We start from the raw sequence: 144,179 nt of genomic DNA, 5'->3' as shown, positions 1-144,179 counted from the left end.
GTCAGGCGGCCATCCCCATCAGTTGGAAATAAACTGTTATCGGAGGCTGGCATGACCTCTGTACATGCTCCTCCTCCCCTTTCGGATTGGTTCTTGTCCCCTGAACGTTCTGCGGTTTCCTTGAGCGACGTGGAAGGAGAACTAGTTGAGGAAGCAGCGTCTCCTGTTTGTCCACAGCAGCAAGTTGATCCGAACTTAAGTGTACAGTAAGATATGCAGCAGAAACTCTCCTCCCTCATGAAGGTCTACCAGCCCACAGACAAGAAAAGAGTGGCTTGCTAAGACGCCGAGCGTCAAGAATCTTCATGCCTTGACGCCAAGCGTCAGAAAGCTAAGCGTTGAGAGGGTCATGATGCCGAGCGTTGTGAGGTCGAACATCATGCCAAGCGTCAGGAAACTGGAAGTCATGACGCCAAGCGTCAAGAAGTTGGACGTTGGGACGCCGAGCGTCAAAACCTCGGACGTCATGAAACCGAACGTCGAGATCGCGGACGTCATGGCTCCAGGCATCAAATTTTGGAACACCGTGACGCCAGGCGTCATGATATTGGATGCCATGACGCCAGAAGTCAGTATAAAAAGGAGTTTACTCCAAGGAGGCAGGATGTCTCTACTTCGATTCGAGACCTGTCGGAAGAAGGGAACGACGACTGTCACCTTTCCCCTAGTTATCCCTTAGAGGAGGTGTCGGAAGAGGAAGACCCGAAGAACCAACATTCGTCGGCGGACTTAAAAAGACTCATGAGAGTTTTTTCTGAAGTTTTTCCTGAAAATTTTGTTCCTGCTGCTCCTCGTTCCCCGCCTTCAGAGTTTACGCTCGGGAAGGCTTCGAAGGAATCCCTTTTTATGAAGATAGTGTTGTCTCACTCATCTAAGAGAGCCTTAAAAAATGATGGGGGACTAGATGCAATCTAAGAAGGACCAGGGAAAGATTATTTTTTCTTTTCCCCCGGCCAGATTGGCATCCAGATCAAGCGTTTGGTATGAGACTGGAGAAGCTCTCGGCCTGGGAGTCCCTGCCTCTGTCCAAGGGGACTTCTCGAGTCTGGTGGACGCCCCTCGTTGGACGGCCATGAGGAGAACCAAAGTGTTTTGGTCGACTTCGAAGTTGGATTACCTTCTCAAAGGCATTTTCAGAGCCTTCGAGGTGTTTAATTTCCTCAACTGGACTCTGGGAGCCTTGGGGAAAAAGGTGTATTCATTGAAGGATGTGGACACAGAAGGCCTCGTCCATATTATATCTTGTATGGACAAAGCTTTGAGAGACAGGTCCAACGAGTTAGCGGCTCTTTTCTCAGCGGGTGTTCTTAAGAAAAGAGACCAAATATGCGCTTTCCTGGCAAATGGGGTTACACCCATGCAGAAGTCGGAGTTACTGTACGCACCTCTTTCTTCATCCCTTTTCCTGCAAGAACTGGTCAGAGAAGTCTCTCCTGCGTTACCCAAAAGGCCACACAGGATTTAGTGTCTAAGACAGCAAGGAAGGTTCTGCCACATCCTTCTCAAGTCGTAAGCCTAAGGAGGAAGCACCATCCCATCAGTTTTCTCAGCCCTTTCAGGGGAAAACATTCGGCAGGGATAGTACCAGACCCGAGGGAAGGAGAGCGAAGAGGAGGGGCTCGAGACCAGGGCGAAGCAGGGTCTGACTGCATTTTCCTTCAGACAGCAGTAGGAGCCAGACTAACCAACTTCTGGCAAGTATGGGAGAGGAGCAGACCTTTGGTCCGTCCAGTTACTCAAGGAGGGATACAAAATCCCTTTCCTAGGAAAACCTCCTTTAGTAGTAACTCCGATAGACCTCTCGGCCAGATACAGAAGGGAATCAAAGATACAGGCGATGTAACAGCAAATGTCGCTCTAATTACAGAAGGAGGCAATAGAGAGGGTGCAAGATTTAGGGTCACCAGGATTTTACAACTGCTTGTTCCTGGTTCCCAAGAACTCGGGGGGATGGAGACCAGTCCTGGATGTGAGTGCACTCAACGTCTTCGTACGGAAGACAAAGTTCACTATGGAGACAACAAAATCAGTCCTAGCAGCAGTCAGAATGGACGACTGGATGGTCTCTTTAGACCTTCAGGATGCGTATTTTCACATCCCCATCCATTCAGACTTCAAGAAATACCCGAGGTTCATGTACAAAGAGGAGGTATTCCAGTTTCGGGCTCTTTGTTTCGGCCTAAGCACCACGCCTTTAATCTTTACAAAGTTAATGTCAAATGTAGCGGGAATGCTGCATTCAAAAGGTATCAGAGACTCTCTGTATCTGGACAACTAGCTCCTCAGAGCTCATTCCTACAATCGCTGCCTGTAGGATCTGCAGATGACGTTGAATTTATCAGAAGAACTGGGTCTTTTGATAAACAGGGACAAGTCGCAACTGACACCATCCCAAGAGATTCTGTACTTGGGGATGGAGATTCGGAGTCGAGCTTTTCGGGCTTTTCCGTCTGCCTCAAGGACAGAACAAGCCCTGGTGAAACTTCAATGCTTTCTAGGGAAGCAAAAGTGTTCTGCGAGGGATTGGATGAGTCTACTGGGGACCCTTTCCTCATTGGAGCAGTTTGTCTCCCTGGGAAGACTGAATCTTCGCCCTTTTCAATTTCACCTCAGTCTACATTGGAACAGGGATATGGAGCTGGAGACAAAGTGGATCCCCATTTCAGAATCCACAAAGCGATGCCTTCAGTGGTGGAATGACCTTGTCAAGCTTCAAGAGGGTCTTTCTCTGGAAAAGAGGAAACCAGACCTTGTGTTGTGTTCCGACGCCTCGGACTCGGGGTGGGGAGCAACACTGGGAAAGTTGGAGATCTCGGGTTCCTCGACAGAAGATCAAGAGATCCTCCACATAAATCAGAAGGAGCTGTTGGCAGTCCTGTTAGCCCTCAAAGGATTCAAAGAATCAGTCCCGAACAGAGTGGTACAGGTCAACTCCGACAATACTACGGCGTTGTCCTACATAGGCAAGCAAGAGTTATTCATGGGGAAAGAAACGTGATGGCAGACAGTCTGGGCAGAAAGGGTCAAGTCTTGTCTACAGAATGAACGCTTCATCAGGAAGTCTGCAAGAACCTGTGGCAGATGTGGGGTCGTCCTTGTATAGACCTGTTTGCAACTACGAAGACGAAGAGGCTGGAGACTTACTGTTCCCCAGTGCCAGATTCCGAAGCAGTTCACATTGACGCTTTCCTCATGAACTGGTCCCACCTGGACGTGTACGTGTTTCCACCATTCAAGATTGTGCACAAAGTGATTCAAAAATTTGTGTCGCACGAGAGAACCAGAATGACTCTGGTGGCCCCCTTTTGGCCCACAAGAGCGTGGTTCACAGAAGTACTGGAATGGATGGTTGACACACCGAGAAGCCTCCCTTTGAGAGTAGATCTAATCAATCAACCCCACTTGGAAAGGTACCATCAAAACCTCCAAGCTCTACATCTAACTGCCTTCAAACTATCGAAAAACTCACGAGAGGTAGGGGTTTTTCGAAGGAAGCAGCTAATGCGATTGCGAGAGCAAGGAGATCTTCCACCAACAAGGTTTACCAATCCAAGTGGGAGGGTTTTAGTGAATGGTGCAGAGACAACTCTGTTTCCTCTTCCAGTACCTCTATGACTCAGATAGCTGACTTCCTTCTGTACCTTAGAAGGAGGCATAAGTTTTTGTAAGCATGTTAGCGGCCGTCTTCAGACATAGGAATTTGGATTTGTCCAATGATAGAGATCTCCAGGACCTTCTCAAATCCTTTGAAACAACTAAGGAATGACATCAGGAATCTCCAACTTCTAATCTAGACATAGTCCTTAAGCTCCTAATGAGTAACAGGTTCGAACCTTTACATTCAGACTCGTTAAAGGACCTCACCATGAAGACTCTCATTTTGGTCAGTTTGGCGACAGCAAAAAGGGTCAGTGAAATTCATGCCTTCAACAAAAATGTAAGCTTTAGAGATAACAAGGCTATCTGCTCCTTACAGCTAGGTTTTCTCAAAGGCAGAAGGACCAGGGAAAGATTATTTTTTCTTTTCCCCCGGCCAGATTGGCATCCAGATCAAAGTCGACCAAAACAACCCTGGCCCAAGGCCCAAGGCCCAAGGCTCTGAAAATGCCTTTGAGAAGGTAATCCAACTTCGAAGTCGACCAAAACAACCCTGGCCCAAGGCTTTTGAGATTCCGAACCTTTCGGATTTGGTTGGAGAGGAGTTAGAGAAGGTCCTTTGTCCAGCAAGAGCCCTTAAGTTCTACCTGGAAAGAACAAAGAATTTACGAGATAAGTCAGAAGCACTTTGGTGCTCAGTCAAGAAACCTTCGCTACAGATGTCTAAGAATGCGCTATCCTTCTTCATCAGGCTCTTAATAAGGGAAGCTCATTCACATTGTAGTGAGACGGACCTCAAGATTTTGAAGGTCAAGGCACATGAGTTTAGAGCTGTGGCAACCTCTGTAGCCTTCAAACAGAATAGGTCCTTGCAGAGCATCATGGACACGACATTCTGGAGGAGCAAATCTGTGTTTGCCTCACACTATCTGAAACAAGTTCTTACTCTTTATGAGCACTGCTACACCCTGGGACCATTCGTAGCAGCGAGTGCAGTAGTGGGGGAAGGATCAACCACTACATTCCCATAACCTAATACCTTTTTTCTTCCCTTGGAACTGTTGTATTTTTATGGTTGTTTGTGGAGATTGGACGCAGTCTTTCACAATCATTGATTTGCAGTCAGGTGGTCAGTTTGTTCTTTGGGAGCGCTCGGAACAAGGGTATTGGAGGAGGTCCTGTCATATAGAGGTTATACACCAGTTTGACAGCTCCTAGAGGTCTTCAGCCCCCTGGGTGGATCGCTGGATCTCTTAAAGGAAAGCGGACATAATGAGGCAGGAATTCATTGAAGTCAGCTTCCTTAACAGGTATGAACCCTTAAGCTTGTTTATTAACTCTTAGGTAAATTACAACAATGTTGGCTGTCTCTGACCCTTCACCAAAGGTGTCAATCAGCTATATATATAACTACCAGGTAAGTCAGATGTTTAAAAATAATATTTACATAATAAAATAAATTTTTGAACATACTTACCTAGTAGTTATAGTATGTAATTTAATTCCAACCCTACTCCCCTCTAGAGACCAAGGGCATGGAAGATCTGAGGAATAGTTGGAATGGTTCCAGGTACCTGGGTAAAGGGCACACTGGTGGTACACCTGGCTACCCAATCGGCAATTGCCACGAGTTTTTAAATTCTGCCGTGACAGCAGGGACTAAGCTATATATATAACTACCAGGTAAGTATGTTCAAAAATTTATTCTATTGTGAAAATATCATTTTACGGCTGTTTTTCTGGTCCTATACAGCAAGGGAACCCTACTCTCTACAGGACCTTTACACTCATTTTATCATGTTTGTTCGAAATAATTTGACATTTCACACCGCATGTTGCTCGTTTATTGTTAAATCGTCACTATCGAAGCACTCACAGAACAAGAAGTTCTTCAGTTTCCTCTTGACAGCCATATTATCTTAAATCTTTCGAATGTCTCATGGGAGCATGATTAAATGGATTTGGAGCAAAGTGAAAAATCTATTTTTGGGTGAGATAGCCATGTCGTCCTGATGGAAGGTTCCTTTAGGTAGCTTTCTAAGGGATATTTGCTACAGTGATACTCCCAGAGAATTAACCGAAGGTCTCCAGAATTCTAACTCCTGGCGCGAGTATCCTTAATATAACTTTAAGGATATCGCATAATATCAGGGGACGTATTTTAGATACGACACATAACAATCTTCACCCTGAATAGATTTAACTCTTTGAGGGGGAAGAGTGGCAAACGAAAGGGCAGCCGTTATCTAGGTACCCGGTGGACCTCCTATCCATACTACTACGGGCCGCCATTCCTTACTTGCATTTAAGCTGGAATAGCCACAGATAGAGTAGTTTTGGGTGGGGTCATTAAGAAAGAAGGGTGGGTCCATCAGGACAATATGGCTATCTCACCCAAAAGTAGATTTTTCACTTTGCTCAAAATCTGTTTTTGGGGCTCGGCCATGTCGTCCTGATGGAAGCTTACCAGAGAATTAACTTGAAAGTACTATATCTGTGGGTTTGTGTAAGTGCCTTTACTTTGAATGGGTTCCTTATATGGTCTGATAGACCTGAATATGACATTACCGTTATCTGTCATATCCACTAAGCTTGGAACTGGCTTAGGGCTTCCTGCCCCCTGCAGGGAAAGTGTCGACTTCGACTATAAGGATTCAAAGTTTGTATATCCGTAAGAACAAAAGGGAAACTTTCTAGAGGTTACCTTTACATGCTTTGGACATCTGTACTTATTCAAGGTTCTATTAATTGGAATAGAGTAAAACTGGGTTGCTTTTATTTTTACCAACTGAGTATAAAATAAGACGCAGCTACATTTTCTCTATTTTATTTTTATAAAGGAATAAATAATAAAATGTAGATGTAACAAAGTAGGAATCTAACCTTGCATAGATAAACATCATGGTTATATATATTTCTGACCTGTAAGGGAAGAATATACATATATGAATTCATTATTAATTTAATGCCACTCAATGTGAAACCAAATATGTCTAGTTTCACTCAGATGTTGGATATGCGTCAACACTGTGTTCAAATGTTCACACGGCACAGGTGTTATTGGTTAGATTCTGCACCTGTATAGAACAGTCTGTTAATTACCGTAATGATTTGCACTAGAAGGTATTAATACCTATTCACCTGATGCACTGTTGAGTCCCAAAACAGTCCACTGTTCATCGCAGCACTAGACGGGTTTTATGGCACTACCCGCCGCCACCATAAAGTGTTTTATTTCATGTACTTGCTTCGCTTAATGTTTATAGAAGACTCTGGATGATTTCCAACCCGTATATGAGCGGAGCCTCTCAAAGTCCATGTGTTGAAAGAAATTCAACGAAGAAGCAACTTTCCTCGGATCGTGACCTGTGGGTGTGCTGTCAGTATCCGCTCTGCGAATAAAGTAGTTGAGTTTTGCTCTCAGTTGTCTTAGAGATAGATTTGATCCTGAGGTTTTACCTCGGAAGAGCTGTCCCTGCTTGAAGTCTGAAGTTCTTTGAATATAGACCTTAAGACACTCTACTGGGCATAGAGAGTCATCTTCCTTCAGTGAGCAGATTCTCCAAGGACCCCACCTCTTGGTGGGCAGCTCGTTCTTGGCAAGAAAGGCAGGATCAGGGAAAAGATTCAGTTCTCCTGTGTCTGGAACTGAATATGGCCTTCATTTCTGGATAAGGCCACTATTTCACTAACTCTAGCCCCTGAGGCTATTGCAAACAGAAAGATGACTTTTTGTGTTAGATCCTTTAGGGTGCAATACTCATTGTTCAGATTCGAAGCATAGTGCAAGACTTTGTCCAACGACCATGTGATGAGCTTTGGAGGAGTTGCCGGCTTGAGTCTAGCGCATGCTTTTGGTATCTTATTGAAGATTTCACTTGTGAGGTCCACCTCAAAGGCGTACAGAAGTAGTCTAGTCAAAGCCGACTTACACGCGGTTATCGTAGTGGAAGCCAGGCCTTGTTCATGTAGGTGGATGAAGAAAGAAAGACAGAAATCTATCGATATTTCTGTTGGTTTCCTTGTTTTCACAAAGAACACCCATTTCATCCAAGATGATTTGTATTGTCTCCTAGTTGAACTTGACTTGTACTCTTCACTTAAGTCGACTTTGTCCTTCGAGATCCAAAACTTTTTCTTCGCTGCTAGGGCGAGAAAATCATGAGCTGTAGGTTGTTGGTTCTCGAGGATGAAGCATAAACAGTCGACTTCTGAACCAGTTGGGATAAAACTGGGTTCGGCAGAGGAAACAGCTTCAGTTTCAATTCTAGAACTAGAGGAAACAAATTGCTTTTGGGCTATTTGGGGGCCACTACTGCAGCTGTCCCTCTAAAGGATATTAGTTTGTCGAGGACTTTTAGCAGGAGATTGGTTGTTGGAAACAGGTAAATCCGATTCCATCTGTTCCAGTCAAGAGACATGGCGTCTATCGCTTCTGCTTGAGGGTCCATGTACAGGGCTACGTAATAAGGTTGTTTCTTGTCGCTCGTTGCGAAGAGGTCAATCTGCAGTTACGGGAGTTTTTCCGAGATAAAGGAGAATGAGTCTGCATCTAGGGACCATTCTGTCTCTATCGGCTTTCACCTGGATAGAGCGTCCGCCATCACATTGCGGAACCCTTGAAGGTGAACTGCTGATAAGTGCCATCCTCTCTTCCTTGCCAGGTAGAAGATGGCTAACAAAACATGATTGATGTGAGGTGATCTCGAGCCTTGTCGATTTAGACATTTTACTATCACTTCGTTGTTTTGGACCAATCTGATGTGGATTGCTCTGTGAGGGGATAGTTTCTTCAACTTTAGGAAGACTGCCATGGCCTCCAAGATGTTGATGTGAAAGGTTTTGAACTGGTGCGAACAATTCCCTTGCACTTTTCTCTTGTGAGAATGGCCTCCCCATCCATCGAGGGAGGCGTCCGTATATATCACCATGATTGTGGTAGTTGTCGGGGAATTGTCCGCGATAAGCTCTTGGCTGTTGACCACGGCTTTAATAGCATGCGCAATCGGGTCGGGGTCAACCTTAGTTGATCTCTTCGAGCATTTGATACGTATCTTCTCCAGACTCCTGACGCATCCTTTAGCCGCGCTTTTAGCACCGGGCCTATCACTTCTGCAAACTGGAGAGAGCCCAATATTCTTTCCTATTGGCGTCTTGATATCCTCTTGTATTGGATTAGTCTCTTGACAGCTCCTGCTATCTCTCTTCTTCTTGAAGGAATGGAGAGGTGGTGTGACTGTAAGTTCCATTGGATTCCTAATCATTGGAACTTCTGAGCTTGAGAAAGGCGAGACTTCTTGCGATTGATCTTGAAGCCCAGGTGCTCCAGGAACTGGATCACCTTTCCGGCCGCTTGCTGAAAAGTAGTCTTGGATGCTGCCCACACCAGCCAATCGTCTAGATATGCTACCACTTGAACTCCCTCGGAGCGTAGTTGCTGGACGATTGTATCTGCTACCTTTGTGAATATCCTTGGGACTATGTTTAGTCCAAAGGGCATCGCTTTGGAGACAAATTTTGTCTTCTGTAGCTTGAATCCTAGGTAGGAGGAGAGGGGGCAACTGACTGGTAGATGCCAGTAAGCATCTGCCAGGTCTATTGAGACTGTGTACGCCCCTTTAGGTAGAAGGGTCCTTACGTGTTGCAAGGTAAGCATCCGGAACTTGTTGTTCTCGATGAACTTGTTGAGTGGAGACAACTCTAGAATGACTCTGAGTTTGTCTGAGTCTTTCTTGGGAACACAAAACAGCCTTCCCTGGAACTTGATGGACTTCGCTTTCCTTATTACCTTCTTGTTCAAGAGGTCTGAGGTATATTCTTCCAACAAGAGGGTAGAGTGTTGGAAGAATTCTGGAAAAGGGGGTGGAATTTCGTTCCATTTCCACCCGAGTCCATTCGTGATTAGGCTGTGGGCCCAGAGATCGAAGGTCCAACGATCCCGAAAGTGAAAAAGTCTGCCCCCTACCTGGAACCCCTCATTGCTTAGGGGTTCCTGAGGACTTGTTTCCATGACCGCGTCCTTCTCTGCCCCTTGGGGGGTTTCTGGAGGAACCTTCTTGGGCCTCTACATTTGTAGGGCCGAAAGGTGGTCGAGTGCGTCTCAAAGCCTGGGTTAAAAACAGGTGACTGGGCTACCAGCTGTTGAGGGACCATCTGGAAGGTGGTTTGAGGCTGGACTACAATTTGAGGCACCGTGGCCATGGTCACGGCCGGAAGTTGTGCAGGTCTACGTGGTCTTCTTGCCTTCTTGTTCTTAGGCTGGAGACCTCCTTCTGAGGAAGACTTCCTCTTTGAAGACATGCCCCACTTTTGGAGAATGTTCCTATTCTCCGTGGCAGCTTTGGCAATGACTTCTTGGACCACTTCCTGTAGGAAAAGGTCTTTGCCCCAGATACGTAATGAAATCAGTTTTCTGAGTTCGTGTTTCACCATTGCTGCGGCGAACACGTGCTCTCTACAGGTCCTCCGTGACCTGATAAAAGTATACAAGTCCTTCACAAGGATACCCATGTGAGACTTGGCTAAGACCATGTACATGTATAGGGCATTATGCAGGCCTGCACACATTTCCAAGCAGTTCTGATGAGACAGGGAGGCGGCAAGTCTTTCTTTCGTCTCCTGTTCCCTTCTCAAGAGATGATCTGGAAACGTTGGAAGGTTCTCATTGAACTGTTGGCCTGCTATCTCCGGATCCAACTTCGAGACGGAGAAGGTTAGATGTACCTCTTTCCACTTCTCCTTGCAGGTAGGCATAGCTAGAGATAATGACTTACATTCCTCGAGGATTGGGCAGGGTTTGCCTTCTTCGACTGCTTTAATGACACAGTCGAGGGCTTTCTACGAAAAGGGGAAAGCTCTGGAGGATGGAGGAATAAAGGTTGGATGCCTCTTGCTCAGTGCTGAGACTTTGGAGTTGGTATATCCGGGTCCTTTCAGGGTCTTGGTAAGGATGGCCTGTGCCTTGTCATGTTCGAAGACAATGACTTCCTTTAGTACCGTCTCCTCGCGGGATGCAGGTTCATCTCGCAGTCTCACGTAACAATCTGGGTAGGCTGAAAAGCCGGGCCAGAATTCAAGATCTTCTAGGGGCTTGGCCCCCAACTTCTCGGAGATGAATAGCTTCCCATTCATCATGGGCATGCGCTCCATATACCTCCAGGGGTTGGTTTCGGAGCAGTGAGGGAGGTCTGATATTTTAAGGGGTTTAGTAGAGCCCCTGGAAGTTCCGGGGCGTTTCCCTTCTTGTACCTCTCTCTTTGTCTGTTTGATGTCCTGTTGCATCTCCTCTTGTTCCTTCCGGAACACTTCCAACATCTGCTGGATCGACGATAGGAGCGCCTCGCTCCTGTTGACCTGTGTAGTCGGTTGGGGAGTTGCTGCTGAAGATGTCGACGGCATAGGTTGATATGCCGTCACGGTAAATTGGGGGTCCTCAGTCACCGTTGGAACGGATCCTTCTTCCTCCGTTGGTGGTTGAACCACGTCTTCTTCAGGGACTTCTTGCAGTAGGTCCTGTTCAGTGTCAGTAGACTCTTCCAACATCCGTTCTTGGTGGATGTCCATGCCTTCAAGTGCCTTGTGGATATCCGCGTCAATCTTCAGTTGGATGAAGGGAGGCTGGACCTGTTTCTGGGGCAATACCGCACTAGGGTGAGCCTTAGGGAACAGAAGGCACCTGAGAGATTCATTAGGTAGGTAAGGTCCCGGAGAGTTCTTTTGGAACCCTCTTCCCCACCTATGAAGAGTTTCCCTTGCTGTATCCCAAGCCTCTACAGGGATATCTTCTCCAAAGCCGTTAGACAGCAAGGTCGAGCTGTTGGAGCAACCTTTCGGGTCCTAGTACCTCAGGGATCCAGATACGATGCAGCAGGGGGCATGAGACCTGCACATCGTATGCCCACAAAAGTCCTTACTCTTGTGGTTGCAGAACACAACTGCACAAGTCACCATTGGCTCCTCCTGTAAAGGAAAAGGATTTGATGAGTATTCAGTTGTTTATATCATTGATTTAAATGCATACATTTAATAGTAATACTTACTATTGTAATTAATAGCTTAGGATAGTAAGCTAGAAAGGAAATATGAAAGACACATATCTGTGATTCCTCTCCCAGGCAATCGCTGAGACCTCCGTCAATATTAATAATTAGATTCCCTATAAGGGAGAATACAGGGTGGAATGACTCTCGTACATAGAGACGGGGTTAGTAAATATTTACACTAACTTCTCCACCTGTAGTATATTAATATTGATCGGTGTTTTATATGGGTCCCGATGATCAAAGGAAGAATACAGGGTGGAACGACTCTCGTATGTAGAGACGGGGTTAGTAAATATTTATACTAACTTCTCCACCTGTAGTATATTAATATTGATCGGTGTTTTATATGGGTCCCGATGATCAAAGGATTCATCTGGGTGTTGAGGGATTACTCAACCTCAACATATTATGCGGTCCCAACAATAGACTGTGATAGGATACACAGAGTATGTTAGAAATTACTTGTACTACTGTATTGTTGTATACTGTAGTTTTACCAGTACACTATCGGGGTTAGGTTAGTGCCTGGCGGCACTGGCTGATAGAGAGAGAGAAAGAATGGAAAGGAGGGTTTCCTATTATTATTGTTATGACAATAACTGGAAGTGTAGGAGGACTATCCTGCTGCCTACTGTCTCCTTGCCAGATTAAGAGTTCTAATTGAAGGGGAGGAATCCATCTGATTCTAGCTTCCATCCATCCATAAAAGTCTGCCGCCGGCTATACTGCCGGTTGCAAGGTTTGTGGATGGCAGACCAAGAGAGGACTGAAGAATTCTCAACAGTATGTTGGGTTCCCACCGGCAGCCGTCAGGGCCGGCTCAGTCATTCCCCCCGGGGCATTCACTTCCGGTGAAGGAAGGACATAAGGAGGAAGTGACCAAGGCCGATACCTAACCGCCGCTGGTAGAGTCCCGGCTGGCAACGCAGTCAAGCCGGGATGACTGTCTGAGTACTGGTGAAAGAATGTTTTGACGGCTAGGCCGACACTAAAGGACAGAGGTGGGAGGGGGAAGGGTCTTATAGTTCACAGGGGAGAAAGGCGAGGGCAGGTATGCCACCTACCTTCGGTCGTGAACTAAGGAAGCATAGCTTCCTGTGCCGATGACGTCGTGGGTGGCAGAGGAACAAAGATTCCCATGTCAGCGACATTGTCGGCTGCAAGACAGGGCACCCTGAATTACCAGACGGTGTTATTACTATCTAGGTCAAGCCGGAGTTTTACTCAACGGCAATGACGAAAGATAGAGGTTGCTGCCTGTAATGGCGGCGGCTCAGGGAGGAAGGACAGGTTTAGCCTCTTTTCTCTAAAAGAGAATATATATTGAACCTTATCCATAAATTCTAGGGGATGTATGTCCCCATCCAAATTAATATGGAACGATAGGGTGAGGTTAAACATGGGGAATTACTTCACTAACGTATACATATACAAGTTAGGCTAGCCTAACTCCGGTGGGGACCGCGGCCAAGGTTGGTACCGCCTGGGGCCCCGCCGCATACAAAAAGTAAAGTCACATTTAGGAAGAGGAATAAAATAATATCGTATGCATGATCTTCACTAGTATTATTTGCCTAACTTGCTAAATTTATAGCTAAATACCGGAAATGTCGCTCTACTGACCAAATAAAATGCAATTATAATGTGCAACAGCGGTCTTAAAATGGCCGCCTCCGGTTGTGGCTATGCTCAACCAAACACACTTAAATTATACGAATTTATCTGTGAGAAGGGAGCCTAAAATTATACACAGGAAAGGATAAATACTCAATTTTCCAGAGCATGAAGATGCTGGAGATTGCATGATTAATATTCCGAAAATCCGTAACAAACACTGGGAAAAGGTTGGGAGCGCACTTAGCTTAAATGCTACAGAACAAGGAATAGCTGCCCGTAATAGTACGGATTGGAAGTCCTTTGGGTACCTAGATAATGGCTCCCCTTTCGTTTGCCATTCTTCCCCCTCAAAGAGTTAAATCTATTCAGGGTGAAGAGTGCTATGTGTCGTATCAAAAAATATGTCCCCTGATATTATGCGATATCCTTAAAGTTATATTAAGGATACTCGTGCCAGGAGTTAGATTTCTGGAGACCTTCGGTTAATTCTCTGGGAGTGTCGCTGCAGCAATTATCCCTTAGAAAGCTACCTAAAGGAACCTTCCATCAGGACGACATGGCCGAGCCCAAAAAAGGCTTTAGAGCGTACAATAAACATATATTTAGGTGCCAATAATTTGAAACCATCTGTAACTATTCTCTTGTCAACATGATTTGTTGACTACACAATATGTAGCAATTCTCCTAGAAATTGAAACTGTAAAGCACCCAACAGAAAGATAGATAGAATACCAAGGTTTAATGCAACTAAGCTTTTAGGAGAAGAGCACAGAGAAACATTTGCTATTGAATGTACGAATCGATTTGTAGTCTTAGAGACTTTAAGAGACGAAGAACAGACAATGAAGAATGGTGTGATATTAAGAACATTTATCATTCAGTTAGTAGTGAAGTCTTGGGACACACAGTTACAAGGAGAAACCCGTGGATATCAAATGATACTTGTGATACTATAAAAAAGGAGACAAAGACAGAAATTGATTGTTGAAAGTTTTCAAGGAAGTAATGAAAATTACAAGGTAGAGCATGCTAAAGTATTGATGGCAAGGTTAAAAGAAAAGCCAAGAATGACTGGAGAGAATATTTAGTCAGTAAACCAGATGAGGCTGACAAAGCTATGAATTCAGGAACTGGCTATGGTGTAAAAATTGCTTATAGAATTATTAATGAAATCTTGACTGTGGCAAAGAAGAATAGGAGATATGAAGGGAATAATTTGATTGATATACCTGAACCTGATGAAGACCTTGATGTGCCCATGAATGAATTCAGTGTGTTTGAAGTCGAAGCTATCCTAAAAATCTAAAGAGATGGAAAGCCAAGGGATACGATGGAATAACTGCCGAGATGATACTGGCCGAAAATTAAGTGACTACCTGACTACTTACAAGATTTTACTGTAAAATGTGGCATTAAGAGGCAAACCCTGATGAATGTGAGTTAGGAGTGTCGGTGAAAATAGCAAAAAAAAGGAGACCTAGCAGATTGCAATAATTATAGATGCATAATACTTATATCAGTTATGAAAATATATAGTACTGTATGCTTATTCTAAAGAGACTGGAGAGAAAGATTTATGAAAAGCTTAGAGATGAACAAGAAGCATTTAGAAAAGGTAAAAATTGTACTGACTAAATTCTCATTTAGAGAATTGTTGTACAGCAATGCGTAGAATATAGAAATCCCTTTTTGATGGCATTTGTGGACTATGAAAACACCTTTGATAGTGTGCACCGGCCAATTTTATGGAGAGTCCTGCATTATTATGGGATTCCTCTTAAATATGTAAATTTGATTAAGTCTGTTCATGACATAGCAAGTGTGAAGTCATGGAGTCTTTTCAAATGAATTTCCAGTGAACAGCGGAGTACTACAAGGGCATGTGTTGCCACCTATGCTGTTTATCCTCCTCATGGATTTTGTAATGCGTAGAACAGTCAGAGTTGGTGGAGAATGATTGGACTGAATTAGTGATAGGAATTTAGCAGAGCTAGAGTATGCTGATGATGCTGTCCTTGTTAGCATAACACCACGGGATTTGCAATGCTTTCTGACCAGAATGCATGAAATATCACATGAGGGTGAGCTGAAGATAAATAGAAGAAAGACAGAGATGATGGCAATGGAGTATGCAATGGAAGATGATATATTATTGGAAGGCGAAAGGATTAATGAGGTAGAATCATTTAAGTATTTAGGAACTATGATCTCCAATATAGGGTCTTTAGAATCAGAGTTTGGTGAAAGATTGAAAAAAGTAAATCAGACAATGGCTAGGTTAAGTAAAATTTGGAAATCAAATCACCTCAAATTACATATAAAAATCAGACTATATATCACTTTAGTGAGATCGGTGTTACTCTGTGGACATGAGTCATGGTATGACAATGAAACAATCTCTAATAGAATTAGTGGATTTGAGAACAAAGCCCTCAGAAGGATATTGGGAGTTGAATGACAGGAAAGGATTAGAAATGAAACTACAGTATAAGAGAGATTACTCGAGTGCCTTATGGTGAAGGGTAGACAGAGATTATTAGGGCATGCTTTTCGCACTCCCCAAGAGTGATTAGTTCACCAAACGTTCAGCTGGGCTCCACAAGGTACTAGAAGAGTTAGAAGACCCAGGCCTAAATTGCTGAGGACTATGAAACATGAAGTAGATGATGAATGGAGAAGTACTGAATTAAAGGCTCACGATAGAGACGACTGGCAAAATCTAAACAAGGCCCTTTGCGTCAATAGGCATAGGAGGAGATAATGATGATGTACTTTTGGTACATTGTAGTAGCTGAGGTTACAGTAGTCAATCCAGGTAATAACACTGTTTATCAAAAATTTCTTTACAGAATGTTCATCCAGGTACTTCTTTATAAAAGCAATGTTTTTAAGATGATAACCAGTAGTTTCTACCATTATTTATTTGGGCACTGAAAGACACATTACAGTCAAAAGATATGCCTAGATCACAAACTTTACAATATATTGTGGTAGAGTTGTTATTTAACGGATTTTGAGCAAAGCGACAAATCAATTTTTGGCTGAGATAGCCATGTCGTCCTGATGGAAGGTTCCTTTAGGTAGCTTTCTAAGGGATGTTTGCTACAGAGAATTAACCATAGGTCTCCAGAATTCTAACTCCTGGCGCAAGTATCCTTAATATAGCTTTGAGGATCACATAATATCAGGGAACGTATTTTATGATACGACACATAGCAATCTTCACCTCGAATAGATTTAACTCTTTGAGGGGGAAAAGTGGAGAACGAAAGGGGAGCCGTTATCAAGGTATCCAGTGGACCTCCTCTCCGTACTACTACGGCTCATCATTCCGAACTTGCATTTAAGCTGGAATAGCCGCAGATAGAGTAGTTTCGGGTGGGATCATTTAAGGAAGAAAGAAGGGTGGGTCCATCAAGAAGACATGGCTATCTCACCCAAAAATAGATTTTTCGCTTTGCTCAAAATCTGTTTTTGGGACTCGGCCATGTCGTCCTGATGGAAGCTTACCAGAGAATTAACTTGAAAGTACTATATCTGTGGGTTTGTATAAGTGCCTTTACTTTGAATGAGTTCCTTATATGATCTCCTAGGCCCGTATATATGACATTACCGTTATTTGTCATATCCACCAAGCTTGGAACTAGCTTAGGACTTCCTGCCCCCAGCAGGGAAAGTGTCGACTTCGACTATAAGGATTCAGAGTTTGTATATCTGTAAGGACGCAAGGGAAACTTTCTAGAGATTACCTTTTTGTGCTTTGGATATCGGTATGATTAAGATTCTATTTAAAGGAATAGAAGGGTTAACCCTTCTATTCCTTTAAATAGAATCTTGATCGTACCGACATCATCATTCCGAACTTGCATTTAAGCTGGAATAGCCGCAGATAGAAGACGCAAATACATTTTTAATTTATTTTCATAAGCAAACTAAATTGTAAATGTATACATCATAAGTAGAAGTCTAACCTTGCATCGATCAACATCATGGTTATATATATTTATGACCTGTAAGGGAAGAATATACATACTGTATATGAATTCATTATAAAAAATGCCACTCAGATGAATGTGAAGCTAAACATATCTAGTTTCACTCAGAAGTTGGATATGCATCAACACTGTGTTCAAATGTTCACACGGCACTGGTGTTATTGGTTAGATTCTGCACCTGTATAGAACAGTCTATTAATCACCATACTGATTTTCCTTCGAAGGTATTAATACCTATGCACCCGATGCACTTGTAAGTCCCAAAACAGTTCACTGTTTATCACAGCACTAGACGACAGGTTTTATGACACTACCTGCCGCCACCACAAAGTGTTTCATCTCATGCAATTGCTTCGCATAATGTTTATAGAAGACTCTGGATTATTTCCAACCGGTATATGACCGGAGCCTCTCAAAGTCCATGTGTTGAAAGAAATTCAACGAAGAAGCAACTTTTCTTATGGGCTTTGGAGGAGTTGCTGTCTTGAGTCTAGCGCATGCTTTTGGTATCTAATTGAAGATTTCACCTGTGAGGTCCACCTGAAAGGCGTACAGAAGAGGTCTAGTCAGAGCCGACTTACATGCAGTTGTTGTGGTTGAAGCCAGGCCTTGGTTGAAGCCAAACCTTGTTCGTGTATGTGGATGAAGAAAGAAAGACGGAAATCTATTGATATTTCTGTTGGTTTCCTTGCTTTCACAAAGGAAACCGACTTCTTCCAAAACGATTCATATTGTCTCCTAGTTGGACTTGACTTGTACTCTTCGATGAAGTTTATTTTGTCATTTGAGATCCCAAACCTTTTCTTCGCTACTAGGCCTAGAAAATCATGAGATGTAGGTTGTTGGTTCTCAAGGATGAACCGTAAACAGTCGATTTCTGAACCAGTTGGGTTAAAACTGGGTTTGGCAGAGGAAACAACTTCAGTTTCAATTCTAAAACTAGAGGGAATCAATTGCTTCTGGGCCATTTGGGGACCACTACTGCAGCTGTTCCTCTGAAGGATCTTAGCTTGTCGAGGACTTTTAGCAGGAGATTGGTTGGTTCCAGTCGAGAGACATGGAATCTATCGCCTCTGCTTGAGGGTCCTCGTAAGGGCTACATAAAGAGGTAGTTTCTTTTTCCGAGATGAAGGAGAATGAGTCTGAGTCTAGAGACCATTCTGTCTCTATCTGCTTTCACCTGGTTAGAGCGTCAGCCGTCACATTGCGGAATCCTTGAAGGTGAACTGCTGATAAATGCCATCTTCTCTTCCTTGTCAGGTAGAGTATGGCTAACATCAGGTGATTGATGTGAGGTGATCTCGAGCCTTGTGGATTTAGACATTTTACTATCACTTCGTTGTCCAGGACCAGTCAGATGTGGACTGCTCTGCGAGGGGATAGTTTCTTCAACGTCAGGAAGACTGCCATAGCCTCCAAGATATTGATATGAAAAGTTTTGAACTGGTGCGACCAATTCCCTTGCACTTTCTTTTCTTGCGAATGGCCTCCCCATCCTTCCAGGAAGGCATTCGTGTGTATCACCACTGACGGTTGTGGTGGTTGCAAGAGAATTGTCCGTGCTAGGCTCTTGGCTGTTGACCATGGCTTTAATAGCGTGCGCAATCGGGTCAGGGTCAACCTTTGTTGATCTCTTCGAGCATTTGATGCGCATCTTCTCCAGACTCCTGACGCATCCTTTAGCTGTGCTTTTAGCACTGGGTCTGTCACCTCTGCAAACTGGAGAGAGCCCAATACTCTTTTCTGTTGGTGTCTTGAAATCCTTTTGTGTTGGATTAGTCTCTTGACAGATGCCGCTATCTCTCTCCTCTTCTTTAATGGAATGGAGAGGTGGTGTGACTGTAAGTCCCAATAGATTCCTAACCATTGAAACTTCTGAGCTGGAGAAAGGCAAGACTTCTTGCGATTGATCTTGAAGCCCAGGTATTCCAGGAAATGGATCACCTTTCCGGCCGCTTGCAGACAAGTAGTCTTGGATGCTGCCCACACCAGCCAATCGTCCAGGTATGCTACTACTTGTACTCTCTCGGAGCGTAGTTACTGGACGATTGTGTCCGCTAGCTTTGTGGATACCCTTGGGGCTATGTTTAACCCAAAGGTTATGGCTGTGAAGACATATTTTGTCTTTTGTAGCCTGAATCATAGGTAGGAGGAGAGGGTCCTTATGTGTTGCAAGGTAAGCATCCGGAACTTGTTGTTCTCGATGAACTTGTTGAGTGGAGACAACTCTAGAATGACTCTGAGTTTGTCCGAGTTTTTCTTGGGAACGCAAAAGAGCCTTCCCTGGAATTTGATGGACTTGGCTTTTCTTATTACCTTCTTGTTCAAGAGTTCTGAGGTATATTCTTCCAACAAAGGGGTGGAGTGTTGGAAGAATTATGGAAAAGGGGGTGGAATTTCGTTCCATTTCCAACCAAGTCCATTCGTGATTAGGCTGTGGGCCCAGAGATTGAAGGTCCAACGATCCCGAAAGTGGAAAAGTCTGCCTCCTACCTGGAACCTCTCATTGTTTAGAGGTTCCTGAGGACTTGTTTCCGTGACTGCGTCCTCCTCTACCCCTTGGGGGGTTTCCGGAGGATCCTCTTTATGGGCCTTTACTTTTGTAGGGCAGAAAGGTGGTCGTGTGCCTCTCAAAACCTGGGTTAAAGACAGGTGTCTGAGCCACCAGCTGCGGAGGGACCATCCGGAAGGTGGTTTGCGGCTGGGCTACCATTTGAGGCACTGTGGCCATGGTCACGGCCGGAAGTTGTGCAGATCTACGTGGTCTCTTTGCCTTTCTGTTCTTAGGCTCGGGAGCACTGTCTGAGGAAGATTTCCTTTTTGAAGACATGCCCCACTTTTGGAGAATGTTCCTATTCTCCGTGGCAGCTTTGGCAATGACTTCTTGGACCAAATCTTGTGGGAAAAGGTCTCTTCCCCAGATGCATGATGAGATCAGTTTTCTGCCCCCATTGCATCCATGAAATCAATGACAAAATTCTTTACCACAGAGTGACCGGGATTTACACAATGCTTGTGCATGCCCACCTGATGATACCACCTTTATGCATATCAGAGGCTAAAGTATGTAGTATATTTTCAGACTGTGGCATAAGGACCAAAGGCAGTTCTGCTTCTGAAAGCGGTGCCGGACATTGATTGCCCCCTCCCCTCTCTTTTCAATCTCTTCAAGGTACACTGCCGCCTTTCTTAGTCCAGATCAAACATACTGCACTTTGGGATGAAAGAACGGTCTCCTACATTTAGAGGTTACGATGACCCTGCGGATTAGACTCCGGTTCAGCACCAGAAGAAACTGAGAAACCGGTATCCGAGTGTGTTGACATTTTTGCACTCCTTTGTGAGTGTAATGAACCTGGAAAATCTTCTGTGACTTCTGTAAAAGTGGGTTTATAAATCACTGATCAGCCTTTTGGTGCCTATCGAGGAGCCAAGACTTCCCTCAAGTTGCCAAAGCTAGAACTTGTTTTGCAGGGTTTTTGGTAGTGAATTTGCTGTGGTCAGCTCAAGGGCATGGCTACGTCATTCACTCAACATAGTAGATTTTACGTGCATGAAGGCGTGAGCCCATCTCTTCTTTTCATTGATTCTGCAGTATCTGTATTGATGGCGAGTTTACCAATGGAGTCTACTTTGGAAAACTCATTCATGGTCAGCCTTCTGCATCAACCAGTGATCAATTATAGTTGCCTACTTCACTAATACACTACTCAGGATTTGTCAAATTCTGAGATGTTGCGGAAGTACAGCAAGCTTGTTATGTCTGGTGAAAAGGCAGTAACCTTGATGGCGAACCACTCAGTCAACTTGGTCCTGAAGAGGTGGGATGCTGTTGTTTCCCATTTCCCGAGGAAGTTGGATAAGAATCAACTTTGGCATTGGGGTGCTGGAGGCTATATCTCTTTCCTCATAGGGATATGGAGGGGTTACCTTCAAGGGTACAGGCCCTTCTAAGACAGCTTTGTTAATACCTCCAGTCTCAGCCACTACTCAAAGATTAGCTTTAAAGAAAGCTCTGGCTGCTTCCAAAGCCTGATCAGGACCTCGAGTCACTTCCTCCTCTAAGATAGGTGTAGACTGTGCTCCACTCTTTCTTACCCAACCTATAACAGGTCAGAAAGGGCAGTATAGGTGAGGGAGGAAGTTGACACTGAAGTCAGGAGTCTCCTCTTATCCAGCTGCTGCAGGTTGGGAGGGGGGAGGTGTCTGACATGACATTGGCCAACATGCAGCAGAACATTGGGTATTTTTAGAAGTCCTTTGGGACAGATACCACCTGCCTTTCGTACATCGTCCTGCTATCACTTAAGAGGGCCGTCCGGAGGGGCAGGGACATTTCAGCGCCGCCAGCCCAGCGCCGCTGATTCAGCGCCACCAGCTCAGCACCAGCCATTTCAGCGCCATGCCTTTTCAGCGCCAGATGTTTCAGCTCCGTGGATGTGTGGTTTTGTGTGTGTGTGTGTTTATAAACAAAAGAAAAGGTTTTGAACAAATATTTATTGATAAAAAGTATTTATCCTACTGAATAGTTAAAATAGTCCTCAGCTCTCTGAAGTGCATACGTTTTCGCCTTTTCAACTTCTACCGCCACTGCAGATGGCGGATGGGTGTGATCATACATTTTCTTTAGAACAGCTTCTTCTAACGTATGAATTCTGGCACGACATCTACCGTCTTCATGGCATCCCCAGAACTTTACATTTGTTTGTGTCTTGCTTTCTTTATCAAATCTGTATATATATCCCATAATTTCGCTCGTCCTCTCTGACTCTGAACTGTATCCTCCATGGTTTCCCAAAGACTGTATTTAGCAGATTATTTTTTTTTTTAACTAAATCACGGTTTACAAATATTTACAAACATGTCCTTTAAAGATTTCAATTAAACAACGGAATCACCGAAATCAATAAGAAGCGGTTTGGAGCGGAAATTATACAAACTACTGTGTGAAGAGAGAGAGAGAGAGAGAGAGAGAGAGAGATTTTAATTAAACAACGGAATCACCGAGATCAATAAATAGCGGGTTGGTACTGAAACTATACAAACTACTGTGTGAAAAGAGAGAGAGAGAGAGAGAGAGAGAGAGAGAGATTTTAATTAAACAACGGAATCACCGAGATCAATAAATAGCGGTTTGGTACTGAAATTATACAAACTACTGTGTGAAGAGAGAGAGAGAGAGTTAAAATTTCTTCTGGCGCTGAGATGGCTGTTGCTAATTTTCTTTGGCGCTGAAATGACCAGGCGCTGAACTGGCGGCGCTGAATCGGCGGCGCTGAATAGTACCTAACCCCGGCCGGAATGCCAATATATGGGGATATAGGAAGAAAAACACAAAATCCTGACAAAATTCACTGAGCTTCTTATGGCAATGGCGAATGTGTATATGAAATATTTTGTCAAAATTCCTCTTTCTTTCATAGTTACAGAGTAATTAGTAAAATAAACCATAAACATTGTTCCGTGTAAGAAAATGCATTATTTCTTCTGTTAACGTAAATTTTGATAATTATTATAATGAAATGTAAAGGAAATTGTGAACAATGGCATCTGTTTGTCGCAGAAGATGTTTTCGCCCTTCAGTCCTACCACAAACCTCAGAGAGAATATATGCCTGATTTTGACCTCTTGACATTCACTCATTTTCACGTTTATTTTCTCGTTTTCGGCAAGAATTTTATCATTTCAAAGAAGAAAAGACAATTTAAACATCTTGCTAACATAAGAAAGAAGAAAATTTGCTCTATTAAGAGTTCAGAAGAGGGTAATATGGGTAGTGCAGAGAGAGAGAGAGAGAGAGAGAGAGTTTGTGTTGTGGATAGAGGAGTGGCCATCTTGACTCACAGGAACCAAAAGAAGCAAGATATTGAGCGAAACGATCTTCATTTATAATTAAATTAATATAAATAACTTTATTCTTATATTAATACCAAAAAAAAAGAACACAAAATTCATAATGATCATGATTTATTAACAATGTCTTTGTAAAAATACAAAGATAAACTGAACGCCTGTATCTCAAAACTATACTTATTGCCTTCAAATTCAAAAGTCTCCCTTATTTTTAAAGATATAGCATTGGAATTTGGTATATAACTTAGAAATACATTATAAAACTGAAATGAAGCCCTTGCCTTTTTTTCTCATTTTTGTTTCATATTTTTTTCCTTAATTTTCCCCTGAATTTTAGGGTTTACTTTTTTACCATAATGAAAAAATTCCTATCTGGCAAAAAAATTACTTTTAGAAAAAAATCTTCATATTATTGGAAGTCTATATCAGGTCTATATAGGGTAGTAATCCCAGATCTTAGTAATAATTTTCAAGGGATGAGATAGAATTTGAAAAACACTAATTTTCTGGATAAATCGCCCTGGCGTCACAAAACCGAAGGTCAGAGGCGAAAATCCTATGCAGTTTGGAGATATACTAAGTCACCTTATTAAGTGGTATGAATTCGAAGTCCTGTCATTAAAATTCGGCATTAGCCGGCCGGCCCCCCTAACAATTGGATGGTGTTCTAGCGCTACCCTTCGAATTCGCCAAGAGCTCCAGCCATAGAAGCAGATGAAATGGTGATTGAGAATTTGATTAGGGGCTGAAAAATGACAAATTCGTAGATAATTTGTATTTTTCCTAACTATACAAACCTTAGCTATTTATTAGGGGTTATACTTTCGACCGAACTGAAATGATGAGCCATTAAAATGTAACGAGGGTTAACTACCCACACCGCTAGTCAGCGGGGAATAGGGGAGGTAGCTTGCTACCACTCCCCCTCACACACCTGTGATTTAGCTCACTTTGCTTGGAGGTAGGACTTCAAGGGGGATACGGCTGGCAGGCAAGTTTCTATAAATAGCTAAGGTTTGTATAGTTAGGAAAAATACAAATTATCTACGAATTTGTCATTTGTTCCGTAACGAGAATACAAACCACGCTATCTTTAGGGGTGACTCACCCATTAGGAAGGGTGGACGTCCCTGCCAATCAGGCTTTTGGCTTTACCCGGGGGCTCCTTATCTGAGTACTGTATATTAGTACTCGAAAATAAGGAGTCCCTGCCCTCGTTAAACCCTACGCAAGTTGTGTTGAGACATGCAGAAGTGTGACCGTCTAGGTAAAGTTATTCCAAGTCCATTGTAGGAAAAAACTGATGTAACCAAGACTTTCCCAATACCACCTCGCCAGGGTATGGGGACGCAACAGTATTAGCTTAATACAAGGTACACAAGGGAGCATGGTTTACCTGCAGTGGTTTGAGGTCAGCTTATGCAGAGAACCCAGGATGCTGCTTTCCCCACGAGAGGGTAGGATGAAGAAAAGAATAAGAGCTAGTCAAATCTTTTCATTCACGCAAACTAAAACTGGGTAACAGTGCCCTCAACCTTCAACTACTTGTCCAATAAAGAGCTTGAGATATACAACCAGCTGTTGTGCAGCCACCACCGGACCGATAGAGATCGTATCGAGTTCCTGTGGGTCATGTCTTGCAGGAGAAAGGTTGTGAAAGTCACCTGGAGCATTCACATCCTTTCTTGTAAAACCTGCATCACAGAGTAATCTGCTTAGAAGGGCCAGGGGCATAGCTATGCCCCTGACATCGCGAGTCGTCATGTTGAAATGATGTTTTGGTGATCCTCCTTTAGTCTCTCCTAGTGCTAATGACAAGAGAAGGGACCTGGGTCGGCTGTTGCCGTTCTCTTAAGGTAGAGTCTCATACCTTACCCTGGGTACAGTAACGGATGATCTGGACCATCCGTTACCAAGTGGAGACTTGTGTAGGATCCGTCACCTCTGGAGACTGTGTCTGGCGACATACTCTAGTATGAAACTGAACATTGCCTTTCGCCCTTCTCATTAATGGGTGATGTGGAAAGAGAGACCATGAAGTTCCTTGACTCATATGGCTGCTATCAGAGTGTGTAGGAACATTGTCTTCTTAAACCAGGTGAAAATTTGTTGCCTGGTGAAGTGGAACATAAGGAGCCATGTTCCAAGAGGAAGGTCTCAATTCCGACTGGAGAAAAGCTACTTGTGAGTCCGTATGAGTTAAGAAAGTTCTAGCGATGAGAGGATGTCCCTTCCTTTCAGTTTGAAGGTGAAGATCAAGGTTGAGTGATCATCTTTATCTGTTGAGCCTGAAAAGAGGGTCTTTTCCTCTTGCATATACTCAAGGATTCTGCTATTGCTGGAATAGAGGTATCCAGTGGAGAGAGACACTTTCTCATGACATCAACCACACAAGACGTTATACTGCCTAATAGACTGATGCTGAGGAATTCCTCAGATATCTAGACAACCTTTACGCAACTTATTGCAAAAAGCCTCTGTGGGAGAGGAGGTACTGGGTAGTCTCCAGGCGTACAATCATAGCAAAGCTAAAGCTTGTGGTATGTGTCAAAGTGGGTTGTCTGTGATGTGGAGAGGGTTCTCTTGGAGACTCTATCAGGAACTACAGAAGGTTTGGAAACCGTTCTGCGTAATGGTATAATGGAGCTATGAGAGTCCTTGAGAGGCCTTCTCCAGACATCACAGGGACGAGACATAAACGTCATTGTTGTACCCACCGTTGTTGGCCTGTTTTTTGCCAGAGAGCCTTGGGGTCTAGGGCTGGGGAGCAACAGCAGCCTGAGGTTCAGGGGCGTTGCGAACAGATCCCTAGTTGGAGGACCCCGTAAAGTTGGAACTTTGTCGGCTACAAGGTGATCCAAAGACCATTTGGTATATCTTATCTGAGATGCTGTGCACATATTGTCGGCAAGCACATTCCTCTAGTCTGATAGTGGCTTTGGCCCATCTTAGTGTTTATAATGTTAGATGGGAAGAGGCTGCAAGCAAGTTCCTTCTTGCTTGTCGATGTGAGCCTCTATGTGGTGTGTGGTATTGTCGCCCATCACATCACTGAGTAGTCTGTTAGGAACTGATGAGGCTGCTGAAGGACCAGAAAGTTGGCCTTCATCTCTTAAGAGATTTTAGTAAACGTACTTTCGGACTCTGTCCAGAGAGTTGAGGTCGTGTGGTGCAGCAATATGGTCCTTCCTTCCTCTCTTCTTTTGATATGTTCTAAGCACAGCATCAAGTCCGAGGGGTGGGGAAGGATGAGAAGGTTATACCGCTCTGTATATTCTCGACTGACACCCATCCCTTGAGGTTCGTCCAAACTTCTGGTCCCAAGGTGGTCAGAATGTCTGGGGGATCGGGGGCCTGATTCCAATCAGACTCAAGTCACTCTGGGATGGGAGTTCTCGTTTTGAGAAAGTTTTGTGGAGATTGGTGTCTAGAATCATTCCCAGATACACCAGTTTTCTGGGAGGGAAGTAGGGAAGACTTACCCAGGTTTATTTTGATCACTGAATCTTGGTAAAAAGACTTCAGAAGTTCTGGTGCTAATGCCAGGTTGCCACTGAGTCTGTTAAGGTCAATCAGTCGTCCCAAAACAGGAGACAGAAGCCGATCCTGTGAGACCAGGATGGGAAAGACCGAAGCACAGTGCCCTGAACTGGTGTTTCTTGTTTGTCTAGACTGAATCTTCCAACCTTCCTAGATGGATGGTTTGGGCCTGGAAGTATGTGTCCTTTAGGTCCAGTGTGCAAAAGAAGACTTGAGGTCTTAGCCCTTGTCTGAACTCCAACATGGTGTGGACATCGACCCAAAGGGACACCTCCTTGCAGATCCTTTCGCATGGGAGATTGTTGACTCTAGGGTCTTGACCCATGGCGTAAAGGATAGGACGTGATACCCTGTGTAAGGATTCTTCCCTGAGAGAGAATTCCTTTAACTGACAGAAGTAAGGCAACGCTTAACCCTACCATGCGCCCTGATGGGATTGATGCTATTCTTTAGAATAGAATCAGTCTGGCGAATGTTAATCAATGGTTAACGGTTGGGTATCGTAGTTACTGTGCAATTGGAGAGTGCTCGCAAGTAGTCCCCTGTCGACAAGCCGCTGATGAGGGTTGTCGATCGTTTGCTGATCACTTTAGTGCGATGGCGAACGGCCAGTAGCGAGAAGTGTGTTGTATACCTCCTGATCTAGGAAACCACGGGCAGAGGTTGACTAGTAAGTCTGAGCCACGAACTGTTGGCAAATTGCCGATGATCGGTGACTTGGCAGTCTGTGAGCCGAGGATGGCAACTGACAGGCAGATGAAGGCTGTCTGGTCAATGAGCCAAGGTAGGTTGGCGATAAATGAGTTGGCAATCTGCTTTGAGAGCCCTGAGAGACTGCAGAATGGTTTAATGATAGTCAGTTGGTGATGGTAAGCATGGTAAGCCATTGATGATCAGTAATCGATCGCGGACCGGTGATCGGTGAGCTAGAGATCAGCAAGCTGACTATGGTCCCTCCTGGTTGGTCAGAGATCCGCAAGCTGACTATGGTCCCTCCTGGTTGGTCAGAGATCAGCAAGCTGATGATGGGCTGGTCAGAGATCAGCAAGCTGACGATGGGCTGGTCAGAGATCAGCAAGCTGACGATGGGCTGGTCAGAGATCAGCAAGCTGACGATGGGCTGGTCAGAGATCAGCGAGATGAGTTCGATGATCCTAGAAAGATGAGCTGCCCATCGGTGATCAAGTGATCAGCAAGCTGATGACTGGTTATTGACTAGCAATCGGTGATTGGTACGCTAACAATCGGAGATCGTTAGTCATTGGAGGGACTAGAGGTCAATGATCAGAACTGAGCTAGCAATTGTCGATATGGTAATCGGCGAGCTAGCAATCGGCAAACCCTGAACTAGCCATCAGCAAACAGTGATCTAGAGATCAGTCTGTTGATGTTTTCTTGTTAGCTGACGGTGGTCTGTCAGGAAAAAAACTTCAGGATTCCCCGTTTTGATTCCCCTTGGAAGAAGGAATCTTCGGGATCTTGAATCTTTCTGTGAAGCCTCTTTTCCCGTCGGCCATGTTATGCATTTGAGGGGAGAGGAATGGGGCAATGGTGACCTGTCCAAAACGTTTTATTCTTTTTTTGCCTATTGCGAGAGTGTGCAGGAGAGTACTGGAGTGATGGCACACAGGATGGTCCTGGTGCTCAGTTTCTGCTGAAGCGCAGTTTTCGGTGAATGCGCTGGAGAGCAAGCAAGCGCTGGTGCGCAGGTGAGCGCTGGGTCTTTGACAAGAGCTGGTACATTGGCGAGCATTGGATCTGCGAGCACTGGCTCTTTGGCAAAAGCTGGCATATTGGATCTGAGACCGCAACTGCAAAGGTGAGCGCTGGTCTGAGAGCGCAGGAGAGCATGGAAGAGTGCTGGCGAACAGGCAAGCACTGGCTCTTTGTGAAGGATTAGCGCATTGGCAAGCGCAAGTGAGCAGGAGGGTGCCGGATATAAGAGCGCAGGTGAGCGCTGGCATGCAGTAAGGCACTGTGTAGAGTTTTGTGCAGTCTCTCTAGAATGCACAGAAGCGCGTGACTGGTTGCGCAAGGGCGGATGCATGGGCACGCGATTGCGTGGCGGCGTGCGCGTAAGAGGGCTGACGCGCGCAGAAGACTGCTGGCTCGCGCGGAAGATTACGGGCACGCGCGGAAGCAATGGCTCTCATGAGCGCAGGTGCATAGGAAAGCATTGGTGCGTAGGTGCAGGAGAGCGCTGGCACGCAGGTGCAGGAACGATCCACAGAAGAGTCCACGACTGAAGTCCAAGGACTAACTGTAGCGTAAGGTAGCGCTGGTAGGTTGGCAGGTCAGCTGGCAGAACAACCAGAAACTGGGATGAGCCCTTTGGAAGGGCGAACATCCATTGATGGCGACCATGAAAGGTCCACGGAAGAGTTCAGGACCAAAGTCCAAGTACTAATTGCAGCGTAAGATTGTGCTGGTAGGTCGGAAGGTCAGCTGGCAGGACGATCAGGAACTAGGATGTGCCCTTTGGAAGGGCGAACATCCACTGATGGCGACATCTTTCCACAGAGAAACTCTTTCCACATATACATCCTCATAGCAGTGTCTAAAGCTCCACTGTTCCCTCTTCTCATCTTATTCCAGTGGAACAAGAGGTATGGCCCAAACCTTTCCTGGTGACTGAATGACAAAAACCTCACCAGGAGAGTTCCACTAACTTCCCATCTTCAGAAATGTTACTGGTCTCAGACACACCCAAGCAGGGATGGGCCGTATACATGAGGAATCTAGTCACCTAATATGTGTGGTCTACAGAGGAAATACACCTGCATGTCAACCTGTTAGAAGTGCACAAGCTAACCAACAGAATTTGATAAAAGTACTCAGTAGTGTTGATGAGCAAAAGCACTACAGTCATTAGTATATAACACCAAGCAAGTCTTTGTGAATGGACAAAGCCTGTAAAAATCCAGGCAAGGCGGTGAGCAATCTGGTACGACTGTCACTGAGGTTCGTTTCAGGAAAGATGTCAGAAAGGTTCATTCCTGGCAAAATGACTGTCAATAAGGTTAATCATTCCAGGCAAGAGGATTGTCAACAAGGTTAATCATTCCATGTAAGATGACAACAAGGTTAATCATTTCAGGCAAGACAAATGTTCAAGCAGAGGCACTTGGTTGCCAGGGTAATTACAGAGTGGTCCCTACATCATTGCATTGCTCAAACTGCTTTTTGCTCTATGGATCAACCTCTTGGTCACATGGCTGAACAGGAATCTTATTGATACTTTTTGTTGTTTGGGGAATCAGCAATGAAAGATCCATTAGCCATGTGGCTGTACAGGAAACTTTGGTGTTTTGCTCCCCAGTTCAAGACCCTTGGTGAGATTTACAAAGATGTTTTACAAGTTACAATACCCTTGGCCTTAGGACAACTTTTCTTCCTTATACAAATTAATCAACAGATTATTGACGATATTGGGAAGCCATCCTGGTTGCTGTCACGTGGCAGCATGCCAAATGTTATTCAGATTTGGTAATGCTCCTAGAAGTTTTGAGAGAATTGAACCCAATGGTCTACTCTTCTCTGTTAGCCCCAACCATTAGTGGAGTCCCTTGCATCTCTGAGAAATGTCTATACATGAGGCACTACACAAGTTCTCTGCAAATCTACCAGGGGAAATAAGCCCTCTTCTGGGATTAGTGTTGTAAAACAGATACTTCTACAGTCAGAGCCCCTGCAATTAATAGCCAATTTGCTCTTCCTTCCCCATGAGAAAAGCTCCATTAAGTCAGATATTCAAACTGAATGGCTTAGACTTTTCCTCCTCACGAGAACTGTCTATGATCATGAGGAGCTTCGAGCAGTCTTGTCCACCCTGGGATCTCATAACCAGTGTGGTATGTACTGCATGTTTTCAAATCTCTTATGCGTGCACATATGAGCCTTTTAAATGGACATGAGACAAATACACCACTCAAGACGTCTTCCTCTTAGCCCAAGAGTCAGCAAAGCAAGTTGCCAATCTCCTTGGCATCTCGTGTATCAGAAGTCATTCCAAGCAATAGAAGGACATCTCCAAGGTCCAGTAGCCAGTAGTCTCCTATCCGATGTTCGAGTCCTTATCTATCTCCTCTCTCCAACAGACATCCAGAGGGAATCAGGACAACTTGCCTCTCAGTCCTGTGAGAGCTCTACCAGAAGAAGCTCAAGTCTGGTATCAGTGATGTGTTGGAAACTTGAGACTCCTCCTTCCTCAGTCTCAGTCTCACCTTGGGGGGGGGGAGGTAGGGGTAGGGGGGGGGATTTCCTCACAGAGCAAGCACAGTCCAGACTTAGAAGCATCGGCAATGTTCGCCAAAAATATTGGAAGGACACTCTTCAGAAAGAAACTGCCTCTGGTACTCATGCAGGCACATTACTTACATATCTATCATCAGGTGATGAAGGACCTACAGTAAACACAGGGTGTTCAGCTGTTCTTGTTTCAGGTTTTATGCACATGGTGACTGGCCACTTAGGGAAAAATCGGGTGATAGTTCAGTCCCTACTGAGCAAATGCACGAGAGCTTCTCTAGTGACCCGAGAGTCGCAAGGTGATATTACAAGTCGACTGATCATGAGACCATAGATCATATTCCCAATCGGGAATACGATCTTTGGTCGACTTGTGATCGATCACCTTGTGACTCTCGGGTCACACCTGGAGGAATGTCTCGTTGCTAGTATCAGCGAGGGGACCAATTGATTAGTCCTTTCACCCGTGGTTTAAACTTGTGAGCGAGCAATGGAACCTCACCACAAATACATATCTCTCCCCTCAATACCAAAGTATCTCCTAGGAGGACTGAGGTGTACCTTGAGCATCCAGGAGAAAGGAGAGGAGAAGGGCAGCAACCTTCTTTGTGACTGACAGTTTGTTTTCTCGGTCTGGTATGAGACAAAACACTGGTAACAGGAGTGTATGTCCCTGTACCACATACACACACCTTCGATGGCTGGGATGAATTTCGGTACCACACCATCTTCCTCACGTGTGACCGGGAAGAAATTAGTCGGAGTCTTCTGTTATTGGGTCTTCTTGGACTTCTTTGATGACTTCTTAGAAACAGCAACCTTTGAAAAAATTGACAAAGAAGAGGCAGAGGAGGAAGAACTGAAAGAGGAGGAGCATTCTTCAGGGTCAAGGTCTCAGCAGACCAATGACTTGGATCCCTTCAAAAGAGAGGACACAAAAGGGGCTCTTCAACAGCAGACATGACCACAATAGCAGGTGCCAAACCCCTCAAAAGACCTCATCAAGTGTAGCAGATGACATAATAGTCACAGCCGGCAAACACTTTCAGCAGCTGTCCTGCTGACAGAGCACAAGTTATGACCAAGGACAATCACAGCTTTCTTAGATCCCAATCGTTGTTGGTCTGTACAGCCTCAAGAGACCCTCGGGGATAAAAGCAGAAGAGGGTTACTGCCACTAAGGGAAAAAAAATATTTCCGCTTCCCCCAAGGCTTATCATGAGGGAGAGCCGAGGTATTCTCCCCTATTCCATCCCTCCAGAGGAGCTAGGTCTAGAGGAACCCAATGGATACAGTAGGTAGAGAAATGCTGGAAGAAAGGGAACTCTTACAATTTCTTTGGTAAGGGTTTGGCATAGCCAAACTTTATTCTGGTGTCCTTAGCTGCCTTCTTGCTGAACTCTGCCCACTGCAGGGGAGGGCACTACTTGCCCTTGTCACTAAGGAATGGTTGCCAGCAGTTATGACACCTTGCAAAAACTATAGTAATCAATAGCAGGTTTGACATAACAACTGCAAGTCTTGGCACTTATCCATTTACAGCCTTATGGAAAGAAAAAAATAACCAAAATTTCTGAGTCAGGAATAGTATGTCCATACTACTTGTAGCCAAAGTTAAAAGTCCTAGTTTTGCTGATTGACAGGTGGGCAAAGCTTCCCTGGCCCCCTCAGTAGTTATAACTACTTTATTTCATTATATTGGCCATTCCAGATATGCCTAAGTCGTATATTAATTAAAGGACAAGAGTTAGTATTCATGTAGTAACTAAATCCGTATTTTAATGCAATCAGGTCGGACTGTTTCTTGGAAGTAAATTTGCAATCTAGAATCACATATAGAATTTTAAATGGGCTGTACAGCATACAGTTAGAGAGGTAATGTCATGATAAAAGCTATAGATGTTCAGGAACCATTGTCCTTGACCTACTCATAATCATACTTTAAAGTCCTGTTGGGGTTCAACTTCATCCTCCATCATTTACACCATGCACTTATTTCAGCTAGATCTCTAATACAGGATTCTGCAATTACAGGCCTACATTCAGGGGATAAAAGTGCTGGAAAGAGATTTGTGTCAAAGCATATGCAAGAAGATTGTTTTCAAAACTAAATCACACAATATCTGTATATAATATGAAATGTAATAGGCCAAAAACCCTACCCTGTGGAATGTCGGTCATTAATTTTTTATAATCACTTCACTATGGTGCCCATCAAAATTATTGTATTACTTAAAAATTCAATACAGTAATGAAGTTAAGAAAAGACCAACCTACTCATCTGTTTAACTTTGAAAGCAAAGGCCTCATGATTAAGACTTTCAAAGGTAGCACTTAAATCAAGACCAATCATATGAACTTCATCGCCACAATCAAGCAATTATTGTAAGGACATATCATGCTTCCAAGGCCTTTATGAAAGCCAAACTACACAATAGGGAACAGATTATTACCTTCAGCATATCTATTCAACTGTTTTACCAAAATGCCTTATTAGATATGGGTTAGAAAATTTGGAGGTAATCAACAGAACTAAAGCCAACACAAACACATTTACCCAAATCTACAACAAATACAAAAAGGACCTCTTATTGCCTACATGATAAAAACAGAACTTAGGAGCTAAGAAATCAGTTTTTTAAAGAAAAAAAAGAGGAAACTTCAATTGGGTCCACCTCAAGCATCAACATTAATATAAACCTTTGTTATTTATAGGGATTATACTTTCAGTGAAGCTGGAAGACTAGCCATAAGACTTTTAGCGAGGTGTATACTACCCTACTTCTGGTTAAGGGAGGGGTGGTGGGTAGAAGGGATAGCCAGCTACCCAGATCACACACACACACACACACCTGTGTTGTCTCATCACTTTTTACTTTTGGCTCGGTGAGAGATGTTCGTCTCTCTCCAGCCAAATTTTCTACTGGCCTTTGACTTTTCTATGATTTATTTAATTGCTCTTTTGCATACTGTATAATTAAACATTCATGTAATGTTTATATACTAGTATATATAAACATTCATTTATCATTACAGTAAGAGTCTTGCTGTTTTGGTGTCAACATAGTGTGGTGTTTCTCAAGGGCAAAAGAAACCTCTTATGGTCTCTTCTCCCTCTGACACCGGAAAACCTGTAGACTGGTGGCCTCCCCCACTTCTCAGAGTGCAGGGATCCGGTCTCTTCTGCAGGAGAATCGACCTATTGAGGTTTCTCCTTCTCCGTTCGAAGGTTGATGTCGCTTGCTCCCGACGAGTTCATCGGAGAGAAGTCCTCTTGCGTCCTACTCAGAGCTTGACTTCAGTTTTGCTCCTCTTTGCTAACGACACCTACAGCACTTATGACACTGCACTACTTCGTTCTGCGATGGGAGCTGGCAGAGGGACTGCATAGTCTTTAGTATGTTCCAGTACCTCTCGGAGACACCTTTCTCGTCTGCGGGTTAGGTTTTTCTCCTGATTGGTTTTTCTTCAGCTAATTAATTTTGTATAAATTGTTTTAATCTAACTTTTCTTCAGCACTAATGTCACAAGCTCTCCTTTATTTGGCGATGGCAGCTGGCAAAGGGAGTGCTTAGTCTTTAGCATATTCCAGTGCCTATTGGGGGACACCTTTCCCGTCCGCAGGTTAGGTTGTCCTCCCGTTTTTTTTTTCTTTCTTTCTTTTCTTGGTGCTAGCGACATGGTGTTCAGCTAAATTGGCTGATGTAAGGAGTGCAAAGTCAGATGTTCCTCTTCCTGAGGAAATTGCCGTTGGTGCCTAGTCTCCGCTTCTTCACCTGCTCCTGCGGCAGTTCCTAACCATCGCGCTGATGACGGCCTTTTTCAGTTCGCGGGATCTGTCCTCTCCATACCAGTTGCTGTTTAGAACTCCTCGTTCTTCAGGTAACCCCTACGGGGTAACCCAGAAACAAGCTTTGGCTTCGTTTCTCATGCAACACTCAATGTCGACCTTCAATTTGAGCCAGAGCTTGTTGAGAGGAAGCAGAGAGTGCTGCCCGGAGGTTTGCCTCCAGGTGTTGGAAATTTCCCTTCTGAGGGAAAGTCCCTCCACCAGCCACTGTTAGGCAATCTTCCTGCTTGCGGGAAGAATTTTTTGGTCTCCCCTTCAGGAGATACCTATGGTGGGAATTGGATTTGTCCATTCCTGTCCTTTTGCAGGATCGGTCCTCCTCAGAGTTCTTCGGGTAACCCCTTCTAGAGGAACCCAGAAATAAGCTTTGGCTACATTCCTTAGGTAGCACTCAATGTTGACCTTCAATTTGAGCTAAAGCTCGTTAAGGGGAAGCAGAGAGTTCTGCCTGAATTTTTGCCTCCAGGTGTCGGAACTTTCCCTTCCGAGAAAGAGTCCTCTACCAGACACTATTTGGTAATCTTCCTGCTTACAGGGAGAAATACTGACAGTGGCAATAGATGATCGCCTTTCCCATCCATGGGAAAGACTTCCTTCACCTGCTCAGTTTCCCCTTTGGAGGATTCCTCCAGCAGGAATTGGATTTGTCCATTCCCTCATCATCCAGCAGACTCGTCTAGCCCAGACCTCGTTTCGTCTAAAAGACTCGTCTCGTCCAGAAGACTCGTTTCGCCCAGCAGACTTGTCTCGCCCAGAATACTTGTCTTGCCCAGCAGGACTCGTTTTGTATAGCAGGACTCGTTTTGCCCAGCAGGAATCGTCTCGCCCAGCAGACTCGTCACCCCCAGTTGACTCGCCTCGCCAGCTGACTTGCCTTGCCCAGCTGATTCATTTCGCCATCTGACTTGCCTTGGAGGGTTGACTCGTCTTGTTTAGCGGATGTGCCTTTCCCAGTTCTACTGCAGCTATACCATCAGCTCATGATTGCCCACAATCATACGTCAGCGTGATCGCCATAAGCTTGTGATCCTCACTCACCAACAGATCGTGATCGTCACAGATCGGGATCGTCACTCGTCAGTTCATGATCACCGTTCACCAGCTTGTGATCACCTCTCGTCCGCTCTCTTCCAGGTTGCTGGTATCCCAAGAACCACTTCCAGCACCTAATGTTCCTTCTACATATGACTGCCCGCACTTTAGGATCTACAGCAAGGCAACTCAGTTCAGCTCGTTTCCAGTTCTGGCTCGGTTCCAATCTTCATCTGCCTCTGCAGGCAGCTCGTCACATCCTCTGGTATGACCACTATTCAGTGTGGCATTTCCCAGCTCTCTACTTTTCCTTCCAAGTAAAGTTGCTCTCTGCTTTTGACGAACTGCTCTTCCCGCTTGCAGGTAGATTCGCCGACATCCTCCAAAGAATCTCTGAAGCCTTAACCCTACTGTGTTTTTTCGGACTTCATTCGACAGAGAACTTCTCGAGAGCGGGGGGGGGGGATCGCAAAACTCTATCGTTTGCGATCCTCATTTCAAACAAGCACTGTGCTCTTCCCAGTGAGACTCTCCTTTTCTGTTCATCGGTGATACTAGTATCCTATTCTAGATGACACAGACCGTCATCCTTCGGTCTCTTCGAGTTGCACTACGTCAGTAGGGCTTCCCAGGACATGCGGTTGAAGAGTTTACCACACACTCCCTTTTTGGAACCTAACCTAGCACTCTCCATTAATGGCGGGGTATAGCATAAGCATCAACCTTGGCGCATAATATTTCACCCGCCTCTTAGAACTCATAGCTTTACATAAGTATAGTGTTTTCGGTTCCCGATGCTTTTTTTTTCTTTGAGCTTCGAAGAGCCTGCAGTCTTCTTCATCAGCTCTCCAGGCCTCGTCAGCGTCCATGAACATTCATCCCTCACAAACGTTTTCTTCACACCACTAAGAGTATTATTATTATCATTACTAGCTAAGCTACAACCCTAGTTGAAACCAAGAAGCTATAAGCCCAAGGGCTCCAACAGGGAAATGTAGTCCAGTGAGGGAAGGAAACCATGAAAAATAAAATATTTTAAGAACAACACCACCACCAAAATAAATATTTCCTTTTTGGGCTCAGGCTATGTCGTCCTGATGGAAGTTCCTATAGGGTAGCTTCCTTGGGTATATTTGACTATGGTGATATTCCCAGAGAATTTACCTTAAGGTATCCAGAATTCTAACTCCTGGAGCGAATATCCCTAATTAAATTTAACCAGGGATATCGCATAATATCAGAGGACGTATTCTTGACACGCCACATAGCAATCTACACCCCAAACAGAATTAACACTTCGAAGGGGTCAAGTGGCAAGAAAACAAAAAACAAGAATGAAAGGAGAGCCACTTGCAAGGCACCTCTCCTATCTCGCTTCGAGTGCGAGCATAGCGCTCCCTACGGCGCCATCTGCATTTCTTTTTGCGTAGCTCAACAACTCGGTGTTTTCCCTGTATTTACTCGTAAATCTTGGATTATTTCAACCTTATGATGCTTTCTCCAGCCTCTTCTGCCTTGGGAAAGTTGAGTATTATCTTTATTATGTATAAATGTAAGCTCTTGGTGTTTTTAAAATAATTCGATAGCGATATTTTGGTTACAAGAGCTGTTGCCTACCGGAGGCGTCCTGGACACCGTCGCTCGCCATGAATAAGTCATTCAGTTAGCCAGAGCGACATTCCCGGTCCTTATGCTTTAATAATTTTAGCTATTTAGCTTTACATAGGAATTCTTTATATGATGCTATTAGTATTTCTGTTTCGGCGAATGATTTACCGATCCTAGCCTACGCTAGGCTTCGTAGCCTAGACGTTTGGCCCTAGTACTTTCATGCATGATATTCAGATTTCCGAGTGTTTTAAAATTTATTGAAGCTTTAGGCAGTTTTATACATATAAGATATTGTTGATATTTATTCCAAGATCGTATATGAGAGAGTTTCGGTGATTTAGGTAATCGATTCTCTTCGCACCTAGGCTAGTGCCTATGGAGCCCTAGTATACTTTCTCACACTCCCCGGTTGCTCTTTTCTCCTCGGAGAATAAGTGCAATCCCTTTTTCCCTCTGTTTAAGCCTTGGGCTTAACCCTAATGGTTTATCTGAATAAATATTTAAATATATCTATATTAGGGTGTTTCTGTTCTTTCCTGTTTCCAGAGAATCTGACTTCAGGAGGGGGCAGGACATCAGAGTTTTTTAATCTGGGTCTGTTTCTTTCTAGCATAGAGAATGAGATTCCTTTGCTAGGCCTAGGGCAGACACAGGAGGCTTAGCCTCCCTAGACCACTTCTGAAGGTTTCTGTACGAGATAATCCTTTCTTCTAGTGATCTAGCAGACTAGTCCAGTGTTGTTGTTCTCGGTTTGAAGGATAAGATTCTTCTTTCCTTGTGAATAGCAACACCAAACCTTGTTTTATTTTTGAGGGAGATGGCAAGTATTGCCGGTCTCCCACACATAATTCCCCCTAGGCTAGGATGAACTTTCTTGGCTGCAGGGTGATCTATTACTAAAGCAGAGCTTGTAGGACCCTCTTCCCCCTTCCCCCTCTTTCCTTAGTGATGGCCTTGCCATTCCATCTCTTGACCGTCGTTCGACATCTGTACCTAGTCTAGGCTAAGATGTGGAGCTGACTCAGTCCCTTGCCGGCTAGGCAAAGTCCTAACTTCTGTAGAGTGTTCCCCAGACCTCCCTTGGTCTCACATCCATGTCTGTCTGTAGAGCCAGGCGGCATGGTATAGAAGGAAGCCTGAATTTACATTCTCCCCTTCCTTATGTTCACTCTCTCTGGATGCCGGACTGTAAGGCAGTGCCGTCTTATATCCTTACATCCATTCTGTTTCTCTTCTAGTGTTTGTACCCTAGCCCGACTGCCGGCTTGAGTAGCCGGCAGCCGGGCAGGTGGAAGTTCTCTGGTTCTTTTCTACTGCCGGCCTGCATTGGTAGCATACCATTGCCGGCCGGCAACAGAAGCACACCATAAGATCTGCCGGCCGCTACGATTAGCGGCCAGCAGCCGGGTGCTATCATTTATAGCTGCCGGCCGACAGTGACTGCCGGCCGGCACACACATTCGAACCAGCGCTCTTCCACCTAATAGTCTAAAGGAACTAATTTAAGGTACGTGCCGGCGCCACATTATATTATATACAGTAGCCAGTATTTTTACAGTATAGGATATACTGCATGGAGAAAACTATAATATATAAGATATTATAACATTAAGTTTTCCAACACTCTTGTGTTGTCTTGTACAGCCTTTTGTGAAACCGTACATATGAAGAAAGTGATTTCTTTCTTTATTAACTATCCATTATATTAAAATTACTTATATTGGTGTGAGCTACACCTATTTTTTCCTTTGGAAATACCTTAATGGTTATTCTAGAATAAGAATAACTATAAAAATCTTTATTATCTGGAAGGTTACAGCAATTGACTGGGCAGGAAATACAAGGGTGTGTCTTTCCTTCTTTCCATTCTAGCTTAGTTACTTTAAGCTGTATATACTTAACATTTGTTATCCAGTGATACGTTGTTCACTTGATACTCATGGAATTTCTTCTCTTTACAGGAGGACCATCCGAAGTGTGGGAGTTTATTCTGCAACGTCCGCAGCAAGAACTTCTGCGGACATGATTTGTGTAGGAGGCACGCAGCATGCGCAGTCTCCAAAGGTGATCTCCGGTATTGGGACCCGCAGGTATGTACAATTTGCACAAACCTGATTACCGAGGCGTTTGACGCCCCTAAGTCGGCGGAGTCAAGGGACGCAGCGAGGGAGAAGCTTCGAACCTGGGTGAGGGGCTTCCAGAAGAATACTTCTGGCCCCTATCTTCCAAGCTAGAAGATGAGGGCTTACCTTTTCCCCAAGGCATCAGCGGATGCAGTGATTCCCCAGCCTCAAGCGGAGATACCTCTGGTTCAGATTTCGGTGGATTCTAAAGTCTCGGACACCCTACAAGACATCCAACTGGACGATAGGATGTCTGAGGTGTCCGAGTACACTGAAAAAGACCTTCTGGCAGAAGACCAGGATGAGGAGCGGACCCAGGCTCCGGACAATGAAGAGGAAGAATTCAACGAGGAGTCGGCTACTCTGGTTCAGGCCCCTGAACCTGTTCCCTCAACATCGTCTGCTATCCCAGAGGATCTGGGAAGGACTCTTTCTTCCATCATAGGAATGATCCAGCAGATGCAGAAAGAAAATAATGAGAAGGCGGCTGCAATGAAGTTGGAGATGCGAAGACTTGCAGCATCACGTGGGCCCCAGAAGAAGCTCAACGTGAAGGACCTTCCCTTGTGCTCAGATGCCAATCCTTGGAGGTATGCCAAGCACATGCCTATGACGACGGGAAAGATCGTCATCTCGGAGAGATTGCTCTCAGTCCCCATCGAGGAGGTGGAATTCTGGCCCAGCAAGGAGTCGTACCCAGACTGCTATGTCCATCTTAGGAAGGAGCCAGCTTCAAAGGAAGAGACGGAGCTGAAGGAGGTCATAGTTTTTGACCACGCTAAAGCTCAGACTTTACTGTCAGGCTCGCTGAAGAAGAGGGGCTTCACAAACTCAAAGGTACCTGCTTTGAGTAAGAAGCATCCTTCCTTTGTGGCCTCTCCTACTAGAGCCTTTCCCTTTATGGAAAAAGGATTTAAGGCTGTTCTGAAAGCGGTCGAGGCAGGTAAACCATGTCCCTCCTTGGAGGAGTGTAAACCCCTGTCCTTGGCCCTACCCATGGACCAGAAAGACTGGAAGGACGTCCATCTTACCTTCTCAGTTGGGAAGTTGGAGGCCGATACTGCCGGACGTCAGTTCGGTGAAAACCTCCCGAAGCCGTCTGATTTTCTCTTGCGTAGGGAGCAAGAGACAAAAGAGAGACTTGCCGCCTCAATGTCTCTGCAAACGACTTTAGAGACGATGGCTAGTGACCCCAAGGCTCAAGAGATGTTTATGGTAGTGGCCAAAACACACCTGGCCACAGTGACGAAGGACCTTTACAGCTTCGTCAAAGCTAGGAGAGCTTGTAGGGAGTTCGTGTTCGTCTCGGCTGCGGTGGGGCACGAGCCAAGGAAACTAATCTCCTCCTGCATTTAGGGTAAAGACCTCTTTCCTAGTGAAGCGGTCAAAGAGGTAGTGGATAAGGCCGCCGCAGAAAATAGAAACCGTCTGCAGAAGTGGGGCCTATCTCTTAAACGAAAGTCTTCCCCGGATGAGGGTCCCCAACCAAAGAGGAAGACTAAGAAGCCTAGGCTACCCTCTCGGCCAGCCAAGCTGTACAGACAGCAACAGCAGCAACTTCCTGTGACCGCAGTGCCCCAGATGGTGGCACAAACCCCGATCACGTACCAGTGGGTACCCCAAGCCGTGAGAACACAGTCTCCGGCATTTAACCCAGTATTCGAAGGGCAGTCTACTACCTTTCGAGCAAGAGCTAGAGGATCAGCCAGAGGTTCGTCTAGACGCCCCTCAAGGGGAAGGGGGTTCAGGGGAGGTTGTGGTCAAGGAGGCAAGGCCTCAGGTCAACAGCAGCAGAAGTGAAATGCTTCCAGTAGGAGGGAGACTTCATCTTTTTCGGGATCGTTGGACCTTCGATCCCTGGGCCCACAGCCTAATCAAGAATGGACTGGGGTGGAGCTGGCACAGCACTCCACCTCCGTTCCCACAATTCTTCAAACACTCCACCCCCGTTCTGGAAGAATACATTCGAGAACTCTTGGAGAAAAGAGTAATCCGAAGGGTAAAGTCCATCAAGTTCCAAGGAAGGCTGTTTTGTGTTCCAAAGAAGGACTCAGAAAAACTCAGAGTCATTCTGGACTTGTCGCCACTCAACAAGTTCATAGTGAACTACAAGTTCAAGATGCTAACACTGCAACACATAAAGACCTTACTGCCCAAGCGGGCATTTACCGTCTCCATAGACTTGTCAGACGCTTATTGGCACATCCCAATCAATCGTCAACTCTCCTCCTACCTAGGATTCAAGCTACAACGAAGACTCTACGCCTTCAGAGCCATGCCATTCGGGCTAAACATAGCCCCAAGGATCTTCACGAAGCTGGCGAACGCAGCTCTCAAGCAATTACGCCTAAAGGGAATCCAAGTAGTGGCCTACCTGGACGACTGGCTGGTGTGGGCAGCATCCAAGACAGAGTGCATGCAAGCTTCCCAACAGGTGATCCAGTTCCTGGAACATCTAGGTTTCAAGATCAACAGGAAAAAGTCTCGGTTTTCTCCATCTCAAAAGTTTCAGTGGCTGGGAATCCACTGGGACTTACTGTCACACCAACTTTCCATCCCTGTAAAGAAGAGGAAGGAAATAGCAGGTTCTGTCAAGAGACTTCTGGATTCCAAAAGGATATCAAGACGTGAACAGGAGAGAGTGCTGGGCTCTCTCCAGTTTGCCTCAGTAACAGACCCAGTGCTAAGAGCACAGCTAAAGGATGCAACCGGAGTTTGGAGAAGATATGCATCAAACGCGCGAAGAGATCTCATAAGACCAGTACCGACTCGTCTGCGAACGCTTCTCAAGCCATGGTCCAAAGTCAAACAACTGAAGAAATCGGTGCTTCTCCAGCCACCTCCCCTCTCTATGACTATTCATACAGACGCCTCGAAGGAGGGATGGGGAGGTCATTCTCATCGGAAGAAGGCCCAAGGAACCTGGTCCAGCCTATTCAAGAAATTTCACATAAATTTTTTGGAAGCCATGGCAGTACTTATTACATTGAAGAAAGTCTCCCCTCGCCGCTCGATCCACATAAGATTGGTACTAGACAGCGAGGTGATAGTGAGATGCCTGAATCGACAAGGATCGAGGTTACCTCAAATCAACCAAGTGATGTTGGCCATCTTCCGCCTAGCGGAGAAGAAGAGATGGCACTTGTCAGCAGTTCACCTTCAAGGAGTCCGCAATGTGACGGCGGACGTTCTATCCAGGCTCACGCCGATAGAGTCAGAATGGTCCCTAGATGCAGGATCATTCTCCTTCATCTTGAATCAAGTCCCAGAACTGCAGATAGACCTCTTTGCGACGAAAGACAACAAGAAGTTACCTCTCTACGTGTCCCCATGCGAGGATCCCCTAGCGGAGGCAGTGGACGCCATGTCCCTCGACTGGAACAGATGGTCCAGGATTTACCTGTTCCCTCCTCACAACCTTCTATTGAGGGTCCTCGACAAACTGAGATCTTTCAAGGGAAAAGCGGCAGTAGTGGCTCACAAGTGGCCGAACAGCGTATGGTTCCCTCTGGCATTAGAACTACGACTGAAGTTTCTACCGCTACCGGATCCAGTTTTGACTCAGCGAGTTCAGAAGTCGATTGTCTGCGCTTCATCACTGAAAACCTGAAACCTGCAGCTCATGATTTTCTCTCCCTAGCGGTGAGAAAGCGTTTTGGGATATCAAAAGACAGTATAGACTTTTTAGAGGAATATAAGTCCAAATCCACTAGAAGACAATATGAGTCATCATGGAGGAAGTGGGTGTCCTTTGTCAAGGCGAAGAATCCACAAAAGATCTCGACAGACTTCTGCTTATCTTTCTTCATTCACCTCCATGGTCAAGGCTTAGCAGCCAACACAATATCGACGTGCAAGTCCGCCTTGACAAGACCTATTCTATATGCCTTCCAGGTCGACCTCTCTAACGACATTTTAAAAAAAATTCCGAAGGCCTGTACTAGGCTCAGGCCATCAGCACCTCCGAAACCCATTTCATGGTCTCTGGATAAGGTTCTTCATTTCGCTTCGCTGATGAACAATGAGGAGTGTGCTTTAAAGGATTTGACCCAAAAAGTTATATTTCTGTTCGCACTCGCTTCGGTGGCTAGAGTTAGTAAAATAGTAGCCCTCTCGAGAGAGGAAGGTCGTGTTCAGTTCTTAGATGGGGGAGAACTGAACCTTTTTCCGGACCCAACGTTTCTTGCCAAGAACGAGCTACCCACCAACAGGTAGGGTCCGTGGAGAATCTGCCCTCTGAAAGAAGATGCATCTCTATGTCCAGTGGCATGCTTAAAGGTCTATCTTTGTAGAACTTCAGACTTTAGGGGAGGTCATCTGTTTAGGGGAGAAACATCAGGTTCAAATTTATCTCTGAAACAACTAAGGGCGTAAAGCACCTATTTTATTCGCAGAGCGGATCCAGATAGTACACCCGCAGGACACGATCCGAGGAAAGTTGCCTCGTCCATAAATTTCTTTAATAACATGGATTTCGAACATCTTCGCTCATACACTGGCTGGAAGTCTTCCAGAGTATTCTTTAGACACGATGCGAAGCAAGTGGAGCAGCTGAAGAGGTCTGTGGTAGCAGTGGGTAGTGTCGTCAAACCTACTGTTTAACACTGCGAGGAACAGCGAAATTAATTGGGACGATAAATTCTAGAGTGGGTGTGTAGTCACGGACTGTTCTACAGACTAAGTGTTAGGTCACTAAGGTGTCCTCGTTGACTGTTCCATAATCAAAGGTGAACCTAGCATAAGTGCAGACACGTGTGCCAAGCGTTTCCAACGCCAGTGTGATTGAATAGTAAGACAGACTTTTATGATTTTAATATCTCAATATTAAAAGTGGCGCTTAATGTTCTTTCTTTTTAGATACACAATTTTTCTGCTTACTATGATCCTTATGCTTATTTGTTGGTTATCCTCTTCTTATACTTGTATAATTGCTGATTAACCTGTTTTTATTTTATTGATTGTCAATAAACTAGCTCTTGTGAACCTTGCGTCTCATTCGCCTGTGTCATTTTACTAGAAAATGGTTTAGCATTACTTAAACTATGTATAATTTTAACATGAATAATCCTAATAGGTTGTTCCTGACTGCAAGCAACCTTTCATTGGTTTATGCTTTCCCCTAGTAGGGAGGACTTCATGTCCTATAGGGACGGTGGCGGATATGCAGTTTTCTTCTTATCCGGATATAAACCTTTGTCCAATCCAGTAATAGAACGGGGGACTTGTCGGTATTTCATATCAACAAAAGCGGTTCTTCTACAAACTTTGCTTTACATAATATAGGGTGAGACCACTATATTGGCTTGTCTGTTATTCACACATAGGTATATGTACTCCTCGAGACTTTTTCCAAAGTCGAGTATGACTCTTCCCTGTAGGGGGCAGGAAGCACTAACATAGTCTATGTTTAGATGAACTGATGTATGACGGTAACATCTTAGGTCTCTAGGTCTAGGCTGACCGGGAAATACCTTCTTGAGAGTACGGCACGTTTTGAGAATCCACAGATACAGTAATGCTCTGGTATACTTCCATCAGGACGACATGGCCTGAGCCCAAAAAACGGATTTTGAGCGAAGCGAAAAATCTATTTTTGGGTGAGATAGCCATGTCGTCCTGATGGACCCTCCCTATTTACAGTATCTGTTGCACCTCGTGTATCGCTACAAGGAATGCAGATGGTGTCGTCGGCGGCGCTATGCTCGCACTCGAAGCGAGATAGGAGAGGTGCCTTGCTAGCGGCTTTCCTTTCATTCTCATTTTTCGTTTTCTTGCCACTTGACCCCTTCGAAGTGTTAATTCTGTTCGGGGTGTAGATTGCTATGTGGCGGGTCAAGAATACGTCCTCTGATATTATGCGATATCCCTGGTTAAATTTAATTAGGGATATTCGCTCCAGGAGTTAGAATTCTGGATACCTTAAGGTAAATTCTCTGGGAATATCACCGTAGTCAGATATACCCAAGGAAGCTACCCTATAGGAACTTCCATCAGGACGACATGGCTATCTAACCCAAAAATAGATTTTTCGCTTCGCTCAAAATCCGTTATATAAACTATGAAAACTTTAACAAAACAAGAGGAAGAGAAATAAGACAGAATAGTGTGCCCGAGTGTACCCTCAAGCAAGAGAACTCTAACCCAAGACAGTGGAAGACCATGGTACAGAGGCTATGGCCCTACCCAAGACTAGAGAACATTGATTTGATTTTGGAGTGTCTTTCTCCCAGAAGAGCTGCTTACCATAGCTAAAGGGTCTCTTCTACCCTTACCAAGAGGAAAGTAGCCACTTAACAATTACAGTGCAGTAGTTAACCCCTTGGATGAAGAAGAATTGTTTGGTAATGTCAGTGTTGTCAGGTGTATGAGGACAGAGGAGAATTTGTAAGGAATAGGCCAGACTATTCGGTGTATGTGCAGGCAAAGGAAAACTGAACCGTCACCAGAGAGAAGGGTGCAATGTAGTACTGTCTGGCCAGTCAAAGGACCCCATAACTCTCTAGTGGTAGTATGTCAACGAGTGGCTGGTGCCCTACCCAACCTACTACTACCGGGAAAAGCCCAGATCAAAAACCAGCCAGTTGGTTCGGACTTCCACCCTCCTAAGGTAGGAGTCAATCCTTATAAAAAGCGATGGTTTGTATCAGTGTCAGAACAAATGACAAATTTGAAAGTATTTTTCCTAACGATACAACTTTGACAAGTGGCTGCATGCCGTGTGCCTCCGGAGTGAAGTCACCTCTTCCCCTCGCTACCTCTTCCCTAGCGTTACATTCAGGTATATGTTTTCTGTGGATGATATACTTGTATTCCCTTCTACCAAAGAGGAACTCCTCCGTCACTTACGCATCATGTTTGACCGCCTACAACAGAACGGCTTGTAGTCCAGTGCGACAAGTGTTTCTTTGGCGTCAACGAAGTATCGTTTTTAGAGCACCGCATCATTCCTGGAGGAGTCCCTCCCTACCTATATGCCTCCTCCAGGCAGCTAGAACATAATTTTACACAGTGATTGCTGAAACAGGAGTCTTTTGATCTCTCGCCTCTGCCGCCTTTCTCCTATGATTCAGAACGAATCTTTTCAACGTAATCCTTTGGGATTACTTGCTTTTCTCTTCTTTAAAGGTTTAAAGGTTGCTCATGAATGGCAGAGGCAAGGGACAGTAACATCGCCCTAGCAAGCAGGACAACGTCCTAGAGACTGACCATTTATTACAGTATATGATCAGCGCCCAAGCCCCCTCACCACCGAAGCTAGGACCAGGGAGGGCCACGTAGTGGCTGCTGATGATGCAACAGATAGACCTATAGGTTCCCCAAAAACTCCCATCTTTAGCTCACAAGAATGGTAAAGTTGCAGACATTAAAGGAACTAACGGGTCTGAGCGGGACTCAAACCCCGCACTGGCAAACATCAGGCAAAGATGTTACCAATCAGGCCACAGCAACCTGTTTGAGAGCTTATCGGATCTCTGTCACGGTTTTTGAGCTGATTCCTTGTATCTTCCCCTCAGCCCTTCACACCTGCATCGGGAGACATAACCCTGTGGATTTATTCCTGTTTTCCTTCTCTCTGGTCTAGGGGATCGAACTAAGCTCATGCTTACACTACGGCTATAGCAAATTAGATGCAAGCATTCCTTTCCTCTTACTCTCTGTCTCCATGGGCCTACGCTCTCTCGGGACTTACATGAGCAACCTCAGCCCTCCAGCTTGAGATCCTTCTACGAAGAAGCTTATACGACCAACCCTTAGGCTGACCTTGGTCTTGTTTGCCAACCCTCTAACTATTACTCTCTCCCTCAGCCTGAGTTCGCCCATCGACCGATGTACTTCTCTAGGGATAACTACTTTCTCGTCCTCGAGTTAGGTTTGCCCTAAAGTGGGTAATCCCCTCCCATGAGTTCGGAGTACTTTTCTCTTTTTGACGTTGACACAGCTCAGCTACATGAGCATGCACATCTTCTCATCCTCCCACCTGTTGATGTGTGAAGGCAGTTCTCTCTTTAATCTATACGAACCCGGACATCCAGTCGGACTCCCAGACTCAGGCGTTACGTGATTTTGGCAGAACCATGTTTCATCAAGGTATCTCAGAGCTCGTTCAGTCGTTTCTTTCTTACAGAAGTCTCCAATTTTCGTCCTCTCCTGTAACAGGTTAGTTCATCAAACTCTGTTTGGTGAGGAGAAGGCATACAGTCAAACAAGCTGTTAGACTACAAGACTTCCTGTACACCTTTGACCACAAGGACTCATACTTCTGGATTCAAGGACATCCGTCATCAAGGAAGTACAGGTATCTTGAAATGCAGACATACCATGTCAATGTGCAGTACTTCAGTTTTGACAGCACCTCAGCTTTGCATGAGAGTTTTTACCCTAGTGCCAACCTGGGCCTGCAGGATCAGCTTTGTTCTCTGAAACTTCGGGACAATTGGCTGATCCTAACAGACTCGGTGGCTTACCTTCGTCACCACCGAGACAACTCCCTGATTTTAACACGATTTGAGGATTGAAGTAAATCTTGAGAGATATCCCTGCCTCCGTATCAGAAGCGGGTATTCTTAGACATGTTCATAGTCATCAGCCTGCAGAAGTTTTCCGCAGAATGACGGAGCCCAAGGCAGAAGACGGCAATAGTCTCTTCCTTCTACAAGACTCACTTTCAGCCAGCAGTGGTTATATCTCATGGGTCACTGTTTCACTCGGGTTCGTCAAGCCCATATCGGACTCCTTTCGAATCCAACCTCTTCAGGGGCAGCCAGCTTCTAGGAGGTGCAGCTCGCGGGATCTCCCTTTTCTCTGGTCTCTACGGGGCCCGGGCAAGAGACGGACCTGAGAAGATAGTTGACAAACGAGAATCTCCGCCGAGGAGTTGACCTCCTAGACCTTTTCCCAGATATGACACTCCCTTTGTAAGCATCAAAGAAAGGGGGGGGGCTACATGCTGTAACACTCAGTCTCTAGGCTCTGGTCAGAGTCCGAATGGTATTGTCATTTAAATCTCATAGAGATGAGGGCAGCCTTCATAGCACTAAAGCATGTACATTAGTCCCTGTGGGTCACTTGATGGTATTAGCAAACGAAAGCACCACGGTAGTGGGTCACTGTGGGATCCGTGTGTACGATATGTTTTCCCGCGCATTTATAAAGACGTGCGGAGCCTGTTGCAGGCACTTGTAATCTGGGTATCTGATTAATAAACAATGAATCGTCATCGACTCTTCTTCTTCGACCCCAAGATGGCGCAGTGAGATATGAACCTACGCCTGTGGAGCGTAGATCAGGATGGCACCACCTATTAGACCTCGTCTTGCAACGCCCTCCAGGAGGGCCATCGCAACTCCGTCACTTCGTCAGGCCCGCGACACCATTATGTCCCAGCAACGAGCTATCACTGCACTGCAAACCCAGGTGGCTAACCTGCCGGTAGCCGGAGTGCCACGGGTGTCCAATGCTTCAGCTCCTGAGAAGTGTGATGTGGAAATGTCTTCAGCGGCGTTCAGGACATGGAGGCGGTCTATGGAGTGCTGGATTCACCTGAACAGGTGGCCTAGTTTGGAGGCCGTCATGCACATCCGTCTTCTGTGTGTGCCAGCTCTACAGAGAGCTTTAGATGCAAAGTTCTCAGCGGCCCAATGGTCATGTGTGAGCCCCAAGGAGGCATTAGATAGCGTTGAAAAGCTAGTACTACGGTCATCCAACCAAGCAGTGCTATGGAGCGAATTCTTTAATGATGTTCAGGCCACGGATGAGCTATCAATGTGTATTTTCAAAGGTGTTCTCAGTTAGCGCTAGATTGCAAGTTCGAGTGCCCACAGTGTAATTCCGATCTGTCTGAATATATGCTATTGCGTAAAGTGATGGTAGGGTTGAATAATTTAGTGCTTAAAAGAGAAATTTTTCAAAGTTATCATAGGTATGATAGCGTAGACGCCCTCAGGGCACAGTGCATAGCATTTGAAGCTGCGGTTAGGGATGTAGGTGAGAGCGGGAAAATTTCCCGCCAAATTGCAAGTTATCCGCCAGTCGAGGCAGCCAATGTCACGGAGGAGGGGGAGTGTGCAGCCGCCACTATCCACCGTGCTGTGCATCGTACGCCGCCAACGAGGTGCGGCAACTGTGGCAGTTCGCACTCTGATAAGAATTCGTGTTTGGCCAAAGGTGTTACTTGTTATAATTGCCAGAAAGTGGGGCATTTGAAGAAATGCTGTAGGGGCAAACGTAAGGTCCTGCCAGAAGTATCTAGTGCTGTAGTGATTGCATCTACCGCCGTTGCGGGACAACCGTTATTAAATGTATCAGTGTCAGTGCCGGGGGGGAGGGAGTGTGTACCCACCACCGCCGTTGCCGATACGGGGGCCCAGGTTTGCGTCGCTGGCAGCGAGCTGTTGCAGCTGCTGCACCTCGACCCCGCGAAAGTTGAAAAGCAGCAGACGCTGAGAGATGTTGCAGGCATTCATTTGAAGTGTTTAGGGGCAACTAAGTGTTGTGTATCATTAAATGGTCGATCCTCTATGCAGGAGATTTTCTTCGTGAATTCTGCAACAAATTTATACTTGTCATTGTCAATGTGTAAAGAGTTGGGTCTAGTCCCAGCTACGTTCCCCTATCATCTCGCCAGTGTTGCCACCGTTGATACAGTAGAGGAGGTGGATCTCTCACGTCCGACAGTGTTACCATTCCCCCCGCTGGAAGAAAACGTTCCCTTACTTCAAGATTGGCTACTCCAACGTTTTTCGGCGACAACCTTCAACACCTCCAAGTCACCCCTCCCAGTTATGGAGGGCCCACCCCACCGCATCCACCTCGTCACCGGGGCCATACCCTATGCTTGCCACACACCTGCAGCGGTCCCAAAGCACTGGGAAGATGAAGTCAAGGCTCAGCTGGAGGAGGACGTACGTAGGGGCATCATCCAGCCAGTACCACCGGGGGAGGCCACAGAGTGGTGCGCCAGAATGGTAGTAGTGGCCAAAAAGGATGGCCACCCGAGGAGGACAGTGGATTATCAGCGCTTAAATGCATGTTGCAAGAGGGAAACGCACCATACACCAGCACCCTTTGATATAGTATCTGTTGTACCTGTTCGAAGCTATAAGACTGTTGCAGATGCGTTCTGGGGTTTCCACCAGGTGGAGTTGGATGAGGACAGCCGAAGACTGACAACTTTCATAACCCCATGGGGCAGGTACCAGTATCGTCGCACCCCGATGGGCCACTGTGCAGCTTCTGATGCCTACACTCGACGGTTTGATGACGCAATTATGGATATTCCTCGCAAGTACAAGTGTGTAGACGACACCCTTCTGCATGACATAAGTGTTGAGGGAGCCTTTTGGCACACCTTTGATTTTCTGGCTACCTGCGCGAAGAAAGGCATTACCCTAAAACCAGAAAAGTTCTCATTTTGCAGGAGAGAGGCTACCTTTGTTGGTTTTCACCTGGGGTGGGACTCGTATGAGCCTACAAGTGAAAGGTTGGCTGCCATAAGAGACTTTCCCATGCCAGCCCAACCATCAGTTACGGATATCAGATCCTGGTATGGTTTCGTCAACCAGCTGGCACCCTTTTTGGCCACCGCGCCCCTCATGGAGCCCTTCCGGGAACTACTGAAGAAATCTACAGGAAAGAAGGTATATTGGGACGAACAACTGCAACACAAGTTCCGACAGGCTCAAGATATTATTTGTCGGCTGGCAAAGGATGGACTACGGTATTATGACAAGACTAGGCCTACAGCAGTAATCACAGATTGGAGTAGGGAAGGTATAGGTTTCGTTGTCCTGCAACAGTACTGTGGTTGTACCTCCCTAGAGACCCCTTTTTGTTGCAAAGGGGGTTGGCGGCTGGCTCTGTGTGGGAGTCGTCACCTGTCTGCTGCCGAATCCGGATACGCAGCAGTGGAAGGAGAAGCTTTGGCAGTGGCCTGGTGTCTACGGAAAGCAAGATTGTTTCTGTTGGGATGCCCCTCCCTCATTATCGTAACAGACCACCGCCCACTAGTGAAGCTTTTGGGGGATAGGGCCCTCACAGATGTGGTGAACCCAAGGTTATTCCGCCGTAAAGAAAAGACTCTGCAATATAAGTTCACAATAAAGTACCTGCCAGGAAAGTGGAATTCAGCAGCCGATTTTCTATCTCGGTACCCCTCCCTAATGGCAGTCCCAGATAAGGAGGACACCATACAAGAAGAAGATATCTCCGCGGCGGTAGCAGCAGCAACAGTAGCTGTATTGAGCCAAGATGACGGTATTACAATGGACGAAGAGATGGTCATGGACGCAGCAAATAATGATCCCGTATACCAGCTGTTGCTTGCAAGAGTCCGTGCTGGGGACTGGCCTAAGCAAAAATCCCAAGAACTACAGTGTCTTCGACCCTTCTACAGCGTAAGGGACAGGTTGGCTGCTGCACAAAGTATGGTGACATATACCCATGAGGAGGGGGCAGTGAGATTAGTGGTACCTGACTCATTACGTAATAAAGTAGCAAGGAACCTGCATGCCAGCCATCAAGGGCTAGATTCGATGTTACGTCGTGCAAGAGCAACCGTGTATTGGCCTGGAATAGCAGGCGACCTGGAACAATGCCGAGATTCCTGTGATGTCTGCAACCTGCACACGCCCTCTTCACCGCCAGAAGTCATGATTGTTACCCCTCCCCCTGAGTACCCCTTCCAGCAGACGGTGGCTGATCTCTTTCAACTCGAAGGACAAGTTTATTTGGCCTACGCTGACAGACTGACGGGTTGGCTAGAAATAGCGCATTTCCCCAAGGGAACTGGTTCCAACAAAATTATAGCGAAACTACGTGGCTACTTTTCCAGGTGGGGGGCTCCCGAGCAACTCTCCACTGATGGAGGCACTAACTTGGCTAGTGAGGAGATGATGGACTTTCTTAAGAAATGGAGGGTTACTGTCCGCCTTTCATCTGCTCATTATCCGCAGTCAAATGGGAGGGCAGAGGCTGCTGTGAAATCCGCCAAAAGAATCATCCGCTCGAACACGGGGGCCAACGGTAGTTTGGACAACGACAGGTGCACACAGGCAATGCTGCAATACCTGAATACGCCCTTGAGAGAGATAGGCAAGTCACCAGCTCAACTAGCAACAGGAAGAGCACTTCGTGATGGTGTTCCTACAGCAAGACAGCAGTATAAGGTAGATCGCCACTGGAGAAGAACCCTTCGACAGCGGGAAATATTGATGGCATCGTCTAGTGACAGATTTCCCCAATCACCAAGACAACGCTCTTGCAACATGACTCCATTGCATGAGGGCACCCAGGTTAGGATTCAAGATCCCGGGACTAAAAGGTGGGACAGATCAGGTGTCATCATCTCCCATCACCCATACCGGCAGTACACAGTAAGGCTTGACGGGAGTGGAAGGTTATCATTGCGCAACAGAAAACATTTAAAGGGACAGATAGCTTGTCCCACGCCCAGCCCACCGTCTGACCCAACCCCTAGCACCACACCAGCTGACAGCAGCAGTGAGAGCCCGCCCAGGTCTAGCTCCCCCACACCCAGTCTACCCCGTGCTACGAGACCGCAACGCTCCAGGAAAGAACCTGGCTGGCTCACTGAATTTGTTAAATAATATGTAATTGTCATTGCTTTTGTGTACTGCTAGCCTATAAATAGATGATTTCCTTGTCCACGTGTTATTATGGATCTTTTTTTTTTTTTTTTTTTTTTTTAAAGAATTATTGAAAATTCATGCTATACTATACATCTGATAGTGTTGCTCACATTGCTTTGTTCTGTGAATGTTTTAATTTTTTCTTGTATGGCTATGTTTGCAGTATGCAGTTGATCCATTTCTATTTTGCCAATTCGACCCATTTTTATTAAGCGATTATTGATTTATTTACTCTGATTATTTTTGTGTAGCTAGATGCTACATTGTGCATCCTATCTGTTTTGTTACTGATTTACCCCATTTGATAATTATCAGATTGCAGTGTAATTGTTGTAATTATTACATGTCAATCTTGGAGGGGCATGTGGGATCCGTGTGTACGATATGTTTTCCCGCGCATTTATAAAGACGTGCGGAGCCTGTTGCAGGCACTTGTAATCTGGGTATCTGATTAATAAACAATGAATCGTCATCGACTCTTCTTCTTCGACCCCAAGAGTCACGTAGAACAAACAGGGTGGTATCTGCTTTCCAACACCTCTGTCTTTTAGCATGGTACGCTAATGGGCGGAAGACAACTCGGTTTCCCTATCAGCTCAATCATTGAAGACAAGCAGGAATGTGTTCACGGTTATCTGAGCAAAGCTACTCAGAAAGTGGTCCCCGATTTGTCTTTGTATCTTCCAGTGGCCTACAAAGTCCTGACGTTAAGAAGCTTCTCAACAATGGATCTCTTCTCGAAGTTCGTGAACAACGGGCTTCAGCTATACTACACACCAGTCATAGATCCCTAGGCTCCACAGCAGGATGAATTCAGCAATGGCGGGTCAACATCGGCATTTTATCCGTTTTTTCCCCATGCTGCTTGAGGACACAGGTGCTTAACAAGACAAGATTATCTGCAATCTGGTAATGACCCTCTTAGCTCCGCTTGACATCAAGTTTACCTTCGGGAGGAAAATCTTCTCTTGGCCTTGGCGATGGAAGGCCATCGCTTGTCCTTGAGCCTCTCCTTCTGACCAGAAATAATTAACCTTTCCTCTTCGTCGGCATCACCTCTCTTCATACAGGGTTTCGAGCTTACCTGCCCCCAGTCGGAAGGGAAATATAGCATTGTTCTCGACCCAGGCCCAAGGAGCAGATCTTCACCTACCGTCGATGACAGGTCTTTCGTTCATGTTGGCTTCGGCCAAGAGAGTCAGCGAATCCCATGAGCCTCCTTCGACTTCTCTCATTGACGACGATCAGCCAGGTAATACCTAACTTCGTTCCTGGCAGTTATGATCGCAGATTCCAGCCCTTCAGATTGGGATTCCTTCGTAGCGTGACCAATGATCTAGATCAAGGGCTACTATGCCAGGGAGGAAATTGAGGTGCTACCTCAAGAGAATTACAGGAGCTCACCCCACAGTGTCAGCACTCCTCGTCAGCTTGGAGAAGAGCAAGAGAAGGATCAGCAATAACACGTTCTCAGCTTGGATTCGCAAGGTCATGGACCAAGCATTTAATTCCGATCCTTCTCCTCATAGAGGAGACCTAGAGCTCATAAAATTATGGGCAGCAGTGTACCCCTAGCATTTACGAAAACCACTCTGTGACATAGGCCTTGACAGTGGGCATGTGGAAGAGTCAAATGACTTTCACCGCTCACTTCCTGCAAGGCGTGACCCACTGGAACATGGAGACATTCTCCATTGACCCTGTGGTGGCTAAACAATAAATGGTTTAAACACCTCAGGCTCCTTGATGGACAAGTAGCAGATGGTGGAAGGCAGTTTAACTATGGTTAAGTCTAGGATAAATGACAAAGAATGACTGGCTCTTTCTTTCTTTCTTTCATCTTCCCTCCTGTGGGGGAACAGTACCTATAGTACTCTGCAAAGCTGGCCTCCGCTGTGTGAAGGTAAAACCATTTTCCTTGTGTAACCTGGTATAGAGAGAGATATTTCTTACGTCCCCATACCCCCAAGCGAAGTGGCATTGAATAACGTCTCTGGTTGATTTTAAGATTTCTACATTTCTGAGAATTCTTACCTAGACTAGTAACACTGATATTATCCCACAATCACACAGTTTGTGCAGGCCGCAAACTGTGCTTTGCACAAATTGTTTAGTGAGGTGTCAGGGTTTCTCCCTGTTACGTGCAGAGCACGTATGGGAAAAACCCAGGTCAAAAACCAGCCAGTTGGTTCTAGGTTTGTATCATTAGAAAAAATACAAATTACTTTCAAATTTCCATACTACATTGGTTGGTTTGCTTCAGAAAACAGGAATATCGAATCTTGTAGGTCTCCTTACAGACAAACACATTAGCCTAAAGGGTTGCCTTTTCCTTTAGAAAGTGAGTGACTGAGCCATTTGGTTTAGGCAAGAGGAATTGTAAATTTTTCTCAGCACACCTTTAAGGGCAACTAACCATTTATGGTCCCGGGTTTCCCTATAAAAGGTTGTGGAGGATTAATTTTATTTTAATTCATTTTTTTTTGCAAAATCGAGAGAGAGAGAGAGAGAGAGAGTGAGTGAGAGAGTGAGTGTTTATTTACTTAAGTTTTGTCAAACCGCAAGAGAAAGTGTTTATTTGCTTAGTTTTGTGTGAGAGAGAGAGAGAGAGAGAGAGAGAGAGAGAGAGAGAGAGAGAGTGTTTATTTGCTTTAGTTTTGTCAGAGAGAGAGAGAGAGAATTTAATGTGCTTTAGTTTTGTTAGATCGCGCGTGCGCGAGAGAGTATGTGTGTATGTGCGTTTGTGTGTGCGTGTTTTGTGTGTCCGCGGTGCGTGCCGAAGAACAAGGGTAATTAGCGAATGGTTGTTGTTGGAAAGACTGTCGGTATATTTGAGGTTGTTTGTTTACATTTTTTAGCTAGGATAGGGCGGTGATGAATGTCTTGGGCGAAAGCATTGGATCTCTGACTGTAGAAGGAGTCGGTTGTTATTTTTTTTTGTTCTTCGGAAGCCGGCTGTTTAGTGTTTTTTTATGTTCGGAGTAAGTACTGTTTTTATTCATTTTTGTTAGGCGCGTTCGTGAATGATAGAAAGTTTATTGTTTATCTTTGATTATAGTGCGATAGTTAAGTTAGTTAGGAGTGTTCATAAGTGTTTTTTTTATTTTGGCAGGCCGTGATTCCTCCTTTGGAGAGACTTAGATTTTTGGAAAGTGGATATATATTGTTGATGACCTGGCCTGTATTAGATTGTTTTAAGACTGCTTTTGGATTACGCAACCGTTGATGACCTGGACTACGATTAGGATTACGATTTGATTGCACTGAACGATTTCCTTGATTTTGATGCCATAATGACCCAGACCGTTTGAAGGATTTTCCGTTTGGATTACTGTTTATAAAGATTGTGTATGATGACGATGATGATGATGATGATGATACTGACACCTGTGACTCAAGGAGTTGAGGCCGTTATGGCAAATTAAGAACTCTTCGGTTACCATAAACTGTAGTGGTAGTTTGCCGTGAAAGGACAGTTCGGCTTGTGTGTGGCGACAGTGTTGGTGTCGTAATATATATATAAACACATATTTTGAGCTGGTGTGCGGTTTAGTATTAAGTTTGTTAGGGGTTTTTTATTTGAATGGTGATACGGTTTTTTTTGGTATATTTATGAATTTAATGATTTGTTTTACGTGTAATTATTTTGGTTGTTGGTGGTTTATATGTTAAGCTTATTTTGAATGCAGAATTTTTTTGCTATTGGTTGCGGTGAATATAATTTTAAGGCTATGTTTTGTTTTCATTTTCCTTCTGTCCAAGAGTCCAGTTTGAAGTAGAGTCAGGGGAAAGTTTGTATTGTGGGATATTGAGAAAGTAGGAGTGATCAAGGGTGTGGGGGTTTGTGGTTTGTTTACATTCCGCCACAAGGTTTCTTTTATGGTCAAATTGTATTCCTTTTCAGTTGATACATAAACTCTCAGAGCAACTGCTCTTAACTGAGTATAGTTATTCATAATCAAATCTGACTTACAGTATTACTTTCAAAAAGATGATGAGCTCCTGCTTCTAATGACGATATGTGTCACTTATACTATCATATAGAGTATAGAAAATTAAGATTCACAAAATCAAATATGCAAACATGTGACTAGCATGTAAAAAGCTGTAACATGCATGACTATATTCAATATAGCCATAGTTGCTGTCGCAATATGAACTACTCTTCCCTCCCAATGGTCGAGTTATTTTTATCATTGCAGGAAACTTAGAGATTTCTACATTGCCAAGTCCCCTCTCGATGGGATTAAAGAAAATCTCATTATAGGGGGGAGAATCTCCCTTCAATCATTCATGTTGAACGTTACCTGAAGCTTTATCTTCAATCGACACGCATATTCAGAAGAGTTAATTTAGGAGTAATTTGTATTTTTCCTAATGATACAAACATGAAGCTATTTATAAGGGATATTACTTTCGGCAAAGCTGAAAGATGAGCCATAGGACTTTTAGCGAGGAAAAACCATCCACCCACTAGTTAGCAAAAGAGGGTGGGGGTAGTTGCTACCGAGCTCACTTACACCTGGGCTGAGTGCCCACTTTGCTTGGAGGTAGGACTTCAAGGGGTAATAGGTACTGGCAGGCCAATTTGTATAAATAGCTACAGGTTTGTATCGTTAGGAAAATGACAAATTCGTTGGTAATCTGTATTTTTCCTAACTATACAAACTTTAGCTATTTATTAGGGGTTATACTTTCGGTGGAGCTGAAATGACGAGCCATTAAAATTTTGCGAGGGTTAACTACCCACACCGCTAGTTAGCGGGGGTTAGGGGGGTAGCTTGCTACCGCTCCCCCTCACACACCTGTGATTTAGCTCACTTTGCTTGGGGGTAAGACTTCAAGGGGATAGGGCTGGCGGGCAAGTTTCTATAAATAGCTAAGGTTTGTATAGTTAGGAAAAATACTAATTATCTACGAATTTGTCATTTGTTCCGTAACTGGATTACAAACCACGCTATTTATTAGGGGTGACTCACCCATTAGGAAGGGTGGACGTCCCTGCCAATCTGGCTTTTGGCTATACTCGGGGGCTCCTTATCTGAGTATATTAGTACTCAAAAATAAGGAGTCCCTGCCCTTGCTGAAACTCCAAGACTTTCCCAATACCGCCTCGCCAGGGTATGGGGACGCAACAGTATTAGCTTAATACAAGGTACACAAGGGAGCATGGTTTACCTGCAGTGGTTTGAGGTCAGCTTATGCAGAAAACCCAGGATGCTGCTTTCCCCCCGAGAGGGTAGGATGAAGAAAAGAATAAGAACCAGTCAAATCTTTTCATTCACGCAGACTATAACTGGGTAACAGTGCCCTCAACCTTCTGTTACTTGTCCAATAAGGAGCTTGAGGTATACATCCAACTGTTGTGCAGCCACCACCGGACCGATAGAGATCGTATCGAGTTCTTGTGGGTCATGTCTTGCAGGAGAAAAGTTGTGAAAGTCACCTGGAGCATTCACATCCTTTCTTGTAAAACCTGCGTCACCGAGTAAACTGCTAAGAAGGACCAGGGGAATAGCTATGCCCCTGACATCGGGTGTCGTCATGTTGAGATGATGTTTTAGTTATCATCCTTTAGTCTCTCCCAGTGCTGATGACAAGAGAAGGGACCCGGGTGATCTATTGCCGTTCTCTTAAGGTAGAGTGTCATACCTTACCCTAGGTACAGTAACGGATGATCTGGATCGTCCGTTACCGAGTGGAGGATCCGTCACCTCTGGAGACTGTGTCTGGCGACATAGTCGGGGACGAAACTGAACATTGCCTTTCGCCCTTCTCAATAATGGGCGATGTCAAAAGAGAGACCATGAAGTTCCTTGACTCGTATGGCTGCTGTCAGTGTGTAGAAACATTGTCTTCTTAAACTAGGTGAAAATTTGTTGCCTGGTGAAGTGGAACATAAGGAGGTCTCTTTAGAGACCGGAAAATTTGAACCAAGTTCCGAGAGGAAGGTCTCAATTCCAACTGGAGAAAGGCAAGTTGTAAGTCTGTATGAGTTAGGAAAGGTCTAGCAAAGAGAGGATGTCTCTTCCTTTCAGTTTGAAGGTGAAGGATCAAGGTTGAGTGATCATCTTTACCTGTTGAAACTGAATAGGGGTCTTTTCCTCTTGCATATACTCAAGGATTCTGCTATTGCTGGAATAGAGGTATCGAGTGGATAGAGACACTCTCACATGATACCAACCACACAAGACACTATACTGCCTGGTAGACTGAGGAATTCCTCAGATATCTAGACAACCTTTTTGCAACTTATTGCGAAAAGCCTCTGTGGGAGAGGAGCTACTGGGTAGTCTCCAGGCGTACAATCATAGCAAAGCTATAGCTTGAGGTAGGTGTCGAAGTGGGTTGTCTGTGATGTGGAGAGGGTTCTCTTGGAGACTCTATCAGGAGCTACAAAAGGTTTGGAAACCATTCTGCGTAATGCCATAGCAGAGCTAGGAGAGTCCTCGAGAGGCTGACCGATGTTCTGACCTTCTTGAGTGCCCTTCTCCAGACAAAACCGGGACGAGACATAAACGTCATTGTTGTACCCACTGTTGTTGGCCTGTTTTTTGCCAAAGCTTGGGGTCTAGGGCAGGGGAGCAACGGCAGCCTGAGGTTCCGCAGCGTTGCGAACAGATCCCTAGTTGGAAGACCCTGTAAAGTCGGGCCTTTGTCAGCTACAAGGTGATCCAAAGACCATTCGGTATACCTTATCTGAGATGCTGTGCACATATTGTCAGCGAGCACATTCCTCTAGTCTGGAATGAAGCGGGCTGATAGTGGCACCGAATGGACTTTGGCCCATCTTAGTGTTTATACTGTTAGATCGGAAGAGGCTACGAGCAAGTTCCTTCTTGCCTGCCGATGTGAGCCTCTATGTGATGTGTGGTATTGTCGCCCATCACATCACTGAGTGGTCTGTTAGGAACCGATGAGGCTGCTGAAGGACCGGAAAGTTAGCCTTCATCTCTTAAGAGATTTAAGTGAAGGTACTTTCGGACTCTGTACAGAGAGCTGAGGTCGTGTGGTGCAGCACTATGGTCCCTCCTCTCTTCTTTTGATGTGTTCTAAGCACAGCATCAAGTCCGAGGGGTGGGGAAGGATGAGAAGGTTATACCGCTCTGTATATTCTCGACTGACACCCATCCCTTGAGATTTGTCCAAACTTCTGGTCCCATGGGGGTCAGGTCCTGGTTCCAATCAGAATCAAGTCACTCTGGGATGGGAGTTCTTCTCGTTTTGAGAAAGTTTTGTGGAGATTGGTGTCTAGAATCATTCCCAGATACACCAGTCTTCCGAGAGGGAAGTAGGGAAGACTTCCCCAGGTTTACCTTGACCACTGGATCTTGGTAAAAAGACTTCAGAAGTTCCAGTGCTAATGCAAGGTTGCCACTGAGTCTGCTAAGGTCAGTCAGTCGTCCCGAAACGGAGGAGACAGAAGCCGATCCTGTGAGACCAGGGTGGGTGTAGTGGAAAGACCGAAGCACAGTGCCTTGAACTGGTGTTTCTTGTTTGTCTACACTGAATCTTCCAACCTTCCTAGATGGATGGTTTGGGCCTGGAAGTATGTGTCCTTTAGGTCCAGTGTGCAAATGAAGACCTGAGGTCTTAGCCCTTGTTCGAACTCCAACATGGTGTGGACATCGACCCAAAGGGACAGTTCCTTGCTGATGCTTTTGCATGGGAGATTGCTGACGCTGGGGTCTCAACTCATGGCGTAAAGGATCAGACGCGACACCTTGTGTAAGAATTCTTCCCTAAGAGAGAATTCCTTTAACTAACAGAAGGAAGGCAACGCTTAACCCAATCATGCGCCCTGATGGGATTGATGCTATTCCTTAGAATAGAATCAATCTGGCTAATGTTAATCAATGGTTAATGGTTGGGTATCGTGGTTACTGTGGAGTTGGAGAGTGCTCGCAAGTAGTCCCCTGTCGACAAGCCGTTGATAAGTGTTGTCGATTGTTTGCCGATCACTTTAGTGTAATGGCAAACGGCCAGTAGCGAGAAGTATGTTGTATACCTTCTAATCTAGGGAACTACCAGCAGAGGTTGACTAGTAAGTCTGAGTTACGAACCGCTGGCGAATTGCCTATGATCGGTGAATCGGCGGTCTGTGAAACGAGGATGGTAACTGACAGGCAGATGAAGGCTGTCTGGTCAGTCAGCCAAGATAGGTTGGCAATAAATGAGTTGGTAATCTGCTTTGAGAGCCCTGAGAGACAGCAAAATGGTTTAATGATAGTCAGATGGTGATGGTAAGCCATTGATGATCTGCAAATTATCGCTGACTCTGTGATAGGTGAGCTAGAGATCAGCAAGCTGACTATGGTCCCTCCTAGTTGGTCAGAGATCAGCAAGCTGATTATGGTCCCTCCTCGTTGGTTAGAGATCAGCAAGCTGACTATGGTCCCTCCTGGTTGGTCAGAGATCAGCAAGCTGACTATGGTCCCTCCTGGTTGGTCAGAGATCAGCAAGCTGACGATGGGCTGGTCAGAGATCAGCAAGCTGAGTTCAATGATCGAAGTTGAAGATGAGCTGCCCATCAGTGATCTAGTGATCAGCAAGCTGATGACTGGTTATTGACTAGCAATCGGTGATTGGAACGCTAGCAATCGGAGATCGTTAGTCATTGGAGGGACTAGAGGTCAATGATCAGAGCTGAGCTAGCAATTGGCGATCTGGTGATCGGCGAGCTAGCGATCACCAAACCGTAAACTAGCCATCAGTAATCAGTGATCTAGAGATCAGTCTGTTGATGCTCTCTTGTTTGCTGATAGTGGTCGGTCAAGGAAAAGGACACTTCAGAAGAGAGAGGGACCGAGGATTCCCCATTTTGATTCCCCTTGGAAGATGGAATCTTTGGGATCTTGAATTCTTCTGTGAAGCCTCTTTCCTCTTTTCCCGGTGGCCATGTTATCCATTTGTGGGGAGAGGAATGGGGCAATGGTGACATGTCCAAAAAGTTTTATTCCTTTTTTCTGTCTATTGCACGAGTGTGCAGGAGAGTACTGGAGCGATGGTACACAGGATGATGCTGGTGCTCAGTTTCTGCTGAAGCGCAGTTTCCAGTGAATGCACAGAAGAGCGCTGGAGAGCATGTAAACGCTGGTGCGCAGGTGATCGCTGGCTCTTCGGCAAGAGCTGGGGCATTGGATCTGAGATCGCAACTGCGCAGGAAAGCACGGAAGAGCGCTGGTGAACAGGCAAGCGATGGCCCTTTGTAAAGAGTTGGCGCATTGGCAAGCGCAAGTGAGCATGAGGGTGCTGGATATGAGAGCGCAGGTGAGTGCTGGCGCGCAGTAAGGCACTGTGTAGATTTGTGCAGTCTCCCTAGAATGCGCCGAAGCGTGTGACTGGTTGCGCAAGGGCGGGTGCATTGGCGCGCGCGTAAGAGTACTATTGGTGCGTGCGAAAGACTGGTGGCGCACGCGGAAGACCACTGGCATGCGCGGAAGACTGCTGTTGCGTGCACGCGGAAGACTGCGGGCGCACGCACCCGGAAGAATGTAGGCGCGTGGAAGCATTGGTGCGCACGATAATGCTTGCAGGAGAGAGCTGGCGCGCAGATGCAGGAACGGTCCACAGAAGAGTCCTGGACCGAAGTCCAAGGACTAACTATAGCGTAAGGTAGTGCTGGTAGGTCGGCAGGTCAGCTGGCAGGACGACCAGAAACTGGGATGAGCCCTTTGGAAGGGCGAACATCCATTAAGGGCGACCGTGAAAGGTCCACAGAAGAGTCCAGGACCAAAGTCCAAGGACTAACTGCAGCGTAAGGTTGCGTTGGTAGGTCGGCAGGTCAGCTGGCAGGACGATCAGGAACTGGGATGTGCCCTTTGGAAGGGCGAACATCCACCGATGGCAACCGTGAAAGATCCATAGAAGAGTCCAGGACCAAAGTTCACGGACATAGCTGCAGCGCAAGGTTGCGCTGGTAGGTTTGTGATAGGATGATCAGGAACTGATGACGCCCATGAGGGCCGGTGGACCAGTAAGCTGACCTTAGCAGAGTGATCCTCCGAAGAGGAGTCTCTATGAGTGGCCTCTCTCGTGAACGAGAGAGGTGAACACTTCGTAGGAGAGACTTGCCTGAGACTGTGCTCCGCCCCTGAAGGAAGATAGACTCTGCGAAGACAGCAACAGCAGTTGAAGTCTGTGAAGTGATTAAGATGCAGGCAGTTCTCCCTCGGAAGGGGGAAACAACCTTCCTTGAAGATGAAGCGCTGATCAGGTGTTGCCACGGGCATACTTCTGAGAGAAGGGATGACGCTCATGATGACGCCCATGAGGGCTCGTGGATCAGCAAGCTGACCTTCAACAGTAGCGATCCTCCGAAGAGGAGTCTCTATGAGTGGCCTAAGACTGTACTCTGCCCCTGAAGGAAGAGATTGATTGATTATTAGGTCTTATCTGGCATTGTAACAGCAGAGGTCATTGATGCTAAAGAATATATTTAACGATTATAATGTATCTTATTTCAACTCATGATTAAGTCTTATTAAATAAACCAGTATCCATAAGAAATTTAAAAGGAAATCCTCACTGCATTCAGGTCCCAAAATTTTAGATAGTATGTAAAAGCCACGGCTATCCTTACAATTATGAAAATGGCGTAATCTCTCGGTCAAGTAACTTGGACACTGGGTTAATATATGTTTCACAGTCAGTGGCACCAAGCAATCTTCACAGATTGGCTGATGTTCTCCACTCATCAAAAAGCTGTGCATCAATCTGGTGTGACCAATTCTCATTCGGCACAGTACCACTTATGTTGACCTTTGCGTGTCAAAATATGCCCCTGGACGAGATGATTTAACAATTTCAGCCATTTGTTTATTTTCCAACTCCCAATAAAAGTTCCAAGTTTTTCTAAGTACGGACTGAATTACGGGGTACATATCTTTTGCAGGTAGCAAAAAGTTATTTCTTATACAGCTATGAACTGCCTCCTTTGCCAGAGTCCACTTTCTCATTTCCCTTTACATCGACATGAGCAGGAGCCCAACAAAATTTGATATTCTTACCTCTATTTCCCAGTAGATATAGCCATTCAAGAATTTCGATTATTATTGGGTTCAATGAATTAAAGTAGTTCATTGCCATCAATACACTCAAGGAGTCGCTAAAAATAACATAATCTTTATGAGGTAGCCGGAAGATATCCTTGACTGCCATTAAAATAACATAGCATTCAGCGGTATATATGGATGCTTGGTTAAGTAATCTAATACTTCGATTAAAATTTGGAAAACATATCCCAAATCCAATGCCAGCGCTGGACTATGATCCATCCGTAAAAACGAAAACAGAGTCCTTATGGCATTCTATGTGCTCCAAGAAAGTAACTCTCATTATCTCCTTGGATGTTTCTCGTTTTGAATCTAATATACATTTACAGAAATTTACAGAGGGTAGATTCCATGGAGGTACTTCAGAGTACTCTACAGGCAAAACTTTACCCTTGGGGATTTCAAAGTCCTCCAAGGTTCTTAAAGTTCTATTCCCTAACGGTTTAGGGTATCTAGGCTGGCTATCATAAAAACTACTACATTTTAAGTTAAAATGAAATGTCAGTGACTTTCGCAGCTTTTGAAGTCTAAACCAGTATCGAACCAGCGATGACTGGCGGTGAAGCTCCAAAGGCATTTCACAAGTATCTACTAACAGACTAGATATGGAGATGACTTAAAAGCTCCAGCGGCTAGTCTTATTCCAGCATCGTGTACAGAGTCTAATAATGCCAATGTTGTTATTGTTGCGGAGGAATATATTTCACATCCATATGCAACTTTAGATGCAATTAATGCTTTGTAAAGCATTAGAAGGGGCTTTCCATCAGCACCCCAAGAAGTATGGGATAAAATTCTAATCAAATTAAGAGACTGAATACATTTAACTTTCAAATTTTTGATATGAGGAACCCATGTTAACTTACTGTCAAATAATAACCCTGAAAACAAGGTCTCATCTTTCTGTGTGCCCGACCTGTAGGAGGCATTTGGGCGTGTGCTGGAATGGCGAACCAGCGACATGTTTGCAGTAACACACTGGGATCGGAGTTATAACGGCTCTCCCACGTATCCAATCCTATCCCATATCCTTCGAGACAAGGTTAACTCTATTCAGGGAAGGATAGCCATGGTTGTTTTAAACACGTGCGTGTTACATACACGATATCTTTTGGGATATTCGCTCCAGGGGTAAGAACCCTGAGATACCTCTGCGGGTAAAATTCTCTGGTATATCACTCGCAGGAAATATCCCAAGTAGAAAGCTGCATAGAGGAACTTCTATCAGGACGACATGGCTATCTCACCCAAAAATAGATTTTTCCTATGTCAAAATTCCTTTTCTCCCCCAGGGGTTTCCGTTAGGGTGAAAAGCCACAAACTTCTTCGCGCACCCCTAAATCTCTTCCCGAAGCTCCTCCTTGCTTGCCTTCCTCCAGGGGGCGATCAAGTAGGAGGGCAGACCGGAAAACTCCTTGGCATCCTCGGGGTACTGGGGAGTGAGCGTTGCTTTCCCTAGTGGAGCACCCTTCCCTGCAGCTGCCAGTAGCCTTTTCCCTTGCAGAAGTGTTGCAGGCATGGCCGTCCCTGTGGGGTTTTGTAACATCTCCTTCAGCATGGTGCCAGGAAGGGTCCTTTGCCAGAGGCTTCTACATCCTTTGCCCTGGATGTTTGCGAGGTCCATCTTCCACCCTCTCCTGGCCCTTGTACGCGTGGACGAGGTGATCGCTCATGCTTTCCCCTCCAACGGCGTCCTGCCGACAACAAGTCCTCTCGCCATTCTGGGACATCATCGTCTCCTAACCTGCAGCCCCTTGTTTCTTCCCACAGAAATGGTTCCAGCTCGCGTGCTGACCTCCTGCCTGTTGCAGACGTAGATGATCTTCAAGCGGCCAGCGTTCCATCTGCTAGCTGATCGCAAGGACGAAACTCTCCATTTTTTCGTCCTTCCAGTGCCACAGGAGATCTTAGGGCCTCCCTCTTCTCGATTGGCTACAGTTGCTTATGAATCTCACAATTTCACGCATGAATCGGCTGATCCCGCGAACATTTCACGAGTTGAGGCCCCTCGTGATTTGGGACCCAACACCGCCACCGCTCCCAGCAGAAGCTACAGTCATACCTCTCTTCACGAAAGAATCTGCTTACAAAATTTTCACGCTGCGGAACGAGATACAAAGACTTTTCTGCCTCACATTGCAAAAAAATTTTCATGATAAGAAAAGAGATTTGACCGCCAGGCCGAGAATAAAATAGTCACCCATCAAAAAGAAAGAGAGGAAACAGGTTGATCACACTATAGAAAATGTATCTCTCTATAGTAAGGCTAACTATAATAGGACAGTACATATGGTACTGTATATTTTGTACATGTACAGTATTGTACTGTATGTATTGCATTATTTTGTATTTATTATTGCATTATGTTCTAATAACTACTCAATTTACAGGTCTTAACAGTTAGTTTAGGTATATTGAATGGATCAAATGTATTTGGCTCTACAGTATTTCATTGTGGTTATATTGTAGCTTTATTTTAAGATTTAATGTGGTGTTTTTGTAGGGTTTGGAACGATTAGGCGATTTACATGTAAAATGTGACTCATAACACAAAATTTTCCCAAAACGAAAGCCACTCCAGAACGAGTTAACTTTGTGTTGTGAGGCATTACCTGTACACTACTTATTGCAGTAGGCAGATTCCCTTCCCTGAAGAGTTTAAGGAACCCCGATATAAATTTGCGAACGTTCTGATTTCGCCCGATCAACCTCTTCACCCATCCAAAGAGGACCTTCTCTTGCTCCAGAGACTGTCTCCTAGAGCGTCTCAGGCACCCTCGCGTCTTTCCACCAAAAGGCTTTCTCCTCTCCCTGGACTCCCGAATGAAACCCCAGACTTTTTGAAAGGAGGCGAGCTCCCTTTATGGTTTTATACTCTTGTATACAGCCTCCAAGAGTTCTTGGGTGTGGCTCTTCCACCACCACAACTTTGACTGGCCCAGGTCAAAGCTACCCCCACGAATTCTTTGAGAGAGTTCAGAGCCGGATTTGACCCTTCATGGTGGTCTTAATCCCAGGAGGAAATCTACCCAGGGTAGTAAAACCTCCAAAGCACAGCAGTCTCCTCCAACCAGACCCAGTGCTGAGGAAAAGGTGCTCCCCGCTACAGAGCAAGCTCTAGAATGTCTTCCTCTAACCCCGGTTAAGGCAAGGGACATTCTACCCAAGAGACAGAAAAGAAAGATGAGACACAACACTCCATTTCACGTGGATCTCATCCAACCTCGAACGAGTAGGGATCTTGGCTTGCCCAGGGAAATCTCCATTCACCCTTTCCAACCTCAACAGATAGAGGTTGTTCCCTCGACCCAACGTCCAGTGTCCAAACCACCGGCAGAGGAGGAATCCTCTATCGCAAAGACTAGCGTATTGAAGGAACCGCACGCTCCTCTAAACCCTGGGGGTGCATTTTCCTCTGCGGAGGGAGTCGAAAGACTCAAAGACGGTTCCTAAAAACGCTAGGACAAGGGAAGCTCATAGACTGGAGGTGGATAGATGATCCCCTGAGGTGGGTCCCTCTCACAACCCAGTTGATGACTTAGACCTATCCCTGGCTGCTATGGATGAGAGCTTGGAGGTATTGTAGATGATGGCTTGGATATGGACGAAGAATACCTCCCAAGAGCCGCGAATCCCAATTTCCACCCTGAACAGGAGCACAAAGAGTTGGAACATGCCTTCTGGCAGGTCCTGGCTTGTATGAGAACCATAAACAAGCTGTCCAATCCTGGTACTACCTCCCAGGAAGGTAAGGAAATGGTCTTGGACCAACTGTTTGGGACTCAAGAGACCCCCTAAGATCAGTGTAGTATTGCCTTGGTCGAAGGGACTGACAGCAGCCAGGAGAAAAGCTATCTCTCAGATAGAAGGAACTTCTAGTTCCATGAGAGCAGGTTCTTTGTTGAGATCTCTTCCACTTCCTTTCATACTCCAGAGGAAACACTACAAGATCGAGAATGAACCCCACACTACACGGACTCTCGACCCCTCAGTAGAGTCACTTACTAGGGGTCTTCTGACTCAGTCTCTCTTCATTGAGAGCTTCGCTTTTGGCAGCTGAGCTCCTCAACATAGAAAGAGGAGTGAAGTACGCCATGCAGGCTGCTTGTGGCTCGACCTATGGTTAAGGTCGTTAGGCTATATTGTGCGCTCCAAAGATCTGTCTAAGGAGTCCACAAGAAAGTCTTTGGAGTCTTTCCTTTTGTCAGGTACCTGTACGTTAGAGTTCCTATCGCACCACGCAGTCAACTTGTGGGCGAATGCCATCCTCAAACCACGGGATGCTATAATTGGAAGATTCTGCAGGCAGGTGCCAAAGGTGTAGGGAACATGCCTGAGAAACTCAACACTCGAGAATCAGTATTAAATACTTTCCCCATAAGAAATGCACCTAAGATAAAACGTTTAAATAAAAATAAATCATAATTTGCACTCATGGATAGCAAACTCACGATACTTCAATAGAATTGCCAAGGCCTTAGAGCTAAATATGAATCTTTGAAAATACTAATTAAGGAAAATTTCCCAGTCCTATTATCCTTGCAAGAAACAATGCTAGACCAAAATAAAGCATGTCCCAGAGAATATTTATTTTATCATAATGAAGTCCAGGATCATGAAGGTAGACATGGGGGGTATGCATTACTGGTGCGACGAGATGTCATCCATAACAAGATTAGTTTACAAACAAATCTTCAAGCAGTAGCCGTACAAATGCATTCAAAACAAGCATACACCATATGTTCCATAGATTTGCAACCCAATCGAGGTGACCAAAACCTGAAGCAAGACCTTGATAACTTGATAGATCAGCTTCCTATGCCAATTTTACTCTTGGGAGACTTTAACGGGAGACATCCTATGTGGGGGGATATTATTTCCAACTCCCGAGGTAATCAAATTTTTTCTTTCATTGAAGAGAAAGAACTTGCTGTTTTGAATACTGGAGCACCAACACATTTTCATGTACAAAATGGAACCCTTTCATCAATAGATATCTCATTATGCACTCCTGAGTGCTTTTTAGATTTTTCATGGGAAGTAATGGATGAAGGTATTGGAAGTGACCATTTTTCAATCGTAATTAAATTAGTTGATGAAATAGCTGCACCTAGATCTCCAAGATGGGTAATTGATAAAGCTAATTGGGCATTGTTTACTGTGCTTACATTGTTAGAAATTGATGCTGATAATTTTCCCCACAGCGGAGGAAGCCCTTGAGTTTTTTAATAAAATCATTATAGATGCCAGTAATAAGTCAATTCCTTGAACTACAGGTCAGTTTACACGAAAACCAGTCCCTTGGTGGAATATTCAATGTTGCATAACTCGTAAAGCTATGAGAGCTACATTTACTCGATATTGGCGTCATCCTTGTAATTATTACTTAATTTGTTATAAGAAAGCAAGAGCCAAGTTTAGATACCAAATCAAACAGGCTAAGCGCCAGTCTTGGATAAACCTTAAATCCAAAATTAATTGGAAGACTAACTTAACGAAGGTCTGAACAAAAATAAGAAAGATTAGCGGGAAACATATACCTTTGCCATCACCTGTAATTGAATGTAACGGTCAAATATTACAAAATCCAGAGAATGTAAGTGAAGCATTTGCAGATAATTTTTCAAAAATCTTCTCAAAAAATTCTACATTCAGGTACCACCAACACCGTATACAAGAAGAGAATTGCCCTCTCGACTTTGGAGCTATAAGAATAGAATCATATAATTTGCCTTTTAGCATGAAAGAGCTTTTGTCAGCCCTGTCTACGTGTAATGATTCGGCTCCTGGAATTGATAATATCACCTATTCAATGATTAAACATTGACCCATAGAAATTAAATTTTTTTTACTCAGTATCATCAATAGAATTTGGAAAGAGAGTCTATTCCCTAATATTTGGAGGATTTGTATAATTTTAGCCTTTTTGAAACCTGGAAAAGATAGCAAAATTATCACCAACTATCGGCCGATTGCATTAAGATCTTATATATGTAAATTGATGGAAATGATGGTGAACGTACGACTGGTATGGGTTTTAGAACAGGAAGGACTTATTAACCCCTCACAGTGTGGCTTCCGACGAATGCGATCCTGCATTGATGTCTTAGCAAGATTGGAGGCATCAATTTGTGAAGCTTTTGCCAGCAAAAAGCATCACATATCTATTTTCTTTGACTTGGAGAAGGCATACGATACCACCTGGAGACATGGTATTTTTCAAACCATCCATGAAATTGGCTTGAGAGGGGAACTGCCAATGTTTGTTAGATCGTTCCTGAGTAACTGTCAATATAAAGTTTAAGTAGGAAATACATTCTCATCAATTCATAATCAAGAAGAAGGCGTTCCACAAGGCAATGTCCTTAGTGTAACATTATTTGCCTTATCCATAAATGGTATTAGTAACGTAATCCCTCATGATGTCATGCACACCTTATTTGTCGATGACCTCTCTCATTTGCAGCATCATGAATGGCTGTTGCCGAAAGAAAGATTCAGCTAACTATTAATAGGGTAGCAGAATGGGCTGCCAAACGAAGATTCAAGTTTTCAGCTTCAAAAACTGTGGTGATGCATTTCTGCCGTATAAAAAGTATTCATCCAAACCCTGACTTATACATATATGGGAAAAGAATTTCATGGAAAGATGAGACCTTGTTTTCAGGGTTATTATTTGACAGTAAGTTAACATGGGTTCCTCATATCAAAAATTTGAAAGTTAAATGTATTCAGTCTCTTAATTTGATTAGAATTTTATCCCATACTTCTTGGGGTGCTGATCGAAAGCCCCTTCTAATGCTTTACAAAGCATAAATTGCATCTAAAGTTGCATATGGATGTGAAATACATTCCTCCGCAACAATAACAACATTGGCATTATTAGACCCTGTACACGATACTGGAATAAGACTAACCACTGGAGCTTTTAAGTCATCTCCATATCTAGTCTGTTAGTAGATACTTGTGAAATGCCTTTGGAGCTTCACCGCCAGTCATCGCTGGTTCGATACTGGTTTAGACTTCAAAAGCTGCGAAAGTCACTGACATTTCATTTTAACTTAAAATGTACTAGTTTTTATGATAATCATCCTAGATACCCTAAACCGTTAGGGAATAGAACTTTAAGAACCTTGGTGGACTTTGAAATCCCCAAGGGTAAAGTTTTGCCTGTAGAGTACTCTGAAGTACCTCCATGGAATCTACCCTCTGTAAATTTCTGTAAATGTATATTAGATTCAAAACGAGAAACATCCAAGGAGATAATGAGAGTTACTTTCTTGGAGCACATAGAATGCCATAAGGACTCTGTTTTCGTTTTTACGGATGGATCATAGTCCAGCGCTGGCATTGGATTTGGGATATGTTTTCCAAATTTTAATCGAAGTATTAGATTACTTAACCAAGCATCCATATATACCGCTGAATGCTATGTTATTTTAATGGCAGTCAAGGATATCTTCCGGCTACCTCATAAAGATTATGTTATTTTTAGCGACTCCTTGAGTGTATTGATGGCAATGAACCACTTTAATTCATTGCACCCAATAATAATCGAAATTCTTGAATGGCTATAGGTACTTGGAAATAGAGGTAAGAATATTAAATTTTGTTGGGCTCCTGCTCATGTCGATGTAAAGGGAAATGAGAAAGGGGACTCTCTGGCAAAGGAGGCAGTTCATAGCTGTACAAGAAATAACTTTTTGCTACCTGCAAAAGATATGTACCCCATAATTCAGTCCGTACTTAGAAAAACTTGGAACTTTTATTGGGAGTTGGAAAATAAACAAATGAGTGAAATTGTTAAATCATCTCGTCCAGGGGCACATTTTGACAAGCAAAGGTCAACATAAGTGGTACTGTGCCGAATGAGAATTGGTCACACCAGATTGACGCACAGCTTTTTGATGAGTGGAGAACATCAGCCATTCTGTGAAGATTGCTTGGTGCCACTGACTGTGAAACATATATTAACCCAGTGTCCAAGTTACTTAACCGAGAGATTACGCCATTTTCATAATTGTAAGGATAGCCGTGGCTTTTACATACTATCTAAAATTTTGGGACCTGAATGCAGTGAGGATTGCCTTTTTAAATTTCTTATGGATACTGGTTTATTTAATAAGACTTAATCATGAGTTGAAAAAGTATACATTATAATCATTAAATATATTCTTTGGCATCAATGACCTCTGCTGTTACGATGCCAGATAAGACCTAATAATCAATCAATCTCTTCCTTCAGGGGCGGAGCACAGTCTTAGGCAAGTCTCTTCTACGAAGTGTTCACCTCTCTCGTTGGCGAGAGAGGCCACTCACAGAGACTCCTCTTCGGAGGATCGCTACTGTTGAAGGTCAGCTTGCTGATCCACGAGCCCTCATGAGCGTCATCATGAGCGTCATCCCTTCTCTCAGAAGTATGCCCATGGCAACACCTGATCAGCGCTTCATCTTCAAGGAAGGTTGTTTCCCCCTTCCGAGGGAGAACTGCCTGCATCTTAATCACTTCACAGACTTCAACTGCTGTTGCTGTCTTCGCCTAGCTACTCTCCCCACTTGCCTTGCTGAGTCTATCTTCCTTCAGGGGCGGAGCACAGTCTCAGGCAAGTCTCTCCTACGAAGTGTTCACCTCTCTCGTTCACGAGAGAGGCCACTCATAGAGACTCCTCTTCGGAGGATCACTCTGCTAAGGTCAGCTTACTGGTCCACCGGCCCTCATGGGCGTCATCAGTTCCTGATCATCCTACCAGAAAACCTACCAGTGCAACCTTGCGCTGCAGCTAAGTCCGTGACCTTTGGTCCTGGACTCTTCTATGGATCTTTCACGGTTGCCATCGGTGGGTGTTCGCCCTTCCAAAGGGCACATCCCAGTTCCTGATCGTCCTGCCAGCTGACCTGCCGACCTACCAACGCAACCTTACGCTGCAGTTAGTCCTTGGACTTTGGTCCTGGACTCTTCTGTGGACCTTTCACAGTCGCCCTTAATGGATGTTCGCCCTTCCAAAGGGCTCATCCCAGTTTCTGGTCGTCCTGCCAGCTGACCTGCCGACCTACCAGCACTACCTTACGCTATAGTTAGTTCCTGCATCTGCACGCCAGCTCTCTCCTGCAAGCATTATCGTGCGCACCATTGCTTCCGCACGCGCCTACATTCTTCCGGGTGTGCGCGCCCGCAGTCTTCCGCGTGCGCGCACCAGCAATCTTCTGCGCACGCCAGTGGTCTTCCGCGTGCGCCACCAGTCTTCCGCACGCACCAATAGTACTCTTACGCGCGCGCCAATGCACCCGCCCTTGCGCAACCAGTCACACGCTTCGGCGCATTCTAGGGAGACTGCACAAAACTACACAGTGCCTCACTGCGCGCCAGCACTTACCTGCGCTCTCATATCCAGCACCCTCATGCTCACTTGTGCTTGCCAATGCGCCAACTCTTTACAAAGGGCCATCGCTTGCCTGTTCACCAGCGCTCTTCCGTGCTTTCCTGCGCAGTTGCGATCTCAGATCCAATGCGCCTGCTCTTGCCAAAAAGTCAGTGCTCGCAGATCCAATGCGCCAGCTCTTGCCGAAGAGCCAGCGATCACCTGCGCACCAGCGTTTATCTGCTCTCCAGCGCTCTTCTGTGCATTCACTGGAAACTGCGCTTCAGCAGAAACTGAGCACCAGCATCATCCTGTGTGCCATCGCTCCAGTACTCTCCTGCACACTCGTGCAATAGACAGAAAAAAGGAATAAAACTTTTTGGACAGGTCACCATTGCCCCATTCCTCTCCCCACAAATGGATAACATGGCCACCGGGAAAAGAGGAAAGAGGCTTCACAGAAGGATTCAAGATCCCAAAGATTCCATCTTCCAAGGGGAATCAAAATGGGGAATCCTCGGTCCCTCTCTCTTCTGAAGTGTCCTTTTCCTTGACAGACCACCATCAGCAAACAAGAAAATATCAAGAGACTGATCTCTAGATCACTGTTTACTGGTAGCTAGTTTACGGTTTGGTGATCGCTAGCTCGCCGATCACCAGATCGCCAATTGCTAGCTCAGCTCTGATCATTGACCTCTAGTCCCTCCAATGACTAACGATCTCCGATTGCTAGCGTTCCAATCACCGATTGCTAGTCAATAACCAGTCATCAGCTTGCTGATCACTAGATCACTGATGGGCAGCTCATCTTCAACTTCGATCATTGAACTCAGCTCGCTGATCTCTGACCAGCCCATCATCAGCTTGCTGATCTCTGACCAACCAGGAGGGACCATAGTCAGCTTGCTGATCTCTAACCAACGAGGAGGGACCATAATCAGCTTGCTGATCTCTGACCAACTAGGAGGGACCATAGTCAGCTTGCTGATCTCTAGCTCACCTATCACAGAGTCAGCGATAATTTGCAGATCATCAATGGCTTACCATCACCATCTGACTATCATTAAACCATTTTGCTGTCTCTCAGGGCTCTCAAAACAGATTACCAACTCATTTATTGCCAACCTACCTTGGCTGACTGACCAGACAGCCTTCATCTGCCTGTCAGTTACCATCCTCGGTTCACAGACCGCCGATTCACCGATCATCGGCAATTCGCCAGCAGTTCGTGACTCAGACTTACTAGTCAACCTTTGCCGGTAGTTCCCTAGATCAGAAGGTATACAACATACTTCTCGCTACTGGCCGTTTGCCATCACACTAAAGTGATCGGCAAACAATCGACAACCCTCTTCAACGGCTTGTCGACAGGGGACTACTTGCGAGCACTCTCCAACTCCAAATTAACCACGATACCTAACCATTAACCATTGATTAACATTCGCCAGATTGATTCTATTCTAAGGAATAGCATCAATCCCATCAGGGTGCATGATTGGGTCAAGCGTTGCCTTCCTTCTGTTAGTTAAAGGAATTCTCTCTCAGGGAAGAATTCTTACACAGGTGTTGTGATTTTCACCAGTTTATTAAATCTGCCCGATGTACTGGGCGGATCGCAAGGCCTTGAAGAGGCGAGATTCCCAAAACCTTCCAGGAGTTAACTAAAATACGACGACAAAATTTACAATTTTATTATAAAAATAAACTCTGATACAAGACAAACAACACTCTTAAGCATTCACAAGACTTAATGAAAAAACAAGGCTGACTCTTGGTAATGTAACACGTGCTCTTCAAGCACAAAGTCCACACCGGACTCATTAAAAAACTGAAAATAGTGACAATTCGAATTCAATACACAACGAATCACACACCAAATATCCCTATTCTATTTTAACTCAGGATTCAGATCCCCAATCACAAGGATCTCTACATTAAACTGCGATATAAAAACTACATTTGGTCCTTCGAACCGGATCGCAAGCGCTTCCCAGAGCCGGATAGGACTAATTTAAAATATGAGCCTTTGAGAGAGAGAGAGAGAGAGAGAGAGAGAGAGAGAGAGAGAGACGGACAATTAAGGTCCTCAACGTCCCGATGTGCGATCGACCACGTGGGTCAGTTTTTTGAGTCCCTTCCTAACGTAAAATTACTTTTCTTTCCTTGCTTTGCCAAACCCGCCCCCCCCCTCCCCCGAAACGTAAAGTAAAGTTAAACAAAATGGCGGTGGCCACGATCGTGCACATCGAGGCGTCGATGGGCCTAATAAACGACTTACTTAGCGAAACGCAAAGAGCGCTATTAGAGACCTATTCTGAGTCCATTTACCAGAATTTGGTAACAGAGTTGCAGGCAGAGGTCCGACAGCTAAGAGAGCTATACAAAAGCCAGCGTGTGAAACTAGAATCTAGTATTGAAGCCCGAATCAGGCACACGTTGGGTGAAGCTACACGCGCTTCTACCCTACTGTATAATAGGATAGACAAAGTGAAAAGCACTTCAACGGGGAATGTTGCCCTCCCCAGGTTGAAGCCGCTGCCTCTCCCCACGTTTGAAGGGGAAGTGCAAGAGTACGCATCGTACCGTGAGCTCTTCACAATCCATGTGGATTGAAGAGCGGATTTAGACGAAGTGTCTAAATTTACGTATTTATTGGGGACGTTAGGCAAAGAGCCACTTAGAATCATAAAATCTCTAAGTGTAACCGCTGCGAACTATAGTGTAGCATTAGACCTTTTAGATAAGCAATATGGCAACGTGCACCAGACACTCGTGATTCTGCACCGCAAATTAGCCAACATCTTTGTGCCGTCACTAAACCCAGTAGAACTCAAAAGGTTCCGTTTTGAGTTGACCATCATAATTGAACAAATCAAAAGACTGAGTACCAATGACATAGGCCAGGGCATGGTCATGAGCCTCATAAATCAAAGTGGTCGAACATTTGAGAAAATGTGACTATACGTTGGACGAGTTTTTTGAGGCAATAGACTTTATTGTGAGAATGCTAGAAGACGATGCGTTGCAGAGAGGTGACAGTCTTGAGAGTGACAAAAGACCAGACAGTAGTGTAAGACCGAAAACCCATCCCATCCACAATAATTCCTGCCCATTTTGTAGCGAACGGCACCCGCCTCACGGATGTCGCCAAGTGACTGACGTAGCTGCCAGACGTCGCATTTTGTTGAAAAGGGGTCTTTGTTTTAATTGTACGAAATCAGGTTATCGTAGCGATAAATGTCCCGTCTCAAATTCCTGTAGAAACTGTAATGCTAAGCACCACACTGCAATTTGCGATGCGGGTAGACTACCGCAATCGATCCCTAGTCATAGTAGTAGTCAAACAACGACGTCCCGCCCCGTAGTGAATGCGACGCCCCAGCAGCCCGAAACTTCCCCCCGACCACCCAAGACTAAAGTAGAGGCTACACCATGCACAAGCGCAAAGATCGCGCAGAGGTCTGATGTGGACCTCCCATGCACTATCTTGCCAACAGCCATGGCAGGTATCCAACAAAAGTAAGGTAGTAAGCGAGTCCGCCTATTCCTCGACTCAGGAAGCCAGAGGAGCTTCATCTCAGCAAAAATTGCCCGTCAATTAGGCCTACCGGTGGTAGGACGAGTATCCTTAAATATAGCTCCGTTTGGGTCCGAGGAAATAAGCGGACAATACGATGTAGTAAATTGCAGGGTTGAAATGGGCAAAAGAATCGTGTGAATAAAACTAGTAGCACATGAGAGCGTAGACGTCCCGATACATAACGCTGGTTATGGTAAAGTCAGACAGTATCTGTTGACCAAGGGAGTCACGTTAGCCGATCCAGCCAACAAGTCGGATGTGTTGAAAAATGTCCACGTATTAGTAGGGGCTGACTACTTTAGTTATTTTGTAATAGGCGTGGAGAAAGTGGATGGGATCAATCTTTTCCTGACGCATGATGGCATGTCGCCATATGGGAAGGTTCCGCAGTGGCTACTGCAAGGGGAGAGGATTGAGCAGGTGAGAACGTTGAGAGTGTGCAGAATCACGAACGAGCCATATCTGTGTGATGTAGACGAGTGGTGGCATTTAGACCGTGTTGGCATCGCCCCATCTGAGCAGTATACTGTTCGCGAGGCCGAGGCCATGCGAAAGGTATCACAAAGCGTTGTGAAAAAACCTGAGGGATATCAGGTTAGCCTACCATTCGGGTCGGATGCTAGGCCAGAAACAAATCATCGTAACTGTTATGTATTATTGTAATGTACTATATTATTTCAAGTGTTGCAGGTATTGCGCAACATTGCATCATATTGCATGAATAAGACATGTTATGCTTTGTACATAAGAGTAATGATTTGTTTTGGTATTAGGATTCAAACATTTGTTGATTACCTCAATGATAGGATGTGATTCTTTATAGTTTTGTACTACAGTAGGATTTAAGTCTTTTCAGAGCGATGCTCTTTTGTTTGGCAATGTTTTGGTTTGTCAGATTGTGTAAGACGCTCCATATACACTTGGGAGTTAGCTCTCACAGAGTGAACAGTACAATGTAGTCTTTTATACATTAAATGTATTTTTTAGAATACCAACGTATTATTACCCATCAAGCCACATCGACGACATCAGATGGGATCAGCTGAGAAATAATTACTAACAATTGTTCATCTATGTTCCAGGTAATTATTATGGTTAATAGAACTTCCTACCAAAGTACCAAATCGAACAGTAACGCTGTGGCGCAGTTAGAGTCGTTGCAGACCAAATTAAAAAAGGATAGGAAATATTTTGAACAATATTAGGGAGTGATAGACAAATATATCGAAGCAGGTTTTATATCTGAGGTGAAAGATCCCATAGTGGAAGGTTATTACATGCCGCACTTTGGAGTCAGGAAAGACCGCACCACCCCCCCCCCCCCTTAGAATCGTGTTCAATGCCTCAGCAAAGTCAAAGGGTTGTAAGTCATTGAATGAATGTCTCTTACCTGGGCCCAATTTGGTAGAGTTAGCATATAGTTTAATCATAAGGTTTAGGTTGAACCGATATGCCATGTTAGCCAACATAAGTAAAGCATTCCATCGAGTTTGGTTAGATCCTCGTGATGCCAAATACACACGATTTCTGTGGCGCGAGGCAGCTGGTCGAGCGCTTACCTTCGCCTTTAGAGTCGTGGTGTTCGGCATCACAGCAAGTCCATTTTTGTTACAACAGATATTAAATTGTCATTTTAAAGAGGAAGGCCGGCCAGATTTGGTAAAATCCTTTTATGTCGATAACTATCTGGCCACATTTGAGGATTTAGAACACATGAGGCAAGAGCATGAGTCTGCTAATAACATTTTAAAGGGGGCGGGTATGCCCTTGGAAGGGTGGGCAACCAATCACTTGGCCTTCGATAGCGAGAGACAGTGGAGTGAGCCTGTGAGTGTGAACGTGCTCGGGCTGCGATGGGCCCGGGACGTAAACAGATTGTGTGTGAAGGCAAGTAAGGGGATTAGTGAATTGGGGGAGGGATGGGTGCCTACGAAGCATAGGGTACTTTCCCTGTTGGTTTCGATTTACGATCCAATAGGTTTGATCAACCCATTATTTGTAAAGGGAAAACTTTTCCTCCAATAACTATGGGAGGATAATGTAGGTTGGGATGACGTGTTAGGAGGAGAAAAGGCTAAAGAGGCAAGTAAATTGTTGAATGATTTGAAAGCGGTGAGCGACATCACCTTTCAAAGATCGATAGGTAAAAAGGGTTTAGAACTGCATGTGTTCACCGATGCCAGCAGTAAGGCATACGGAGCAGTGGCATACACCAGGGACGATTGCAATCGGGTAAGCCTCATAACCAGTAAGATGAGGATCACTCCGAAAGGGATGAGCAAACTGACGATCCCCAAGCTAGAGCTGCTGGCCTTGTTGCTAGGCAGCAGATTAGCAAGAACCCTTAAGGAACTGATCGAGCCACGAGAAATAGTAATGTGGACTGACAGCAAGGTAACGTTGGCATGGGTAGCATCTCCCGATGCCAGGTCTCATAAAAATGTGTTTGTTTCTAACAGAGTGGCGGAGATTGTTTTTATTCAGCAGGTTTGTAGCTTCAGTCTGAACCATGTCCCTAGTCATCAGAACCCTGCCGATATCCTATCCAGTGGTGCAACGACTCGGCAACTGCTAGTTAACTCCCTGTGGAGGAACGGTCCAGAATTCCTCAGGACCACGGGAAAGCCTGTTCCTTGCAAGGAGGAAGATCCGCTACATCAAACTCACGTAGTAGCGGCGGTACAAGAGTTAAGGGAGGAGATGTGTCCTACCCCCCCAGGCGAGATTTGGGAAATCCTGAAAAGGGAAGTAGGATTTCAATTCTTGTTGAGAGTAGTCAGACTAATTTTAAAGTTTGCAAAAATAGAACGGAATCCGTTCAGTATTGTTGTTCTGGTAGAGCAGAAACATTATTTGCCTTCAGTTTATGCTTACTTGGAGGGCGGAGTCAGACCCCCTCGTGAAGTTGTCAATTTAGTAAGACAGTTGAATTTAGTAATGAAAGATAGACTCATTTGTACTAGAGGACGAGTGTCCAAGTTAGAAGAAATTAATCAGTTAATTCTCTTGCCAGCCAAAGGGCGTTTAGTTAGAGTTTATTTAAAATATTTACACCGTTTGCATTTACATTGTGGTGTGAATACTCTAATGGGTATCTTTCGACAGAAATGTTGGGCGGCGGGTCTACGTTCTATTGCCAAGCGGGTGGTAAAAGAATGTATGGAGTGTTGGCGCGCCTTCCAGTCTTCGTCGAAACAGCCACCACCACCCCCCCTACCGAAGGAAAGAACGACCCTCGAGAGACCCTTTACAGCAGTTGGAGTGGACCACACAGCAGCCATACAAACTGAAACGCAGCCAGGGTACATCCTGATTGTAACGTGCATGGCCAGTAGGGCCGTGTATCTCGACTTCTGCCCCTCCTTGGAAGCGGAAGAATTCGTCTTGGCCCTAAGGCGATTCTGTGCCACGCATGGCGCCCCCAATACATCACCTCTGATAATCACCAGACGTTCAAAACCGCTAGCCACCTCTTGCAGGGACTCTACGAAGAAGATGAAGTTCAGCAGTTCCTGAGGAGAACGGGAATACAATGGAGGTTTCAGACGCCCAGAGCCCCTTGGAAGGGTGGATTCTTCGAGCGGCTGATAGGGGTGACGAAGCGAACCCTCCAAATAGCCCTCGGCCAAAAGTATCTACCGAACGCCCACGTATTGACACTGGTGAAAGAAGCAGAAGCCGTAGTGAATAATCGCCCGCTTATGTACAGCAGCGACGGATGCGAGGATGAAGTCCTCACCCCTTCCCATTTGTTAAGAGGACACCCAGTCCTCCTCATGGCACCGCTCTTACCGGACGAGCACCTCAACACGACCTTCACCTCCCGGCAGCTACGTGATCGTTATTTGAAACTAACAGACTCTTTAAAGGCATTCCGCGAGAGGTGGAGAAAGGAATATTTGAGTGCCCTGAGAGCCCGACACAACTGTCAGTCCGGGGAACCCTCCAAGCTGCACCCTGGAGACGTCGTGTTGGTAAGACAAGAACATCAAAGAAGAGCTACGTGGACCCTTGGACGTGTTGTAGAAACGTATCCGGACCACGACGGCGTCGTACGTTCGGCCAAAGTGTTGTTCGAGGGTGTCGAGTCACAGTGAGCTGTTAGCCATCTGGTTCCCCTGGAAATTACCCCCTCTGTGGATGATGATGGAGACGGAGACGACGACGATGGAAAAGAGGGTGTGTACAGTTCGACAGACGGAATGCCAGGGATCGTGGAGACGTCTGGGGACAACCAGGAAATGGCTCCGGCCGTGACATCCCAGCAACTGGCCACTGAGACCTTCGACAGTGACACTAATGACGAGAACAATACGTTCAGTGCGAACAGTGAAGGTGAAAAGGAATCGAAGCAGACGAACGTTAAAAAACGTTCTGCACGCCCATTGAGAAGGGCGGCCGCGAAGCAACGAGAAATGATGGACCGTCTGCTAAAGGGTGACAGTCTATGAAATGTAGCTGCAAACAGTAAGTGAGATAGGGAGTGTCTCCCTGGTAGGTAGGGAGGGTGAAGTGAGAACGTTTGTAAGTGGCATGAATCCACGGAGATTGGAAGTGCGTAGGTGTGGGGAACGGGGACGGGATAGTCTCTCGTACTTACGAAACGAGCGTTGTACAGAGCCAGGCCCCTCCCTCTTGTTCCCCTAAGGTGGTAGCCCACATGTGGCAGTGTAAAAAGTGATTTAATTAATGTAAGAGGGCAGGTTGCCTTCAGATGGAAATGCGTGATTATACTCTGTGTATGAATACATTTTTCTCTGTTGTATACATATATGCCGAAAGTGAATGTTTTAGGCTCATTGCCTAATTACTTTGCCAATTTTCCATAATTATATTCTGTATGTGAATGCATTTTTTTCTTTCTCTGTTCGTGTATATGTATATGATAACTGATTTCTAGGCCCATTGCCTAAATTGCCTTTACATTTACATGATTGAATTTACTATTTGGTTACAAATTTGTATTGTTTTTTGTATATCTGTGAACTAATTGCCCCGGGGTAACATTGTTGTTTATGAACATTGTGCATGCTGTTAGAGTCGTTTGCGGAGCGCTACGCAACGAGCCGAACAGAGTTAAGGAGTGGTTACTCCCCCCCGAGTCCAGTCTTGCCTGATTTACTGACGTTTTGACGCCCCTTATTTCGGGTGTGGAGGATGTCGGGAATTTTCAAACTGGCCATTCGAAAGTCCCGCCATTTGACATCAGAACGTTTCGTCAAATGAGGGAAGGCTGGGTGATCTCGCGGGCGAAAGACTGAGGTTTGATACACGACTGTATTGGGATTTAAATCTTAACCACCTGGTGGGGAAGGAGCGAGTGTTATGGAAATTCTCTGTTTATAATATATCAATGATGAATCTAACGTAAAATTGAGGCAACATGACAAAAATGTCTTATGTATGTGTTTAGTGTCAATGACTTTCCAAGTCATTGGATATGGACAAATTCTGGCCCTCAGCCGAAGCCTTAAGCCTTCCCTTGTATTTAAAGAAAAGCCTTAACTGTTTTATGATCCTGTAGTAAATGAAAAGGCATTGTCAAACCCCTTGTAAATAAATAAACTAAGAATTCCCTCCACTTTGCTAAGGAAACTTTAGTTAACGCGGGAAAACGAAGTTTTCTTTGAAGCTGCCGACCCTCACTCGGCTTCTTTGCTTCATCGTCCCCCCTAAAGATAAGTTGTTTATTACGTTGTTCTTATCTCTCTACCTTGTGTACCAGGTTGGTTGTAGTGTAAGCTTGTGTGAAAGACATGTAGTTTTTATATCGCAGTTTAATGTAGAGATCCTTGTGATTGGGGATCTGAATCCTGAGTTAAAATAGAATAGGGATATTTGGTGTGTGATTCGTTGTGTATTGAATTCGAATTGTCACTATTTTCAGTTTTTTAATGAGTCCGGTGTGGACTTTGTGCTTGAAGAGCACGTGTTACATTACCAAGAGTCAGCCTTGTTTTTTCATTAAGTCTTGTGAATGCTTAAGAGTGTTGTTTGTCTTGTATCAGAGTTTATTTTTATAATAAAATTGTAAATTTTGTCGTCGTATTTTAGTTAACTCCTGGAAGGTTTTTGTTATGTATTATTGTAAGAATGTACTATATTATATCAAGTGTTGCAGGTATTGCGCAACATTGCATCATATTGCATGAATAAGACATGTTATGCTTTGTACATAAGTGTAATGATTTGTTTTGGTATTAGGATTCAAACATTTGTTGATTACCTCAGAGATAGGATGTAATTCTTTATAGTTTTGTACTGGAGTAGGATTTAAGTCTTTTCAGAGCGATGCTCTTTTGTTTAGCAATGTTTTGGTTTTGTCAGATTGTGTATGACAGTATGACGCTCCAGCGGCTCCACACACACTTGGGAGTCAGCTGTCATAGAACAATGTAGTCAAAAGTTGTATTAAACGTGTATTTTAAGAATACCAACGTCTTATTTAATCCCATACAGAAAAATTGGCGACGAGGATGGGATCAGCTCAGAAATAATTACTAACAATTGTTCATCTATGTTCCAGGTAATTATTATGGTTAATAGAACTTCCTACCAAAGTACAACACTACAAATTGGCGACGCCCAGGACGACGGACACACGCAGGAGAAACATTAGACCTTATGTACAAGGACGGCCAGCACAAGAGAAGGTCCGTTTGTACATTAGGGGACAAGAGTAAAATCGCCCAATGAAGATTGTACAAGCAGCAGAACAGGAATTTCATCAAACAAACAAAACAAGAAAGGGTGAAATTTAAAGTTGGGTAGGCTACAAAACAGGTAGGAAGTAAACTTGACTGCAGAACAGTAGCTTAACCTACCATTGGTATTAAGGTAAGCAATCAAAATGCCTTTTAACATAGAACACCCCGAAAGTTTCAGCATCACTGCTGAGCCCAATTCTGTTGCAACACGATGGCAACAGTGGTGTGAGGAATTTAAGATTTATTTAGAAGCATTAGGGAACATGAAGGATGCCCAAAAGAATGCATTATTACTTCATACAGCAGGTAGGGAAGTTCGGGAAGTGTTTAAGACTTGCAGCCTACAGATGACACAAGTGAAGCTGCAATTAAGGCTCTTACCACATATTTTGCTCCTCAGGTCAATAAATTTTTTGAAAGATACCAGTTTTCAGCGCAGGCTTATCAGAATGAAAATGAAAGTTTAGATGCATTTGTGACTAGACTAAAGAATTTAGCCGTTTCATGTGAATTTCTAGAGTTAAAAAATGTTATCATAGATCAAGTAATTGCACATTGCACATCAGAAGAGCTAAGAAAGAAATTATTGCAAGATAAAGATTTAACATTAGAAAAGGTATTGATAACAGGCAGAGCTTTAGAAACATAAAAAAGGCAAAGTAACATAATAGGTAGTTCTACAAGCAATAAAATGGAAAATTCTAAAATTAATACAGTAGGTTCTAAGTGGAAAACCAATGAGAATCAGAGAAGGAATATGTCAAAGCCTAGTCATAGAGAAGTGCATGACACTAATGTTCATAAATATCAGAATCAGGCTTATACACAGAAACAACAGGAAAAACTCAAGTGTTATAGGTGTGGTAAAACTGATCATCTTGCATACGAAGCAAAGAAATGCCCTGCTACTGGACAGACATGCCAGAATTGCAGAAAGATGGGTCATTTTGCAACTGCTTGTAGATTCCCTAAACAGTACGCAAAGAAAATAAATGCTACAGTTGATACTATTGGTCAAGAGAATAATTCGGAAAATGTTCATGATAATCAGGTTAGTTCAGAAACTGATTTTGCGTTTCGCATAAATTCAGTCAACAAAGGTGCAAAGAAACATATCATGGTAGAAGTAATCATAAATGGTAAACCAATTTTGATGTAAGTTGACACAGCAGCCGATGTATCAATTATGTCTGAGAAAATGGCTAAAAGCATTCCTAATTTGTTATTAGAAGGTACAAATAGAGTTTTGAAAGGTTATAATGGTTTTGATATTCAGGTGATAGGTGCTTCAAACGTAGAAGTACAGTACAAAGAACAGAAATTAGAGAGAATGCCATTAACAATAGTAAAAGGTAATGGACAAACTTTACTAGGTTTAGATTGGCTACAGTATTTGAAGTTAGATTGGCCTAGTATTTTGAAGGTTACAGGTAGACAAGATGAAAACAAAAATGAAATATCTATGGATAATATCATATCAGAGTTTCAAGACGTATTTGAAGATAAAATAGGTACAGTAAAGAACGCAAAGGCAATTTTAGTTTTGAAACTGACAGTTCTCCTAGATTTTTTGCTCCGAGACCAGTACCGTATGCATTGAAAAGTGCAGTTGAAACAGAAATCAGGAGATTAGAAAATGAAGGTTCCTGGGAAAAGGTTACATATTCAGATTGGGCTACACCATTAGTTCCTATTGTGAAGGAAAGTGGACAGGTTAGGTTATGTGGAGATTACAAAGTAACGTTAAATCCACAACTGCAAGTAGCTCAACATCCCTTACCAAATCCGAAAGACATGTTTGCAACTATGTCCGGGTGCAGTGTTTTTTCTAAATTAGATTTAAGACAAGCATTTCAACAGCTTCCCATGGATGAAACTTTACAAGAATTATGTACAGTAAATACATCCTTAGGTTTGTTTAGACCAAAGAGATTACCTTATGGAGTTGCAAGTAGTCCAGCTATATGGCAACAAACTATGGATAAGATTTTTTCAGGAATGCAAGGAGTATTCATTTTTATAGATGATATTTTAATTGTTGGTAAAGACACAAGAGAACATAGAGAAAGATTGCGAACAGTTCTGAAGAAGTTGAAGGAACATAATATTAGAGTAAATAAGAACAAATGTATTTTAGAAGTTGATTCAGTGGAATACTTAGGTTTTGTAATAAATGGCAAGGGTATTCACAAAACTAAAGAGAAGATTAAAGCTGTACAATCAACAAAAGTGCCAGAAAATGTTAAGGAATTACAATCATTTCTAGGTTTAGTAACATTTTATGGGAATTTCATTCAGAATTTGTCTACAATTGCACATCCATTGTATAATCTGTTGAATAAGGGGGTAGAATGGAAGTGGACAAAAGAGTGTCAGGAATCTTTTGAAAGAATCAAGCAGGAAATAACATCACCTACATTCTTAGTACATTATCAAATGGATTTACCAGTTAAATTAGTATGTGATGCATCAAACATAGGTTTAGGTGCAGTATTATCTCATGTAATGCCAGATGGAACAGAAAAACCAATTGCATTCACTTCTAGAGTATTGAACAAGGCAGAAAGTAATTACTCTCAAATAGAAAAGGAAGGGTTAGCATTAGTTTATGGAGTTAAAAAATTCCATATGTATCTTTATGGTAGGAAAAAGTTCACACTTGTTACAGATCATAAACCTTTATTAGCAATATTGGGTCCAAAAGCAAGTTTACCTACGTTGGTAGCTGCAAGACTACAACGTTGGGCAGTTACGTTAGCAGCGTACCTCTATGATATAGAATACCGTCCAACATCAAACATGGGTAATGCAGATGCTTTATCCAGATTACCCGTAGACAAAGCTCCAGAGGAGTATGATGACAGTGTTCTGTTAATTTCTGTATATGATTTACCAATAACTGCAAAAGATGTAGCACACAGTACCAAGAGAGACCCAGTACTTAGTAAGGTTTTGGAGAGTTTAATGACAGGTAGGGACTTATGTGGAAAAGAGGAAAATTGTAAATCGTATAAGGATATATGGTTTGTACTGAGTGTAACACAAGGAATAGTGATGAGAGGTTCCAGGGTAGTTATTCCTAATTCACTGAGAAATAAGGTTTTGTCTGAAATACATCCTGATCACCAAGGTATTGTAAGATCAAAGTCAATTGCGAGAACTTTTGTATGGTGGCCAGGTGTAGATAAAGATGTGGAATCTTATATAAAGAATTGTATGAATTGTGTTATGCAACAGAACAATCCTCAATTTGCTAGAATGCACCCGTGGGAGTTACCCAGGTATCCATGGCAAAGAGTGCATATAGATTTTGCAGGTCCTTTTTTAAATTACTTGTTTTTGATAGTAGTAGATGCTTACAGTAAGTGGCCAGAAATTATCCCAATGAAGACAACAACGTCTTACGCCACAATAAAAGAGTTAATGCAAATTTTTTCAATGCACGGTATTCTGGAAAGAATAGTTACAGATAATGGTCCACAATTTACCTCACAAGAGTTTAAAGAATTTTTTAATGTCAATGGTATGAAGCATACATTTTCAGCTACATATCATCCATCTACTAATGGAGAGGCTGAAAGATTTGTCCAAACGTTTAAACACAATATGAAGTGTAGAAAAGCAAATTCAGGTAATATATTTTTGCATGTGTCAAAATTTTTATTGTCTTATAGAACGACGCCGCACAGCACAACAGGCGTGGCACCCTCAAATTTGTTGATGGAGAGGAGGATAAGGTGTAAGTTAGAATTGTTGTATCCAAGTTTGCAAAGTGATTTAGAAGATAAAGGGTATAAACAAGTAGTAAAGCTTCCTAATGTAAGACATTTTTTACCTTTGTCTGATGTCATGGTAATGATCGTACAACACTCCAGAGAAGTGGGTACCAGGAGAGATTGTAAGAGAGATAGGAAATTTACATTATGATGTTCGTGTTGGTGATAATGTTGTAAAACGTCATGTTGATCAATTACAGCCGTTAAACAGAAAGACAGTAGAGCATGTGAATGTTAGAGATGAGAAACTTAACCCTGGATAGGTACGGTCCTCGGACACCCCTTTAAGGGTATACTCGGACGCGAACGACCCCGACGCCAAAAAAAATTCTTGAAAAATCAGTTTTTGCAGTAATCTCCTTTTTTCTTTTGCCAAAAAAAACTTCAATGAATGCTTAAAACAACTGTATAGATAAATACTACTCATCTGCAGAAAAACTATTTATTATAAATATTTTAAAAAATTAAGTAGAAAAAAAAAAGACCTGACATAAAAATTCATAAAAAAAAAGTTTATACATATATACACAAATCCTTTTAGGAATTGATTCTTGAATGTTTAGGACACATCTTGATGTATTTTGGATGAAGTCAGACCCATGGAGGTGAAGATCTGAAATGAGAAAAAAAGGGTAACTTTTTTTGGCCAAAAAAATTTGTCCAAATTTCATGAATTTTTTTGGGTACCCAAATGAAATAGGAAGTGGCTAATTTTTTTAGGGAATAAACATATGTTATCCTAAAATAGAAATATGTAAAAAAATCTTCATTATTTTGTAAATTACATTTATATCAGGGGCCATATCTAAAGGTAATTTTTTGAGTACTTATAAATTCCGTAAAAAAATACATATATTTAATATATAATATGATATTTATGCAGGTAAAAATATACCAAAATATCACAAATTCTATAGGGAACAAGAATATATATAGATAGGGCAGCTTACGTTTCGGATATGTCCACAAAATGGCCGCCAACCACACTGACTCAGACTCCCTAATCTGCCACTTGAAATGTAGGAAGGGTATGTCAATTTCAAGGTGTTATTTACTAATCTAATTATTATTGGATACGCATAAAAATTGTATGGTGGGTTGCTGGATAATTGTCGATTATTTTACGACTATAAAATTAAAATTCTGACCCAAAATAATTTTTTTGAAGGGAAATAAAATCGAAAAAAAAAATGTAAAACAATATTTTAGCTAAAAAAATTTGATGATATTCAATCAAAAAAAAAGTAAACAAAATTTTCCGACAAATAAACATCTAGAGGAATCATTACTCTGTGATAGTTCCTTAGTACGTAGTAATTTTGAAAGAATTGGGAAAAAACGAAAAAATGGCAATCACCGGAAAATCGAACACATACCTATATATACGCCATATCTGGCTAAAAAAAAGATAGGCATGGGTAGCCAGATCATCTAGAAACACTTTCCAACACTATAAAAATATAAGTTTTGCGACACTACTTGCCAATTCCTTACGGTAACATGACTAAGCAAAAAAATGCAAAACAAATAAAAAGGGGCACTCGAGGAAAAATGGCTAACATTTTAATATACGGCATTTCAGAAAAAAAAAATTCAGCCACGTGCTAGGCAAACCATCAAGGCACATTTTCCGACAAATAAACATCTAAATGAATAATTACTCTGTGATAGTTCCTTAGTACGTAGTAATTTTGAAAGAAATGGGAAAAAACGAAAAAATGGCAATCACAGGAAAATCGAACACATACCTATATATACGCCATATCTGGCTAAAAAAAAGAAGATAGGCATGGGTAGCCAGATCATCTAGAAACACTTTCCAACACTATAAAATTATAAGTTTTGCGACACTACTTGCCAATTCCTTACGGTAACATGACTAAGCAAAAAAATGCAAAACAAATAAAAAGGGGCACTCGTGGAAAAATGGCCATTCTAATATACGGCATTTCAGAAAAAAAAAATTTCAGCCACGTGCTAGGCAAACCATCAAGGCATATTTTCCGACAAATAAACATATAAATGAAATATTACTCTGTGATAGTTCCTTAGTACGTAGTAATTTTGAAAGAAATGGGAAAAAACGAAAAAATGGCAATCACAGGAAAATCGAACACATACTTATATATACGCCATATCTGGCTAAAAAAAAAATAGGCATGGGTAGCCAGATCATCTAGAAACACTTTCCAACACTATAAAAATATAAGTTTTGCGACACTACTTGCCAATTCCTTACGGTAACATGACTAAGCAAAAAAATGCAAAACAAATGATAAGGGGCACTCGCGGAAAATTGCCCAACATTCTAATATACGACATCTCAGATAAAAAAAAAGACATGCACGTGTTAGCCCAACCATCAAGGCACACTTTCTAACACATAAACATGAAAAAAAAATCAATAATATACGGCAATTCCTTACTACGTAGTAAATTTTTACAAATATTGAAAAAAAACAGAAATTGGCAACCGCAGTTAAATACCCAATATACCAATAACTACGTCGTATCTGACAAAAACAAAATCACGCATGGGTAGCCAGATCATCTAGACACACTTTCCAACACTAAAAAAGCAAAAGTTTTACGACACTATTTCGCAATATCTTACGGAAAAATGACTTGGCAAAAAAATGAAAAAAAATGAAAAAGGGACACTCGCGGTAAAATGCCCGACATTCTAATATACGACATCTCAGATAAAAAAAAAAGACATGCACGTGTTAGCCCAACCATCAAGGCACACTTTCTAACACATAAACATGAAAAAAAAAATGAATAATATACGGCAATTCCTTACTACGTAGTAATTTTTACAAATATTGAAAAAAAACAGAAATTGGTAACCGCAGTTAAATACCCAATATACCAATAACTACGTCGTATCTGACAAAAACAAAGTCATGCATGGGTAGCCAGATCATCTAGACACACTTTCCAACACTAAACAAGCAAAAGTTTTACGACACTATTTGGCAATATCTTACGGAAAAATGACTTGGCAAAAAAATGAAAAAAAATGAAAAAGGGGCACTCGCGGTAAAATGGTCCTCGTGGTGATGAACGACATTTTAACTAAAAAAAAGAACATGCACATGGTAGCCAAACAATCCACCAAGACTTTCCACAACTGATAACCTATACAAGTTGCACCATTCTACGACAATTTCATAATACGTAATAACTTTGATAATTATGCAAACTACCCTAGAAGGGTAAACTCGGACGCGAACGACCCCGATGCGTCTCAGAAATCGGGGAAGGAGTACAGCTACAGCAATGCACATCTGGACACTACTAGAGCGTGTAGGGGAGACACCTCCTGCAGGTCGATCACCCACAAATTCAGTCACGGGGGTGAGTCACGTGAGAAAAACCTGTTTTTTTTTGACGCTCGGGGTCGCAAACGACCCACCGTACCTATCCAGGGTTAAAGAAGTAGTTAGATCAAATGAGTCAAATATTAACCAAGATGGTCCAACATCCAATGTAGATTCAGAACCAATTCATGTACCAGTACAAGATGAGGTTAAAGTGCTTCCTAATAGGATTAACAGAGGAAAGCCCCCTGAGAGATTAGATTTATGAAGATTTTTACAATGTCAAGTTAAGGGGGAGGAGACTGTTATGTATTATTGTAAGAATGTACTATATTATTTCAAGTGTTGCAGGTATTGCGCAACATTGCATCATATTGCATGAATAAGACATGTTATGCTTTGTACCTAAGTGTAATGATTTGTTTTGGTATTAGGATTCAAACATTTGTTGATTACCTCAGAGATAGGATGTAATTCTTTATAGTTTTGTACTGGAGTAGGATTTAAGTCTTTTCAGAGCGATGCTCTTTTGTTTAGCAATGTTTAGGTTTTGTCAGATTGTGTATGACGCTCCACACACACTTGAGAGTCAGCTGTCATAGAACAATGTAGTCATAAGTTGCATTAAATGTGTATTTTAAGAATACCAACGTATTATTTAATCCCATACAGAAAAGTTTTGGGGATCTCGCCTCTTCAAGGCCTTGCGATCCGCCCAGTACATTGGGCAGATTTAATAAACTGGTGAAAATCACAAAACAGGGTGTCGCGTCTGATCCTTTACGCCACGAGTTAAGACCCCAGTGTCAGCAATCTCCCATGCAAAAGCATCAGCAAGGAACTGTCCCTTTGGGTCGATGTCCACACCATGTTGGAGTTCGAACAAGGGCTAAGACCTCAGGTCTTCATTTGCACACTGGACCTAAAGGACACATACTTCCAGGCCCAAACCATCCATCTAGGAAGGTTGGAAGATTCAGTGTAGACAAACAAGAAACACCAGTTCAAGGCACTGTGCTTCGAGCTTTCCACTATAACCATCCTGGTCTCACAGGATCGGCTTCTGTCTCTTCCGTTTCTGGATGACTGACTGACCTTAGCAGACTCAGTGGCAACCTTGCATTAGCACTGGAACTTCTGAAAGCGTTTTACCAAGATCCAGTGATCAAGGTAAACCTGGGGAAGTCTTCCTTACTTCCCTCCCAGAAGACTGGTGTATCTGGGAATAATTCTAGACACCAATCTCCACAAAACTTTCTCAAAACGAGAAGAACTCCCATCCCAGAGTGACTTGATTCTGATTGGAACCAGGACCTCGATCCCCCAGAGATTCTGACCCCCATGGGACCAAAAGTTTGGACAAACCTCAAGGGATGGGTGTCAGTCGAGAATATACAGAGCGGTATAACCTTCTCATCCTTCCCCACCCCTCGGACTTTGAACACATCAAAAGAAGAGAGGAGGGACCATAGTGCTGCATCACACGACCTCAGCTCTCTGTACAGAGTCCGAAAGTACCTTCACTTAAATCTCTTAAGAGATGAAGGCTAACTTTCCGGTCCTTCAGCAGCCTCATCGGTTCCTAACAGACCACTCAGTGATGTGATGGGCGACAATACCACACACCACATAGAGGCTCACATCGGCAGGCAAGAAGGAACTTGCTCGTAGCCTCTTCCCATCTATCAGTATAAACACTAAGATGGGCCAAAGTCCGTTTGGTGCCACCATCAGCCCACTTCATTCCAGACTAGAGGAATGTGCTCGCTGACAATATGTGCACAGCATCTCAGATAAGGTATACCGAATGGTCTTTGGATCACCTTGTAGCTGACAAAGGCCCGACTTTACAGGGTCCTCCAACTAGGGATCTGTTCGCAAAGCTCCGGAACCTCAGGCTGCCGTTGCTCCCCAGCCCTAGACCCCAAGGTTTTGGCAAAAAACAGGCCAACAACAGTGGGTGTTGTCTTTGGGCCATTAGCCCCTCAGTTTGAGGCATAGCCTCCTCAATTTTCTCGTAATACTCAAAATTAAACAACGGGAGAAAGGAAACGACCTTTCCGTTTTCTCTTTATTTCCTCTCTACTGTCTACTACAGATTCAAACAAGGGCTTGGGGGAGCACGCAGGTCCCATGGTTCCTTTTTGTAGAAAACTTCACATAAAAAAAATAGATAACATTGTGATACAGACAAGACAAATCCATTTAACCAGCAAATCTTAAATTTCTCACTTTTATTCTCTTTAAAGCTTCCCCAAAGGTAAAAGAAATACAAATATGTGACGAAAACGGGAGAGGGGAAGTCCCGGCTCCCATCCACTCGGGAAATTAATACAGTTTTCACAATATAATCACAATTCACATGGATTACTCTTTATAATTGTAATGACCCAATCATAATAACATATCAACCTTTCAAATAAACATATTTTTCAATAAATCAACTATTTCGATAATGTCAACAAACCTGGGTGCGTTCTCATTGGACAAACACTACACTTACCAGCGTAAACGAACGTTGGGTGCGTTTTCATAGGACAAACACTACACTTACCAGCGTAAACGAACGTTGGGTGCGTTTTCATAGGACAAACAAACCAACATTTAACATCCTCCCCACCATAGGAGTGTCTCAACACTCCTATCATCATCAGAGCCTTCCAAGGCTATCTTATTACCTTAATCTACAAGTCAAGTTTAATAGGAACCTTAATAGGTCTTCCCTTTCGGGACTTACCAACATTAGACACTAAGGGTGATTCTACAGGCTCCTGTCTAAGATTCTCAAGTCTCTCCTCCTGGGAATTACTACCCATTTCACCCTTCAAATCTGTTATTTCTAGATTATATAAATTTTGCACAGGTCTGGATATAAATCCACGTTTGGTTTTAACCTCAACACTTCTAACAACCCCATCTTTTCCAGGATACAACTTAGTAATAACTCCAAGAGGCCACCTTAACCTTGGCACCCGTTCATCCTTTACTAGTACAACAGAACCCTCTTTAAGGTTACAATTTGGCTTGAACCCCTTCACCATACAAGGCAGGTTTCTAAGATACTCAGTCTGCCATATTCTCCAAAATTTGTCTAACTGACCCAGACGCACAGCTTCTCTTACACACAAATCCTTTGAGGATACACCACAGTCTGGATCATCTACTAACTCTAACTGAAAACCTGCAGAACGGCCAATTAGGAAATGGGAAGGGGTAAGAGGATTTGCAATATCAGGTTCCTCACCTACAAATGTCAAGGGTCTAGAATTAATACAAGCTTCCACCTCATGAAGTGTAGTCTCTAATTCACTCTTGGACAAAGAATTAGTGCCCAATGTTTTCCTCAGTGCAACTTTCACAGATCTAATGAGGCGTTCCCACCAGCCTCCCCACCAAGGAGCATTAGGTACAATAAACTTCCATTGGGGCGTCAACGAGCCATAATGTTCTCTTAACAGGTTGGAGACACTCACAAAGGTTCTAGCATTGTCAGAGTAGAACACTGTTGGAACACCCCGTCTAGCTACAAACCGTCTAATGGCCAAATTACAATCAACAACCGAAAGAGACTCGGTGAGCTCTAAATGAACAGCTCGAATGACAGCACAGGTAAAAAGAAGTATATACAATTTCTTGGATGGAAAATCAATACAAAATAAAGGACCAGCAAAATCCAGACCTGTAACCGTGAATGGAGGAGCCGACTTAACTCTCAACTCGGGAAGTGGCCCCACAGGCTGGGAACAAGCAGAGGCATCACAACGCCGACAAGCCACACATTCTCGACAAACCTTCTTTGCAATCTGACGAAGGCGAATGATCCAGTAACTGTTTCGTAACGTGGATACAAGTGTAGCAACACCAGCATGCTTGAGCAACCTATGCTGGAAACGAACTAACAGTAAAGCAATGTGGGTACCAGGAATTATTATAGGGTGCTTACTCTCAAAACTCAAGTCTGCATTCTCTAAGCGCCCTTTTATTCTCAGTAGCCCATCCTCATCTAGGTAAGGATCAAGTTTAATCAAGGAAGAACCCCTTGGGAGGGGGAGAGATCTACTCAGAGCATTTACTTCCTTTGCAAAGGCCTCTCGTTGCACAAAGTACAGCAGTTGTACCTTAGCCTTCATCAATTCTCCATAGGTTAAAGGTCCACTTAATTTGCGGGACGAAGGTCTGCAATTCCCAACAAATCTCAGTACCCAACCTACTACATTAAGGGCCTTTGTAAAGGAACTCCATCGGGTGAATTCAAATAAGGGCGGCTCATTTTCAACTGCAACACAAACTGTGTCAGTATCACATATCTCTTCTGAAGGAATGTCCGCCCCCCTGCCTTCCAGATGAGGGAGCGGGGAGGAACAGAGCCAAGGAGGACCCTTCAGCCAAATATCAGACTGCAAAAGCTGCTCAGCAAAAACACCTCGAGATACAAGATCCGCTGGGTTGTCCTTGCCTGGACAATGCTGCCAACATGAAGGAGGTGTCAAATGTTGAATCTCAACAACCCTGTTAGCCACAAAGGTTTTCCATCTATTGGGGTCCCCCTTTATCCAAGCTAGGGCTACTGTGGAATCCGTCCAACATTGAACAGAAACCTCTTTACCCAGCTGCAAGGCGGACGTCACAAACACAACGAGTCTAGCACATAACAGGGCTCCGAGTAATTCAAGCCTAGGAAGGGAAACCCTTTTTATAGGGGCTACCTTGCCTCTTGCAACAACCAGCGATACCTTGAATTTATCCCCCTCAGGCACTCTCACATAAACACAAGCACCATAACCCTTTTCTGAAGCATCACTAAATGCATGGAATTGAACATTAGGAATTTCCTTAAAGGGTGACTCAGAAAACAAGTACCGATCTACTCTAAATGACTCAAGCACAGAAAATCCTACAACCCATAATTTAACTCTGCCTTGCATAGCCTCGGGTAATAGCTCATCCCAATCTAAACCTAATCTCCAGATTTCTTGAAACAGTATATTTGCATGCATAACAAACGGACATATGAGCCCCAAGGGATCAAAACACCGAGCTATGAGGCTTAGCACATTTCTTTTGGTACAAACAATATCTCCAAAGGGGTCCAGGTTCTCAACCTTAAAGGTAAAACAGTCAGGGGAGGATACCCAGTGGAGGCCTAGAACCTTGACACTCTCTTCACTAGAACCTTCAGTTATAGTTAAAGTCTTACAATTAGAAGTACACTTTGACAATGACATACCAGCCTCCTGCAGGATACCATAGGCTTCTTCAAATCTTAAACTTGCTTCTGCGGGACTATCAGCCCCAGATAGCCAATCGTCTACATACAGATTCTCATACAGTTCAGAAACCACCTCTGTGAGAGGGTATTTCTTTAAATGAAATTTTAAGGTGGCATTTAATAAAAATGGACTACTCTTATTACCAAAGGGCATTCTTATAAATCTGAAATGTTTAACATTGTTCCCCTCTTTCAACAAAAACCTATGAACATCACGGTCCTCCCTTCTTACCTTTATTTGAAGAAAAGCCTTTGTAATATCAGCTGTTAAGGCCACCCTCCACCTTCTAAATCTTAACAACACCTCAACTAAATCAGGGTTGAGTGAAGGACCACTTTCTAAACAATCATTCAGAGATACTCCATTACTGCCACGTGCAGATCCATCAAAAACAGGCCTCACCTTGGTGGTTAGGCTCCCTTCCCGTACCACAGGCCGATGAGGCAAATAAAATATAGGATACCCACCTTCCCGTTGATGGGAAGGAATTTCTTCAATAATACCCTCCTTTTCATACTCATTAAACACCTTAATATACTGTTCCTGCAGACAGTGGTTTTTACCTAACCTATTATAGAGACCTTCCAATCTTCTCAAAGCATGATGTTCATTATTAATCAAATCTAATTTCATATTCTCAGATTTCCATGGTAGGGCCACTTCATAGCGACCATCTTTAAAACTTACCAAATTCTCAAATTGAACCAAGACTGGGTCAGGGTTCATCGCCTCAGAATGTAGTTCGTTGGGTTTTATGCCAACAGACTCTAGATCCCAAAATTGACTCAAACTACACTCTTGTACATTCTCAATTGCTAACAATTGTACACTTACACCAATATTACCTTCAGACCTATTAAAGGATCCGGACAAAATCCAACCAAAAATTGTCTCCTGGGCCACAAGCCCATCATGATACATAACCTGGTTGGGGATCATCATCTTCCAATATAAATCAAGGCCTATCAACATATCAATATGTAAATTTCGATGGGATCCATACTCATCGATCAACTTAAGGTGAGAAAAAGGTTCTAAACACTTAGGGTCCACTTTGGACCTAGATAATGGAGGACAAATTACATCAATCTCAGCAACCTTAAAACTATATTTGTGATCATTTGCCCCTACACTCATTATTTCATAAATACTACACAAATCTGCCTTAGAGGCTTTCCCTCCACCAAAGGCAGAAAATGATAAATACTCAGAAGTCAGCCACTTAGGCTTGACCCGTTTGACCAGTTCCCTTGAAATGTAAGACCGATCTGACCCTGTATCAAACATTACAGTAGCAAATGTGATACCCTGATGGCCTACTACCCTGACTTGGGCCGTCTGCAATACACAACACCTTGAATTAACCTTGTTTTTCACCTCACAAGGTGCTACCCCCACATGGGTCACAGAATTTGACCCCTCTTGCACTCCCTCTACTACAGGGTTATTTTCACTAGCTGTTACGGAGGGTTTCGTTTCAGATCTCCGACATACAAGGGAGTTGTGATTCCCAGTCTTGCACTTTGAACACTTAGCCCAACAGGCCTTGGCATAATGGCTTTTAGATAAACACTTAAAACACAAACGCCGATTACGCACGGCTTCTTCTCTTTCTGCAAGGGGGAGCTTAGTTATACCTAAACACCTTTCACTGGGATGCAGCTTTCCACAGAATGCGCAAAACGTCTTCGAACCACTTTCTTCTGATGAAGTTTGAAGGGCAGAGGCTGAACTGGGAGTGTGCTTTTTAGTCCGTCGTTCTACACTGGGTTCCTCGGATTTTCCAAGGCTTAGTCTCTTGATAGCCTCTGCCCTCTCTCTGCCTTCCACTTCTCGTTGCAAGAACTTCAGCAATCCGTCGAGATCTCCTCTTTTCCGTCCACTACGCGACCAGTCCAACCTTATGTCATGCGGTAACAGAGCAAGGATCATAGGCACCAAGATCCGCCCGTACTGTTCACCTCCAACTCCAAGGGCCTCCAAACTGCGCACATGGCCTACTAACTCATCCTGTAATTTCCGCAAAGAGGACGTGTGAATTTCAGTCCTTGCGCTCCTAGATGAGCTAAGTTGCATTAGGGCTTGAAGGTGAGCTGATATAATGTTTTCTGGATCGCCATACCTTTCTTCTAACAACTCACAGGCTATCTTGTAATTAGCTGTTGTTTGGGTGAGGCCCTGTAGTACACCCCTAGCCTCACCCTCTAAAACAGATTGAAGATACATAAATTTGGAAACAAGAGGCATAGGCTGATCGTCCACAAGTGCCATAAATTGGTCCCAAAATGGCCGCCACTCTGTTATTTTCCCGCCAAATTTCACTAGCTGGAGTTTAGGCAATTGCACACTAAAACCCTCATTACCGACTTCACTGCCTGAATTAATATCTTCACTGGACCTATTAGCAACCAAGTTTCTGTCCTTGCCCAGCCTCTCTAAGGTAACTGCTGCTTCAGTACGGATTTTTCTTACCTCTTGCAGAAAATGGTGGTCTTCAAGTATTCTTCTCTGGAGCTCGTCAACATCCTCTATAGAATTCTGGTCTCGCTGAATTATTTCTTCCCAGTCGGCCTTCTTATTATCGTAGTCTTTTACGAGACTTGAAATTTCATGCCAGGTCGGATTACCGGCCATGGCTCTGGTCAAATCTTCTGAGGCACAACGCAGCCATATTGTTGCCTTCTCTCTCTGCAGCACTGCTCTCCTAAGTTGATTTATGTCGTTGGGGAATCCAGTAAATTCAGCCTCGCTCTCATCTGATTCCCTGGTCTGGGCACCATGTTGTCTTTGGGCCATTAGCCCCTCAGTTTGAGGCATAGCCTCCTCAATTTTCTCGTAATACTCAAAATTAAACTACGGGAGAAAGGAAACGACCTTTCCGTTTTCTCTTTATTTCCTCTCTACTGTCTACTACAGATTCAAACAAGGGCTTGGGGGAGCACGCAGGTCCCATGGTTCCTTTTTGTAGAAAACTTCACATAAAAAAAATAGATAACATTGTGATACAGACAAGACAAATCCATTTAACCAGCAAATCTTAAATTTCTCACTTTTATTCTCTTTAAAGCTTCCCCAAAGGTAAAAAAAATACAAATATGTGACGAAAACGGGAGAGGGGAAGTCCCGGCTCCCATCCACTCGGGAAATTAATACAGTTTCACAATATAATCACAATTCACATGGATTACTCTTTATAATTGTAATGACCCAATCATAATAACATATCAACCTTTCAAATAAACATATTTTTCAATAAATCAACTATTTCGATAATGTCAACAAACCTGGGTGCGTTCTCATTGGACAAACACTACACTTACCAGCGTAAACGAACGTTGGGTGCGTTTTCATAGGACAAACACTACACTTACCAGCGTAAACGAACGTTGGGTGCGTTTTCATAGGACAAACAAACCAACATTTAACAGTGGGTACAACAATGACGTTTACGTCTCGTCCCGGTTTTGTCTGGAGAAGGGCACTCAAGAAGGTAAGAATATCGGTCAGCCTCTCAAGGACTCTCCTAGCTCTGCTATGGCATTACGCAGAATGGTTTCCAAACCTTTTGCAGCTCCTGATAGTCTCTCCAAGAGAACCCTCTCCACATTACAGACAACCCACTTCGATACCTACCACAAGCTATAGCTTTCTATGATTGTACGCCTGGAGACTACCCAGTAGCTCCTCTCCTACAGAGGCTTTTCGCAATAAGTTGCAAAAAGGTTGTCTAGATATCTGAGGAATTCCTCAGCATCAGTCTACCAGGCAGTATAGTGTCTTGTGTGGTTGGTATCATGTGAGTGTCTCTATCCACTCGATACCTCTATTCCAGCAATAGCAGAATCCTTGAGTATATGCAAGAGGAAAAGACCCCTATTCAGTTTCAACAGGTAAAGATGTTCCCTTCACCTTCAAACTGAAAGGAAGAGACATCCTCTCTTTGCTAGACCTTTCCTAACTCATACAGACTTACAACTTGCCTTTCTCCAGTTGGAATTGAGATCTTCCTCTCGGAACATGGTTCAAATTTTCCGGTCTCTAAAGAGACCTCCTTATGTTCCACTTCACCAGGCAACAAATTTTCACATAGTTTAAGAAGACAATGTTCCTACACACTGACAGCAGCCATACGAGTCAAGGAACTTCATGGTCTCTCTTTTGACATCGCCCATTATTGAGAAGGGTGAAAGGCAATGTTCAGTTTCGTCCCCGACTATGTCGCCAGACACAGTCTCCAGAGGTGACGGATCCTCCACTCGGTAACGGACGATCCAGATCATCCGTTACTGTACCTAGGGTAAGGTATGACACTCTACCTTAAGAGAACGGCAATAGATCACCCAGGTCCCTTCTCTTGTCATCAGCACTGGGAGAGACTAAAGGAGGATCACTAAAACATCATCTAAACATGACGACACCCGATGTCAGGGGCATAGCTATGCCCCTGGTCCTTCTTAGCAGTTTACTCGGTGACGTAGGTTTTACAAGAAAGGATGTGAATGCTCCAGGTGACTTTCACAACCTTTCTCCTGCAAGACATGACCCACAGGAACTCGATACGATCTCTATCGGTCCGGTGGTGGCTGCACAACAGCTGGATGTATACCCCAAGCTCCTTATTGGACAAGTACCAGAAGGTTGAGGGTACTGTTACCCAGTTTTAGTCTGCGTGAATGAAAAGATTTGACTGGTTCTTATTCTTTTCTTCATCCTACCATCTCGGGGGGAAAGCAGCATCCTGGGTTCTCTGCATAAGCTGACCTCAAACCACTGCAGGTAAACCATGCTCCCTTGTGTACCTTGTATTAAGCTAATACTGTTGCGTCCCCATACCCTGGCGAGGTGGTATTGGGAAAGTCTTGGAGTTTTAGCAAGGGCAGGGACTCCTTATTTTTGAGTACTAATATACTCAGATAAGGAGCCCCCGAGTATAGCCAAAAAAACAGATTGGCAGGGACGTCCACCCTTCCTAATGGGTGAGTCACCCCTAATAAATAGCGTGGTCTGTATTCCAGTTACGGAACAAATGACAAATTCGTAGATAATTTGTATTTTTCCTAACTATACAAACCTTAGCTATTTATAGAAACTTGCCCGCCAGCCCTATCCCCTTGAAGTCTTACCCCCAAGCAAAGTGAGCTAAATCACAGGTGTGTGAGGGGGAGCGGTAGCAAGCTACCCCCCTACCCCCAGCTAACTAGCGCTGTGGGTAGTTAACCCTCGCAAAATTTTAATGGCTCGTCATTTCAGCTCCACCGAAAGTATAACCCCTAATAAATAGCTAAGGTTTGTATAGTTAGGAAAAATACAGATTACCTACGAATTTGTCATTTTCCTAACGATACAAACCTGTAGCTATTTATACAAATTGGCCTGCCAGCACCAATTACCCCTTGAAGTCCTACCTCCAAGCAAAGTGGGCACTCAGCCCAGGTGTAAGTGAGCTCGGTAGCAACTACCCCCTCCCTCTACACCAAAGGGATAGAGGGGGAGGGAAGAGGGTCCTAAGGGGGAGTGTAGGGGGGAGGCGTAGCTCCCACCGGCACTCCCAGGGGTGGGGATTCTGTTCAGGGCTAGCCTATCTAGGTAGGAAGAGTCCATTCTCCAGCCTAGGGTAGGTTCGCACAGAGTAGGTACAGCACTACTTGTCCTCTCCTAAACTATAAAGAAGCAGAATCCCATGGACTGCCTAACCTAGGCTAGGTGAGCTAGTCTCCTTGACTAGGAAGGGCAGGGGTAGGACAAGTCGCTAGGCCACAGGGAGGACGGAACTTAACCCAACCAAGTGTCGACTAGGGGGAAGGGCAGAGCCCCACCACCTTCATCCTCCAGCAGGGACCAGAAGGAGAGTACATTCTCCTAATGGGGAGCTGGGGGCGAACGACTGGTACTCTGAGGTTCCGTACCAGACTCAAAGCGCATGTACTATGGCAAGGAGTGGGGTAGGAAAAAATCCTAGCCTAACCTTACCCGAAAGCATATCGAGGTAAGGAGGGGTAGGATGTAGCCTAGGCTACCTCAGAGGGAGGAGATTACCTTAGGAAAGGTAACTGGGGAGGTAAGCGAGTCAACTATAGCCCCAGCGTTAGGTTAGGGGCAAGGGAGACGACTACCAATATCACCGAAACCCATTGTATACTCCCTAGAAGGCGAAATAACATCTGTGCAATCACTGAATCTTGTTTGTATAAATGCCTATGTCTTCATTTATAAAATAACACTAGGAACACTATTATATCATGCAAGAAGTAAACATGAACACTAGGCTATCGAGCCTAGGGGCTAGGCTAGCAATCTAGCTTAAGGTAGGCTAACATAGTTGCCTAAACGAATACTAACGCATAATATAACTAACTCCTAGCAATGAAGACTAAATAACTAATGAAGTTATTAGTTATAAGACCGGGAAGGTTGCTCTGGCTAACTAAATAAAGCATGCGAGGCGAGCAACAGCGTCGAAACATGACGCCTCTGGTCGGGGCACAGATCAGCAACAAAACACAAGATTTAAAGATAAAAAATAGTTACTTTATGGCTAGAGCTTATTTATACAATACAAGAATATGGTACTCAACTTTCCAGAAGAAGGCGAGGCTGAAGATTGCGACATGATGCAATAAAATAGCAAAAACTGGGAAAGAACACTCTGTCAGGATCGCTACAGAAACAGGAATGAAGCGTGCGGATGTGACGTAAACCAAGATGGCGGCCAGCTATGGCGGCCGTTTGTTTACATCGCTAGATACCGTAACAGTAACGCAGGAGGAGAGTTTTGTAACGGCTCCTCCTGATACTTGCCACACTTCTCCCTCGAAGCGTAAACACTGTGGGGTGCAGATAGCTATGTGGCGTGTCAAGCATACGTCCCCTGTTATACGATATCCTAAAGGGAAACCTTATGGGCACTCGTGCCAGAAGTTAGAATTCTGTGAAACCTTTATTTTAATTCTCTGGGAATATCTACTGTAGTCATATATACCCTCAGGAAGCTACTGAAGGAACCTTCCATCAGGACGTCATGGCTTGAGCCCAAAAAATAAGGGTGTAAGTATATAACCTTGCTGCCTTACTCCAGAATGAGGGTTCAAATGGAAGGGGAGAATGCATCATTCAGGCTTCCATCCGACCACAAGATCCGTTACCGGTCGCTGCCGGTTTCAGGGATGTGGATGGCAGTCCAAGGGAGGACTGAAGAACACTCAACAACAGAGGGGTCTCCCACCGGCAGCCGTCACAGCCGGCACAACCTTTCCCGGAGCCTTGCGTCCATAAGGGAAAGACCGAGTGACTATACAGCTGCTTATGTAGGAAGTCGCCCGGCACTAAGATCTACCCGGCAAGCGGGGAAATTGTAGGACGACAGCCACAGAATTGCTATAGCTAGGCCATTGCTAAAGGACAGAAAGGGGCAGGGAAAGGGTCCTGTATCAAGTGAAGGAGAAGGCGGCAGGATTGCCGCCACTCCCACACAAGGGTGAAACTTTGTTGCAGTATCGGCGCCATCCTAGGCGGCAGAAGAATATCTATTTTTGGGCTCAAGCCATGTTGTCCTGATGGAAGGTTCTTTCAGTAGCTTTCTTTGGATATACAGTATATAACTACTAAGATATTCCCAGAGAATTAAACAAAAGGTTTTCACAGAATTCTAACTTCTGGAGCGAGTATTCTAAGGGTTAACCCTTTAGAATATCGTATATCAACAGGGGACGCATGCATTAACACGTCACATGGCCATCTGCACCCCACCTAGCGGTTACGCTTCGAGGGGGAGATGTGGCGAGTGAATGTGGGAGGTAATTGAGGTGCCGTTCCAAAGATACTCTCCCTTCGTCACTGTTACGATACTCGCAGCTGCGTGACGTCACGTCCGCCAGCACCATTCCTCTATTAGTAGCCATAACGCCTTTTATTTTGTTCCCAGTTATCGCTGTTCTTTGTGTGCATCCTTCAAGATGTCTCAGCCTTCTGCTTCGCCTTTTTCTGGAAAGTTGAGTACCAGGTTCTTGTATTGTTTAAATAAGCTCTGGCCGTCGAGTAACGATTTTTTACGCTAAAATCTTGTGTTTTGTGGCCAAGCTGAGCCTTGCCTCGGGTCGCCATTTACGGCGCGGCTGTTCACTTGCATGCGTTATTTAGTTAGCCAGAACAGCCTTCCTCAACCTTTTATCTGAGATAAATCTTTAGTTATTTAGTCTTCATTATTAGGAAAGAGTTATATTATGCCGATAGTGGTCTTTGGCGATCTTAGTTAGCAGACCCCATACTAGCCTTTCAGCCTAGCATAGGCTAAAGCCTAGTGTTCATGTTTGCTTCTGCATGATATAATAATGTTCCTAGTGTTATGTTAATGAATATATAGGCTTAGCTAGCCAGCATAGCCTTCACGGCCTTATGACTAATTTATCTTAGGTTAATTAATCTTCAATTTAGGAATAGTTCATTTATGCCGTTGTGGTCTTCGGCGCTCCTAGCCAATCGGCCCCATACTAGCCTTTATGCCTAGCATAGGCCGCAGCCTAGTATTCATATTTACTTCTGCATATGAGTGTGCCTAGTGTTATTTTATGAAGATTTAGGCATTTTTAAACACATACAAGATTCCATGTTGCACATATTTTCGCCTTCGGGGAACCATACAGGGAACGGTGCCTGGTCCAACTAGGCCATACCTAACCCAACGCTGGGATCCTTGTATGCTTCCTTATCTCCCTTACCCATGTACCTCCCTCTGGGTAGCCTTACCTTTCGTAGCCCCTTACCCGAAACACTTCGGGTAGGTAAGGTTAGGTAGTTCTTCCCTCTTCCCTCCCATAGTGTATGGGGGGATTTCGGTCAGAACCCCAGAGTACTTATCGTTCATCCCAGTCCACCCCTAAGGAACGTCTTTCCCCTGGGGTATCAACTGAGACTGAAGGTGGGGGGGCCTAGCCCTTCCCCCCTAGACTGCTCTTGGTTGGGACTTGTCCCTTCCTCCTGTAGCCTAGCGATACTTCCCCAGCCTTACCTAATCTAGGAGGAGATCTCCTGGTTTAGGTTAGGCCTTGGGGGTCTCTGTTTTATTATAGTTTAGGACAGTACACCAGTTCTGTTCCTACTCTGAGCTAACCTACCCTAGGGTTGGAGAATGCCTCTCTCCTACCTGGGTAGGATAGAAAACAGATTCCCCCACCCTCTGGAAGCTTTAGGGTCACGATCCCTTCTGCCCCCTCATACCCCCCCCCACCCCACTCTATTCTTTGTGTCAGCTTGCCTTCACTCCCCTGTCTGCTGTCCTACAATTCCCCCTCAAGGAGAATGGTAGGTTAAGCTGCGCTCTCCTGCCTTGGTGGCCACTCTGCTACACTTCCCCCTCATAGTCGAACTATGGGGTTGTGTTAGCGGCCGCCCTTCCAGCAGGAGATCACCCTCCCCCCCCCCTGTCTAGAGTGTTCTCTGATCCTCCCTTGGATTACCTTGGGCACCCAGCCGTCTGCCGGCTCCCTGCCGTGGGATGATAGAGTCCCCCCCCCCTATCATGAGTACACTCCTTCCGGAGGAAAGCCGGTTGGGTATCGGACATAACCCTTCCTCCTTCCCTCCTCTTTCTCTCTCCTATCATGGTGCTGGTCCACTTCCGCCGCCTGCCGGCGACAGCCGCCGGCACGTCAGGTAACTTCCTACTATATAGGACCTTCCTATCTCAGGTTTACCTAAGGCTATACGCTGCCAGGGGCCGCCGCCCCTTGCCGCCGCTAGTCGTCAGCACACCTGGTGACCTTCCTACTTCATAGGACTTCCTGTCTGAGTACCATCCATGGCGCCAGCCTGCCGGCTGCCGCCGCTGCCGGCGGCTGCTGCCGGCTTCTCAGACACCTTTCATCTTATGTACCCAGTTAGGTTCACCATCGCCGCCAGCCTCCGCCCTGCTGGCGACCTGCCGCCGTGCCGGCGGTCGCCCCTATAAGTGTTTCCTACCTCTCTGCTACTTAGAGCATAGCCTTGACGGATTCACCCCGCCGGACCAGGCCTCCGGCTTGCCGGCAACGCAACACGGCTTCCAGGGACAAGCACCCCTTCCCCCCGGCTGCCGGCCCCGTGCCAGCAGTCGACCTATACATCCATATAGCCAGACTGATCTTCTTTGCTATCTCATACCCTGAAGACAGTCTCTGAGCTGTATGAGTATACCATACAAATTTCCAGCATACTCTGTGCTTCTCAGTGCAGTCTCTTACCGGGACCTTCCCAAATATTGAGGGGTTTATCCCTTTTCCCCTCCTTTATCTAAGTTCTGAGCGATCTCAGACCTTCTCTACCCTGCAGACAATTCCTTTATAGGGAAGCCTAGGCTGGCTTCCCCATAGGGATACCATTCCCCCTCCTATAACCCAGGTTTTAAGGAATTGCCAGCAGAAAAGGTCGCAGTACCTGGCTGGACGGGATTCACAAGTATGTGTCTTCCTACTTCTTTTCTAGCTCACCTATCCGGAGCTCACATAACACAATTCTAAGTTAAGAATTAGTTTAAGGAATCTTAATTTAAGAGTAATGTAAGTCATGACTCTATTTCCATGTACTCATGTTCTCTTTCTTTTACAGAGGAGTATGTGAAATGCGAAAGCCCCTTCTGCTCGGTCCGCCGCCCGGACTTTTACGGGCATGGTGCGTTTCGGACTCACGCCCCTTGTACGGCAAAGAAAGGCAACCTCAAATACTGGGATCCAGAGTCCTGCCCAGTCTGCAAAGGCCTCCTCGACAAGGGATTTGATAACCCACCGTCCTTAAAAGCCAGGGACAATGGTCGAGAAAACTGCGCAGGTGGGTGCACGGTTTCCAGAAAAACGCTGCCGGACCGTATCTCCCCAACGAGAAGATGCGGGCCATCCTTTATCCGAAAGCGTCGGCAGACTCTGTGATCCCCCAGGATCAGATCCCACTGGTTCAAGTGACCATTGAAACGGACATCGAGACTACGCTTAGCAAGTGTAGTCTAGACGAGGTGGAGAAGATGTCGGACGTGAGGACCCTCATGGGCGAGGATCCGGAGGATGAAGAGGATCAGGTGGAATACCCTGATTCGGAGGGCGAGGCCGCCCCTCCACCTTCGGCAGCTCCTGTAGTGACCGAGGAGCCAGTCCCCTCTACCTCCGCCGAACCGCAGCCCGTGCTGCCTGCCACCGAAGATGCCATCCGGGTATTGGTGGCTTTAATGGACGAGAGGCTTAGTAAGCATTCCGCCCAAATTACAAGTCGTTTCTTGGAATTGAGGCAACCGAAGAAAATCTCGGTTAAGGATCTTCCTTCCAGCTCGGAGTCTAACCCTTGGAGATACGCCGAGCATATGCCAATCACAACTGGCAAGATCTTCATAGACGACAAGCTTGGGTCTATCCTCCTGGAAGAAGTGGAATTCTTCCCGAACTTCGAGGCTTACCCGGACTGTTACGTCCGACTTAAGACCGAACCGACCTCCAAGGAGGAGACTGAGCCTAAGGAGGTGATCGTGTTTGATCACTCAAAGGCCCAAGCTTTACTGGCAGATTGCCTGAAGAGCCGCGGCTTCACCAATTCGAAAATTCCGGCTCTAAGCAAGAAGCACCCGTCCTTTCTTGCTCCCTCTTCCGCATCCTTCCCCTTCGTGGAAAAAGCCTTCCATGCAGTCATGAAGGCAGTGGAAGAAGGAAAACCCTGTCCTACCCTGGAGGAGTGTAGGCCACTCTCCCTCGCCCTTCCCCCCAACGACAAGTTCTGGAAAGATATCCAGTACACCTTCACGGTTGGGAAGCTCGACCCTGACGTAGCCGGACGTCAGTTTAACGAGGACCTCCCGAAATTGAACGACCACCTTCTTCGTCGGGAGCAAGAGACCAAGGAGAGACTGGCTGCCTCCCTGTCTCTCCAGATTCAGCTCGAGGTCATGGCTGAGGACGTTTGGGTCCTGGACCTCTATATGGTTCTGGCAAAAACCCACCTAGTGACTGTGATGAAGGACCTGTACAGCTTCATCAGGTCCCGAAGAACCTGCAGAGAGTTCGTGTTTGCCAAAGCGGGAGTGAAACACGAACCCCGGAAACTTATCTCCTCCAACATCTGGGGTAAACATCTCTTTCCCTCTGACTTGGTGAAAGAGATCGTCGACAAGGCCGCCTCCGAGAATATGAACCTTCTCAACAAATGGGGCATGTCGAGAAAGAGGAAATTCTCCCAGGACGAAGGCCCTCAGCCTAAGAGGAAATCTTCCAAATCCTCCAAACTAAGACCCCAGCAGCGTCAACAAAAACGCCAGTTTCCGGCTCCCGCTACTCCCCAAGTGGTCTCTCAACCGCAGCAGACCTTTCAGTTGGTCCACCAACCAGTGGTGTCACAATCACCGGCCTTTACCCCTGCCTACGAGCGTCAGTCAACTACCTTTCGTCCCAGAGGTAGAGGCTCAGGCAGAGACTCCTCCCGCGGCCCCTCCAGGGGCAGAGGAGGGAGGGGAGCTAGCGGCCGAGGTGGCAGGCCCTCGGGAAACCAGAAGCAATGAAGTGCCTCCGGTGGGAGGAAGACTCCGCCTCTTTCAGGATCGCTGGACCTTCGATCCTTGGGCACACAGCATCATCAAGAAGGGACTAGGTTGGAGCTGGACACAACCACTTCCAACCTTCCACCAATTCTTCCAGCCATCAACCCCCCTCTTGGAAGAATATGTCCTAGAACTCTTGAACAAGAAGGTGATCAAGAGGGTAAAGTCCACCAGGTTCCAGGGAAGACTGTTTTGTGTTCCTAAGAAGGACTCGGACAAACTCAGAGTCAGTCTCGACTTGTCCCCCCTCAACAAGTTCATTGTGAACCAAAAATTTAAGATGCTGACTCTTCAACAAATCAGAGCCCTACTGCCTCGCAAGGCCTACACGGTCTCAATAGACCTGGCGGATGCCTACTGGCACATCCCAATGAACCATCACGCTTCCTCCTACCTAGGATTCCGGCTCAATCAAAGAAGCTACGCCTTCAGAGCCATGCTCTTCGGACTCAACATGGCTCCGAGAATCTTCACCAAGCTAGAAGACATGATCGTCCACCAGCTACGCCTTCAGGGCGTCCAAGTGATGGCCTACCTCGACGACTGGCTAGTCTGGTCGACTTCGCCAGAAAAGTGTTTGAAAGCTTGCAGCAAAGTAACCCAGTTCCTGGAACATCTGGGTTTCAAGATAAACACCAAGAAGTCTCGCCTCGCTCCAGCTCAGAAGTTCTAATGGTTAGGAATCCATTGGGACCTTCAGTCACACCACCTTTCCATTCCATTAAAGAAAAGGAAAGAAATAGCAGGGTCTGTCAGAAGACTTCTCAAATCCAAACGGATATCTAGACGACAGCATGAGCAAGTTCTCGGCTCACTACAGTTCACCTCAGTGACAAACCCAGTGCTTCGAGCACAGCTAAAGGATGCATCAGGAGTCTGGAGACGAAACGCATCCGTCGCTCGAAGAGACCTCAAGAGACCCCTTCCAAACAGGCTTCGCTCCCTGCTCAGCCTGTGGTCAGAAGCAAGGACCTTGAAAAGATCCATCCCTCTCCAACCTCCACCTCCGTCGCTCAACATCCACACAGACGCTTCTCTAGAGGGTTGGGGGGGCCACTCCCACCAACGACAAGTTCAAGGAACATGGTCTCCCCTATTCAAGACGTTTCATATCAACATCTTGGAGGCCATGGCGGTTCTTCTCTCCCTGAAGAAATTATCCCCGCATCCTTCGATACACATCCGTCTAACTCTGGACAGCTCGGTGGTAGTCAGATGTCTCAATCGTCAGGGCTCGAGATCGCCCCACCTAAATCAGGTGTTACTACCCATCTTCCGCCTAGCGGACAAGAAGAAGTGGCACCTGTCTGCAGTTCACCTACAAGGATTCTGCAATGTGACGGGGGACGCTCTATCGAGGACAAACCCCATAGAGTCCCGGAACTACAGATCGACCTCTTCGCTTCGAGCGACAACAAGCAACTTCCTCGATATGTGGCCCCTTACGAGGACCCCAAAGCGGAAGAAGTGGATGCCATGTCCTTGGACTGGAACAGATGGACCTAGATTTACCTGTTCCCTCCACCCAACCTTCTGCTGAAAGTCCTTTCCAAACTGAGAACCTTCAAAGGGACAGCAGCCCTAGTGGCTCCCAAGTGGCCCTGGAGCAACTGGTTCCCCCTAGTCCTGGAGCTACAGCCCAAGCTGATCCCCCTGCCGGGCCCAGTTCTCTCTCAACAGGTGCAGAAGTCGACTGTCTTCGCTTCATCAAAGAAAGTCAAGGACCTTCATCTCATGATTTTCTCTCCCTAGCCGTGAAGAAAAGGTTTGGGATCTCGAAGAAAAGTTTGGACTTCCTAGAGGAATACAAAACAGAGTCTACCAGAAGGCAATATGAGTCATCCTGGAAGAAGTGGGTATCCTTTATCAAGGCAAAAAACCCTACGGAAATCTCCATAGATTTTTGCATGTCCTTCTTTATTAACCTTCATGGACAAGGCTTAGCAGCCAATACGATTTCCACCTGCAAATCGGCCTTGACTAGACCACTTCTGTATGCCTTCCAAATAGATTTATCCAGCGAAATCTTCAATAAACTCCCAAAGGCGTGTGCTAGACTCTGTCCAACACCTCCAACGAGACCCATCACCTGGTCCCTGGATAAGGTGCTCCATTTTGCCTCTAACTTGGACAACGAATCTTGCCCTCTGAAAGACTTGACTCAGAAAGTGATCTTCCTTTTTGCTCTCGCCTCGGGAGCCCGAGTCAGTGAAATAGTGGCATTATCAAAAGAAGAGGGCCAGATACAGTTCGCCGACACGGGGGAACTTACCCTCTTCCCTGACCCCACGTTTCTCGCTAAAAATTAACTTCCCACCAAAAGATGGGGCCCTTGGAGAATCTGCCCCCTGAAGGAAGATGTCTCTCTATGCCCTGTGGAGAGTCTTAAGGTCTATCTTCGAAGAACTTCTGATTTTGGTGGAGGACAGCTTTTCAAAGGAGAAACGTTGGGCAGCGACCTGTCACTAAAACAACTTAGAGCGAAAATCACCTACTTCATTCGCAGAGCGGATCCTGACAGTACGCCCGCAGGTCACGATCCCAGGAAAGTCGCCTCTTCCCTAAATTTCTTCCAAGGAATGGACTTCGAAAGCCTCCGATCCTTCACAGGCTGGAAGTCCCCCAGAGTGTTTTTCAAACACTATTCGAAGCAGGTGCGAGAAGTGAAAAGATTCGTGGTGGCAGCAGGTAGCGTGATGAAACCTGCTGTTTAGTGCTGCGTAGGACAGTGAGTTTTCTCGGGACTTTAACTGAAACGGGTGCCTGTGTTGACCATAGTGCATTACATAGTGATTTCAGTGGACACTTAGTGTCACTAATGGACTGTCCTTTACCAAGGTGAAACGACATAGATTCGTACATATGTGCCACATGTTCTCGAACATAAAGTGTATCTTGACTTAAAAGACTGACGTTCCTCAGGAACTAGTGATTACAGAAATGATTGTTTCTCTTTCAGATTCTGCACCACCAGCTTTTACCATATCTATGTGTATTATTGTATTTTATTATTGTACAAAAATTTTCATATTTTCTTGCAAATTTCAAATAAAATATTTATTTTATTTACAACATGCGCCTCCTTCGCTTCTATTATTATATGAAAATATATTGCTGTTCGCGTTTTACTGAACCTTTTCTAAAGTTATTATGATTAGTGTACCTACTATCTCTTATGTACTCACCTAATGGTATAAATTTGTTCCTACACAAATACTTACCCTTCTGTTCTGTCTTGAGACCGGCACGATTTCTTATCCAGGTGATTCTTTCTTCGTCAGATTACTTCGAGATGTTCCTCTTGTCCTACTAGGACCTTCCTCACCAGGGGGGCAGGACGCCAGGTCATTGTAATGCCTCTGGTAGTGACATAACACAGAGATGTCACGTTCTCTTGGTCACCAGACCACGGAACGTTTATTCGGAGTACCAGGCACTTAAATTGGAAACAAACCCATGATACATTAATTCTCTGATACACTTCCATCAGGACGACATGGCTTGAGCCCAATAAACGGATTTTGAGCGAAGCGAAAAATCTATTTTTGGGTGAGATGGCCATGTCGTCCTGATGGACCCGCCCGACTGTTCCAGTTCAGCCTACTAGGCCCCTCCCTGCTGTACTGTATTGAGGAGGCCGGTTATAGCTAGGATGGAATGATGCTGGCGGACGTAACGTCACGCAGCTGCGAGTATCGTAACAGTGACGAAGGGAGAGTGTCTTTGGAACGGCACCTCAATTACCTCCCACATTCACTCGCCACATCTCCCCCTCGAAGCGTAAACGCTAGGTGGGATGCAGATGGCCATGTGACGTGTTAATGAATGCGTCCCCTGTTGATATACGATATTCTAAAGGGTTAACCCTTAGAATACTTGCTCCAGAAGTTAGAATTCTGTGAAAACCTTTAGTTTAATTCTCTGGGAATATCTTAGTAGTTATATATATCCAAAGGAAGCTACTGAAGGAACCTTCCATCAGGACAACATGGCCATCTCACCCAAAAATAGATTTTTCGCTTCGCTCAAAATCCGTTTTTTCAGCCTAGGGTCTGCTGAAACAGGACTAGTCTTCTAGACCGCAGGGGAGAAGGTGGCGGCATTATACTACCACTTAAAGTGCGTCATAGGGAGGCTTAGCCTCCTAAGCCAACAGCTCTAAGCTGGCAGGGGAGTGACTACTCGCCCTGCAGCCCGACCACCGGCAGAAAGACTGAATACTCTGAGGTTCTGTCGAAAACCCAAGCCGGGATACTTGCCGGCAAGGGTGGGAGACAGAAAACACTAGCCTAGTCAAGCCAGAGTGAACTACTCAATGGTGAGACCAAGATAGGGTTGTCGCCTATGGCGGCACTCAGAGGGAAGGAGGGATTACCCTTAAATCTCTGCAGGAGACGAGTACCGAGTTATATAAATAATTCTAGGAGATATACTATCTCCTGTTGAATTGATAAAACGATACACGAGGGTAAACGGGGATAGTGTATGAAAGTATACTAAAGCACTTAGGGTAAGTAGCCTAGCGCGGCGAGATCTCGGTTACCTAGATCGCCGAAACTCTAATGTATACGATCGATTTAAGGAAGAGGAAATTTGTATGCATAAATATATCTTTACTAGTATAATTGTGCCTAAATAGCTTTCATCATTTTTTAATGCTATTACAACCGGGAAGGTCGTTCTGCTAACTAAATAACACATGCATAACGAACGACAGCGCCCACATGGCGCCTCCGGTGACCGGCCCAGCTCCATAACACATTAAATTAAACTAATTTCACTGTGAGGCAGGAGCTAAAAATTATACACTGTAAAGATTCAATACTCAACTTTCCAGAGGCAGAAGAAGCTGGAGATTGCATGATAAATCCTCTCAATAACGATCAAAAACGTTAAATAGCAGGGAAAACCGTGCGAAATCGCTACTGAAATAGGAATGAGCGCCATCTTGGAGCCATGTAATAGTATGGGAGGAAGGGTAATCTTGATAACGGCTCCCCTTCAGTTTAGCCACTTTCCCCCTCGAAGCAAAAACGCTATTCGGGGTGAAGATAACCATGTGTCGTATCGAGATATACGTCCCCTGATTTTATGCGATATCCTTAAGAAAATTTAACGATATTCGTGCCAGGAGTTAGAATTCTGGAGACCTAAAGGTCAAATTCTCTGGGAATATCACTGTAGCCAAAACGGATTTTGAGCGAAGCGAAAAATCTATTTTTGGGTGAGATGGCCATGTCGTCCTGATGGAAGGTTTCTTCAGTAGCTTCCTTTAGATATATATAACTACTATAATATTCCCAGATAATTAAACTACTATGAGATTCAGGGCCTCTGTAACACGGTTTTTTCGCAATAACTTTTTTTCTATGAATTTCATAAATATAACGCTTATTCAGAATGCACATTATATCTACACATAAATTTTGACTATATTCTGCATTACGTAGGTTGAATAAATTTGGTACTTTATTAAGTAAAAGTGACGATTTTTGAAGACGGGCCAACTTACTCAGAGAAAAGGTTTCGAACGCACTCGTTACGTAACTTATGACGGCATTTCTTCTCTCTTTCTCGATCGATGATTGGTTATACGTAACGAAGGCTATACCTCTGCCAACAATAACACAAAAGTGTAAATAAAAGCAAAGCAGTACACCTTTATGAACTCTGAAACCTCTCCACTGATAATTGTCATAATGAACAAACCAACAAAATATGTTAATAAATACAGAAACACTTCGATTATTAGTCTAAGTCCCAGAATAAGTTTCCTAAGAAATTACAGTCTACTTTATAGGTCACAATCAGATTGACAAGGTGTATGGATTAGTTGGTAATTTTCAAAAACGTAGTAGACCAGCTTGATTTGATAACTGCTATATCCAATGTCCAGTAATTTTTATTTATTGTCTAGCTACCTACGTATTTACTGTAAAAAAGAAAAAAATAAATAAATAACTGGTACCATATTTTGGCTTTAAACCTTCACCAGTAATTATCGTCAGAATGATGACTTCACGAGGCTCCACCCACTTTGGCCTCGTTGTAATTCAGGATAACACTGAAGGCTATCATGGGCATTGTTGGATCAGAAAATTTAAATTCTGGCTATAAAAACTAATTTTTCGAGTAGTTGTAAGAAGTGGTAAATGATCCTCAAGGATCCCAGCAGTTGGCCTAAACGTTTAATTCATGTATAGTACTGTTACGGCACTACTGCTACAGTACAGTAGTATTACTACGCTAGCACAAATACCCCACCCACATTTATGTATCGTTCCGCCATTCATAAAGTCTTTGTCATATTCTTTCACTGTGCAATAAGCCATGGCCTCCTCAGAAATTAAGTTTAACTTTAGATGATACGTTATTTCATTAAGCTGACAAATTATGGCAACTGGGTATGTTATTGCCGATGTTGAAGCTAAAGATAAAGTATGGTATCATTCCTTCATTGCATTATCATCTTTACTACTATTTGTTTGGCTACATGTAGTAATTATTTTAAAGGATAAATGAATTATGTTCACTTCACTTCTATAAATTCCCATTAGATGTACAAATAAAACTCCTAAAACTATTCAGGATTTATTTATAAAATGCAGTCATGCACAAAACATAGCTAACACGGTTGGTCTAATGGAGATTTTAGCACAAAAATCTTATTTTAACAAAAATAGTTATATAAAGACTGTTTACATACAATCCCTCTCTTTCTCTCTCTTTTGGTGGCATAGTGAATAGTTAATAGAAATGTTCAAAAGCCTGAATGACATTACAAGTATTATAATCCTGTTACGCTAAATACAAATCAGACTATAAACATTGGATTTAAACTAGAAACTGAATAATTACCTATTCAGGCTATAGTAAATATGGCCACGGGCTTTCTCTTGACTGTATAAAGTTGCAAGTCGTAAGACAAATGCAGTTTTGCAACCACGGGGGCAATTCCAAATCCTGTTAGCCATTCTTGACTGTTATGGGTTTCAGAGCCGATGGAAGAAGTTGAATGGGTGTCTGGTGGATGGGCGGGGCAAAATTTTGTCATAAGGTGTTTACATTGCTTACGTAGTGAATGTTTTCGACTCTTGGCTCGTTATCACTGGCCATGGCGTCGGCTAGATCATTTTTACTCTATAAAAATTAAAACTATTGTGTTTAGGTTATTGATAATGCTGACAAAATTTGTGTGTGGTTGTAAAATATACATATGTCAACTTTCAGCTACATCCGATGCTTTGATAAGGAGCAAAGTCCAAAAAACCGTGTTACAGAGGCCCTGAATCTCATAGTAAAGGTTTTCACAGAATTCTAAGTTCCGGAGCGAGTACTCTAAGGGTTACCCCTTTAGAATATCGTATATCAACAGGGGACGCATGCATTAACACGTCACATGGCCATCTGCACCCCACCTAGCGTTTACGCTTCAAGGGGGGAATGTGGCGAGGGAATGTGGTGAGGTAACTGAGGTGCCGTTCCAAAGTTACCCTCCCTTCGTCACTGTTACGATACTCGCAACGTAAACAAACCGGCGCCATACTTGCGTGACGTCACGTCCGCCCTCTTCCTTCTGTTCTAGCTCACTACCAGCCTCCGCGATACAATACAGCAGGGAGGGGCCTAGCAGGCTGAACTGGAACAGTTGGGCGGGTCCATCAGGACGACATGGCCATCTCACCCAAAAATAAATTTTTCGCTTCGCTAAAAATCCATTTTTTGGGCTCAAGCCATGTCGTCCTGATGGAAGTGTACTAGAGAATTAATGTACCGTGGATTTGTTGCCAATTCAAGTGCCTGGTATTCCGAATAAACATTCCGTGGTCTGGTGACCAAAGAGACCGTAACATCTCCGTGTTATGTCACTACCAGAGGCATTACAATGACCTGGCGTCCCGGCCCCCTGGCGAGGAAGGTCCTAGTAGGACAAGAGGAACATCTCGAAGTAATCTGACGAAGAAAGACTCACCTGGATAAGAAAATCGTGCCGGTCTCAAGACAGATCAGAAGGGTAAATATTTGTGTAGGAACAAATTTATACCATTAGGTGAGTACATAAGAGATAGTAGGTATACTAATCATAACAACTCTAGAATAGGTTCAGTAAAACGCGAACAGCAATATATTTTCATATAAAAATAGGAGCGAAAGAGACGCATGTGGTAAATAAAATAAATATTTTATTAGAAATTTGCATGGAAATATGAAAATTTATGTACAATAATAAAATACAATAATAGACATAGACATGGTAAAAGATGGTGATGCAGAATCTGAAAGGGAAACAATCCTTTCTGTAATCACTAGTTCCTGAGGAACGCCAGTCTTTTAAATCAAAATAAACTTCATGTCCGAGAATATGTGGAACACATGTACGAATCTATGTCGTTTCACCTTGGTAAAGGACAGTACATTAGTGACACTACGTGTCCCTTGAAATCACTGTATCGCACTAGGGTCAACACAGGCACCCGTTTCAGTTAAAGTCCCGAAAAACTCACTGTCCTACGCAGCACTAAACAGCAGGTTTCATCATGCTACCTGCTGCCTACACGAATTGCTTGACTTCTTGCACCTGCTTCGAATAGTGTTTGAAGAACACTCTAGGGGACTTCCAGCCTGTGAAGGATCGGAGGCTTTCGAAGTCCATTCCCTGGAAGAAATTTAGGGAAGAGGCGACTTTCCTGGGATCGTGACCTGCGGGTGTACTGTCAGGATCCGCTCTGCGAATGAAGTAGGTGATTTTAGCTCTAAGTTGTTTTAGTGACAGGTCGCTGCCCAACGTTTCTCCTTTGAAAAGCTGTCCTCCACCAAAATCAGAAGTTCTTCGAAGATAGACCTTAAGACTCTCCACAGGGCATAGAGAGACATCTTCCTTCAGGGGGCAGATTCTCCAAGGGCCCCATCTTTTGGTGGAAAGTTAATTTTTAGCGAGAAACGTGGGGTCAGGGAAGAGGGTAAGTTCCCCCGTGTCGGCGAACTGTATCTGGCCCTCTTCTCTTGATAATGCCACTACAGTATTTCACTGACTCGGGCTCCCGAGGCGAGAGGAAAAAGGAAGATCACTTTCTCAGTCAAGTCTTTCAGAGGGCAAGATTCGTTGTCTAAGCTAGAGGCAAAATGGAGCACCTTATCCAGGGACCAGGAGATGGGTCTCGGTGGAGGTGCTGGACGGAGTCTAGCACACGCCTTTGGGAGTTTATTGAAGATTTCGCTGGATAAATCTATTTGGAAGGCATACAGAAGTGGTCTAGTCAAGGCCGATTTGCAGGTGGAAATCGTATTGGCTGCCAAGCCTTGTCCATGAAAGTGAATAAAGAAGGACATGCAAAAATCTATGGAGATTTCCGTAGAATTTTTTGCATGACGAAGGATACCCACTTCTTCCAGGATGATTCATATTGCCTTCTGGTAGACTTTGTTTTATATTCCTCTAGGAAGTCTAAACTTTTCTTCGAGATCCCAAACCTGTTCTTCACGGCTAGGGAGAGAAAATCATGAGATGAGATGAAGACAGTCGACTTCTGCACCTGTTGGGAGAGAACTGGGCCCGGCAGAGGGATCAGCTTGGGCTGTAGCTCCAGGACTAGGGGGAACCAATTGCTCCGGGGCCACTTGGGAGCCACTAGGGCTGCTGTCCCTTTGAAGGTTCTCAGTTTGGAAAGGACTTTCAGCAGAAGGTTGGGTGGAGGGAACAGGTAAATCTTGGACCATCTGTTCCAGTCCAGGGACATGGCATCCACTGCTTCCGCTTTGGGGTCCTCGTAAGGGGCCACTTATTGAGGAAGTTGCTTGTTGTCGCTCGTCGCAAAGAGGTCGATCTGTAGTTCTGGGACTTGACGAGAGATGAAGGAGAATGATCTTGCGTCTAGGGACCATTCCGACTCTATGGGGTTTGTCCTCGATAGAGCGTCTGCCGTCACGTTGTGGAATCCTTGTAGGTGAACTGCAGACAGGTGCCACTTCTTCCTGTTCCGCTAGGCGGAAGATGGGTAATAGCACCTGATTTAGGTGGGGCGATCTCGAGCCCTGACGATTGAGACATCTGACTACTACCGAGTTGTCCAGAGTTAGACGGATGTGTATCGAAGGACGCGGGGATAATTTCTTCAGAGTGAGAAGAACCGCCATGGCCTCCAAGATGTTGATGTGAAACGTCTTGAATAGGGGAGACCATGTTCCTTGAACTTGTCGTTGGTGGGAGTGGCCCCCCCAACCCTCCAGAGAAGCGTCTGTGTGGATGTTGAGCGATGGAGGTGGAGGTTGGAGAGGGATGGATCTTTTCAAGGTCCTTGCTTCTGACCACGGGCTGAGCAGGGAGCGAAGCCTGTTTGGTAGGGGTCTCTTGAGGTCTCTTCGAGCGACGGATGCGTTTCGTCTCCAGACTCCTGATGCATACTTTAGCTGTGCTCGTAGCACTGGGTTTGTCACTGAGGCGAACTGTAGTGAGCCGAAAACTTGCTCTTGCTGTCGTCTTGAGATCCGTTTGGATTTGAGAAGTCTTCTGACAGACCCTGCTATTTCTATCCTTTTCTTTAGTGGAATGGAAAGGCGGTGTGACTGAAGATCCCAATGGATTCCTAACCATTGGAACTTCTGAGCTGGAGCGAGGCGAGACTTCTAGGTGTTTATCTTGAAACCCAGATGTTCCAGGAACTGGGTTACTTTGCTGCAAGCTTTCAAACACTTTTCTGGCGAAGTCGACCAGACCAGCCAGTCGTCAAGTAGGCCATCACTTGGGCGCCCTGAAGGCATAGTTGGTGGACGATCGTGTCTGCTAGCTTGGTGAAGATTCTCGGAGCCACGTTGAGCCCGAAGAGCATGGCTCTGAAGGCGTAGCTTCTTCGATTGAGCCGGAATCCTAGGTAGGAGGAAGCGTGGTGGTTCATTGGGATGTGCCAGTAGGCATCCGCCAGGTCTATTGAAACCGAGTAGGCCTTGCGAGGCAGTAGGGCTCTTATTTGTTGAAGAGTCAGCATCTTGAATTTGTTGTTCGCAATGAACTTGTTGAGGGGGGACAAGTCGAGAATGACTCGAGTTTGTCTGAGTCCTTCTTGGGAACACAAAACAATCTTCCCTGGAACCTGGTGGACTTTACCCTTTTAATCACCTTCTTGTTCAAGAGTTCTAGGACATATTCTTCCAAGAGGGGGGTTGATGGCTGGAAGAATTGGTGGAAGGTTGGAAGTGGTTGTGTCCAGCTCCAACCTAGTCCCTTCTTGATGATGCTGTGTGCCCAAGGATCGAAGGTCCAGCGATCCTGAAAGTGGCGGAGTCTTCCTCCCACCGGAAGCACTTCATTGCTTCTGATTTCCCGAGGACTTTCCACCTCGGCTGCTAGCTCCCCTTCCTCCTCTGCCCCTGGAGGGGTGGCGCGAGGAGTCTTCTGCCTGAGCCTCTACCTCTGGGACGAAAGGTAGTTGACTGACGCTCGTAGGCAGGGGTAAAGGCCGGTGATTGTGACACCACCTGAAAGGTCTGTTGCGGTTGAGTGACCACTTGGGGAGTAGCGGGAGCCAGAAACTGGCGTTTTTGTTGACGGTGCTGGGGTCTTGGTTTGGAGGATTTGGAGGATTTCCTCTTAGGCTGAGGGCCTTCGTCCTGGGAGGATTTCCTCTTTCGTGACATGCCCCATTTGTTGAGTAGGTTCCGATTCTCAGAGGCGGCTTTGTCGATGATCTCTTTCACCAGAGCAGAGGGAAAGAGATGCTCACCCAAGATGTTGGAGGAGATGAGCTTCCGGGGTTCGTGTTTCACTGCCGTGTTGGCAAACACGAACTCTCTGCAGGTTCTTCTGGACCTGATGAAGCTGTACAGGTCCTTCATCACAGTCAATAGGTGGGTTTTAGCAAGAACCATATAGAGGTCTGGGACTCTAACGTCCCCAGCCATGACCTCGAGCTGAATCTGGTGAGACAGGGAGGCAGCCAGTCTCTCCTTGGTCTCTTGCTCCCAACGAAGAAGGTGGTCATTCAATTTCGGGAGGTCCTCATTGAACTGACGTCCAGCTATGTCAGGGTCCAGCTTCCCAACCGTGAAGGTGAACTGGATATCTTTCCAGAACTTGTCGTTGGGGGGAAGGGCGAGGGAGAGGGGCCTACACTCCTCCAGGGTAGGACAGGGTTTTCCTTCCTCCACCGCCTTCATGACCGCATGAAAGGCTTTTTCCACAAAGGGGAAGGATGCGGAAGGAGGAGCAAGAAAGGACGGGTGCTTCTTGCTCAGAGCCGGCATTTTCGAGTTAGTAAAACCGCGGCTCTTCAGGCAATCTGCCAGTAAAGCTTGGGCCTTTGAGTGATTAAAACGATCACCTCTTTGGGCTCTGTCTCCTCCTTGGAGGCTGGTTTGGTCTTAAGTCGGACGTAACAGTCCGGGTAAGCATCGAAATTAGGGAAGAATTCCACTTTTTCCAGGAGAATAGACCCTAGCTTGTCATTAATGAATATTTTGCCAGTTGTGATTGGCATATGCTCGGCGTACCTCCAGGGGTTAGACTCCGAGCAGGAAGGAAGGTCCTTAACCGAGATTTTCTTCGGTTGCCTCAATTCCATGAAACGGCTTGTAATCTGGGCGGAATGCTTGCTAAGCTTCTTGTCCATTAAGGCCACCAATACCCGGATGGCATCTTCGGTGGCGGGCAGCAGGGGCTGCGGTGCGGCGGCGGTAGAGGGGACTGGTTCCTCGACCACTACGGGAGCTGCCGGAGGTGGAGGGGCGACCTCGCTCTCCGAATCAGGGTATTCCACCTGATCCTCTTCTCCCTCCGGATCCTCGCCCATGAGGGTCCTCTCGGTGTCATCGGACACGTCCGACATCTTCTCCACCTCGTCTAGACTACACTTGCTAAGCGTAGTCTCGATGTCCGGTTCTACGGTCACTTGAACCAAGGGGATCTGATCCTGGGGGATCACAGAATCTGCCGACGCTTTCGGGAAAAGGATGGCCCTCATCTTCTCGTTTTTTGGGCTCAAGCCATGTCGTCCTGATGGAAGTGTACCAGAGAATTAATGTATCGTGGACTTCTAGACAATATTCCTTTGGTCTGATGACGATAGAGACCTGTGACATCTCCGTTACGTCACTACAGATAAGCATATACCATGCTACCGCTTCCTGCCCCCCCCCCCCCCCGGCAGGGAAGTCCTATTTGGACGTAAGGAACATCTTGAAGTTACTTGATAAAGGAACTCACCTAGCATCGGAGATACCTGTCGGTCCCAGGGTCAGATAGAAGAAGGTAAATACAGTGTGTTGGAACAAATTACCTTGGTCTAGATGAGTTTGTATCAATAAGGAACAATATTATAACATTGTTCATACCAATATTCAAATAATGAGGTAAATAAAATTCTCTAACAGTGTTTTTTATTTGCAATGTGAGGGCGAAATGAGACGTACAGGTAAACAAATTCTATTTTATTTAGTTAAATATGAATTAGCATACAATAATCAGTAAAATGTAATGGAATGCAATTAGTAACATAGACTTAAGACATCAATAGAAATGGGTGTGGAGTCTGAAAAGGAAAACTTGCCATTCCACACATTAGTTCCAGAGGAACTATAAAGTCTTTCTAGAAAGTCTTATATACACTTCATGTATAAACATGTGGCACACCTGTTTCTGTCTATGTGACTTCACCTTTGTATAAGAACAGTCCGTAGTGTCACAAGATGGCACTTAAAATCACTATGTTTCGCACTAGGGTCAACACAGGCACCCATAGAGTTAGAGTCCCGAATAACTCACTGTTCTACGCAGCACTAAGCAGCAGGTTTTAGCACACTACCTGCAGCTACCACATACCGTTTAAGCTCGTGCACCTGCTTCGCGTAGTGTTTGAAAAACACTCTGGAGGACTTCCAGCCTGTAAAAGAGCGAAGACTTTCAAAGTCCATCGATTGGAAGAAATTCAGGGAAGAGGCGACTTTCTTGGGATCGTGACCTGCGGGTGTACTGTCAGGATCCGCTCTGCGAATAAAGTAGGTGATTTTTGCCCTTAGTTGTTTGAGTGACAAGTCGGACCCTGAAATTTCCCCTTTAAAGAGCTGGCCTCCGCCAAAGTCTGAAGTTCGTCGAAGATAGACCTTCAGACTCTCCACTGGACATAGAGAGACATCTTCCTTCAGAGGGCAGATTCTCCAGGGGCCCCACCTTTTAGTGGGTAGCTCATTCTTGGCGAGAAACGTTAGGTCACGAAAGAGGGTAAGCTCGCCTGTTTCAGCGAACTCTATCTGGTCCTCTTCTCTTGATAATGCCACAATTTCACTGACTTGGGCTCCCGAGGCGAGAGCAAATGGGAAAATCACTTTTTGAGTCAAATCTTTCCGAGGGCAGGACTCATTGTCCAAACTTGAGGCAAAGTGGAGCACCTTGTCAAGAGACCAGGAGATGGGTCTCGGTGGGGGTGCGGGTCTGAGTCTAGCATATGCCTTTGGCAGCTTGTTAAAGATGTCATTGGACAGGTCTATCAGGAAGGCGTATAGTAATGGTCTTGTCAAGGCCGATTTGCAGGTGGAAATCGTGTTGGCTGCCAAGCCTTGTCCATGAAGGTGAATGAAGAAGGACAGACAAAAGTCTATAGAGATTTCTGTAGGATTTTTAGCCTTGACAAATGACACCCACTTCTTCCAGGATGACTCGTATTGCCTTCTGGTAGATTTTGTTTTGTATTCCTCTAAGAAGTCCAAGCATTTCTTCGAGATCCCGAACCTCTTCTTGATGGCTAGTTAGAGAAAATCATGAGATGAAGGTCTCGGGTTTTCCTTGATGAAGCGAAGACAGTCGACTTCTGAGCTTGCTGGGAGAGAACTGGGTCCGGCAGGGGAATTAGCTTGGGTTGTAACTTCAGGATTAATGGGAACCAGTTGCTCCGGGGCCACTTGGGTGCCACTAGGGTTGCTGTTCCTTGGAAGGTTCTCAGCTTGATGAGGACTTTCAGCAGAAGGTTGGGTGGAGGGAACAGGTAAATCTTGGACCATCTGTTCCAATCCAGGGACATGGCGTCCACCGCTTCCGCTCGGGAGTCCTCGTATGGGGCCACATAACGAGGAAGTTGCTTGTTGTCGCTTGTTGCGAAGAGGTCGATCTGCAGTTCCGGGCCTTGAAGGGAGATGAAGGAGAATGAATCTGCGTCTAGGGACCATTCTGACTCTATCGGGGTTGCCCTGGATAAAGCATCCGCCTTCACGTTGTGGAATCCTTGTAGGTGAACTGCTGAGAGGTGCCATCTTTTCTTGTCCGCCAAGCGGAAGATGGGTAGCAACACTTGGTTCAGTTGGGGCAATCTTGAGCCCTGATGGTTGAGACATCAGACCACAACGTCGCTGTCCAGAGTCAGACGGATATGGGCTGAGGGACGTGGAGACAGCCTCTTCAGAGTAAGAAGGACCGCCATGGCCTCCAAGATGTTGATGTGAAACATCTTGAATAGGGGAGACCATGTTCCTTGAACTTGCCGTTGATGGGAGTGACCCCCCACCCTTCTAGCGATGCATCCATGTGGATAACGACCGATGGAGGCGGTAGTTGAAGAGGTACTGATCTTTTCAGGTTCTTTGCCTCCGACCATGGGTTTAAGAGTGAACGAAGCCTGGTTGGCAGAGGTCTCTTGAGATCTCTTCGAGCGATGGATGTGTATCTTCTCCAGACTCCCGATGCAACCTTTAGCTGTGCCAGTAGCACTGGGTCTGTCACTGAAGCGAACTGGAGGGAGCCGAGCACCCGTTCTTGTTGTCGTCTTGAAATCCGTTTGGATTTTAGGAGTCTCTTGACAGATCCCGCTACAGTATTTCCTTCCTTTTCTTCAAAGGGATGGAAAGACGGTGTGACTGAAGGTTCCAATGGATTCCTAGCCATTGGAACTTCTGAGCTGGAGATAGTCAAGACTTTTTGGTGTTGATCTTGAAACCCAGATGTTTCAGGAAGTGGGTCACCTTTCTGGAAGCTTGCAAGCATTCTTCTGAGGATGCCGCCCACACCAGCCAATCGTCCAGGTAAGCCATCACCTGGACGCCTTGTAAGCGTAGCTGTTGGATGATCGTTTCTGCGAGCTTCGTGAAGATCCTTGGGGCTATGTTGAGTCTGAAGGGCATGGCTCTGAAGGCGTACTGCCTTCTTTGAAGCCTGAATCCTAGGTAGGAGGAAGCCTGGCGATTCATTGGAATGTGCCAGTAGGCGTTCACCAAGTCTCTTGAGACTGTGTAAGCCTTTGGAGGCAGCTGGGCTCTTATGTGCTGAAGAGTCAGCATTTTGAATTTGCTCTTTACTATGAACTTGTTGAGAGGGGACAAGTCCAGAATGACTCTGAGTTTGTCGGAGTCCTTCTTGGGAACACAGAATAGTCTTCCTTGGAACCTGGTGGACTTTACCCTCTTGATCACCTTCTTGTTCAAGAGTTCTTGGACGTATTCTTCCAGGACGGGGATGGAGTGTTGGAAGAATTGGTGGAAGGTTGGAGGTGGTGTTACCCAGCTCCACCCTAGTCCATTCTTGATGATGCTGTGAGCCCAAGGATCGAAGGTCCAACGATCCTGGAGGAGGCGGAGTCTTCCTCCCACCGGAAGAATCTCATTGCTTCTGGTTTCCCAAGGGTTTACCACCTCAGCCGCCTGCTCCCCTTCCTCTTCTCCCTCGAGATGGACGTCGAGAGGAGTCTTTGCCGACGCCTCTACCTTTGGGACGAAAGATAGTTGACTATCTTTCGTAGGCTGGCGTGAAGACTGGTGACTGAGCCACCACCGGTTGGGGGACCAGCTGAAAGGTCTGTTGGGGCTGAGCCACCAACTGGGGAGCAGCGGATGTTGGAAACTGGTGCTCAGCCTGCCGCTGCTGGGGTCTAGGCTTATTCGTTTTCTTCTTAGGTTGGGGGCCCTCATCCTGACAAGATTTCCTCTTCTTTGACATGCCCCACTTCTGGAGAAGGTTCCGGTTCTCCGTGGAGGCTCTGTCAACGATCTCTTTCACGAGGTCGTTGGGGAAGAGATTTTTCTCTCAAATGTTGGAGGAAATCAGTTTCCGGGGTTCGTGTTTGACGGTGGCATCCGCAAACACGAATTCTCTACAGGCTCTCCGGGCCCTGATGAAGCTATAGAAGTCCTTCGTCAGGGTGGCGAGATGGGTCTTAGCCAAGATCATGTAGAAGCCTGGGGTCCGTGTGTCCCCGGCCATCATCTCCATTTGGACTTGAAGAGAGAGGGAAGCAGCCAGCCTCTCTTTCGTGTCCAGCTCCCGACGTAGAAGGTATTCGGAGAGCTTGGGGAGGTTCTCGTTGAACTGCCGTCCAGCGATGTCAGCCTCCAACTTTCCCACAGAGAAAGTTAACTGGATGTCTTTCCAGTTCTTGTTGTCGGGAGGGAGGGCGAGGGAGAGGGGCCTACATTCTTCCAGTGTAGGGCAGGGTTTCCCTTCCTCCACCGCCTTCAACACTGTTAACAGGGATTTCTCGGCGAAGGGGAAGACCATGGTGGCAGGAGCAAGAAAAGACAGGAGTTTCTTGCTTAGGGCCGGCACCTTGGAGTTGGTGTAGCCCTTACTCTTGAGGCAGCCGGCCAGAAGAGATTGAGCCTTTGCGTGGTCGAAGACGATGACCTCCTTAGGCTCGGTTTCCTCCTTGCAAACTGGCTCGGACTTGAGACGGATGTAACAGTCCGGGTATGCTTCAAAGCTAGGCGAAAACTCCACCTCTTCAAGGGGAATGGCGCCTAACTTATCGTTGACAAAGATGCGTCCACTCGTGATCGGCATGTGTTCTGCATGCCTCCATGGGTTAGTCACTGAGCAAGGGGGAAGATCCTTAACGGTGATCTTCCTCGGGGTCTGTTTCGACAGACGAAGGATCTCCCTCTTAAAGTCTTCATCCCTATGTCGAAGCCTTTCGTCCAGGAGTGCCACCAAGGCCTGGAGGTTATCCTGGGTGTCCACTCTCACAGGCGTAGGAGTGGAAGAAGTAGAAGGGACGGGTTCCGAAATCGCAACGGAAGTAACAGAGGGAGCGAGGGCGCCATCACCTTCGGAGTCAGGAGCCTCCGTATGCTCCTCCTCTTCTCGACCCTTGGACATCAGGGTCCTTTTGGTGGTGTCCGACACTTCCGACATCCGTTCCACCTCATCAAGATGGAAGTCTTGAAGTGCGTCCGATACGTCTGGTTCAACCGTCAGCTGGACGCAGGGGATCTCTGGCTTGGGGATAACAGCATCCGCAGATACCTTGGGAAAGAGCAGAGCTCTCATCTTTTCACTAGGGAGATAAGGCCCCGTGGCGTTCTTCTGGAAACTACGCACCCATTTGCGTAGTTTCTCCCGAGCGATGTCCCTGGCCTCCGCAAATGGGGGGTCCTCAAATGCCTCATAGAGAAGACAGTGCAAACCTGCAGGTCCCAATACCAGAGAGTCCCTTGGGCAACGGAACAGCTGGTGTGGGTTCGGCACGCCAGGTGGCCATAAAAGTCCGGGCGCCGAACGCTGCTGAAGGCGCTCTCACACTGGATGTACTCCTCCTGTAAAGAAGAAAGGGGTACATGAGTCTACAGAAGTCTATATCATTGACTTAAAGTAATCTTAGATTAGTCTTAAAGTAATTTTATTTACAATATAAGATTCCTTTCCAAGTGTAAGCTTAGGATAGGTAAGCTGGAAATGAAGCAGAAATGACACATACTTGTGCATCCCGCCCAGCCAATTGCCGTGACCCCACACCATAATTAATTCTAGGGGCTCCTTAAGAGCACCCTAAGAGGGGGAAGGAATACCCACAAGGGATAAAGCATAGCTTAGAATTCCTCCGGGGTATTAGAAATGGTGAGAGGGGGAGCTGAGTTCATTCAGCATAGAGAGAAAGGGGGAGAAATGATTCTCTCCGATTCAGGTAGGTCCCGGCAAGGGACTGTGCATGGATGCACAGAGTATGCTAGAAGAATTTACTGCACAACTATACACCATACTTTTCTGACTAGGGTATGTACTATACCATAGATGTACTGGCTATCGTATATAGCTATACAATAGACACTGCCGGCGCAGAGCCGGCAGGGTAGAGGTGACAGTCCACTGAAATAGAATGATTAGGTGACGGCATGCCGGAAGCGCGCCGGGCGCCGGCAAATCTCCATCGCGGGGGAACCCCTCCCTTCCATCAATCTATGTGGCAGAGAGAGGGTGAAACCTCAGGATGATGGCAGATCGCCGGCAAGTCGGCAGCCCCCAGTAGTCGGCAAGCAACCAGCTTAGGTACTCCAACACTGACGTCAATTAATGAGACAGAGAGGATACTGGGGCTAAGCTGACGGCTGTTGCCGGCAGGGTAGTGTGGCAGTGGACCGGCACTGATAAGATAGAGAGAAAGAATAGAAGAAGAAGGAGGGAAGGGCAGTAGCTCACTACCCAAACCTCGTCTTCTTCCGGAAGGAGTGTTCAAATGGAAGGGAGAGAATGGCAACCTTTCATCCAGCCGCAACAGAGCCGGCAGTCGGCTAGAGTTGTGGGTGGTGGCCCAAGGGAGGACCGAAGAACACTCTAAGATAGTGAGGTCTTCCGCCGGCAGACCGACCTGTCGTATGCTATCCCATAGTTCAACTATATGCGGGAAGCCTAGCAGTTCGGACTAACCAACGAAAGGACCGGGCCGACCCCACAACCGACCGGCACACGGTCGAGTTGTAGGACGGTGGACAGAGGTGTGATGGCTAGGCCATCACTAAAGGACAGAGGGGGGAGGGGCGAGGGTCCTGAGGAGGAGTGTAGGGGAAGGCGTGAGCCCTAACCGACACTCCAGGGGGGGGCTCTGTTTCAGTACCAGTACTATCCCAGGTGCAGGAAGAATTCGTTCTCCAGCCTAGGGTAGGTTAGTACAGTGAAGGAACAGCACTAATGTACAGTCCTAAACTATAAAGAAACAGAATCCCATGGCCTGCCTAACCTAGGCCAGGGGAACATGTCCCCAGACCAGGGAAGGCAGGTGTAGGACAAGTCACTAGGCCACAGGGAGGAAGGGTTGTAATCCTATCAGGTGTGGACTAGGGGGAAGGGCAGAGCCCCCCACCTTTGCCAACCAGCAGAGACCAAAAGGAGAGTTCATTCACCTAATGGGGTAGCTGGGGGGGAAACGACTGGTATTCTGAGGTTCTGTCCCAAACTCAAAGCTCATGTACTATGGCTATGAGTGGGGAAAGAAAATCCTAGCCTAACCTCACTTGAATACGATTCAAGGTAAGGAGGGCTAGGATGTAGCCTAGGCTACCTCAGAGGGAGGAGATTACCTTGGATAAGGTAACTGGGGAGGTGAGAAAGTATACAAAAGCCCTAGCGTTAGGTTAGGGGAAAGGGAGTCGACTACCAAGATCATCGAAACCCCTTGTATACTTCCTAGAAGGAGAAAAACGGATTTTGAGCGAAGCGAAAAATCTATTTTTGGGTGAGATAGCCATGGCGTCCTGATGGAAGGTTCCTGTTTGGTAGCTTCCTTGGGTATAAGACTACTAAGATATTCCCAGAGAATTTAACCACAGGTTATCACAGAATTCTAACTTCTGGAGCGAGTATCTCAAAGGTTTCCCTTTAAGACATCGTAATACAACAGGGGACACGCATGTCTGAACGTGCCACATAGCTATCTCCACCCCGAACAGAGTTAATGCTTCGGTGCGTAAGGACTGAGAATAGCTGGGAGCCGTTCCACAGCTAATCTCGCTCGTGGCTACTACTGATACTCGAGACGTAAACAAACGGACGCCATTGCTCTAATGACGTCACGCGCGTCTTTATCCTGGCGCCAGTTGCTGCCCATCACCATGATACAATTGTGTAGGGTGGGAACAAACTGAACGAAGTAGTAGGGAGGGTCCATCAGGACGCCATGGCTATCTCACCCAAAAATAGATTTTTCGCTTCGCTCAAAATCCGTTTTTTGGGCTCAAGCCATGGCGTCCTGATGGAAGAGTACCAGAGAATCAATGTATCGTGGTAGATTTTCCCCCAGAGTTAAGTGCCTAGGCATTGACAAAACAGCAAAGTAATCTTAGGTAAGAACCATAGGAACGAAGTATCCTGCCCCCCATTGGTAGGAAGTTCCCGTGGGCTATGCCGACGTCAAAGTGGTATTGAAGGGCTATTCATCTTGACAGAAGAACTTTTAAGAACTTAGAGATGAAGCGGAATGTTTGATATTTGTATAGGAACATTCTGAAGTAGGCCAGTGGTGGTTGGGCACTGTGTATAGAGTTCATCTCCTGATTATCAGAAGTAAGTATTCGTGTAGGAACCTTACTGAGGCAAGGTGAATATAATTTAGGATTAGACATCTTAAATTCTTCATGACCATAAGAAAGGAGGAATAAATAAAACTATGACAGTATGTATTTCATAGTAAGTAGGAGCTGAAAGAGACGCATAAGTAATAAAATAGAAATTTTATTTCACAATGCAGAAATTAAATAATTTACAGCAAAAGTAAAGTTCATTTACAGTAATAATAATGTACATAGAAATAAAGGCTTGCTCTTGAATCTGAAAAGGAATTTCAGGATTAGTAGGTACTCGTTCTCGAGGAACGCAAGTCTTTAAACAACACATCATGCTCAAGGCATGCGGCACTTGTGTGACACTATGACATTTCACCTGGGATAAGAACAGTTATAAAAGCACTAAGTGTTTTTAGACATCACTATGAATCACTCGAGGGTCAACATAGGCACCCGAAGAGTTAGAGTCCCAAGTAACTCACTGTTCTACGCAGAGTTAGGTGCAGGTTTCATAACACTACCTGCGGCTACCACAAAATGTTTGATTTCGTGCACTTGTTTCGCATAATGTTTAAAGAAAACTCGCGAGGACTTCCAGCCCGTAAAGTTTTTAAGGCTCTCAAAGTCCATGCTCTGAAAGAAGTTCAGAGAAGATGCCACTTTTCTAGGATCATGACCAGCGGGTGTACTGTTCGGATCCGCTCTGCGAATGAAGTAGGTGATTTTCGCTCTTAATTGTTTCAGTGACAGGTCGCTGCCCGATGTTTCTCCTTTGAAGAGTTGGCCTCCACCAAAGTTCGAAGTTCTGCGAAGATAGACCTTGAGACTCTCTACTGGACATAGAGAGACATCCTCCTTCAGGGGGCATATTCTCCAAGGGCCCCATCTTTTGGTGGGTAATTCATTTTTGGCGAGAAACGTCGGATCAGGGGAGAGGGTCACTTCTCCTGAATCAGCAAACAGGATGTGTCCCTCTTCTCTTGATAATGCCACTATTTCGCTGACTCGAGCTCCCGAGGCGAGAGCAAATAAAAATATAACTTTCTGAGTCAGATCCTTGAGGGGGCATGAATCATTGTCCAAGTTGGAGGCGAAATGGAGCACCTTGTCTAGTGACCAGGAGATCGGTTTCGGAGGGGGTGCTGGGCGTAGGCGAGCACATGCTTTCGGCAGTTTGTTAAAGATGTCGTTGGACAGATCAATTTGGAAAGCATATAGAATTGGTCTAGTCAAAGCCGATTTGCAGGTTGAAATCGTATTGGCTGCTAATCCTTGTCCATGAAGGTGAATGAAGAAGGACATACAGAAATCAATGGTGATTTCTTTAGGATTTTTTGCTTTAACAAAGGAGACCCATTTCCTCCAGGATGATTCATATTGCCGTCTCGTGGATTCGGTCTTGTATTCCTCTAGGAAGTCTAGACTTTTCTTCGAGATCCCAAACCTCTTCTTTGCGGCAAGGGAGAGAAAATCATGAGATGAAGGTCCTTGATTTTCGATGATGAAGCGAAGACAGTCGACTTCTGTACTTGTTGAGAGAGAACTGGGCCCGGGAGAGGGATCAGCTTGGGCTGCAGCTCCAGGACCAGGGGGTACCAGTTGCTCCGGGGCCACTTGGGAGCCACTAGGGCCGCTGTCCCTTTGAAGGTTCTCAGTTTGGAGAGGACTTTCAACAGAAGGTTGGTGGGAGGGAACAGGTATATCTTTGACCATCTGTTCCAGTCCAGTGACATGGCGTCCACCGCTTCTGCTTTGGGGTCCTCGTACGGGGCTACGTACAGAGGAAGTTGATTGTTGTCGCTCGTTGCAAAGAGATCTATCTGAAGTTCTGGGACTTGATGAGAGATGAAGGAGAATGATCTTGCGTCTAGAGACCATTCCGACTCTATCGGGTTTGTCCGAGATAGAGCATCCGCTGTCACGTTGCGGAATCCTTGTAGGTGAACTGCAGACAGGTGCCACTTCTTCTTCTCCGCCAGACGGAAGATTGGGAGAAGCACCTGATTTATCTGGGGCGATCTTGAGCCTTGGCGATTGAGACAACGAACTACCACCGAGTTGTCTAGGGTTAGACGGATGTGGATCGAGGGCGGCGGGGATAACTTCTTCAGAGTAAGAAGGACCGCCATGGCCTCCAAGATGTTTATGTGGAACGTCTTGAATAGTGGAGACCAGGTCCCTTGAGCTTGTTTCAGGTGGGAGTGACCTCCCCAGCCCTCCAGTGAGGCATCCGTGTGGATGTTGAGTGATGGAGGAGGGTGTTGGAGAGGAATGGACCTTTTCAGGGCCTTTGCTTCCGACCACGGCTTTAGGAGGCGTCGAAGTCTGTTTGGAAGCCGTCTCTTGAGGTCTCTTCGAGCGATGGATGCCGATCGTCTCCAGACTCCCGCGGCATCCTTTAGCTGTGCACGAAGCACTGGGTTTGTCACTGAGGCGAATTGTAGAGAGCCTAGAACTCGTTCCTGCTGTCGTCTTGAAATGCGTTTGGATTTCAGTAGTCGCTTGACAGACCCTGCTATTTCCTTCCTTTTCTTCTGGGGGATGGAAAGGCGGTGTGACTGAAGATTCCAGTGGATTCCCAGCCACTGAAACTTCTGAGCTGGAGAGAGGCGAGATTTCTTCTCGTTGATCTTGAATCCCAGGTGTTCTAGGTACTGGGTAACTTCGTCGCAAAACTTTGTACACTCTTCGGGCGATGGAGCCCGGACTAGCCAGTCGTCGAGGTAGGCCATCACCTGGACGTTTCTTAGGCGGAGCTGTTGTACTATGGCATCCGCCAGCTTTGTGAAGATCCGAGGGGCCACATTGAGGCCGAATGGCATGGCCCGGAAGGCGTAGCTTTTTCTTTGGAGTCGAAATCCTAGGTAGGAGGAAGCGTGATGGTTCATTGGAATGTGCCAATAGGCATCCGCCAGGTCTATAGAGACCGTGTAGGAACCTTGAGGCAGAAGGGTCCTTATTTGTTGAAGCGTCAGCATCTTGAATTTGTTGTTCTCTATGAACTTGTTGAGGGGGGATAAGTCCAGAATGACTCTGAGCTTGTCTGAGTCCTTCTTGGGAACGCAAAACAGTCTCCCTTGGAACCTGGTGGACTTTACCTTCCTTATCACCTTCTTGTTCAAGAGGTCTAGAACATATTCTTCCAGAGTGGGGGTCGATTGTTGAAAGAACCGCTGGAAGATTGGGGGTGGTTGCACCCAACTCCAGCCTAGACCGTTCTTGATGATGCTGTGTGCCCAGGGATCGAAGGTCCAACGATCCTGGAATTGGCGGAGTCTTCCTCCCACCGGAAGCACTTCATTGCTTCTGGTGTCCCGAGGACTTGTTGCCTCGGCCGCTAGCTCCCTTTCCTCCTCTACCTCTGGAGGGACGACGAGAGGCGTCTCTGCTTGCACCCCTGGACGAGCCTCTACCTCTGGCATGAAAGGTAGTGGATGGCTGCTCAAAGGCAGGGGTGAAGACCGGTGACTGTGACAACACCGGTTGGGGGACCAATTGAAAGGTCTGTTGTGGTTGGGCAACCACTTGGGAGGTAGCGGGTCCCGGAAACTGACGTCGTTGTTGACGTTGCTGGGGTTTTGGCTTCTGAGGTTTCCTCTTAGGCTGAGGTCCATCGTCCTGAGAGGTTTTCCTTTTTCTGGACATGCCCCACTTGTGGAGAAGGTTCCTATTCTCCGTGGCGGCTCTGTCAGTTATTTCCTTGACAAGGTCAGAAGGAAACAGGTGCTTTCCCCAGATGTTGGAGGAAATCAGCCTCCGGGGTTCGTGTTTCACGGTGGCACCGACAAACACGAATTCACGACAGGCTCTACGAGCCTTTATGAAATGGTACAAGTCCTTCATTACTGTAAGTAAGTGGGATTTGGCTAGTACCATGTAGTGATCAGGTACTCTTGTGTCACAGGCCATAACTTCAAGTTGGACTTGATGAGAAAGAGATGCCGCAAGCCTCTCCTTCGTGTCTTGTTCCCGGCGAAGGAGGTGATCATTGAGCTTAGGGAGGTCTTCATTAAACTGACGTCCGGCGACGTCAGGATCGAGCCTACCCACGACGAAAGTATGTTGAACATCTTTCCATTGTCTAGTGTCAGGGGGTGTCACGATGGAGAAGGGTCTGCACTCCTCCAGTGCAGGGCAGGGTTTTCCTTCTTCCGCCGCTTTAAGGCATGCAGCCAAGGCCTTTTCCAAGAAGGGAAGAATCGCAGTGTCAGGCGCGACATATGTAGGATGCTTCTTGCTCAAGGCAGGAAGCTTAGAGCAGGTAAAGCCCCTGCTCTTAAATGCGGAGGCTAGCATAGCCTGGGCCTTTGCGAGATCGAACACTATCTCTTCTTTAGGTTCGGTCTCCTCCTTCGAGGCAGGTTCGGAACGAAGCCGGACGTAACAGTCCGGGTAGGCCTCGAAGCTTGGGAAGAACTCCACATCTTCCAACGGGACCGTGCCGATCTTGTCACTAACAAAGATCCTGCCGGTCGCAATAACCATATGCTCTGCATACCTCCACGGGTTGGCATGAGAGCAAGCTGGGAGATCCTTGACCGAAATCTTCTTCGGGTCTCTGGATCCAATCATAGACCTGATGGACTCCTGGTTCTCCTTCAGTCTGTCGTCCATGACAGCTCTAATCAGTCGGATCAGTTCTTGGGTAGAAGAGGAAGGATCCGGGGTCGAGGAGGTAGACGGAATGGACATTTCCGTCGGTGTAGGAGTAGGCGGAGGGATGGACGAGGGAGTAGCTCCAAGCTCCGACTCGGTGTATTCCACCTTGTCTTCGTCCTCTTCGGCTCCTTGAGCCATAAGCGTCTTCTCCGTGTCTTCCGAGACGTCTGAGATCTGTTCATCATCCTCGGAATCTAAACGACACTCGTGCATGGACTGAGCCATGACCACATCAGGTTCCACCGTAATTTGGACAGTGGGGATTGCTTCTTTTGGAACCACTGAGTCAGGGGAGGCCTTAGGGAACAACAGGGACCTCAGTTCTTCGGTGGCCAGGTACGGTCCAGTAGCATTTCTCTGAAAACCACGCACCCACTTGCGCAGCTTTTCACGAGCAATGTCTCTAACCTCCGCTGAGGGAGGGTTATGGAAGGCCTCAACTAGGTAGGCCTGGCAGACCGTACATTCCAGTGGATTCCAGAACTTCAAATCCCCTTTCTTGTCTGCACAAGGGGCGTGAGTCCTGCACGCCGTATGCCCGTAAAACTGCGAGCGTTTCACAGCGCAGAAGGCGAAGTCACACTTCATCTGCTCCTCCTGTGGAAGAAAGAGAAAATGAGTATGGGGGAGTCATAGGAATGGCTCTTAAACTAAGTTAATATTAATCATTAATTTTAACTTAAAGAAGGTGTGATGCATAGAGAATGAAACAGTAAAGGAGAACACGCTCCATGCATCTCGCCCGGCTGGTTACCATAAGCTTGGTCCTGGGATAATCCAAATGACCGAGATCATTGGATATAGTTTCCTAGGATTCCCATTATATTGGAACTCCATGGAAAGCCAAGGACAAGGTTGGGATCGAATTCATTCGGTTCCCAGTTAAGAGCCAGAAGGCCTCATTAAAGGTAACTGCTTCTGGCAACCAGCCGCGCTAAGATGCACATAGCATGCTGGAATTAGAAGAATGCAAAGAGACAGCATGATCACTAATAGAGCAGTACTAGGTACTGATCTTAAAAGCAAAGCAGCTTATCTATTTGCAATGTAGGGCTATCTTAGTCTTATGATAGCTACAGAGAGGGGGTGCAAGTATTCTTGACGCCTCCGGGGCATCCGGCAAGCCGCCGGCATGCCGGAGCTCGCTCCAGCATAGATTCTGGCACTAGAACAGACAATTTTCAAAGTCAGTTAGATACCAGGATGGCGGCCGCCGGCACAACGGCGGCACGCCGGCAGGGAGCGGCGGCTCCGGCAGCCGGAGGATGCCAGGTTGGTGACTGGGGAAAGGATGGTACAGGTAGTATCGGGTTGCCGGCAGTATATGCCGGCACTCCGGAGATCGACCGGCAAGCGGACGATTAGATAGGAGTAGGAGAGCCGCCGGTAGTAGCCGGCGGCAGCCGGCAGTCCCTCGGTACACGGGGGGCTGGCGGCAAGGGTAGGGAAGTCACCAAGAGGGAGGCAGGTATTGCCGACAGTAGAGGCGGCAAGAGACCGGCACCCGGATAGATAGAGAGACAGGGGGAGGGGGGAAAGGATGCAGGAAGTACCGTCAGGGTTCCAGACATCCCTCCCCCTCCCTGAGGGGGTGTACCCATGATAGAGACAGGCTCTAGCATCCATAAGCAGGGGTCACTAGGGACCGGGAGCAGGTAGCCCAAGGGAGGACTAGGGAACACCCAAGAGGGGGGGGGGGAGACTCCCCTATGCAGAGCTACACTAGTAACTAACCTTATAGGACACTATGAAGGTATATGTACCAGAGCGGACAGCACAGGGAAGCTCGGGTAGCCCTACTCATCCACCCTAAGGAGGATTTGTAGGACAGGGGACAGATGAGTATAAACTAACCTAAGCATAGGCTAGGCTATACAAGAGATAGGTGGGGAGGAAGAAGAGAGAGGTCTTCCCAGGAAGGGTTTCTGTACCAGAGCGGCCACTAAGGGAAGGGAGGACACTCCCTAACCTAAGATTAGGCTGATCGGCTAAAACGGTGCAAGAGTACAGTTTCAGCATGGAACAGAGAAACCTTCCTAACCCGACCTAGAGCAGGGCTAAAAGTCCTGAACTAGGCAAGGAAGAAGACGTATCGCTATCGCAGGAAAGTCATAGACTATCCTAGCCATAGAGGTAGGCTAGCCTAACCTCACTCTCAGACGCAATCCTAAAGGGGGTTCATTCCTTTAGGGAGGACTGAGAGGCGATATAAATACTCTATTAGACAATTAATCCCTTTACTCAGAAAAGGGATCAAGGCTAAATAGAGGGAGTGCCAAGGCAGGGGATGAAGGAAGCATATAGGGGTCCTAAGGTTAGGTTAGGCTAGAAAGAATCACTGACTAGCCTATCCCCTATATGGTCCCTGAAGGCGAAAACATTTGCATCACTAGTCAAAAGTATTGTAAAATAATAATGCCACTATCTTCATAACTTAGTCTAGGATCACTAATAAATCATGCATGAACACTTGTATGTAGGCTCCTGGCCTGGGGGCTATAGTAGCCGACTGGTATGAGGTCAATCGATGACCGATAGCGAGCGTTTAAACACGATATAAAAGTTCCTAGCTATGAAGACTAAATAAACTAATGTATTCGATTAGTATATAATGCCGGAAGCGTTGTTGTGGCTAACTAAATAAGACATGCAAAACAACAACGACGCCATAAAATGGCGGGTCCGGTAGAGGCACAGCTCTGCCACAAAACATCAATTATTTCGCGAAATAATATTTACTTTACGGCCAGAGCTTAATTAAACAATACTGGAACCTTGTACTCAACTTTCCAGAAGAAGGCGAGGCTGAAGGTAACGACATAGCGAAGATGCAAAGCGATAAAGTTAACACAAGGGAAAATCCGTCTAAGTAGGGCAGCTACTAAACAAAGGATGAAGACGCGCGTGACGTCATTAGAGCAATGGCGTCCGTTTGTTTACGTCTCGAGTATCAGTAGTAGCCACGAGCGAGATTAGCTGTGGAACGGCTCCCAGCTATTCTCAGTCCTTACGCACCGAAGCATTAACTCTGTTCGGGGTGGAGATAGCTATGTGGCACGTTCAGACATGCGTGTCCCCTGTTGTATTACGATGTCTTAAAGGGAAACCTTTGAGATACTCGCTCCAGAAGTTAGAATTCTGTGATAACCTGTGGTTAAATTCTCTGGGAATATCTTAGTAGTCTTATACCCAAGGAAGCTACCAAACAGGAACCTTCCATCAGGACGCCATGGCTTGAGCCCAAAAAAACATGTGCAATCACTGAATCTTATATGTATAAAACGGATTTTGAGCGAAGCGAAAAATCTATTTTTGGGTAAGATAGCCATGTCGTCCTGATGGAAGTTCCTTAAAGGCAGCTTCCTAGGGTATATTACAACTACGGCGATATTCCCAGAGAATTTACCTTCAGGTACCCAGAATTCTAACTCCTGGAGCGAGTATCCCTAAAAAAGACCTTAGGGATATCGTAAATATCAGTGGACGTATTCTTGACACGCCTCATAGCAATCTATACCCCGAATAGAGTTAACACTTCGTAGGGGTAAAATGGCAAGAAAACGAAAACGATAAGAAAGGGGGGAGCCGTTCATAAGGCATCCCTCCTCCCCGTTTCGAAAGCGTGCCCTGCGCCGCTCACGGCGCCATCTGTATTCCTTGTAGCGATACACGAGGTGCTACAGATACTGTATGTAGGGAGGGGTCCTACTATCCTTTTCACTCTTATTTATTTTGAAAAGGAGCAGGGCGGGTCCATCAGGACGACATGGCTATCTTACCCAAAAATAGATTTTTCGCTTCGCTCAAAATCCGTTTTTTGGGCTCAAGCCATGTCGTCCTGATGGAAGTATACCAGAGCATTACTGTATCTGTGGATTCTCAATACGTGCCGTACTCCTCAAGAATGTTTCTTAGTCAACTCGACTGACAGACCTAAGATGTTACCGTTATACATCTTTTCACTAATCATAAGCCATGAGAGTGCTTCCTGCCCCCTACAGGGAGGAGTCCTACTAGACTCTAGAAACGAACGAAGAGTACATATACCTATGTATGAATCACTCGCCAGCCAGTACCATATAGTGGTCTCACTCTATATGAAGCGAAGTCTTACGGGACTACAGTATCCAAAAGAAAAAGTCCCGACCAGCACCCTGGTCGAAGTAAAATTAGACAAAAGGTTATATCTGCGTAGGATTAAACTTGCTGCTACCACCATCCTCAGAAAGGGGTGGAGTCCTTATTGCTAAGGAAAGTATAAACCAGTATAATCCAGGCTTTGCATTAAGGAATAGGCTATTATAGATATCCCCGATTAATATACATAGGCTAAATGCTCAAAAAACAATATGAAATCAAAAATATAGGTGAAGGAGACGCAAGGTTCCCGAGAACAAGTTTATTGAGAAACAATAATTAGACATGGTCACCATAAATATGTACATATGCTAGGTGGATGACCAACAATTTTCACAAGTACTGTAGTGCATGGATGAATGATTATCTGAAAGAAAACATATGTGTCACTTACACATACCCCGGTATCAAACTTAACGTCCATGTTACTACTTCGCTGACAATAGCGTTGGCAAACGCTTGGCACACCTGTCTGTACTTGTGTTACCATCACCATCACGTTGGAACAGTCACTGTGGGCTCTGAGAGCCTACACTACCAGTTATATCAACATATATAACTAACTATTCACCCAAGAATCCAAGTCCCAAATGATTCCGCTGTTCCTCGCAGAGTTAAACAGCAGGGTTAACGACGCAACCAACTGCTACCACAGACCTCTTTAGCTGCTCCACTTGCTTAGCATAGTGGCGAAAGAATACCCTGGAAGACTTCCAGCCAGTGTATGAACGAAGGTGTTCAAAATCCATAAAGTTAAAGAAGTTTAAAGATGAAGCAACTTTCCTCGGATCATGACCTGCGGGTGAACTGTCAGGATCCGCTCTGCGAATAAAATATGTAATTTTCGCCCTAAGTTGATTTAAAGATAAATTCGAGCCCGATGTTTCTCCTCTGAATAGTTGGCCCCCATGGAAGTCTGAAGTTCTACGAAGATAGACCTTAAGGCATTCTACGGGACATAGAGATGCATCTTCTTTCAGAGGGCAGATTCTCCAGGGACCCCACCTGTTGGTGGGCAACTCGTTCTTAGCGAGAAACGTAGGGTCCGGAAACAGGTTCAGTTCTCCCCCAACCAGGAACTGAACTCGGCCCTCCTCTCTCGAGAGGGCCACAATCTCACTAACTCTGGCCCCAGAAGCAAGGGCAAAAAGGAAGATCACTTTTTGAGTCAGGTCCTTCAACGCACATTCCTCATTATCTAGTAATGAGGCAAAATGAAGGACTTTGTCTAATGACCATGAAATAGGCTTTGGAGGAGCTGATGGTCTAAGCCTAGCACAGGCCTTTGGGATCTTATTAAACATTTCGTTAGCGAGGTCTACCTGGAAGGCATATAGAATGGGTCTTGTTAGAGCTGACTTACATGTAGAAATTGTGTTCGCCGCCAGCCCCTGTCCGTGGAGGTGAATGAAGAAGGATAGGCAGAACTCCGTAGAGATCTCGTGCGGGTTCTTATCTTTGACAAAGGCTACCCATTTCTTCCATGCAGATTCGTACTGCCTCCTAGTAGACTTACACTTGTATTCTTCCAGGAAGTCGATACTATCTTTCGAGATTCCGAACCGTTTCTTCACCGCTAGGGAGAGAAAATCATGAGCTGCAGGGTTCGGGTTTTCTGTAATGAAGCGAAGACAGTCGACTTCTGGACTTGCTGGGACAGAACTGGGTCCGGGAGTGGTAGGAACCTCAGTCGTAGTTCCAGAGCCAGAGGGAACCATACACTGTTCGGCCACTTGTGGGCCACTATTGCTGCTACTCCCTTGAAGGATCTCAGTTTGTTGAGGACCCTCAACATCAGATTGTGAGGGGGAAACAGGTAGATCCTGGACCATCTGTTCCAATCGAGGGACATCGCATCTATTGCTTCTGCCGAGGGGTCCACATATGGGGACACATATTTCGGCAGCTTCTTGTTGTCCTTCGTCGCGAAGAGGTCTATCTGCAGTTCTGGGACTTGTCTCAAGATGAAAGAGAATGATCCTGCGTCTAGGGACCATTCTGTCTCTATCAGTGTTACCCTGGATAGAGCGTCCGCGGTCACATTCCGGACTCCTTGAAGGTGAACTGCTGACAGGTGCCACTTCTTCTTCTCCGCCAGTCGGAATATGGCTAACATTACCTGGTTGAGAGGTGGGGATCTCGATCCCCGCCGATTCAGACATTTCACAACCACCTCGCTGTCCAGTACCAACCTTACGTGGATCGAGTGACGTGGGGATACTTTCTTCAGGGTCAGAAGTACTGCCATAGCTTCTAGAAAGTTTATGTGAAAGGTCCCAAATAGCTTGGACCAGATTCCTTGCACTTTTTTCCGATGGGAGTGACCCCCCCACCCTACCTTTGAGGCGTCTGTGTGGATTGTCACTGACGGGGGGGGTGGCTGAAGAGGTAGAGACCTCTTTAGACGACTGGCTTGAGACCACGGTCTGAGAAGAGAACGTAGTCGAAGTGGGACCGGTCTCTTCAAGTCCCTTCGCTCTTTCGATGCAAAGGTTCTCCATACTCCCGCTGCATCTTTTAGCTGTGCTCTTAGCACAGGGTCTGTTACTGATGCAAACTGAAGAGAGCCCAAAACCCTCTCTTGTTCGCGTCTTGATATCCTCTCGGAACCTAGAAGTCTCCTGACAGACCCTGCTATTTCCTTCCTCTTTGACATCGGGATGGAAAGACGGTGTGACACTAAATCCCAGTGAATTCCCAACCACTGGAACCTCTGAGCTGGAGAAAGACGAGACTTCTTTCTGTTGATCATGAAGCCTAGATATTCCAGGAACTGAATCACTTGTAGGGAAGCTTGCAAGCATTCTGCTCTGGATGCTGCCCACACCAACCAATCGTCCAGGTAGGCTACTACCTGGAACCCTTTTAGGCGTAACTGTTTGAGAGCTGCGCTCGCAAGCTTCGTAAAGATCCTTGGGGCTATGTTTAGTCCGAAGGGCATCGCCCTGAAAGCGTAAAGTTTTTGTTGTAGCTTGAATCCTAGGTAGGGGGAGAGACGACGACTTATTGGAACGTGCCAATATGCGTCTGACAAGTCGATGGAGACGGTATATGCCCTCTTGGGCAGTAAGGCCCTTATGTGTTGTAACGTTAACATCTTGAACTTGTGGTTCACTATGAACTTGTTGAGTGGTGACAAGTCCAGAATGACTCTGAGTTTCCCCGAGTCTTTCTTGGGAACACAAAACAGCCTCCCTTGGAACTTGATGGACTTTACCCTCCTGATCACCTTTTTCTCCAACAGATCTTGGGTGTACTCCTCCAAAACGGGGGTGGAGTGTTGGAAAAATTGAGGGCACTGGGGCGGAGTACTGTACCAACTCCAACCCAGTCCATTTTTGAGAAGGCTGTGGGCCCAGGGATCGAAGGTCCAGCGATCCCGGAAATACTGAAGTCTCCCACCTACCGGCGACACTTCACTTTGACTGTCCTGCAGTCTTGCCTCCCTGGCCGCGACCACCTCTGAATCCTCGTCCCCTAGAGGGGCGTCTTGATGACCCTCTAGCTGCTCCTCTGGGCCTTGCACGAAACGTGGTCGACTGTCCCTCGAACACGGGATTGAATGCAGGGGAAGCTGATGACATGGCTTGGGGAACCCATTGGAAGGTGGTCGGGGTCTGGGCTACCAGTTGTGGAACCGGAGGCAAAGCTGGCTGTTGCTGCTGTGGTCTTTGCTGTTTGAAGGACTTGGCTGGACGGGAGGAAAACCTTGACTTCTTCGCCTTTCCTTTCGGCTGAGGGCCCTCATCCGGAGAAGACTTCCTCTTAAGGGACAGGCCCCACTTCAGGAGAAGATTGCGGTTCTCAGTGGCTGCCTTGTCCACGATCTCTTTGACCACGTCCTTGGGAAAGAGATCTTTACCCCAGATGTTGGATGAAATTAGCCTCTTGGGTTCGTGCCTCACTGTGGCCGAGGCGAACACAAACTCCCTACAGGCTCTCCTTGCTTTAACAAAGCAATAGAGGTCCTTGGTTACTGTGGCCAGATGGATTTTGGCCATAACCATGAACATCTCTGGCATCTTGGGGTCGCTAGCCATCGTCTCCATGTTGGTCTGGAGAGACATCGAGGCTGCCAGGCGCTCCTTTGTGTCCAATTCCCTCCGTAGAAGGAATTCCGACAACTTGGGAAGGTTTTCGCCGAACTGCTGTCCTGCAATGTCGGCGTCCAACTTCCCAACCGAGAAAGTAAGGTGCACCTCCTTCCAGTCCTTATTATCCATTGGCAATGCCAGCGATAGAGGTTTACATTCCTCCAAAGACGGGCACGGCTTGCCAGCTTCAACCGCCTTGATGACGGCCGCAAACCCCTTTTGCATAAAGGGGAAGGCCCTAGCCGGGGAGGATACAAAGGAGGGGTGCTTCTTACTCAAGGCGGCAACCTTTGAGTTTGAGAACCCCCTCTCCTTTAAAGCAGCTGTCAAAGTGGCTTGAGCCTTGGAGTGATCCAGGATAATCACCTCCTTTGGTTCCGTCTCCTCCTTCGAAGCCGGCTCCTTCTTCAAACGGACATAGCAGTCCGGGTAGGCCCCTCTACTGGGCCAGAATTCCACCTCCTCAAGGGGAACTGAACCCAGTTTCTCCGACATGACGATCTTCCCAATCGTCATCGGCATGTGCTCGGCATATCTCCACGGGTTGGCATCCGAGCACAGAGGAAGGTCCTTAACGTTGAGCTTCTTTGGAGGTCCACGTGATGCTGTGATCTTCTGCATCTGGAGCTCCAAAGTAGCGGCCTTCTGATTATTCTCCCTCTGCATCTGTTGGATCATACCAACGATGGAAGAGAGAGCCTGTCCAAGCTCTGCTGGAAGAGCGGACGAGGTAGAGGGGATAGGTTCAGGGACCTGAACCGGCACGTCTGATGATACGGGAACCTCTTCCTCCACGGCAATAGGATCTCGATCCTGCTCCTCGCCCTCTGCGAGGAGATCCTGCTCCGCACGATCGGACAAGTCGGACATCTTGTCGTCCAACTGGATGTCCTGCAAGGCGTCAGCGACATCCTCCTCCACTGGAATCTGGATCAGAGGGATCTCCGGCCGAGGCTGGGGAACAACAGCATCAGGGGAAGCCTTGGGAAAAAGGTATGCCCTCATCTTCTCGTTAGGAAGATAAGGTCCAGTGGTGTTTTTCTGAAAACCCCTTACCCATACGCGAAGCCTCTCCCTCGCTGCATCTCTTGACTCCGCCGACCTAGGGGATTCAAAAGCCTCTGATAGCAGGTTAGTACATACAGCACATACCTGCGGATCCCAGTAACGATGGTCATCATTGGAGGCTGCACAAGCCGCGTGCCTCCTACACGAGGCATGTCCGCAAAAGTTCTTACTGCGGACATTGCAGAAGACACTATCACACTTCGGATGCTCCTCC

This window comes from Palaemon carinicauda, chromosome 19 (assembly GCF_036898095.1).
Source record: "Palaemon carinicauda isolate YSFRI2023 chromosome 19, ASM3689809v2, whole genome shotgun sequence".
NCBI lineage: Eukaryota > Metazoa > Arthropoda > Malacostraca > Decapoda > Palaemonidae > Palaemon > Palaemon carinicauda.
Note: the sequence above shows the minus strand (reverse complement) of the source record.